Genomic DNA, 144,179 nt, shown 5'->3' with positions numbered 1-144,179 from the left:
TGGATCTCCCTGCTTGAGGAGTATCATGATTTTATTGCTATTGTTATTGTATGTTATTAGCCTGGTTACAGCGCTTCAGTTTTCTCACATAGGGGCCATTGTGGAGCATGGGGAGCAAGTAGATTGTAAGGTGAGATATCTGGAGGGGTGAGCTGTGGGCAAAATTGCAATATTTCTAGAATCTCTTGCCTGGCTTTAGTGCATCTCCATATCAATAGGTGTTTCCAAAGGGTGGAGAGAAGTAGTCCATCTCCATATTAGTAGGTGATTACATGGAAGAGTGAGGGTGTATCTGGGGCCTATTTTGCAGCCGGGTCACAAGAGACACAGGCGAGCAGAAGTGGATGACTGCTTGTAAGCAATAAATGGGTTTCTCCCACTTTATTTCTCCCTTTGACTGATTTCAGCTTCAGAAGTAATTTGCTCCAGGCTGGAAACTTATTTTCCCACTGGAGTTACAATATTCCCAAGGACTGATAGGTTCAAGGTTATGGGTAAAAATGTAATATTTCCAGACTATCTTGCCTGGCTTTAGGACATATGCATAACAACAGGTGCTCAAGGGTGGAAAGAAGTATGGCATCAGTGCATTTGCACCATTCCTCAGGGGTGGCAAGAAGTTCATGTCCATATCAGTGGGTAGTTACCTGGGTAAAGGAGGGCTTATCTGTACCCGGGAGGTGAGGAGGAGGGCCAGTTATGCTTCTGCTGGAGCAGGAAAGAGAAAAGGCCCTGGACTGCAGTTTTTAAGCAATAAACTTTATTTCTCCCTTTGACTGATTTTGGTTTTTATAGGTATTTGGCTCCAGGAGTTCCTTTCCCCAGACTTACAAAGGTCAACAACACAATTCTATTAATAACACCACCATAATGTAATGGCACAAGGTCAACACAACTCAAATCTATTGTGTCCACCATGTGACCCTTCTGAGTTTCTGTGGCCTGCCAGGCACTGGTAGGCACTGTCATCTACAGCACTAACTTTAAACCTGCTCAGCCATCCTATAGGGCAGTACTGTTACTGTCTACATTTTTAGATCAGGCAACCAAAGTTGAACAGTCTGAAAAACCTACTCAAGGCCTCTCAACTGAGCAATGGTGGAACTAGGCTTTGAACCTAGGGCTGTCTGGCCAAGGGCAATGTGCCAATCACAGCAGGAGCTAGCACCTTGTCCTTGTTCTTTTATAGCACCTCTAGCATTTGTGTCATTATTACTTTATCATGTCCCTCCTGGCCAGAACAAATGCTCCATGAGGACTGAGTCATGTCTATGTTGTTCACTGCTATGTCCTCAGATCCAGCATATAATAGGCCTGGTCATAATGGGAATCCACTTATGGTCATTGAAGAAATATTTCAATAAATGAATGAAATTCACAAACACAAATGACATAGATTCTGCTCTCCAGCACGTGGTGATGGTCATATACCACACTGTTACAGTAATTTCCTTATTGTCTCCACATTTTTGTGCATTTTCCCATACTGTATATGGAGATTGACTTGATCTTTTTTAAACCACACCCAAGCACATCATGGTTCTGCTGAAAGTCATTACCAGCATGCTGAAAGTCATTACCAGCATGTTATTCCCTTCAGGATAAAGTCTAAGGTCCTGGGATTGACCTAGCATTATGCTGCCCCTGTCTGCATGGAAGCCTTAGATGTTGCTCCAGTACCTAGGTTCTGCCCCCATTGGCCCTAAGCACTGTGTAACACCACCCACTCAAATTCACTCACTATTTCCTAAACATTCTTTCTTTACCTGAAACCTCTCCACCTCTAATCAAATTCCCACCCAATGCCTGCTTTGTGTGCCTGATAGATTAACAAGTCACTTTAACTTTTTCAATTGAGGTAAAATTCACATAACATAAATTTCACTTTTTTAACACAACTGGAAGTGTATAGTTCAGTCATTCCCATTACATTCACAGTCTTCTGCAACCATCATCACTAATTCTAGAACATTTCCATCATCTTAAAAAGAATTCCTGTGCCCACTAAGCAGTCACTCTCCAGTTTCTCCTTTCCCCAGCCCCTGGCAATCTGCTCCTTTTTTCTGTGAATTTGCCTATTTTGGACATTCATATAAATGGAAACATACATATGTGGCTTTTTGTGTAACTTATCTTTTAAGACTCAATTCAAAGCTCACCTCTTCTACAAAGTCTTCCTGACCTTTTCAGATGGCTGTGACCTGCTTTGTACATGATTTCCCAATTCTCATGAACATCTCAGTGTTGCCCCCATTCTTCTTCTACATTTCTATTGTGGCATCTGGGATACTTATTCCTCCTATTTGTGCTATGTCAGTCTCTTTCCATCAGCTTGTGAGGTCTTTGAGAACAGAGAGCTCCCTGCTAATTCCTTTCTACATTTGCAACATCTCCTACAGTGCCTGGCACACAGCCAGTTCTTACAAATGTGTGCTGAACATATTTTATATATATATACATACACACACATATATATATATGTATGTATGTATATATAAAGCAGTGATTATGTACCTGGGCTCTTGAGCCTGACTGCCTGGATTCCAGTCATTACTCTACTGCTTCTTGGCTGTGTGAATCTGGGCAAACGACTTTACCTTTCTGTGTCTCATATTCCTCAATGCACAATGGTCATAATAATAGAATCTACTATCAACAAAGCTGTTATAAGTGTAAGACACTCAGAAAAATCCCTGGCACATAGCCATGTTCCATAAATATTAACTTGGTTGATTGATTATAAAAATATTTATTGTTGTTATAAATTTCATTCACAATAGGGGCTCAAAAATAATGTGCTAGTGGTATATGGAGTAGGAACACATTAATCATGGAGGAAATTTAACAAGGCTTCTTGGAGGAGATGGGAATTGATCTGGTCATTGAAAGTTGTGTGGGTTCAAAAAGTAGATGTGAGGAGGCACAGAGAGGACCAAGAAAGGACATCAGGGACACAGAGAATAAGGCTTGAGCAAACACAAGTGGGAGAGGGAGTGCTGGGCTCCATTCCAGAAGGGTGTGGCTGAAGTCGTGTGTGGAGGTTTGTGCAACAGGAAACGGGCCTGAAAAAGTAGCTTGAGACCAAGCTTGTGGTGGGTCTATAGGCAGTGTGGCACTTTTAAATGTTTTTGCATATGAAAGTGGGATAATCAGATCATGGTTAGTGGTTACAGGGGGATGGGTTAAAATGGGCAGATACCAGGTACTAGGCTTGCAATCTCATATACTTACAGTGGGCAGGAAAGGCACTCAAGTATATGAGGAGGTCTGAAGAAAGAAGCCTAGGGACCTGGGCAACTGAACCACGATGCCTTGTTCTCATCAGTAGACAGCTGCTGTTCATTTCAGCCATTGTTGCAATGTAGATTGTGGGTCCAGTGTTACCAAGTTTTTCTATTTCTCGAAGAGTGCCATATATTATATATAGATTTTTATGTGCTTCTAATTTCTCAATATGAATTTGTAAGTTAAAATGGTTCTCAGGTTTTACATGTGTGTTATCTGAGGAAAGTATAGTTATTGTAATTATTCAGGAAGGAGTGATCAAGTTCTTACCTAGGGCAGTGGCAATGGGAATAGATAGCTCAGGTCTGGTGGAGGTAGGATCACCATATTTGGTGACTGCTTGGATGCAGACTCTGAGTAGATGTAGAAAAAGTCTCTGCTGTTTCCAGCCTAAATGACTTAGGGGAAGCTGATGCCATAGGCAGCCTCATGAAATGGAACAAGAATGGCTCTTGAACCAAACAGAACCAGTTCAAATGCAGCCCCATCATGTACTAGCTGTGTAAACTCGAGCATTTAATCTCTGCAAGCCTGTTTCTTCATCTATCATATGAAGGTTTTATTAATAAATATTTCACAGAATTGTTTATAATGATTAAATGAGATGGTACATGTAGAGTGCTTGACAGTCTGGCACATAATAAGAGCACAAACGTTTGTCAAGTTACTGGCAACATTCCTTCAGTCTACTTTCAGTAAGAGCCTCCAGTTTTTTATTTGGTGGTCAGTACTCTCCCCTGTACACCATCCAAGAGCATCACGTGACCCAGGCCTGGCCAATTAGAATATTGCATACCTCTAATTCTAGTGATTGGTTCTGGGACCAGGTCAGTCTGAGAACGGAGTCAACAAAAAGTAAGCAGAGTTGAGAGATGAAAGAGAGAACTGAGGCCCTCCTGGAACATTTGATTTTCTGCATCATGCCACACCTGAAATGAGCTCTACATCTGGACTTGCCAATTAATTCTCTTTTAGATTTGTCATTTTGGATTAGATTTTCTGATGTGTGACACTAAAGGAATCCTAACTAATTTTATTACTACACTGTTATTATGACTTTTTAACTTTGATTCTTCATGAGTTTTAAGTTGACAGCCCTTGGGAAAGCTATCTCCAGCCACAGTCCCCAGGGATGACATCCTCTTCTGCAACACATCTTAGGTAAGAGTATGAATATGACATATACCCAATGTACCCTGAGAAGGCATCCAAGGTGAGAATCTATCCTGTCACAGCTCAGCAGCACCCACTCAGCTTAAAGTCAGAATCTCAGTTTAAGTAAAACACAGGGCAGTGGGGTTACTACCTCTGCAACTTCTGGGGTTCTTGTCTGGTTCCCAGAGGAGAGTCTCAGGTTGGACAAGAGCTGGGGAAGCAGATGGCAGGTGATATCTACAGACAAGAGAGAACTGTGAATATGTGGATGGAAGACCCTTCAACTTGACCCCCCAGGGATATGGTGCCTATGCCTTACCAGTTCTGCTGTCATATCCCAGTGGGCAGATAAAGGGGGTGTTACATGTGGAGGGCCCTGGTTGATACTTGGAGGTATGAGTTTTAGCCCTGTCTCCAAAGTACTCTAGCTGTCTAATCTAGGATCTGCTACTCACCTCTCTGATCCTTATTTTCCTCATTAGTAAACCTGGGAGGATTTAATTAAATAATACATATAAAGCACTTAGCAGTGTCTAAAGCATAGTATGTTCTTGAGTTTTTTTCCCTCTCTGAGTCTCAAGCTACTCATCTGTAGAATGAAGGAGGTGAGGCTAACTTCTAGTTGCTGGATAATCCATGAGGTTCCTTCCAGGTTAAAAATATTTTTAACATTCTCTTTCTGTAGCTTATTTAAAGTGGTAAACACCATACTGCAAGCTTATCATGATACTGCAGAAACATAACCATTTATCCAAAATTCTTGGTTTCCAATGTAATTCACAATTACTTAGTAATCTTTGTTAAATTCTTTAGCAGGGTAATACTGATCCCTATTTTGTATATAAGACAACACCGCCAGTGAGGTATGGTTGGCACTTCTGTGGTGGTTTTAAAATATGTCCACAGATCCTTTGATAGTCCTTTCTTCAAGAGGTGAAACCTAAATCTCCTTTTCTGTGTGTGAGCTGAACTTGGTGACTCTCCTCTAAGAAACAGGACAAAGCAAAAGTGTCAACATGATGCATCAGAGATGAGGCAGAGAAGACACTGTGCCTCCTCCTGCCAATAGTCATATGAGTCAGCCATCTTGCAAGGGAGCCCCCAACCCTGGTCAGGCCTTCAGATGACTGCAGCCCAGCAACACCCAGACTGTAACCACATGGGAAGCCCTGAATCAAAACCACCCAGTTAAGCTGCTTCTGAATTCCTGACCTGCAGAAACTGGGACATAATAAATGTTTGTTGTTTTAAGCCAGTAAGTTTTGGGGTAATTGGTTATGCAGCAATAGATAATTAATACAACCGCATAATTAAGCATATTGATAATTTTGCATTGCAATGTATTCATCACAAGTGTTTTAAATACCATCTGCAAAACACCTTACTTAAGTTCAGTCAGGTTTGACTGAAATGAGTTGCCTCAAGCTTAAAACTTGTGGTTTCAGAGCATTGTTACTTTATTCTGGAACTATGGAAGAGAAATTGTGAGCTGGGATTACACAAACTCTTTGGGGGGCATTTTTTTTCATCCCTGGTGTGTCTGTTAGACAAGGACTATAGCAGGGAATCAGTGTCATGAATTGAGTTAATTATCTTACTGGAAAACATTAACAGCAGCAAACTGGCTTCCTCACTAAACTGTATACTTGGCAAGTATAGACTCTCTCAACTTCACAGACTTTGCAGCCAGAGGGAATCCTAGAGATCATCTAGGCCATAGTTTTCCAAAGGTCACACTCATCAGAATTAGGAAGGCTGAGGAAGGTACTTGTAATGAGAGTCCCCAGGACTTGCCCAGGCTACTAGATCAGAATCTCATCAGTGGACCCAGGAATGACATTAGCTTCATGATGTTAGACAAGTCAGTTAGCTCCTTTAAATCTGAGTCTTGATATCTATAAAATGGGAATAGTAACACCTGCTTCTTAAAAGGTTATTAGGAGAATCAAAAGAATGATGTAGTAAAGTGTCCAACACAGTGCCTAGTATAAAAATAATTTCCGAATTGAATTATATAATCAAGGCTATACCTCAATTCCAGGGACACTAGCACCTGGGGAATGCATTAGATAGCCTCACTGCCATCGAGGCATCAGTTGGTATAACAGCTCAAGTGTGAAAATAGTAATGACAACAACATGGTGATTGAATGTTCATGTGCCAGGTACTGATCTGAGTACTTAGTTAACATTAACTAACTAAATTCTCATAACAATCGTATGAGGTAAATGCTTTTTTTTAAAGACTTATTTTACAGATGAGGATACTGAGGCACAGAGCAGTTAAATAACGTGTTTGTTATGTTTAAAGCTTCCAAGTGGCAGAGCTAGGATTTGAACCCAAAGAACCTAATTGGTAAGAGTAAGCTTTATGCTTGCCCTAAAATAAAAGAGAAGGGACCCCAAATCCCTAATGCTCTGCCGCAGAGCTATAGCTGAAGACTGAGAGCGTGGATGAATTGCAGATCCTGGCAAAGCTCGTTCTCAAGCTCTTCCCAGGAGCATGTTTGGGCAAAACAAAGGGAAGCGCCGAAGGCATTGGGCCTGGGGCAGGTGGATACTTCCTGGAGAAAACAGTCCAGCAGGAAGCCTGGAAGGCCTCCCAAGAGCAGCTTAGTTTGCCAGAGCTGTCCGTAGTTTCAGAGTCTTCACAATATCTATTGTCTGCCTGGAATTCCCTCTTGGCTTTTTGAGCCTTCGTGCCTGTTCTCCTTCAAGTCCAATCCTCTACATCCTCACAGAGGCCTTCTCTCATTATTCTATTCAAGTTAAATGTCCTGACCCACCCCCACTCTGGGTTATTCTCTGTAATAACCCACTCTTTTCTACCAGCACTTACCATAATTTGTAAACATTTTATTTATCTGTTATCTTTTTTCTGATCTTCCCCATTGCTCCAGGAGGGCAGGAACTGTGTCTGTCTTATTTGCCGTTGTAAATTCCAGGACTTGATTGTAAATAAAGTCTGACACATAACTGATTCCATCAGGACTTGTTGGATGAGGATGAACATGCCAAAAACCATGAGTGGATATACTCGCCTTTCCCTTGCCTGCTCACATTAACACCCACCCATCATCACTTGACTCTGAAACTTTCCCTTTGAAGGGAATTGCTGAGCTAAGACTCTTAAGCAAGGGACACACCTGCTTTCAGCACCTGTTACTGTCCTAAGCAGGAGATTTCTCCTATTCCTCCACCCAAGTCTTTACCACAAAGCACAAATAAGTAACCTATGCAGAGTGGGCAAGTGGATCCAAAGAGCCTAGCTTTGGAGCTCCATATTCTTCATTTCTTGAAAGGAAAATAGAATGCAAATAAGTGATTCATATTACAGGGGGCAATGATTTCCTTTAAGTCAGAACCACATCATTAGCCAGTGTACACAAAATCTCTTTAAACCAATCCATTGAATGATACCCAAAGTTTGAACCAATTAATCCACAGCTGAGATCACAGCTGGAGACAAGTGATGGCAGAGAGAAGGCATGAGGGCCCCAGATCATATGACACCTGTAGACAATCTGTAGTCTTATTGACTGCAGCAAGAAAAAAAATCGAAACACAGTTGGGGGGCAGGAAAAAACCTGGGGGCAGGAAGTAACTTCGCTGTTGAAGGTGTCCTTCCCTGTAAAGCCCTAGGAAAGTAAAACTGGTAATTTGAGATAACTTCAAAATGGCAAGTGGTGCAATACAATGAGGAAACCAGCTCTGCATAGTCATTAAGACAGCAGAATCTCCCTGAAGGTGATTCCTAGAAATAAAATGCCAAGCATAGTACAAGTCATCAGAAAGCCTCTGGAGCAGGAATTTCCAGCTTGACAGAAACCATTCACTTAGTGTTCAAAGAGCATTATCCCAATTCCTTGCACTTGTGTTGTTTCTGTGATTTGGAATGAATTATTCAACTAAATAATTGCTCTGAAGTTCATTTGACATTTTTTTAGGTCTATGACCCTGGGTAGGTTAATTAACCTCTCTGCATTTCTGTATCTTGTAGAATGGAAATAATTGCAGTACTTGCCTCATTTTGTGTAAAGATTAAATAAATTATAATACATGCAAGTGCTTAGTACAGTGTCTGACACATATGTTATTAAAGTGTTGAAAAACAATTTTTTTTTCTGGCAGATGTTTATATGGCTACAGCAAATATGCTCACAATGAAGCTTACCACCTCCCTCACATCACATCCTAATGCTAGCTTGCTTTTCCACCTCCATCCTAGGGCAACATGAGGGCAAGGATTCAATCTTCTCAGTGTCAGCAAATTATTAGGCAAATAATAAGCATTCAGTAAGTATTTATGATGAATAAATAAATATAGATATACTGCTCTGAGGTCACAAAATAACATACAGTCCTTGCCCTTGAAGGGCTCATAGTCCAGTGGGGAACACTAAACAAATCCCTATTATATGACTGGTTGGAATTCTAAGAGGTATGGAATCAATGGTGTTGGAATATGCTTAGCTTAGGAGAATGAGGGAAGGAGATGGTGTATAAGCCAACCTCAAAGGAAGAGAGGGATTTTACCAACTAAAGGTTGGATTGAAGGAGGTGGCATCTGAACTGAGTTTTGAAGGATGAGTAAGAATTAGCCAGATGAAGCAAGTAGACAGGACTCTCCAAGCAGGTCAAGTAGCATATGAGCACTTCGAGGTCTTGTGTGGGGAGGTGTGTGTGAGAGAGACATTTTGCCACCATCACACTCTCAATGCCTATAGGACAGGGGTTGGCAAGATTTTTCTAAAAAGGGTTAAACAGAAAACATTTCCAGTTTTATGAACCATTCAGTTTGTCACAAATTTTCAACTGCACTGTAGCAAGTAGACAATCCGTAAACAAGTGACATGGGCAGATTTGGCCTATGGAGGGCTAGATTTGGCGCATGGGCCCTAGTCTGCCAATCCCTGCTACAGAACAAGGAAACTGCTCTCTGGCTTCTCAAGGATATAGTGCCCAGCCAATAGGGTTTATGCTAGGGGGCCCTTTGCATGATCAGACTTGCTCTTTGCATGGGTTATCAATTGCTGTGTTACAAATTACCTCAAAACTTAGTGCCTTAAATTAAATCACCAATATCTATCACAGTTGTAGAAGGTAAGGAAGGGTTTGAGCAGTTCTGGCTTAGAATCTCTTATGAGGTTGTAGTCAAGATATCAATGAGGGCTCAGTTATCTGAGGCTCGACTGGGGCTGGTGAATCTCCTCTCAAGGTGGTTCACTCCCTTGGCTGACAAGTAGGTGCTAGCTTTGACAGAGGGCCTCAGGTCCTCGCCCTGGGGCCCTTCCACACGGTTGCCTGAGTGTCCTTCACAACATGGAGGCTGGCTTCCCCCAGAGCAAATGATCCAAGAGACTAAAGTAGAAGCCATGACCTAGCTTAGGAACCCACACAGTCATTTTTGCCATATTTTATTGGTTATTCAGACAAAAATGGATTCAATGTGAAGACAGACACTATGTAAGCCATGAACACCAGGAGCAAGGGATTACTGGAGGCCATTTTGAGGCCAGCAACCACACCCTTTCTTCATGACCACATCAGATACGCCTCACTCTTGTCCCTATCCTCTCTGTCCAGTTTAGTCTAATATTATCATAGAACCTTCAGTGAATCTGAATGTCTCAAATCCCTCCCATTAACCGTAAGAGACAATAAGAAGAGCTTTTAGATAATATATTTTTTTAAAAAGTTAAATGAATCCTTACTACTGTGCTCTTCTGAAGAGCATGAGAGAAACTGGGGTACAAATACAGGCAGCTCATCTCTGAAATTCTCCCTCAAGGAAACGGCTTACTGGATAGAGCCATTAGTCATTCCCATCAGTAAACTGAACCCAGCCATCCACATCCCAGCTTCTTTACTTGCCTAAAGTTGAAATATGCTACATAGTCAGTTACTTCACTCTTAACCTCCTATAAATGAAGTAGAATCCAGAAACAGGTAAAGGCTTTACCTAGAAACATACCTTACTATTCCCTAAGCAAACCCAATGGGAGCTATTTGAGAAAATAGTCTGATCCAACACCATTGCTATCGAACTATCTGGGACTTCGGATTCTAGTATTTTAGAACTGACCAGACCTTACCATCCTTTCCAGCCTCCAACTTGACCCACACTCCTTTACCCAGCCGCCCTGACCAATACTGTAAGCAGTCTTCCCGCTTCTGCTTACAGGTGTCACAGGTCCTTTTTGGCTAAGCAGTGGCTGGGGAGAAACAGGCAACATCTCTTCAGAGTGTCTCATCACCTGGTGCATGGCGGCTTTATGTTTTGTGGCTAGGGAAAAGAGACTTATTTATTTTGGTTGTCAAGTGACATGAGACAGTCGAAAAAGAAGAAAAAGTGACATAGACAGATATTGTGTTGTATGACCCAACTCCTGCTGTCGGATTGTCTCTGAAACTCTGTAACCAAGGAGTTGGAAGCCAGTAGCTGAGAGAGACATCTTCTTGTTGAGATACAGAGGGCTCTGACCAAAAGTACTATGTCCTGGGGACTCAAACGACAAACTGGCACAGAACTAGGACAATTTCTCTCCAGCTCTCAGAACCCAATAATACATTGGCATCAGAGCCCTACACACAGGCACCCAGGGACAGCAAGTGGGGAAGCCCCCTTGGCACACACACTGGTATTTTCACAAATAGTATAGTCAGCAAGGCTACTGACATTATTGAGAGCATGGTGCATGGCAGGTCCTGTACCTTATCCACTTGGTTGTAAATGTAGGTAGGCCCTCTATGGGCAACTCCTGGAAATGACTTGGGTATCTTGAGTGAGGAAGACATAATCCTATGTTGTGACATTCAGGGACGTACAGTCATATCTTAGGGTATTAATATATATGTGACCCCCAATACAGTAGTTAAGCATTTGATTTTGGAGCCAGGTTTGAATCACAGTGTAGCTCTGGGCAAGTTACTGAACTCTTCTGAGACTTATTTTCCTCATCTGTAAACTAGAGATAATAATATACTTATTTCAGAAGGTTGTTATGAATATTCCAGGAATTGTATATGTAAAGTACTTAGAACAGTGCCTGGTACATAATAAGAACCACATAATTGTTGAAAAAAATTGTTTGCACTCTCAAGTTGATGATGCCCGGGACAAACTTGTTACATAAACTTCCTGGGATGAAACTTACCTCCTCACTGTTGCATGTCAAAAAATTCTACTTATTAAAAGTTCTTTCTGATGCTAAGGCAATGTGCCTCCTTGCAACTTCTCTACATCGGTTCTTTCTCTGAGTTATTCCAAAATAAACCTTTCCTGTACTAACAGCTCATTGAGACAACATTCAGGATCTCCCTGAGCATTCTCTTCTCCAAGCTAAGAAGTTCAGATCCTTCAACTGTTCTCCACAAAACTGGCCCCCGGGCCCCTCTGCATCCTGGATGTGAGCTTCTGCATTGCAGTTCATCAGAGTTGGGAAGGGATGTGGACTCCAAGCGGAGAGCCTGGGGACAGTTGCCAGGAGCTTCCCCACCATATGTATCATACTCCTCAGAGGAAAAATGTCAGAGTAACCCAACTGTTTCAAATTAATTGTGTTTTCGAGTGCAAGGGAAAGGGTATTTCTGGTATTTCCAAACAGGGCCAAGGACTTTGTCATCAGTAGAAATAAGCATTTAGGGTGCGCTCAGGGAAAAAATAAACCTTCTCCTTGTACCTGGCACAGGCCGTAACTCATGTTCCCAGGTGGGACTTATGCCTCTTTTCATCCCACTTTCACTGTCAGAAGCTCAAGACAGCAGTTCTCTGCTCCTCACCTCCAGGGGATGAGGCTGCCAGATGTAAGCACCGCACATTTCCGGGTTTCACTTGCCCAGGACTTTCTGAATCATTTTCTTTTATGAGCTTGAGGGGTGGAAGAACAGGAGGTAGGTGGGAGTGTGGAAAATGTCATTTTTGGTCTCAATAAGATTTTATTTTCCGTAGAATGACAGTCGAAACTCTCTTCAGTTGCTTTCTATTCAGCAGAGAATAAGGATTAATAAGGATTACACCCAAGGACTGTTTTTGGAAATAAGGCCTCCTCATTTCTCTCATTTAAAAACGTTTCCCCTACTATAAAAGTAAGTCCTGCTCATTAAAAGGAAAAAATACACATCAACCATAGGTCACCATTCAAAGGCAACCTTCACTAACACTTCAGTGGATCTCTTGCCAGAATTTGTCAGAGCTTTTTATCTCTTTTTCAAATAATCATGATAGCTTAGAATACAAGATTTCAAATCATTCACACATATTACAAACATTTCTTTTGTTAGAACATACTTTACACAAATGTATTTTTAACAGTTTTATTAAGATGTAATTCAAATACCATACAATTTTCCCATTTAAAGTACACAATTCAATGGTTTTTAGTATATACAAAGTTGTACAACCATCAGTTTGAGAATATTTTCATTACCCCAAGAAGAAACCTGGGCCCATTAGCAGTCACTCCCCATTCCACCCCACCAATCCTAGCCCTAGGTATCTACTAATTTACTGTATCTATAGATTTGCCATTTCTGGACATTTCATACAAATGGAATTATACAATATATGGTCTTTTGTGACTGGCTTCTTCCACTTAGCATAGTTTTTTAAGTCTCATCCATATTAAAGCAGGTACCAATACTCCATTCCTTTTTATTGCCAAATATCCATGTCCTATTATACGGACATACTACATTTTATTAACAATTTGAATTGTTTCTACTTTTTTACTATAATGAAGAATGCTGCTGTGAACAATTTGTGTGCAGTTATATATTTCTATTTCTCTTGGGTACATACCTAGGAGTGCAATTTCAGGTCACATGATAACTCCATATTTAACCTTTTGTGGAACTGCAGTACTGTTTTCCAAAACGGCTGCACCATCTTAGATTCCTACCAGCATCGCATGAGGGTTCAAATTTCTCCACATTATTTGTGTTTGTTATTATTATTATTATTTTTTTAATGTAACTATGTAGCAGGGATAAATTGATATCTCATTATGGTTTTGATTTGTATTTCCCTAATGGCCAATGATGTTAAGCATGTTTTCATATGATTATTGGCCATCCTTATACATGCTTTGGTGAAATGTCTATTCAAAATCTTTGCTCATGTTTTAATTTGGTTACTTGTCTTTTTACTTTTGAGTTGCAATTTAAAAAAAATATATACTCTAGATGTAAGTCCCTTATCAGATAAGCGGTTTGCAAATATTTTCTCTTATTCTGTGGGTTGTCTTTTCACTGTTTTGATGATGCCCTCTGAAGCACAGCAGTGTTTTTATTATTATTATTATTATTAAGGTATCATTGATATACAACCTTATGAAGGTTTCACGTGAGCAACATTGTGGTTACAGTATTCACCCATATTTTCAAGTTCCACCCCACATTGTCCAAGAGCATAGTAAGATGTTATAGAATGACTGCTTGTCTTTTCTGTGCTATTTTGCCTTCCCCATGACATTACATTACGTACACTAATCATAATGCCCTCCCCACACTCCCTCCCCAACCCCTGCCCTTTGGTAACCACTAGTCCCTTCTTGGAGTCTGTGAGTCTGCTGCTGTTTTGTTCCTTCAGTTTTGCTTTGTTCTTATATTCCACAAATGAGTGAAATCATTTAGTACTTGTCTTTCTCTGCCTGGCTTATTTCACTAAGCATAATACCTTTTAGCTCCATCCATGTTGTTGCAAATGATAGGATTTGTTTTCTTCTTATGGCTGAATAATATTCCATTGTCTATATGAACCACCTCTTCTTTTTTTAAAATTTATTTTGGTATCATTAATATACAATTACATGAGCAACATTATGGTTACTAGATTCCTCCCATTATCAAGTCTCCACAACATACGCCATTACAGTCACTGTCCATCAGCGTAGTAAGATGCTATAGAGTCACTACTTGTCTTCTCTGTGCTATACTACCTTCCCTGTGACCTCCCCATGACATTATGTGTGCTAATCATAATGCCCCTTTTTCCCCTTATACCTCCCTTCCCACCCATTCTCCCCAGTCCCTTTCCCTTTGGTAACTGTTAGTCCATCCTTGGGTTCTGTGAGTCTGCTGCTGTTTTATTCCTTCAGTTTTTTCTTTGTTCCTATACTCCACAGATGAGTGAAATCATTTGATAGTTGTCTTTCTCTGCTTGGCTTATTTCACTGAGCATAATACCCTCTAGCTCCATCCATGTTGCAAATGGTAGGATTTGTTTTCTTCTTATGGCTAAATAATATTCTATTGTGTATATGTATCACGTCTTCTTTATCCATTCATCTACTGATGGACACTTAGGTTGCTTCCATTTCTTGGCTATTGTAAATAGTGCTGCAATAAATATAGGGGTGCATATGTCATTTTGAATCTGGGATCTTGTTTTCTTTGGGTCTTTGTTTTCTTTGGGTCTTTGGGTCTTATGAATTTTAGAGCTATATGTTCTAGTTCGTTGAAGAATGTTGTTGGTTTTTGATATGGATTGCATTGAATCTGTAGATTACTTTAAGCAGGATGGCCATTTTGGCAATATTAATTCTTCCTATCCTGAGGCCAGGATGTATTTCTATTTACTGGTGTCTTCTTTCATTTCTCTCATGAGTGTCTTGTAGTTTTCAGGGTATAGCTCTTTCACCTCCTCGGTTTTGTTTATTCCCAGGTATTTTATTCTTTTTGATGCAATTGTAAATGGAATTGTTTTCCTGATTTCTCTTTCTACTAGTTCATAATTATTATATAGAAATGCAACAGATTTCTGTGTATTGATTTTGTATCCTGCAATTTTGCTGAATTCAGTTATTAGTTCTAGTAGTTTTGGGGTGGATTCTTTAGGTTTTTTTAATATACAAACCATGTCATCTGAAAACAGTGACAGTTTAACTTCTTCTTTACCAATCTGGATGCCTTTTATTTCTTTGTTTTCTGATTTCTGTGGCTCCAGATCTATGTTGAATAAAAGTGGGGAGAGTGGGCATCCTTGCCTCGTTCCTGATCTTAAAGGAAAAGCTTTTAGCTTCTAGCTGTTAAGTATGATGTTGGCTGTGGGTTTGTCATATATGGTCTTTATTATGTTGAGGTACTTGCCCTTTATACCCATTTTGTTGAGAGTTTTTACCATGAATGGATGTTGAATTTTGTTGAATGCTTTTTCAGCATCTATGGAGATGATCATATGATTTTTGTCCTTCTTTTGTTGATGTGGTGTATGATGTTGATAGATTTTCAAATATTGTACCATCCTTGCATTCCTGGAATAAAACCCACTTGACCATGATGGATGATCTTTTTGATGTATTTTTGAAATTGGTTTGCTAATACGTTGTTGAGTATTTTTGCATCTATGTTCATCAGGGATGTTGGTCTGTAATTTTCTTTTTTTTTTTTTTAGGTGTCTTTGCCTGGTTTTGAGTGATGCTGGCTTCATAGAATGAGTTTGGATGTACTCCTCTTCTACTGTTTGAAAAACTTTAAGGAAGATAGATATTAGGTCTCTAGATATTTGATAAAATTCAGCAATGAAGCCATCTGTTCCAGGACTTTTGTTCTTAGGTAGTTTTTGATTACCAATTCAATTTCATTGCTGGTAATTGGTCTGTTCAGATTTTCTTTTTCTTTCTGAGTCAGTCTTGGAAGGTTGTATTCTTCTAGAAAGTTTTCCATTTTTCTAGGTTATCCAATTTGGTAACATATAATTTTTCATAGTATTCTCTAATAATTCTTTGTATTTCTGTGGTGTCTGTAGTGATTTTTCCTTTCTCATTTCTGATTATGTTTATGTGTGTAGACTCTCTTTTTTTCTTGGTAAGTCTGGCTAGGGGTTTCTCTATTTTTTTTCCTCAAAGAACCAGCTACTGGTTCCTTGCATTCTATTTCCCCCTTTAATTCTGTTAGTATTTGTTTCACATATTTAGGTTCTCATATAGTGGATGCATAGATATTTATAATATGAAGCGCAACAGTTTTAATGTTGATAATGTCCAACTTATCTATTTTTGTTGTTCTTTTGCTTTCAGTGTCATATCTAAGAAGGCTTTGTCAAATCAAGGTCACAAACATTTTTTACTCCTATATTTTCTTCAAAGAGGTTTATAGTTTTAGTCCTTACATTTCATCTCTAATCCATTTTTAGTCAATTTTGTGTATGATGTGAGGAAGGAGTCCAAGTTCGTTCTTTCACATGTAGATAAAAATGTCTTTTTTAATGGTTACAAAACATGGTATTTTTTAAAGATAGTTTTATCTAATTTGGGGCTGCTATAATAAATTCTATGAAGACTCTTTCTACATCTAGAGCTAGTTTTTTCAAATAAATCAATAAAACCTAGAAAAATCTATAAATGGGTATATCAATCTAGAAATGGAATTATCAAAGGGAATAAGCATTTTAAAGGTGCTTAATCTACATCACCACATTGCTTTCTCAAATGGCTTTAATGATTTATATTCCTTTAAGCAGTATATAAGAAAGGTACCCCTTTTTGCCATAATTGCCAGGCAATGCCTACCATTTTTTTTAAACCTTGCTAACTTGATTGGCAAACGTTTTCTGTGCTAATTTGTTTTCTCGTTGCATTTCTTCCTCTATGAATTTTATGAATCCTTTCCTTTCCCACAGTTATCTATTTTTCTTGTTGCTTTATTTGAACTCTTCACATGGCTCATTCATTGGCTGACTTCTATTATATATCACCCTGCAGCATACTGATCAAAAATTCTTGCTGGATCACTTGAATATCTGTGGTGAGATATTGCAAAAAATCTAACGTAAGTTAGATTTTTTTTTTTAATGTTGTAACATCTTTTCATCAGCTATTCCAACTCCTGGAATTGTTCATCCTGCAGACCTTCTTATGTGTGCACCATTACATTTTTGGCCCTTTGCTTTCTCCTGATAACTTAATCAGTCCTGTGTGCCACCCTTTCAAAGCTTTTCTGATTGGCTGATTAACTAACTTAACAGTGTAAATAATATAGTTATGTAAGATAAAGCATTTTGCATGCATTACCATGCTTTAGCTCACATAAATGCTGAAAGATAATTATCACTATCATCCAGGAGATAGGAAACCTGAGGGGAACAGAGAGGTTAAGCACCTTGCCCAAAACCACACAACTAATAAGTGGTTGAGTAAAACTTAGACTCCAGGCCATCAGACTCCAGAGCCATTGAGGTGTCTAGCTAGTTCTTCTGATCCGTGAAATCACATCACAGTGAAAGTGCATACATGGGGCCTGATATTACCATCCCAGGCTAAAATGTACACTTCAATAGGAACCTCAACTCAAAGTTGTGACTAGTTCTGACCACCATGACAAGACTGATACTGGTGGAGAAGCTATTTTGGGGTCATGTGCCATTGTTTTCCCTTCCTCAAAGCATGCTGCTTTGTTGTTTATTTTATCTGAGCTAAATATGTACAGGCCTGGCACAGAGTAAGTGCTCAAAAAATGTTGGTTTTCTCTCCCTGTTTTCTTGGCTCCGAGACAGATGCCCTGTCATCATCAGTGTAGAACCTTTGTGGCAGTCTATCAATGTCATTAATAGCATAATAAAAAGAGCTACCCCTTAAGTGCAGTCTGCTGCCAGACGCTGGGTTAAGCAGTTTACACACACTTCCTCATAAGCTCATGTCAAACTCACCACATGTCTGCCAAGTCAATACTTTAACGCATAGTCAAATCATATGTTAAAACATCTGGAAAGTTGATCCTTTTCTACATATACCATATCGTGTTACCACTCTTCTGTTCAATCCCTCACCCTGACTAGTGTTGAGAACCAGTGCCTTCCCAACTCATTTAGAGTAAAATCTAAAGGCTTATAGGTGGTAATGTTCCAGCCATCTTGAACTCCTTACTCTTCTTTAAACATTAATTCTAAGCAGACCTCCCATCTTAGGGTCACTGCATTTGCTAGTCCGCCAACCTGACATGTTCTTCTCTACACTTCATTAATAGTTCAGCTCAATTGTCACTTCCTCAGAGAGACCTTTCTTGAGCACCCCTTCTAAATAGCTTCCCTCCATCCCTGTATCCCTTACTTTGTTTTGCTCACTGCACTTGTCACCCGGCATCCATATTTATTTATTGGCTCATTAACTCAATTGGCTCATTAATTCACTCAACTAGATTCTTAGGTATGTGAGTAAAGGAACTTGTTCACTGCTGTATTTATTCATAGAAACTTGAATCGACCATTGCAGGTACTCAAAACTATTTGTTGAAGGAAAGATGGAAGGAGGGAGGGAGGGAAGAAGGAAGGAAGGAAAGAAAGAAAGAAGGAAGAACTATTAATGTCCTCATGTCATTCATAAGAACTCGGAATGGTTAAGTAACTTGTTCGAAGTCACACACTAATTAAGTGGCAAAACAGGTATCTAAGATTTCTGCTCTCAACCACTACATGGTTGTGTCACTAAATATCACCTCACACATACCTGAGCACTAGAAAGTTTATCTGTGATACTGAGGGACTTAAAAAAGAAAAAGAGGCCTAAGTAAATATTATTTATAGATAACTTGCCTTTAAAAAAGGGAAAAAGAAAATACAAAAAGAACCAGAACCAACACACACATTCTGGATGAAAACACAAAGTTAGAAGTGGTTTTGATTGTGTTGGTTGGTTTTGATTTAGCACCTGATTTTAATTCCTTCTCATACATACACTCAAAGGCATGGAATAACCCTTCTCTCTGTGATACAGGGCAGTCATTGCAAACGCTTGGGCATGGGCCTTATCTAGAAGACTGTAATCCAGGCATCTTCTCAGAATTCTGACCTATTCTTTTCATTTAGTCCAAGGTAACATAATCCTTTAGACACCCAATTTGTAGGTCGGCTGTAACATGGTTGGAAACTGGAGGCTGGATATTATCCTTCTTCACTCTTTTCAGTTTATAGTAAGCAAGAAGTGAAATACAATGTTCAAAATACATAAACCAGAGATCACAAGTGCTTATAAAGCCCTTTAGGGAGCACCTAGTCTACCCTCTCATTTTCCAGACGTTAGACTGTAAGTCCCTGGAAGGTGAATTTATATGTATATAATAATTATACTTGACATTTAGCATGGCAATATGCCAAATGAATCAAAAAGCTGAGAATATATGGCCAAAAAATTCTGTGTTTCCTGAGGAACTCATTAGATCATGATATCAGTTTTCTTCTCAAATCTCTAAAATCTGAGCCTCACTAAAAATGATCTCACACATCCAGAGGGAATAAATCTGTAGGACTGCCAAACTCAAACTGGCCAAATTTGGGCACTCTTTGTGGACCTTGGACCACATCCGATTCAACCACCAAGCTTTGTTGAGCTACAACTCTGTTCAAGGATGTTAATCATGCACTACTGATACGGTATCTTGGTCTTTCTCCAGGCAAGAATTTACACCTAAGGATGGTCTATCTGACTACAGTGGGATCCTCTACAAGGGGAACTTAGCTTATTAGATGGTCAGAGACAAGTCTGAATAATTTTTATTTCTTATTTTTTGTTTTACTTTTGTTGTTTTATTTTTCACTGTTCCTTCTTTTTCCCTTCCTGATAGTAAAATAAGTGTATGTTTGGTGAAAAAAAAAAAAACTGGAAAGAACAATTAAGTATTGATAACACTACCACCATAATTCCAAACATTGGTAATGCTTCCAAGTGTTATGATCGAAAGTTAATGGAGAAAAAACAAGACTGTGAGAAATTTGGGACCTCAGATTTGATATCATCCATTAAAACCTCCTCATCTTCCCTGGGCCCATACAGAGAAAGAATCTTATTCTTTGCAGCTGAGTCCACAGGGGGAGTTTTTTATAATTTAAATCCTGAAAGTAAAGTGCATCAGAAGGTGACCTTGAGATTGAAATCATGGTGAGGGAGAAACGAAAGTTAAGGCCATGGTTAAGTCCCTTGAGGCTTTGGAGCTTGACTCCTGGCTTAGAATCCCATCTCTTTACTTCAGGCAGCTGGGTTACTCAATCCCTCAGAGCCTCCTCTATAAAACTGGAGATGAAGATCCCTTCTGCGTAGGAAGAGTGTAAGGGTCTCGTGACAGAGGCCTATAGAGATCTCACCACAGAGCAGCACATAGTGTGTCCTCACTCAGCCTGAGCCACCTTTATATGATGGGTTTCAGTGCAGTTGCCATGACAACCAAGACAAAGGAAGAGTCAGAGAAGCTTGGCACCCTGCTCTGAATCATCCACATTTTCACAAGGGTTCTGCTGGCAACCTCATGGTAGGTGACTTATGGAACCCAAGCTAGGCCCAGGCACAGCAAGCCCCCTGCTCTGGGCTTGGGAAGACAGGGCAGCTGCTGCCAGGGGTGCAAAGATGTCTCTTTGGGCTACCCTTATCAAGGTCACTCCCTCCTTTACTCCAGCATGTTGTCCAAGTGAAATCTGGTGAAAATGAGGAGTCAGGACCACCAAAGGAGTAGGAGGAATGGAGGCTACAGAGACACAATCTGAAGCCTGAAGAGGCGGCAATGTAGGGCCAGGGAAGTGACTCCCAGGGCCATCGCCCTAATGACTGGGGCAGGAACGGAAAATGAAGTCAGTCAGCTGGCTCTCTATGGGCAAGAGAACACCCCAAGCCAAAGTCCTTGAGAAATCAGCTTGGGAGATAGGCAGGGCTTAATTTATTAAACCATTGGAAGGACAAAGACTCTGAGAAAGGACTTTCAGGTACCTTGGGAGAGGGGCCTGTGGGTGGCACATCCTCTGGAGAGAGAGGTTCAAATAAATATGTTGCTTCTGTTGTCTATTTTTCAGCAGAAAGGAAAAACACACACATCCTGCCCTCCATAATAAGAGGTTTGGTTTGTCCCTCTCTTTGACTTCCTCACAAACAACCACAGGCAGCAGACGGACTTCTCAGATTACTCTTGACCTTGGGAGTTGACCCTTAGAGGTATGAGACCCTCTTCAAGGTATGAGAAGCAAAACCAAACCAAACCAAAGAACCTCTTGTGAAAGATGGTTTATTTCTTCTAGGGAGTCTATTTCCCCTTTCTTATCTATTGCTGTTTCACAGTTAACATAATGTTAATAAACACACACACACACACACAAACATACACACAAACACACCCATCAGATCATCCCTTTCCTAATTAAAATCCTTCACAGCTGCCCTATCACTACATTAAAATCCAAACAACAAAGTGAACAATTAGGTCTTCCATGATCCAGCCCTTGCCCTCCTCTTAGACCTTAGTCCATACCACTCTGGCTATTCATTATGCTATGTTAAGTACCCTGGACTTCTTCTTCTAGGCTTATTCTGAGGGCCTTTGCACCAACTGTTCTCTGTGTTTGAAATGCTCTTCCCCAATTCTTGCAAGGCTGATGTGACACTTTTCATGTCCCACTCAAATGTCTCCTTTTCAAGAACTTCCTTAACTATCCAATCTGAATCTGAATCTCTACCCACACTGTCACTTGTCAGCACTTAACCACTTTCTGGCATTTTTCTTCTGTACTTGCTCCTTGATTATTGTTGTTTGTCACTCCTACAGTGACATAAGATCCATGAACACAAGGCCTTAGCTGTCCTGTTCACCACTGCATCCATGGTCTGAAGTCTTGCCTAACACCTAGCAGAGTGTTTAATCCCTATTTGTAAATGGGAAGAATGAAACTCAAATCTCCCCATTTTTTTCCCCCATTGCCATCTTTGATGACTTTATCATTGACTTTGATAATACCTGATTTGTTCTCACCTCCCCTGTATACCATCCAGATGGTATACAGCAAAACCATATTCTGGCCTTCATCACCATACTCCGGGGTTCCCACTCAACCACCTCTAGCTTGGAACTACTCTGTTCTCTTCAAAAGTTCCACATCTTCCAAGCCTCCTTCGCCCCACCTCCACTAAAGCCCATAAGCTTCCTCTCAGCTTGACTCCCTGCACATATTTTTAGCATCATGACTAAGAACACAGGGTTGCAATCACACCAGTGACCAGGGTTTGAGGGATTTTGTGAGAACTGAATGAGCTCAGCACAATGCCTGGCCCACTATAAGTGCTCAAACAATGTTAGCCAGTTTCATTAACATCACTATTATAATTTGTTTCTTTTTGCCTCTGCCTTCTGCCCTTTCTTCTCCCCTTCCCCTTTCACTCCTACTTGGTTAGTTTTACTCTTCTTGGTTCATTTATATGGGGAGAAGACAGGACCTTGCAGGTCTTCTTGGTGGTAGTACAGAGTTCTGACTGGATAGGACCAATTCTGTGCAGGGTGGAGAATGGCTGGGAGCTTTCCAAGCTCCCTGGGAATCTTGCACACCACCCTATGGGCTTCAGGTTCTGGCTGTCTGGTGTCTGCATGTGGGCCTCTACAGATGCTGTAGGCAGGGAACAGAGGCCCCCTGAGCAGGGTGGGTTGGAATGGTGTTCACCCATGTTTTCCCTTGCTAGATACTTAAGAAGCCAGTTTTTACCCTTGGGGGTGATCAGCTTGGGGTTTACTATAATCCCTTCAATTTTTAGCCTTTCTTATTCAAGGTCTTAGGAATCCAGAAAGGCAATCCTTGGAAAGGATCATGAGTAATTCCTGGCCTGGGTCCATGTATAAAAGAGGAATGGAGTAAGCACACACAGAGGAAGCTGCCTAGTTCTTCCGGTATAGTTCTATTATCCAGGCAAACTGGAACTGTGAGACCCTTTCCTTGCCTCTCCTAAATTGTAGGCAATTTTTCCTGTCAGGAAGTCCAATTTATTTCAGGAAGAATACAGATCATATAACAGATTGGCAAACATTTGCTAGAAGAATTTATGAATGATTGAATAAAGGAACTCAGAGACCCTGCTGCTGTGAGTGATCAGCAAGCCTGGAGTAAGCAGGATGACTTTATAAAGTTAACTAATTATGTATTCCCACAAATGTGGAACATAGCATGTGCCAGACATCAGGCTAGGTGCTGGTGACGCAGGCGTGAGTTTGGCTGGCCCAGGCCTTGCTCACCAAGAGCTCAGAGTGTACAAGCAAGGATGAAACAGTGGGATAGTGCTACTGCCACAGGGAAATTACAGGGTGATATATCTGGAAGCACAGGGGAGAGGACACTTAACCCAAGCTTGAAGCACCAGGCATGAGGAAGGCTTCTTGGAGGACAACATGATGTCTCAGGTAAGATCTGAAAGATGAATGAATCAGTCAGGTGGGAGGAGGGGAGGCAAGGCTAAAGGAAAGTGTTTCAGGCAAAGCCAAGAGCATGTGCAAAGGACGAAAGATGAAAGAAGGAATGGTGCTCTGCAGGCAATGAGGAGCAGTAGGGCGGGTATGGCTCCATTGCCAGAGGTTCTGATTTAATTGGTCTTGGATATAGTCCAGGCTTGGATGTGTTTTAAAAGCTTCCCAGGTTACTTTAATGTAAGGCCAGGGTTCAGAGCCACTGGATTAGAACATGGGATGAAAGGGAGGGAATAGTGGGAGGTGAGGCTGGAGATGTGAGCTTGGTCAGATCACCCAGGTACTGCAAGACTCTGTCAAGGAACTTTAGTTTTCTTCTCTGAGCACTGGGAAGCTATCTAAACTTTTAAGCAAGGGAATGAGTGGCATGCTCAGACTTGCAGACTTCAGAACATCTCTGTTGTGGAATATGGATTAGAAGGCAGGAATAGAAGTAAGAAAACCAGTTGGGAGGCTCTTGTGATAACAGAGGCAAAAGATAATCACAGCCAAATGAGGCAAGTGGGAGTGGCAGCAGGGATGGAGAATAGATGAATTCCAGAAATATTTAGGAAGTAGAACAGCTAGGGTCTGGTCAAAGATTGGCTGTGGGAAGGAGAAGTCAAGACAGTTGGATAGATGGAGTGTCATTCCCTAAGATAGGGCTCACTGGAGGGGAAGCACCAGAGGAGAAGCTGTGGATGTGTGGGTGAGGATGTCAGTCTGGGACCTCTTGAGTTTGAGGTGCTACTGGACATCCAAGTGAGATGAACTTGGACAGTAGCTCTGAGAGTTCATGTAAAACATCTAGGTTGAGGATAGAGATTTTGAAATCATCAGGAAAGGATGAGAATGGATGAGATCACCCACGGTTGAGAGTCTAAAGTGCAAAGAGGAAATTACATCCACAGAATCTTGCAAGTTGTACCCTTTCTCCAGGTAGACAGTCCTAAATCCATTCAGGGTAATTAGACTAAGGAGTGAAGTGACTTGTCCTAGCTACTCCTCTTTAAGTATATGAGCTGCCTACCCTAGCCAATGGGAACCCCTGCTGCTGGCCTCTATTGGGCAAATTGATTTGCAATGAGAAGTGGTTGACAGTTGGGCCTTGCACCTACGGAGCTCAGCTGTGGGAAGCAGTTCCAAATTCCATGGCTCTGCTTAGAGATTTCTAAATACAGCAATAGTTATATGTTAGACATTTTAAAGACAGTAAGCCTGAATCATCTGAGAATGGGAGCATTCCACAACACAACACAAAGGTCCTGGAAATAATTTGCTGTGGGGAAGGGAAGAACGGGCAGGAAGCTAGTAATGCTTTCATTCTAGGCTCTGTACAATTGTGACTCTATTTTGGTTTTCATCCTCCCTGGATCTAAGTACCTTATTATACCCTCAGATTCCAAAATCAACCTCTGTTGCATAACAACAAAGCACTAGGCATTATACAGTTTCTTTTACTCCTAACATGCAGCCTACAAAGTAAATATGGCAGTGTTAGTCCTATTTTAAAAACCATAAAATTGAGATTGGAGATAATATACTTGCCCAAAGTTGCAGAAATATAAATGGGACTGAGGAGCTAATACAGTTTCTCACTCCAAATCCACTCAAACCTCCCACATCTTTAAAAAGGACCTTTTGAACCCATTCCATAGAAGAGCTACAACAGGGCATGGGAAGAGAATTTGCAAAAAGCTTAGCTGGTATTTCCTATGACGGCTGTGCTTGTGACTTGTTCCTTTGCTCTCAATCTCAACTGGGCATAAATTGGGCATGCTCAATACCTAAAAGTTTGAAGAAAGTTGTCTGGAGTGGGCAGAGGAGTCAGGGAACCCAAATCCAGATGAATTATAAACCCTCAGGACTTGAAGGGACCAATGGGTCATCTACTTAACCCCTTAATTTACAGATGAGAGAAAGTGAGGGGAATGTAACTTGGCATGCTCACTTAGCCAACTGTGACAGAAAGGAGATCAGAACCTTTGCCTGCTGATGTATGCCCGTGTGAAAAATAATCTGTCTCAGAGCACTGAAACAAAGAAAATCAAAAATATCCGGGGGAATAAAGAGATGACCTAAAGGAAACAGTACACACTCTGCTATGTATTTCCCCTTTTCTTTTGGATAAGTTTTTATAGGACTCTGATTGAGAAAGTTAATTAGGAAAATTATTATGGTACTCTCTCTCGTCTTTTGCTAAAGTCATGGGAGGAGGTAGGCGAAAGTGCCTAGAAGGTAAAGTGGGTGGAATTGGGAAATTGCTTTGTAAGATTCAGGTTGGTGACAATGAGATTGTTGGTTCCAACAGTTTATTATTCACTAGTCACTAGAATTAAGTGTAATAATAGTTTGCATTTGTATAATATATTCTAAATTACAAAGGGATTCTATGAGATCATCTCATTTGATCCCACTAACAATCCTCTAAGGTAGACAAGGCAGGTATAATTATTCCACTTATGGATGAGAAAACTGAGATGTAGAGAAGTTAAAGGATTTGACCATACACTATCAGTTATTAAATTTCAGTCTGGACTAGAAACTAGGTGTTTTTACTTAGAAAGATTCAACTTTGCAAAGGTCACAAAGTCAGGTAGGATTTAAATGCCTCCAGAGCCCATGCTTTTGACTACCATGTTTTACTAGTCATTCAACAGAGATTTGTTGAGTGTGTCTTGTTTTGTTAGTGCCGTGCTCATTGTAAATATAATTTGTGTGCTGAGATAGGTACTCATTAGTGAAGGCATGCTTGATAAAGGTTTCCAGAACGCTTTTCATACTTGAGCAAGCACAAGCCTGTGGCCTAATTCCAGAGTCTCTGTAAGCACTAATTGCAGGGCAGATGAACCAAGAGGAGACTGATACAGAGCCCAGTGACTACCTCAGTGTTTGGCTTTGGGCTTGCCCAAAATGTAGCTTGGTATGCTACATTTCCAGCATGGGTCCAACCAGAAGTGAGGAATCCAGATGAAGACTCTTTTTCCTCAGGAATCTTCTATGTCATCATTTCCTTTGCCCTGTTAGCATTTCTTCTTAAAAATTAGGAGCAGTTGTTGGTTAGTCTTGAAAATTGCCCACCCTTAGGATAGCATGTCACAAAGTACACAGGGCCTCCTCGGGGCTGGACTCCTGAGACAGGTGGCTCACCCAGGCAGCTCCATAAATAGCACCCGTGACATGTGAAAAGGCAGGTGGGTCAGGAAAACATGCTGGGTCTCCTCTGTGATTGTAAACCAGGGAGTTTAAATGATGAGTCTTGGACAAGATAGTTTCTATTATGTAGGTCTATACTAAGAAGTCTCTCTAAGAACTATTTGTATTATGAATTGTTTAGGACTTTCATTGTCTCATTCCTTTATTCCCTTCTCTTTCTCTAAGCCCCTGACTAATAACTCTTTCCATCTCATCAGTCAGATGATATTGTATAAGAATCCAGACTGCATTTTTCTATTTATAGAAGACAGTTGTGCTGCTTTAGCCATGACAGAAACTGAAGTTTGGTTCTGGGTTATGTTACATGTGAAAAACTTGCAAAACTGTGTTTGTTCTCATGTTCCTATCCCATTCCTGTCCCATCACATCTTTGAGTAACATATCTTTCTTCCATGTCTTTTAACTAAAATTTTGTTCTCATTACAAAAACAGTTCATGCTAGTTAACAGTTTCAAAAATGATAAATTTATAGCTAAAAGTATAAAAGCACCTCTTAATCTTTAGCCCAGCAATAATACCTAATAACTGTTGGTGTCTCTTTTAGTTTGGTGACTCTTGCAATGATTCATGGGAAAGATAAAGAGTACTGATAGTAGGTACAGAGAGGAGAGGACAGATACAAAAAATGTTACAAAGCAAAATCAACAGGAGATGGGAAAAGAGGAAGGTGAAGAAAATTAGCCCCAGTTTCTCAGCCTGGGTGATGGGAAAGAGATATCTCATGGAATGACACCAGGGATTCAAGCTGAGGAGAAGACGTTTAGGCTACTAGGCCTTGGTGCTCATCCTGTGTCAATTACCATCATCATTCTAGGATCCATGGTTACAAATGCTTAAAAGTCTACAGTTATCCTTCCAGATGTGCTGTTTAGAACTCCAAACTCAGACCACTTCAAAATCTCAAAGGAATTAAAGGCTGAGAGGGAGGGAAAAAATTCAAATGTCAGAAAGACTGACTCACCTATTTGAGGAACCTAAGGTTTTCAATCACCACCTCCAAGCAGTTGCTCCTTCTGAAATCCACATTTTTTATAAATTTACCCATAACTCTCTCAAAGTTTAAACATTCTCTAGTTAATGTAAAACCAGCTTCCAAAATGTAACTTAAGCCAAACATACATCCGAAGGCTAAGACAAGATGGTGACTGTTTCTAAATTAGAAATGTGAATTCTGCCCGCCTACTTTGGGAACACATCATCTAATAATTACAGCCAACCAAGAGTCAAGCTTCTGGTCCTATCACTCTTGCCACTATTAATGATGCTGATACTCATTGTTGTGTGTATAACCAGGAAAATTCCCGTTTTAGTACCTTGACAAGCAGGTTCCACTGGTCTTTCCCTTCTTGATCTAGTATCCAGAAAGATGGTATGTGCTATTAAGTAGGCTGCTCTCTGCCAGTGCTTATGCACCTTGAATGAGGTTGGTGAGGATAAAGTCAGCGTTGGGCCCTGCTGACTTCATAGTGGGAGGGTAACTGCAGCTGACTTGCAGGTCTAGATCTTCACAGGCTCCTACACCCTGGGGTTGCCCCTCTGGTGAGGTTTTCAATGGGGTGACGATTGCTGTATCTGTACTTTTTCTTTTTAATTATCACAAAAGAAAAATAAGAATGCAGACATAATATTGTTGCTGTTATTTGGTTATTTAATTTTACTTTGCCATTTTAGGTTTTTGACATTGGATTAACACTTTTCAAAGCTTAAATTTTCTCAGATAGCTTCAAGGCTAGAATAAGAATCAAGGAATAGAAAAGAAAAAAGAGGCAAATTTTTAGCATTTCTAAAGGCACCAACCAAAGACAGAATAAGCAATCTTGAGAATACTGAGATCCCCTTCTCTGACCAAGGGTAGGCAGTGTGATCTTTTGTTAGGATGTTGCCATCTGAATGGAAAGGCCTGGGATAAAGTCAGACGTGAATTGGGCAAGCAACCTAGTTGACCATCTAAATAGTTTACCAGATGGTGGCATTAATTAGGTACAGTCACCAGGTTTCCAGGAAGGGTTATTCTCTTTAAAGGTTCATAAACTGAATTACAAGTACACCAACCTACAATCATACGCTACGAGAATAATTTACCAAACTCACAAGAGATATTACTATAAACTAGAATGCTATTTACTCTTTCCCACTGAGAAGTATAATTACACAGCATATTGATTATGTCAAGCAATTGAATGCATTATCAATTATGAGGGAAAAAAAGATTTAAACACGTTTGCAGAATCCTGGAAATATACTGTCAAGGCTGTGTGCAGTTAGGGATTTTATCATACTTTTAGTTCTCCAGGAATAGGACCAGCCTCATAACATGTAAGACTACTGAGTGATTTTAGCACCCTCACCTGTCAGAACATGTTTCCAACTTTTTACTTTAACTAGTTTTCAAGAATAAGTCTGCCTTTATGTGTTTTAATAGAAACACTCATTTTGAAAGGGGATGGTTCACAGACTCTCTCTTGGGTAATTTTCTCAGTTGCTGAGCTCATGCCTTCATTATGGTTCTCACTAATGTCCTTCTCAAAGAGTTCTGAGCTGAGTCAAGTGTGAGAAAAACAGGCAGCGCACACCTATACTGACTATAGGGTATACTGACTATAGTTATTGAATGGGAAGTTGTACTAGATGACCTTTATGGTTCTTCTAAACTCTATGGTATTATTTTTCTATGAACCTATTCACAGGAGAATAGAGGAAGGGGTGGGACAGGTGGATAACTGAGGAACAGGAATAAGTCTGGATTAGATTTAATTAACTGAAAAAATTATTTTTGTTAGGAGCAGAGATAATGAATTATGTAGGTTGAATTTTCTCTACTTTCATTGTTCATAGGCAAATGCAGTTTTTGGCAGCTATAAATCCAAGAAGACTCTCCTGTGAGACAAACTAGGCAGCTGATCAGAATTGTTCCTATGCAGCAGCCCTCACAGTAAGGGACCACATACCACATAAACACTTTCTGATCCCATGCAGTAACTGATTTGGCCTCGATTCCATGAAGCCTGCTCTGTCCACTAATTCATTTGTTCAAACAGATTTTACTCAGCCCTAAGCCAGAGGCTGGCATAGAAAAATAAGTAAGATATTTTCCATTCACAATCTAAGGAAGAAGAAAGATATAGAAGAAATGGCTTTAAAACAGAAAGCTTTAGGTTTTGTTAAAGGAACATGCAAAGTACTGGGGAATTAAGAGGACAGGAACACCACCTCCAAGAACTGCTTTAGTTGTGTCCCATAAATTTTGATATGTTGCATTTTCATTTATTTCAGTGTACTTTTTTATTTCTCTTGAGACTTTCATTTTACCCCGGGGATTATTTAGATGGGTTTTGTTTTGTTTCCAAGGGCATGTTGATTCTGTGATTGTTTTCATATTCTAATTTGATTTCATTGTGGTTGGAGAACACACTTTGTATTATTTCATTCTTTTAATTTTGTTGAGGTTTGTTTTATGGTGAACCTCATAGGATATGGTCTTGGTATATGATCACAGTCCTTTGAAAAATCATGTGTTTTCTGTTGTTATGGGGTGGGATATTCTACAAACATTGATTACATCCTGTTGGTTGATGGTGTTGCTGAGTTCTTTTATATCCTTGCTAGTTTTTTGTCTAGGTTTCTATCAATTGTTGAGAGAGGTGTATAAAAGTCTCCAACTATACTTGTGAATTTGTCCATTTCTCCTTGTAGTTTTATCAGCTTTTGTTTCTGATGCCACAGAGTCACTATTTGCCTTCTCTGTGCTACACTGTCTTCCCCATGATCCCCCCACACCATTTGTGCCAATCATAATACCCCGCAATCCCCTTCTCTCTCCCTTCCCACCTGTCCTCCCTCACCCCTCCCCTTTGGTAACTGTTAGTCCTTTAAAAAAGCCCCTTCTTAAAGTGAGTTTTTAAAGAAACATTTACTGATCACTGACTATGTGATGAGCAGGGGGTGGGGACTTTGACGTCTGACATCTTGGCTTCCTTTCAGTGTATCCACCTTGTCATCTCTGAGATCAAGAAAGATGAAAAATCAGGCAACAAGGGACCTGACCTAAAAATTAAGTCTGGGATACAGATCAGAGTTGTCTAGGTCATTGTTTGACCTTGAAGAAGTTACTTATACTTAGCTTTACTTACACCTCAGTTTCCTCATCTCTTAAATGGAACCAGAGCTGTCTCTGGGGAAGCTGTGAGAATGAATTAGGTCATATCTATAAAACACTTGAGGTCTTTGAAAGAAAAGCTTTTATAAGCCTATACATGGCATAATTAATGTTATCATTGCCATTATTATTGTTGATGAAGGGGAATAGTTCAGTACACATACAAACTTCAGAGTTGGGAATATTTATGACAGAGAATGTGAATCTGAACTCTTCCATAGAGTATTTCTTACCCTACTCTCTTTTATGCTGACTTAAAATATCCCACTCCCATAGATGTACTTTTGTTTGTAGAATTGGCATTTTATTGCCATTGATAAAATGTGTACATATGAAGTTCCTGAACCATTGCAATGGTTAAGGGTCCCTCAGGAGTGTCTTAAGCAGAACTAGAAAGATTTTCACCTACCTGTAGCCTCCACTGTAATGCTATTTCTTCTTTAATAATATAAACAGCTAATGTTGATACAGGGCCCAGTGTATTACAGATACTGTGCTAAGAGTTTACCAGCATTACATCATTTAAATCTCACAACAGCCTAGAACATATTTCACTCTTCACTTTTTTAGTCTCTACTCAAAGGTCACCCACTTATGAAGACTTTTCAAACTATGCTATATAAAAGAGTAATCTGCTCCCTCACCCTCAGTCCTTTTACCTGGCTTGATTTTTCTCCAGTCACCATCTGACATATTTACAATTCTTGATATATTCTTTGTGTCTCCCATTCGAATGCAAGGTCTGTAAGGATGGAATTTTGTTTTGTTAACTGCCTATTCCCAGTATTCCCATATGCCCGGCACATGATGGGTGTTAAAAAATATACATACATACATACATGTATATATATATATGTACATGTATATATATGAGCAAATTAATGATCCTATGAGTTAAATAAGATTACACCATTTTACTGGTGATAAAAAGCTCTGAGATTTTTCCATGGCCACACAACAAATGGCAGAGCTGGGACTGGAAAGAAGTCAGTAGAAATTAGATAAATGCAAGGGATGTGTCTGAAGTGTCTAAAGAGTCAAGTAAAGTGGGGGAAATAATTAGGTCCTAGAGAATTGTCCCTTTTTTCCCTTTCAATACCTTTCATATCTAAAAAGACATAATCAGTCAACTTTCTTTTTAGGTCTAGCTAAGACCTAAGTACCAATAATTCCAGGAGTCCCCCATCTCTCCCCTCCCTTGTCTACCTTCTCTTACCTCTTCATCAGTTTTCTGGGGTCACAAGTTCCTATAAGGAGAAAAAAAGAACATTTATTAAGCATTTAATATGCACTACCACCACATTAGCCATGCTACATTCTTTGTCTCTACCATACACTGATTTATAGGCAGTAGGTATTTTAAATCCACATTTATTAGATGAGAAAACCTACTAGGCTCACATTTGGTCTACTAGGAGGTTGCCTACAAATGCCAGTCCTTGAGTATGATGGATACTCAGGGGTGCAGGGATTGCAACAGCACAGCAAAATGGCAAGATTGGTATCGGTTGAGACATGGCTTCATTGTCCACTATGCTCGGTCCTCAGATGCTCTTCCATGTGGGAAAGAGCAGTATCCAGGACTAGGCACTCTCTGCCCTTGGACCTTTACTCTCTAGGTGGAAAACCCATGCCTTGAGAAGATCCTGGTTAAAATAAGTTATCCTAGGAATGTGGTAGAGTCAGGCTGTGAGAGAATGGGGCTGATTCTGGAAGAAAAAGTGAAGGAGTGTTGAGAGAAAGAAGTCATAAGGAAATAATGGTAGTTAGGCTCCAGGGGAGGGAAGTGTATTGGACCTGACACCTTGCTCCACTCTTTACTTTCTTCCTTGTCTTACCTCCTAATCTCCTCCTCCCCCATCCCTTTGACCACCACCCATACATTTTTTTGTACAACCCGCTTCACCAACCCTCAGCCTCCCTATTCTGCAACCTGTATTCTACAAGGACCCCCTCAGAGGGAAACAGGCTCTGGGGGAAATATAAATGCTTAATAAACATAAGAAAAGCTGCCAACCTCCCTGGAAATCTGGGAAATGGAAAATTTAAAGGAAAAATAACAAACCTTAGAAAAAATTTTAAATGGGAGCGTTGTGGTCAGAATATTTTTTAAACATGCACCTTTGTTTGACTTGAGATTTTAATGTATTGTATAAATCTTTGGGTATATCCTAAAAAACATATTCAATTTCAGGTTTAAAAAAAATAAGCCAACAATTATATTGGTGTCTTGGTATTTAAATATAATGTGGTAGCCTTGTATGCAGGAAACTAGTTTTTGCAATTACCAGCTACCTTTCTTTTCTGCATCTGAAGGACTTCTTTTATCTTTGGACTTTATAAGAAAAAAAAAACAAAGAATGATCAGTGATGAAAAAGCAAAGGGCAATGCAATTCTAACATGAACAATTTATAGTTTGTAAATATTATTGAAACATATTTAGACATGCATACATTTCATTTATACCTTTAGAGTGCTACTGGGGTTAACTGCATAACTCAGAAATCTTTTGAAAACTTCTAAAAGCTGAAAACTGGTGGTGTTTTGTAACTCATTCCTGACAAGACCCAACCTGACTTAAATTCATTTAGGGGCAAAACCTGAACTGAGCTCACATGTTACATGGCTATTTATAATCTTTATTTCTCACTTAATATAAATATTCATACATTTCACTGAAGAAATAATATTTGATTATGATTTATGGGTCTGCTGTATATCCCACTAAAGTGTTATATAATATGCTTCATATGCACATATTATCTTTCATAAGTCTGAAAAATTCACAATTCTGAAAACCTCTGGTTCCAAAGGTGTTGAAGTTCAATATCTTTTTATAGAGTCAACAACCATGTATTGCCCACACGTGTGCAGTGAGCTAGTCAATCAGGGCCAGGTGAGAATCCTGGCCACAGGAACTCTCATTTTATCCACACTCTACCCCTCCAGGATTCTCTCCTCTCAATCCATGTGCCCTTAGTCCTCTGCAATGGTCCCTGTGCAAGGAAGCTCGAACGTTGTTCTCCACCCTCTCCAGCAAAAAGTCTTACAGACACACAGGCTGGACTCGTGGCTGTGTCTCTGGCCTCTGCCTCTTTGGTCTTAATGGCTGGAACTGCTGCTCTGATTTCAATTGTTGCCATAGCTCCAGTAAGATCCTATTTGGCTTCCCGTCTAATTTCCTTCCATCTACTCCCGCCCGTATCAAATCAACCCACATCTGCATCCTATGTAACCCTCACGGGGCCTCTCAAATTCCTCCTGTGAGTAACAGGTCTTATTTCTTTCCGGGTTCTTGTTGCTTCAGCTACTGTGTGTGTCACCTCGCACTTTGTAATCGCTGCCTCAAGGCGGGCTGCACTGTCAGGGAAGACAGCTTTCCCAACTCTGATCCTGAAAGAACAATTCCATCCACCCCTAAGTCCCACAGCCACTGACTCAGCCTGAGTATAGGGGCAGAGCACAGTGCTCCACGCCCTGGGGAGGGGGCTGCTCCTCTCCTTGTGGAACTTTCAGCTGCTGGGTCTTTATTTTCTTTACAACCGCTGGGTGTGCTTTCAATACAGGAGTGGACAGTGCCTCCAGCATCACCCCTTCATCCTTCCCCAGCTCCTCCATATCTGGAGCTGATGCACCTTTCTCTCCACTCCCCCAAGTGCCTCCTCTGCCACTGTGCCTCGCAGCAATGCTACCTCTGTCTTCAGAAGCTCTCTTACCTTCAGCTCAGTGCTTCACAGCTGATGTTTTCGTGCTGCCTCCTCCTGTGCTTCCCTCAGGAGTTTGTCTTTTTCCTTGATGGCCTCTTCCTCCTTCAGAACTCCTGGCAATGCTGCTGTCTCATCTCCAATGGCACCTTGCTGCCAGCGCTCTCGTGCTGCCTCCTCTTGTATCAAGGCCATGTCCTTCCTCAGGGAATCCACAGAGGTTTGTAGCTCGCGTTCTCATGCCACCATTTCTTGGGTTTCCTCTGTAGACCTTTTTAATACTGTGAGAAGCAGCCAACCCACAGTCCCCATTGCCTCACATTGCTTCTCAAAGGGTCTGCTTACTATGGCAAGGACCACCCCTACTGCCTCAGGTGTCAACTCCACTTGCGTCCAGTCCTGGGATGGGGCCCAGTCATCTAGGAGACAATCCACCTCAGACCACATACCCATTGGGGGATGATCCACTGTCTCCCCATTTACAGGGGCAGCCCGCTGAAGCACCCCTCTCATAAGGGCAGCCTGTCTTTTTCCTTGGTTAACAATGAACTCTGCCGACTACGCCATTTGTCTTGCCAATGGGTTTCAGCCCCAGGAAAGTTTTTTATGGATTCAGTGCGACCAAAGAAATTGACAGCAAAATGTTCTTGGGGTGAAAGGGTTATACCCAACTTTATTTCCAGGTGGCAGGTCAGTCAGTAGAATCCTATTCACTAAGAGTGAGTCTGCATGCATCAAGCTGGTCTCTGCCTCTGGGCCCCTCTGTCTGCACAGTCATCCTCTGGGCCCCTCTGTCCACACAGCCATCCTCTGGCTCTCTCTGCACAGTCATCTCACACAGCCATCCTCTGAGTCTCTGTGCTTGGCGCTGCCACCACTCCAGCCTCTGCTCTGCTCTCCTGCAGCCTTGCAGCCCTGCCACCGTGTCATGCCCAGAGCATGGGCAGAGCTCTTTTTATAGAGTCAATAGCCATGTATTGCCCACAGGTGCACATTGAGCTAGTCAATCAGGGCCAGGTGAGAATCCTGGCCACAGGAACTCTCATTTTATCCACAATATATTTCTGTTGCTGGATTTATACTATTTTTATGTTTGTTTCTATATCTAGCTACATGTATCAGGAACTATGCCTCTCCTCCAGTTTGAAATCCCTCCAAAGCCTCTAAAATGTCAGTGACTCTTCTCAGACCTATGGTGGAAACACAGGCTGTTAGGGACCTCTGTGTCTAAAGGCTGGTGAATAAAAGGCTGTCTTCTGAGTCAAGAACTGCCTGAAAGACTCTCCTCTTCTTTAGATACCTTTTCCTCTTTGGTTGTTCCTGCCTCTCATGGTAATTGTCTCCCTAGTTTTCAGGGGACTGAACCTACACAGCTGAACGACCTGGGATTTTCTGTTTTAACTACTTCATTCCTGTCTCATATGGGTTATTATTCACTCTTTGCAGGCAAGGAGATTGAAATTGAGAGAGGTTATGTAATTTGTCCAAAGTCTTATGTCTTGCCAATGGGTTTCAGCCCCAGGCAAGTTCACTATGGATTCAGCGTGATCAAAGAAAATGACATCAAAACGCTCTCGGGGTGAAAGGGTTATACCCAATTTTATTTCCAGGTGGCAGGTCAGTCACTAAAATCCTGTTCACTCAGAGTGAGTCTGCATGCAGCAAGCTGGTCTCTGCTTCTGGGCCTCTCTGCCCACACAGCTGTCCTCTGGGCTCCTCTGTCCTCACAGCCATCCCACACAGCCATCCTCCAGGCCTCTCTGCACAGTCATCCTGCACAGCCATCCTCTGGGCCTCTGTCCTAGGGGCTGCCACCACTCCAGCCTCTACTCTGCTCTCCTGCAGCCTTGCAGCCCTGCCACCATGTTGTGCCCAGAGCACTGGGCGGAGCTCTTTATATAGAGTCAAATTGCCCACAGGTGTGCAATGAGCTAGTCAACTAGGGCCTGGTGAGAATCTGGGCCACAGGAACTCTCATTTTATCCACACTTACCTCTAGCAACTGGCAGAGCAATAACATCAAAATTCACGCTTTATTCCACTATGCTAGGTAGGTTAGGTGGTCTATACCTTCTGACTTCTACCAGGTGTTTGTAATTGATTGTTGAATCCATTACAAATCACCTGATTCTGTTATCCTGTGGTCCACATCTCCCTCTCTTTCCCTCAAGGACTTCATGACAGCTTTGCTAAATGCCTTGAATTCCTTAAGAAATATGGTAACAACATCAAAAATAAAATTAGTTCATAGAGCAAGTATTTCTTGATTACCTACTGTGTGCCAAGCCTAGTGTCTACCATGATTATTCCTAATGAATCAGTATGGGATCCCAGTATTAACTACCTTTTTCAGTAATTCACAGACTATTCCTTTAACAAGCATTCCAAAATCTAGCCCAGGATGAAGAAACTAAGCTGTAGTTTGCAGAATTTGAGTTTTTCATTTTTTTAAGAAAAATCAAAGTATTTATGCATCCCCAGGAAACTTTCTCATTCTCCCTGATACCTCAGAGAGACAAAGTGCTTCAGCTCCCTCATTTTTAACTTTTTTCCATCACTCCAGAAAATCTGTTTGCAGAGTACAACTTTATTCATTTTTTTTTACTTTTATTTTTAATGGTAATGCCTCTTCTTTAAGCTGTTTCTGAGGCAGCTACCCTGCCTGCCTTTTTCTCCCAGCATCTGCCCAAGTGAGAAAAATCTCTCTGACCCTAAGGAAACCTTGCTCCTGGTCTGGAATTTATTTTATTGTGTAAAATCAACTTGCTTTGTGTATTTGAGCAGAGGGTCCTTACATAGTCTTGCTGCCTTTAGCATTTTTCGGTTTGGGATACCTGCAGCTGTCAGGTAGGAATGTTCTGGTTTTCTATTGCTGAATAAACCACCCCAAGACTTAGTGAAATAAAATAACAATTTATCATTGTGGCTCATATTTCTATGGGTTGACTGGGCTCACTGGGATATTCTCACCTGGGGTCTCTCAACTGATTGCAGTTAGTCTACTATGGCCAGGGCAGGCTTCATGGCATGTCCTGTGCGTTCATGCAGGGTCCCATGATTAGAAGAACCTCACAGTTAGTTTAAGCCCTGCTGTTGCTGTCTTGAATCTCTTAATACTCTTTGAACAGGAAGCTCAGAATTTTTGAAGCCAGTCCTGGCTGAGGCTGTAGTCATCTGAAGACTTGACAAGGCTGGACATCCAAGGCTGCCTCACTCACAGGGCTGGCAGCTGATGTCAGCTGTTGACTGGAAGCTCCACTTGGGCTGTCACCCACACATGACTTCTATGTGTGGCTTGGGCTCCTCAGAGAGTTTTTTCAAGAATAAGTGGTCCAACAGAAGCTGTGATGCTTCTTATGACCCCACCTCAGGAGACACAGAATATCTTCACTTGCAACATATTCGACTGGTCAAACAAGTCACCATGATCAACCCAGACTAAAGGGTAAGTGCATTGGACTCCACCTTTTTTTGGGGAGTCGCCAGATCACATTACAGAAGAGCATATGGGATGAAACACTGCTGTGTTCACCTTTGGAAAATCCATTCTGCCACAGAGCTATTTGGGGCACATTATTATTTTGCTTGGGTGCTTTGCCCCTCTCAAGTTTCTCTGCAATCTCTGTCCTATTGGTAGGATTCATTATCAAGGGTGGATAGACAAGACAGCTTCAGGGTATAAGCATGTCTTCTAGTATATTTCTAATCTGATTTAAATAGGTCTTGCTCAGAATCTCTTCAAACTAGCATGTGCATAAGAGAAGTGTGCTTAAGGAGGATTCTGATCTGGAGGTGGGATAAGGCGGTTGCTGGAACTACTTCTTGAGTTTTGGCCATAGGACACGTTGAGTAAAAATATTGAGCTTTTCTAGATTACATTGCTAAATATTAAAGCTTTCAGCCCCAAGACCTTACAACAGAGATGAAAAAGGTTTGGAATTTGATAATCCTGGCATAAATCCCAATTCCACACTTACTAGGTAGACAAACCTCTAAGAGCTTCATTGTGTTTATTTATAAAGTAGGGCTAAGGATACTCCTATAGGGACTATTGTGATGATTACATAGGATAATGTATTAGGTGTTCAAATAGGTACTGCTATTAATAAGTATATCCCTTGTCCTTGATTCAAATTACTCCCTTTTAGGTTTCCTTTGCCCTGGAAACTCATGGTTATTAGACCCACCCAGATCCTGTGGGGTGATTTACTGGTGTACACATAATGAAAACAAACTAAGAGAGGCATGCATGGTCCTGTAGCTTCTGTACTAGAAACTATAGTATGAGGTGTTGGTTTCCACCTGTCAATGTTGAAGGCTGGTAAAACTAGTAGTAGTGGTAACATTTACTAAGGAGGGTACATAAATGTGTTAGGCACTTATAATTTAATCCTCATTAAAACCCTCTGAAATTAACACTGTTTATTCCTAATACTAAAGATGAAGAAATAGCTTGGAGAGAATAAGCAATTTGTGCAAAATCACCAAGGTGTTAAATAGTGGGCCAGGCTCCAAACTGAGATCTCTTTGGCCCCAGGGCCTGTGATTCACCATCATACTATATGTTTTACCAGATAGAGCATCCATGTATCTGAATCCTTTGTAGGTGACCTGAGATCCCAGGCTCTTGTTTAGTGCTGATTTGAAAACTTAAGACTAATATCTTACTATCAAGTTCAGCTGTAGGACCTTGCTGGAGAGAAGTTCCCAAAGCTATCCAAGTTTTAGGCTGTTGGTGTAAGTTCCCCTGGAGGATCATCTTGTAGTTGGCCAATCCCTGACTCTTGTGGCCAGGGAGCTTTCAACAAGGCCTCTGACATTTGGCATTTTTCCTGGCAGGTAGCCAAGGGGACTGAGTATTTCTCTGTGTTCTTTTACTTTCATTCTTCAAACCATTTCCTCTCAAAATAAATAAAAAAGAATTCAGCGATTTTACTAGTGGAACACATCTTTAAAAAGCTGTTTTTGAGAGAAAGCTGGAGGGGAAAGGAGGAAAAATGGTCCTTAAAATTATTAGAATGCATAATCCCCTTGAGCTAGAAAATTTCTAATTTTGAAAGCTCCTTAAGTTCCTCAAAATAGAGGTATTCTCTAAGTATAAACGTATGGTTACACACCTCTTACCTATGTAGAATCCCTAAGATGACTGTATGTGTTGTCTCCATCTCCCTTTAGCAAACGTTTACAAAGCCTTCTGTTTCCTAACATTTAATTCCCAAATTTGATGGAAAGTAGCTTAAGTTTGGATCCAGTTCTCTTTCCTTTTCTACTCACTTAGAAAAGATGCTGGCAGCTATTTGCAAACTGCTGATATGATTATTTGGCTTTAGTGACCCTCCCCAAGGGGAAATACTTTTTCCTGCTTAATTTTCTTTTTTTGAGTACTTAATTACATGCCCTATGTTTTAAGTGTTCTACTCCTCTTAACTCATTGAATCCTCACAATCCTAAGAGATCCTTAACAAGGAGATCCCCATGTAACAGATAAGAAAACTGAGGCTTGAAATGAGGCTCAGATAGGTTAAGAAATGGGACCCAGGTTGCATGGCTATGATGTGGGGCAACAGTTTCATGGGAGGTCCTTTATTCCATAGCAGCCCAAGAGCCAAGTTCATGTAGCCCCAGGATCAAGGCCAGGCTCTGCTACTGCCTGGCATGACTGTTGGCTAACTCACAGTTGCTTATATTGCCTATAATGTACCTGAAGTTCTCACAGTATTTCAACTATACCCATAGCAATCTATGACATTATTCTGAAGAGAAATTAAATGCTTCCTTATAAGAGTGCAGATACTGAACCCAGACTCCTTTGAATTGTGGCTTTGCCATTTACTTGCTCATGGTCACAGAGCTTGTTATTCAACCTTTCTGTGCCTCAGTCCTTTATGTAAATTGGACTGAAAAACACTGACCTCACACAGTTATTATGAGTTTTAAATGAGTTAAAACATATTAAATGCTTAAAAGCATGCCTAGCACACAGTAAATGCTCAATAAGTATGAAGTATCATTGAACAGATATTTAGGTAACATAAGTATGCTAGGCACTGGAAATAAAGGAACTTGTAATCTAGTAGGAAACAGGGCACATTCCTGCAGTAGATATATTTATGTGCTAAGTACTAGGCACTTCAGACATAACAGCTAAACAAAACACCCCAACTGCAATTATTTACAAACTAAAAGAGGTAAATAGACAATGACAATGCAGTACAGCATGTACTGCAAATGGGGTACAAGTGGGTAGTATTAGAGCACATAGTAGGGGAGGGGACATGATGTTTGAGGGTCAGAAGAGGCTTCTTACAGGAAGTGAACTCAAGATTAGACTTAGTGGATGAGAAGGAATTTGCCACATGCGTTACTAGAATGGAATGTACATAAAGGACATGGAGCATGTGCATGTGCATGGGGTAGAGTGAGCAGTCTATGTGGCTGGAGGGTTAGGATACATGGGGCGGAATGCTGGAAAGATGGCACCAGATTATTAAAAGACTTCAGTGCTTTGCTGAGGTATTTTGGACTTCATCCTGTATGTAAGGAGGTATGAAAAGTGTCAATTTTAGGAGTGATCAGATAACACGGATCAGATGAGATTTGACCAGGGCCATCAGCCACAGTGATACTCCTAGAGAGAAAGAATGGCTACACTGGAGTGCTGGCCACTGGGTGGAGAAGAGATATTTGGGAGATAATAGGAAGAATTGTTAGACTGCAATGAATGATTAGAGCAGAGTGGAAGGGCAGTAATAGCCTACAGTGACCTCAAAAGTGGGATCCTTCTACCTATTATGGGTATTTAGTAGTACCCACCATTGCAAAAGTTTGAGAAGTACTGGTAAGAATGGGAAGAACATGAGTTTTTAGAGTTGGATGGAACTGAATTCAAATCCAGTCTCTTCCATTTGTTGGTTTCAATGTTTAGTGTAGATAACAGTTTTATCTCATAGTTTGCTATATAATAATATATGTAAAACACTAGTCCAATGCCTGGCACATAGTAAGCACTCAGTATATGATAGCTGTGAGCATCTTGGGATTAGAAAATAAGAAATGATCAGACATCAGAAATTAAGACAGACAGCAGTGGCTCTTAGTCCTCTCAGTGTCTTAGACAATATTTATTTTAAAACACTTTGAGATATAATTCACATATCATTAAGTCACCCATTTAAGTTTACAATTCAATGTTTTTTAATATGCACTAACCTACCGTCTGTTTCTGTAGATTTGTTCTTCAATGGTAGTGAGGCAGCAAGACCTTGTATCCCACACTGCTATATTTCTGCCTGACCTGAGATTTCTGCATACACACAATTTGCTCCCAAATTTCTACACATAATCTCTATCTATGAATGTCAACCATGGAGGGTCCATCTCTTTCACCCTTATTGTTGCCTCTGGGAGCAACAGAAACCTAAGAGATTCCAGCCAGCAATCAAGAATAGTATCTCTGTAGATTGGTCCAAGCTATTGATATAAAAGCTACCACTTATCAAGTGTTTATTATGGCTCAGCATTGTGCTTATAATTATCTTTTCTAATTTCTAAGTTTTAGGAATACCACCTAGACATGTTCTGTCTCAGCTCTATGCTAACTCCTGGTAAAAAATAATTCCTGGGATAAAATATTTGCAAATTATATAACAGATAAGGCACTTGAATCTAGAATATATGAAGAATTTTTACAACTCAGTAATATAAAGATAAATATACCAGTTGGAAAACATCAAAGGATCTCAATAGACGTTCTCCAAAGAAGATTAAAAAAACTTGAGCAGTCAGCATGAGAAAATATGTTCAACATCATTAGCCATTAGGGAAACATAAATCAAAACCACAGTGAGATACCACTTTCACACTGACTAGAATGGTTATAATAAAAGACAATAACAAGCACTCATGAGGATGTGGAGAAATTGGAGCCCTCATAATTATGAATGGGACTGATAATGGAGAAGCCTCTTTAGAAAAGTTTTGCTTCACATAATGTTAAATACAGTTACCATATGATTCAGCAATTCCATTCATAGGTATATGCTTAGGAGAAATGAAAACATATGTCCACATAAGTCCTGTAAACAAAAAATTTATGACACCATTATTCATTAGAGCCAAGAAGCAGAAATAACCCAAATGTCCATCAATCAGTGAGCAGATAAACTGTAGTCTATCAATACAATGGAATATTATTCATTCATAAAAAAGAATGAAGTAATGATACATGCTACAATTAAACAAACCTAGAAACATTACACTAAGTGAAAGAAGCCAGTTACAAAAGACCATGTATTATATGATTCCATTTATATGAAATGTCCAAAATAGGCAAATTATGAGACAGAAAGCAGATCAGTGGTTGCCTCGGGCTGGGGATGGAGGAAATGGGGAGTGACTGTTAATGAGTATTGGCTTCTTTTTGGGGTGCTAACAATGTTCTAAAATGAGATAGTGAGGATGGTTGTACAACTCTGTGAATAGACGAAAATCTTTTCAGGTAAGGTGAATTATATAACGTGAATTAATTCTCAAAAATGCTGTTATTAAGATCATGAGACTTAAAATCATAAACTGAAGATCATAAATTTAAAATCATGAAGCTCAACCTTCAAAGCAAGTTTAAGGTAGCAAAATAGAGTGTAATATTTCTATTTTTAGCTTGGATATTCTAACTTTAGCAAGAGCCTAGACTTGCAATGTTATACTTACCATTCCATCCTCAGACATAGGGGATTTGCCCTTTTCTTCACAAGAACACCTTCTGTGCTTGTTTTAAAAATGCATGATGTATTTAGAGTACACTAAAACTTGGAGTCTTTTATTTACATTTGTGTGGTGCCTGTATCCAGTGTCCCCAAGGTGTTATAATAGAATAGTTTTATTTTGCTACAGGTGGTAGCAATGCAAGGATGAAGGAATTTGTTCCCTCTACCATGTCCCTCACAAGTGTAACAGTAAGTTGCCCAGACTGTGAGATCAGACTGCCAATACTCTTTTAGGCAATGTGACTTGGGAGAGGCACTTAACCTCAGTTTTCCTATCTGCAAAAGTTGGGGAAGGGTTAGAAGTAGTAATACTATTTGCTTCACTATGTTAATTAAATAATCCATGTCAGGTACTTAGCACAGTTCCAAGTGCACCGCAAATGCTAAAATTGCAGTAGTTGTTAGTAATTACTATTATAATACAGCAAGAGTAACAGGGGATTGAGATAGATTATTAAGAAATGGGTAAAAACAAGTAATGTGGCTGAGAGTTGACGACTAGCACCCTAAAAGTAAGTGAGGGGTGGAAAGAGGTATAATATTCTGGTTCTCAGTTTCATCAACATAAGGCAACTGTATTGGAAATTTAATCAAAATATTTGGATAGTTTTCAGCATTTACTGCTAGAAAACTAGAGAGCTTGCTATATAGACAAGGCTGTGAAGTTGCATGAGTATTTTTCAGAGAACAATATATGATTAAAGCATTGCTACAGAAAGCTGAAATTTTAGACTACATTTCTAATCAGTGGTATCTTATAACATCACTTTACAACTCATGTCTTTAATTTGAAAAACAAGTCTGCTGAGAAGTCTCTTTTCCTCCTCCCTTGAGCTTTATTCAGCCAGTATTTTTTCTGTTGAGAGTAGCAGGAACTTTAAAATATTTTTAAAGACTATTTTAACTTCTTAGGGGAAAGGAAACATTAGTGAAATAATAACTTATAAAATAATAGTTGGTTTGGGGATGTAAAAGAATTATCATTTTGAACATACTTTAAAAATGGACTTTAAAACCTTCTTTGCTTAACCAAAATTTCAGAGAGAAGAAAGGGAGAGATGGAAGTTGAAAGTAACTCACAAGTTTCTCTGCTTTTCCCCAAATGTTTGTTCATATTTTTATATTAATAGGTAAATTCTGGGGACCTAAGTGAACCTCATAAGCTCAAGCTTTTTGTTCTCCTATGTGTAGCTTATCTTGAAATATTTTTATTATAATAATGCTTGGTGGTCATAAAGATCTGTTTGAGGAAACCGGGGATCCATACATAGGATAAGCAGTGACTACAGACAGACCTGTCCCACTCTTCAGACTGTGGTAGGAGTGGGTAAGTTTCTCAGTCTCTCTGTGCTTCATTTCTCTCACCTTAAGAAGGGAATAATATTACTTTTCTCATAGAGTTGATGTGAGGATTAAATGAAATTGTACATGTAAAGTGCACCAAGCACATAGTAAAATAGCAAATTTTAGCCCTTGTTCTTGTGGCCAAGGCCAGAAGAAGAGCTGCAGCAAATGTCTCAAGGTGCAGCTATTAACAGCCCTCAGTGAACAGAAAGGGTTGGGAAAGCAAAGACATCTTCCAAACTGCACTCCAGCAAGTTTCAAAAGGGCATAAAGGTAAAAAACTCATTCTTTTGTTTGGTAGAAATCACAGAGTAGAACTTGTGTAAGGGGCTGGGGTGTGTGTACCAGGAGGAGTGTTGGTGGCAGGGGCTGAGGCAACAGAGAAGTAAGTGACTTTGAGGAGTGGGGCTGGATTTAGAAACAAGAAAACCACCGGGCTTGCTGCCACATGCTTGTAATATGACTCTTTTATTTTCCCTGTTAAGGAATTGATTTAAACTCTGCTCAGAATTTGACAAGATGACATTGAGCCATGATACATACCCTGCCTGACATGCAACAAATATTTAAATGTTATTAAGTATTGGAAATTAATAAATAATTGTACTTCCATCAGAAGGCATAGTTTGAATTAGTGTCAACAGTCTCAGTGGAATTAGAAGACTGGGCCAACTCCTGGCACACTTACAGAGGTGTGAATTTGTTACCTTATTTTACTTCTGAAATGGTTTCATCATTTGTGAAAAGGGGAAAGTACCTAATTAGTTGTTGTTGAGAATAAGGTTATTCATAGCAACCGATACACAGAGGTGCATTTTCTATTTTGTGTGAGAGGAAAAAGGCTTAAAAATAATCATACGTATTAATACATAAGGTGTTACCAAATATGCTTGAATATGCACTGACACTCTATTACCTTAATGGACTTAACTATTTTCAACTACTATCAATGCCTTTAGTAATGACAGTTAATTCGCTGACTTATCTTCCTCCCCTCACTGCATCTCTCAGCTCACCACAAACACTACGCTATAAAATGTTATTTCTTACGCGTATTTTACTAATACTTAATCCTTGGCTTGGTGGACACTAACGGAAATTGGATTGACTCTGGAAAGCGTTTCTGCGAACTGCCTTTTCGAGTCTTGCCCAGTGTCTACCAAGTGCTGAAATGGCAGGAGTTAACCGCAATTAAAGCATCCGTCGTAACACGGCATTTTTTGACCCGAAAAGGCGCGCAACACTCGCATGTGATAGTTCAATTGGTTAATTCTGCTACCCGAATTCATTTCCCCACGAGAGAAAGCGTATTCCACTTCAGGTTAAACAGAAGAGCCTCGATTACTGCGGGTGCAGAAGGGTGACGCCAGCAACAGAGCATTTAGGAACTTGACACAGATCGGATCCTGCCTTCCCGGGGTCAGCGTGGCACCTCAGCAACACCCCGCCCCAGCCCCGGGAGTTTGTGTCTCCAGCTGTGAGCTCTAGAGTCACCTTGACCCCATCAGACAGGTGGGGAAAGTTAATCCTGGGCCGGAGGCGGGGTAAGTAAAACCAAAAATCAAACAACTTTCGCGAGAAAACTACGCCGTCACGTTTTCCTGTTGTCTGCGTACCTCGAGACCCAGAGAATTTCAGGGTGGCGAAAGCAGGTGGCAGGACTCCGCCCACCAGGGAGCGTCCCCTCTTTCAGCTTGCACGCTCCACTCCCTCCGTGAGGTCCAGCCTCTTAGGCGCGCGCGAAGAGTTGTCACGCCGTGCATTCTGGAAATTGTAGTCCTAGCACCTGGAGTCGCCTCTGTAGAAGCGACTCTGGCCTACATACCCCGTGGTGCTGAGCGGCGCGGCCCGCTCCCGGATGTGTGCCTGGCGCCGGAAGAGAAGACGGCCCCCGTCTCTCAGTCCGGCCATCTTGTGGGAAGAGCTGAGGCAGGCGCTCTTGGCTCGGCGCGGCCCGCTGCAATCCGTGGAGGAACGCACCGCGGAGCCACCATCATGCCTGGGCACTTACAGGAAGGCTTCGGCTGTGTGGTCACCAATCGATTCGACCAGTTATTTGATGACGAATCGGACCCTTTCGAGGTGTTGAAGGCAGCAGAGAACAAGAAAAAAGAAGCCGGCGGGGGCGGCGTTGGGGGCCCTGGGGCCAAGAGCGCAGCTCAGGCCGCAGCCCAGACCAACTCCAACGCGGCAGGCAAACAGCTGCGTAAAGAATCCCAGAAAGACCGCAAGAATCCGCTGCCTTCCAACCCTGGCGTGGTTGACAAGAAAGAGGAGACGCAGCCGCCCGTGGCGCTTAAGAAAGAAGGTAAAGCTGTCGTATTAGGTGGGGGAGACCCGGGATGGAGGGAAGGAGCGAGGGGACTGTGGCTACCACATGCTCTTGGAGTTCTGAGGGTCCGTGGGAGTCTTTGCGGCCGGTTCCTCACACGGCCAAAACCAGCCCTTGCGAAGGCGCTGGGAACGTGGTAGCCCCAAGTTCAAACCACCGCTTGCAAGGGTCCTAGAACCACCCCCCTTCCCACCTCAGGTTCCAAGCGGAGGAGCGTGGTGCGGAGATAAGCCGCTCTGCTAGTGTGCAGGATCCTGAGAGGCGGTTGCCTTCCCGCCGGATTCCTTGGCGGGTGAGCGCATGGACTCGGGTGCGGGGGAACTAGCCACTTAACTGGAGCTTTTGTAGTTATGGGGTCCACGCTTCTTTCTGCTCAGAGCTCTCTCTCAACGTGTTGCTTTGAGGTGCGGTTGGCTTCTATCCTGCCATCTTGTCCCACGATGGTGCGGAGTACACCGGTGGAAAGCCGGGGGTCGGAGTTTACACCTAAGCTACCTCTGTGCTCCGGCTATCAGATACTGTGCAGTAAGCTGCTGTTTCAGGTGCCACATGTGCTTTGTTGTCCCCCCTCTCCAACTATTGTAAACTTACTAACTTGCTGGAGTGAGGTAAGATGTTGGGAAGGAGAAAATTTGGCTACACTGGATGAAACAAGCGGGAATTCTGAATGAAGACTGGTTATTGCGGGAAATTCTGAGGATCGTTCTCCTGTCACGATCTCCTTTCTACGACCGGACTTCCCGCTCCCACCCCGCACTCTATATATTTCTTACGTGCGGTCTGGTTAGGCCTTGTGGTGAAATGGTTGCAGAACCTGTCACAACGTTAGCCGCAGCAGAGCTTTTGAGTCGGCAGCTTTTTCTCCACATGTGCGTGAAGCATGGTCAGGATTTCATTGGTGGATAATAGTTGCTTCCATGTCACTAAACTTCACAGGATTGTCTTGAGCTCCATTTTTGCATTTTCTCACTTACTGTGTTGTCTTTTGTGGTGGATGAAAAAACGGAACGGGTTAGTGGGGGGATAAGAAAAAACATACATGATCAGTAGCAAGGAGGTAGAGGACCTAAACTCTTAATCTTAAATTTGCCTTTACTTGTTGAAAGTTGAAATTCTACTGCCACGTGCTCCTGAAAGGAGTTAGCTTCTCATCAGTTTTAGTTAGATTTGATAGCATTCAACTAATTTAAAAAATTAAAACAATGTGTTAGGTTTTGGTTGAGTTTTTTTTCAGTGCAGAACTTTTGTGAGGCTTGGGATGAAGAATACAAGCGAATACAAAAGAATTGTGTTAAAGTTACAGGTTGGGGATAAGCACAAGTTGGGAGTATTAGAAAGCATGTGTACATCTCTTAGACTAAATATACAGTTAACTAAGCTTTATAGCAACCTGTAGCACAATTGAATAAGCATTTAATTTCTCTGTTAAGGAACCATAGGCTTGTGTCATTAATTTAAATTATGCTCAGGTGTACCTCTTTGATCACACTAATCCAAAGAACGCACATGAAAAAATTGAGCCTGACGTATAAATCTGTAAAATGTACCCAGGTGGGTGTGTGTTCACCTGTTCTGAAAGCATGAGGCATGGTTTAAATTCCTCAGTTGTTTAGATCATAAAGCTCATCTTTGAAACAAGCTCTTACCTGGAAACTAGTATTTTAAGTTACAAAGGTAGGGAATTATTTCATACATTTATAACAACGACTGAGTGTCACCAATCAGTACCTTTCCTTGGGAAAACATCGTATTTAACTATCAACATTTTTCTTAGGTCAGCATCTCAGAGAACTCTTCAACTTAAGTTGCATAAAACTCAACCTTACATAGGAAAAATGTTAATGAAAAATATGTTTTGAGACCCTACTACCTGACAGTTAATACTTTAGGCATTGGGGAAGGATAGTCCTGTAAATAAAGTCCCCTCCTCTTGTAGTGGGAAGAATTGTTACCCCTACCAGTTGTTCTGAGCCTCTGAATATAGGTCCTGGCATAATGCTAGACATATGTTAGATGCGTATTTAATGTTTATATTGTATGAAATAGTTCTGTGCCTGTCTTTTGTCCATTCGAAGAACTTGAGAATCGACATAACAGAATATCACTGAGAGTGTAGACCAAGGTGTTTCTGTTTCTGTTTTGATGTAGAATGCTGAAATCTAGCGAAAATCAAGTGAGCTTTGGGGTGCAGATAATGTCAAGAGGAGTGTGCCTGTTTAAATCAGTCATTGGGTGAATTTACTTAATACTTTTTTAGATTCTGTAAGCCTGATAATTGAATATTGGGTGGGGAACCAAGCCATTGTTCATTTGGGTGTGTTTGGCTTGGATATCATTTTAAAGACTCGTTCCATAACTCCACCCCAATACATTACACTTCTGATGAAATTTGTTTAAAATGCCTAAGTTTAAAATCTAACATATGTGGCCTGTCCTGAGAGTTTATGTGGAAAGGACTTTAACATTTCATTTTAGAGTTTGGTATATGCCATTTGACCATCAATTACATCAGTGACCATCAAGTTAACAAGCAACTGAACAATTCAGGTGTGTCCTAATGGTGTTCCATTTTCTTAGAACTAGAGTGAATCAACTAAAGATGTTGATATAAAATCAGTTCCTCAGCTGCTATTTAACTCTCAGAAATCGTGGTACGGAAATCACAGCATACTTAAAATTTTAGTCATGAATTTAACTGTCAATCTACTTACCCTTAAGACCACCAATAATACATATTGGTTGCCATTGTGGGCCTCAGACACTAACAGGAAAAAAGTGACAAAGTAGGAAATCAGTAAATGCTTCAGCCATCACTTAGTGTCCTGTTTGTTTCTTAAAATGTTGCTTAAAAGGTGTTGTGTGTGTAAGTGGTTTTTAAACATTCTTTGGAAACAGATTTGTAAGAGCAAATCAAAAAAAAGGTCTCTCCGTAATAATAGAATAATGACTATATCCTAGTGGTTGTAAACAGTATTTTTTTTTTAAGTTAGCTTTGGTGTGTGTGTATATGTACATACGTATGTATACATATAAAAACTGTTAGAGAAAGATGCTACATTATTTTTTGTGAGATAGCTATTTAAAACTATGGAGATGTAATCCTAAATGCCATTTGTTTTCCTTCCAGTTTTATAATTTCATGGAATTATCAGTCTTTACTGTTGTATTTTTCCCTTCAGATTATATAAAAAGTATAGCCTTTGGTGTTTTTTTTTTTTTTTTTTTGAGGGTCCCCTCTGATGAATGTGTTGATTAGCTTGGTTATTATTCATGAATCGCTACTGGTGTCATCTTTGGTATCTTTAAAGCCAAAATGTATCTTGGCAAACTAAATAGAAGTTTAAAGCAAGTTTAATGTCTTGAAATAGGAATTTCTCTATAAAGTACTTGGATCGGTGTTTGCCTTTCCAACAGGAAGTTGCTAGTTAGTGGAGTGAGAATAGCAAAATTTTTTTCTTAAAACGGTCTAGGCCTAAATATTTGTGTTGCAAAAATAATTTACTTATGCAGGTTATTTATCATTTTAGGAATAAGACGTGTTGGAAGAAGACCTGATCAACAGCTTCAGGGTGATGGGAAAATGATTGATCGGAGACCAGAAAGGCGACCACCTCGTGAACGACGATTTGAAAAGCCACTTGAAGAAAAGGGTGAAGGAGGAGAATTTTCAGTTGATAGGCAAGATTTTTAAAAATCTCTTCATGTTTTGTCAGTTTACAGTCACGTTTTAAAGCTATAAATTGGGCATAATTGTGGGGTAGTAATGTGGCTGGTTTAAGTTTATCAGTTTTTCAGAGAAATGTGAGCAGTTTTTGGATGTGTGCAGGTCATACATTTAAGTACCAGTTTCTGGTGTTCAGATTTCTTGTAATGCACCACTTGAATTGATGGGCAGTTTCTTTTCTTTGCTATCCCCAGATGTTAGTTAACAGGAAAGTTCTGTTGGGTTTATAGCAAAACAGGTTACTAATATTAGGCAAGTTAGATGTGTTTGTTTTAATTTTTAAGTGTATTGATGAATAGCAGTTTGAGTGGATTTTAATATGAAATGAATAACAACGAAAAAGTATGTGCATTAGTAAAGTTCTAGAGAATGTCAAAAAACCTTTTTGTTTTGTGGGAGCCTCCTAGTTCTGATTTCCTTAATGTTTAGAAATAGCCTATTGAATTTTTCCGTGTTTATTAAACTGTGGAGTCATGAGAGCCAATTAAATACGTTCCTGTGTTTTGAGCTTTTGAGTGAATTTTCCTTGCTCCCTTTTCTGGAAACATTGGAAGTAAATAATATATTTTATTTGTTGTAGACCGATTATTGACCGGCCTATCCGAGGCCGTGGTGGTCTTGGAAGAGGTCGAGGAGGACGTGGGCGTGGAATGGGCCGAGGAGATGGATTTGATTCCCGTGGCAAACGTGAATTTGATAGGCATAGTGGAAGTGATAGATCGTAAGTCTTAATTGGTTCTTACTGTATTTTTGTATTTGAATCCACTTCTTTAAAAAAATAAAATTTGAATTTCTAGAACTAAAGAGTATTATGTTAACTCAGTTTTGTTAGTTCTTTTTCACATTACAGTGGCCTGAAGCATGAGGACAAACGTGGAGGTAGCGGATCTCACAACTGGGGAACTGTCAAAGATGAATTAACGTTGGTATTTTGATTTTTTAAATAAATAATTGTAATAAAATTGATCCTATATCTAATTAGAGGTTTAACCATTACTATTAGCTTTTGCTTGTCTTTAGGACAAGAAGGAATGTTCTCATCTCAGAGCTACTTCTTTACGAGATAATGTCTTATTGGATATGTTTGTGTTATAATGCACCAAGTGACTGGTTTTTCTATGTCAGTATATGTGATGCTAATTTTTCTTGTTATGTGGATATTTAGCTTTTTTCCTGAAACCCTTCATTGAAGTATGTGGATATTCTGATTTCTGTGTGTCTTCAATAGTTCCTATTCTAGCTGTTGACCTATCTGGTCATTACAAAAATTTGATAAGTTGGTGAAGCTTTGTTTTAGAACTAACTGCTCTGTCCTACTATTTGAGTAAAGTGCTTGAACTATAACTTGGTTCAGTATATATTTTTTTATTATTTTCCCTAAGATGTTTACTGGGGAGTAAATACAGTAGGAAGATGCCTACAGAATGTGGGGATTTTAAAATGTGTTTGTATAAAGAATTCTTCAGTTACATGTCAGTGGACCTAGATGCCTTTCTTTTTCTTTCTTTCCTTAGAGAGTCCCCAAAATACATTCAGAAACAAATATCTTATAATTGCAGTGACTTGGATCAATCAAATGTGACTGAGGAAACACCTGAAGGTGAAGAACATCCAGTTGCAGACACTGAAAATAAGTAAGTGGTTTGTGTATGTTGGTAATAATGCTCAGGCATTAAAATCAGTTTGGGTTTTTACTAAGAAAATAACTTAAGGGTTAATGTTGTTATTTGATAGCTCTTTAATAGAGACATTATGATGCTGTACCCTTAAATAGTATCTAGAGGAATGATATTGGAAGAGTGTTTTGAACCTGTTTTTATTGGGCTCTAGTAGTTTACAAAATAGAAATAGTTATTTCTATTTTACCATTCGTAAAAAGATGAGGAAAATACATATTTTAGTAAAGCCCGTTAGCCCTAAGCACAAAAATAACTATTTTAACCTGAGAATGGAGGGAGACTAGGAATAAGACGGTCATAACATTTTATCCAGCTGCTTTACTTGGTAGAATTAAAATGGATATTCCTGTGACAGCTATCTGGAGACATCAAATAGGTGGAAACAAGAAGCTGAAGTTGAGGGTTTCAAAAAATTACACTAAATGGTTGAAATAGGACTTGGACTACTTAAACTCATATTTCAAAGAGCTTTGGACTCTAACTACAGATTTTATTCTGAGACAGTTTAAAACCAGAAAACATGACCATATTTAAATTCCTTATTCCATCTCTTTGAAGTATCTTTTTTCCATCAATGTAGAATTTGGACCATTGTGTTACTGACTTGTTTTAAAATGTATGAAAGCAAAGGTCAGAATGTGTTGTTCATTAGCTTTCTTAATCCTTTTCATTTTCTGAATTTTAAAGCAGAAGACTTGGATTTGAAGTTTTTGTTTATTTAAGGGTGGGAGAGTTTTGAAGATTAAAGTTATGTTGGTAGAAATGATTTAATTTCCTTTCTTTAGTTTCCATCAACTGAAGCAGAGGTTATGTGCCAGTCATTTCTTAACAGTATTGTGGTTTAAAATCTTGTATTATGGATTATTTAGGTCAGTAATTTTTTAGGGGCATATTTAAGTCAATCAGGGAGGGGATGTTTTTCTAAGCTTTTCTTTTTCTCTAGGGAGAATTGCTGTTAAAATGAACCACTATTAATGATTGGAGTACCATTTTCCATGGGTTTGTTGGAATAAAAAATAATTGATTTACTGTTGGAGAGAATAGATAATTACATGGTGTTTAGTGATGTGTTACATTAAATAATATAAATTCATTTATATGAGACTGAACCACATTTTTGTGTGGTAAAAAAATGAAATTGTGCTGTGTGACTTAAATGAACATTACTTTTCAACGCTGAGTACAACTGTTGCTCTTTTTGTAAAAAGCGCATGTTTAAGTCACCTTTAGAGCAATATACAAAGATTGTAACTGTTTTCCTGATGGAAGCAATGTATTGATAGGGTATTGAAAGCTTATCCTTAGCTTGGGGACCCAGGAATATTGAATTGGGGTATTTGGTCTAAAGTTGATGATGATGATGACATTAGAGAAGTCAGGTCATAATACAGAGTAGGTGAATCTGAGCATAATTATGTAATTGTATAAATTATATCTTGCAGATATAAAATTATATCTTAAAGCAAATTTAAGAAGCGCAGCTTTGGCTGACTTTGATTAATTCCTTTATATGTAGTTTCCAGAACTTCTGTTTTGTCTCATTTGAAGTTAATCTTTTAAGATAGGTGTCGTGGTTCCATGATGTAATAAAGGGGTGCTGAGTTCTAGTCTTGGCTATGTCACATTTTAGGAATAACTAGGACCTTTTTCCAGTTCTTAGTTTTTTCATATTTAAACTGATAGAGTTGGATTAGATAGTGAAGATTTCATTAATTCAGTGTAAACTTGGTCTGGGAACTTTTAAGATAGGATTTACCGAACGCTAAAGAGGAGCAAGGAAAGGGAGATAACTTGAGCTCTAAGGCTCACTGAATCACCTGCTATCTTTGGAAAGAAGCAGGGCTCCCAAAATAGCAAATAGCTCGTTTGGTAACAATTGGAAATTGGGATTTGACTAAAATAAAGGATTTCTAAGCTCATGATTTATGTCTTTAAAAAGGGAAAATGATAATATGCAAATTATAGCCTGAATTATATTGGTAGATAACTAATTTAGTATTAATTATTGAAATCTGTGTACAGAGTTCCATTACTAGTGAAAACCTTATTAGTCTTCTGTCCATATATAGGTTGGTTTGAAAATCGGAGTATATAGAATTTAGGACTTGTAAAAACTTGGTTTTTTAACTTTGTTTTGTGTTGCTAAAATAAAGGATAGAAAAACAGTTCTTTTATATTGTAGAATAGAGACTTAGTTGGTTACAGGCATCCTAGATGATTGCTTCTATATTAATGAGTTATGTATTATGGCCAATAATGGAAATTAAAAATGTGTTTTGGAGAAGGTAGGCCAAGGATTTTAATCACATAAGGGTACAGTTGTAAAACAGTAATGTCCTAAGAAATGTGTACTTTAGGTTTGGTAAAGACACTTAAAAAGTGTATTATTGATAGATAATTATTGAAGAGTTCATGAATGTATTCATCTGTTATCCATACTTTTCACTATTTCAGCAAACCCTGAATTCTTGTCTCTACCAAGTTACATATTAGTCATTGGGTTACAAAGAAAACTGTGGTCCTCCTGTCCTTGTATAATCGCTGAAGAATTATGGTCAGCCAAGATTGGATTAGCTTTCTTAAAACGATAAATTATCTAGATTTTTATCAATTCTCTACCAGGTATAAAACTTAAACACCTTTTCACAGGGAAAACGAAGTTGAAGAAGTAAAGGAAGAGGGTCCAAAAGAAATGACTTTGGATGAATGGAAAGCTATTCAAAATAAGGACCGGGCAAAAGTAGAATTTAATATCCGAAAACCAAATGAAGGTGCTGATGGGCAGTGGAAGAAGGGATTTGTTCTTCATAAGTCAAAGAGTGAAGAGGTAAAATTATGTTATTTGGTGTTTAAAAATGTTCAGTTGTGTCTTGCATTGCTTTTATAATTTTGTTTTCAAATTTCACATAGATCATCTTATACAAAAGGAAAGTTTTACGTAAGATTATTTGAGGCAGATGAATTGCTCAGAAAGGAAACTGCATCTACCATGTATTCCCAGAAATTTAGTCCTTTAATGCATGATTTAATGTCATTTATTTTTTCCTAAAAAGCTCTTAGTCATTTGTATATAAGTGATTTATAAATAAGTCAGTTAATAGTGTTTTAGAAATCTGGTAGATCTTTTCAAAGTTGTAATATTTTTAAAAATCGTGTGTAATTGGGAATCATAAAAGGATTTACATTAGATTGAAAAGTAGGCATTTTCATGTTGAACAGCGTGAGTAGTTTCATTCAGTATTCAGCTTTTCAAACTGCCTACGCCATATATAATGATCAAAACTTCTCAGTAAGTGGTAGTATCCTTCTGTATTGAAGAATGGAATCTTGTAATAATTACGGGTTTCCTTTCCTTAAGAAATGTAGAAATGAATGAAAACATTTGAGAAAGATATAGTGGTTTTTGATTTGGTGGCTTCCATTTTAAGCCTTGGGGCACATTCTAAGAGGAATGTCCTGGTGCATCCTTTTAGGGCTTGTGTAATTACAATAATTTAGTCATAAAGTCAAAGTATTAGGAAGGCAACCTGTAATAAATGATTCAGTTAGATCTTGTAACATTTTAATTTTTTCAGTGAAAAAATAGCTGTGAAACAAATGGGAACATTTTGAAATAAAATTGAATATATTTAAGTATTTTTTCTAGGTTTAGAGGTAATTTTTTTAAACTGACTCCATAAAAATAATTAATGAGGACATTATCTTAAGTGTCAGATCCTGTAGAAAAAAATCATTTGATTCATTAGAGTACTTGGGTTATTTTTTCTTAGTTTTGCAGATAAAGTTGTTTCGTGTTCCTGGTAAAGAGAATAGGATTCCTTATTAAAGAACCACGAGGGTTCATTTTAGGGAGATAATTCATTTTAGCTAATTATTAAACTGCATTGTTTAATATGAATAAGATGTACTTAGATACCTTTGAGACAATATATTCATAATTTTTGGGGGGTCCTGACAGAGCTTTTCTCCAGAACAAGACATGTATATAGATAATTAAGGTAGACTTCTTTTAAGATTCCTTAATACCCTGAAGCCACTTCATACATTTTATAGACATCAGGTTAGGTACCCCTGTTTTTAAATATTTACATTGAGCTTTTGAGAAATAATTATTCCACAAGATGTATATGATTAGAGAGTTTTTTAAGTTATAAAATGTGAAATTGGTTATGAATAACTTTGAAATGAGGACGTTTTCATTATCAAGCCACTTTTATATATTTGGACCCTTAGTGTTGAAGATTTTGTGATGTGTGGGTACTTGTACTTGTTTAGGTCTCACCTTAATGGCATATATGACCTTATCAATTGAATATATGTCTACAGATTTGTTGTATACAGCACTTAAAGTGCTCTTTTTTATGTCTTCATCCTTATAATAAAGATATGGAGTAGTTAACAGAAAAGAAGAAACTTTAATAGAAATGGAAAACTGAGTTACAGTGCTATTGACAAAGCTGAGATGAGAGCTATTTCCTAAAATAGTTTGTAAATTTATAGTTACCTTAAAAATTAGGGTTATGCCCTGAACATACAAACTTCCTCTTTATTATTATAGTAAAACCTTCAAGGTATTTCAATTTTATCAGCTTAAGCTTCTTGGCTTCTGTGGTCTAGAAATTAGTACAAAGGCTCCTAAATGATGTTATTGTTGGTTTGTGATAGCAAACATTTAAAATTACACAATTACTATATAAAGAAATGCCTGTAATTTGCTAATAGTTGCTAATAGTGGTTGTTCGTGTATGTTTTAGACTCCTTTAAAATTAGTGTTTTTCTAAGAACTGTGTCTATTGCCTTTTAAACTAGGTTGGCCTGGCGCTAAGGGATAACATTTCATTTTCTGACATTAGATGATAAAAGGGGTGAAAACGTGCATACCAATAGAAAATTTTGTTTTTAAAGGATAGTTGTAATGTTACAATATACTTAGATGAAAAATCCATTATGTTTTAGAAAACACAAGGATTATACATGTATTTAGAAAAATTAAAATGTTCTTTAAAGTAGTATGAGAAGAGTTTTCAACTAGAAGGTAAAAGCCCATTCATCCCAAACATACAAGAAGAAATCAGCCATTAAGCAATGTAAAATTCTCTGGCTTTTTTTTTTTTTTTTTTTCAGACTGGGTCATGTAGCTTGTATATGAATACAAAAGATGGTTTGAATTTCACAAACTTGATGACTTCACTTCTGAGAAGGTTCCTTTGTTATATTTAAGGCATGGTGTTATTTGTGTGCAGATTTTCAAGGTTCCCATCTTATGTAAAGTTGTGTTTCACTTGAATTTGTAGCTCTTCAGTTTATATGGAAGACAGTAATTGTATATGAACAGAAAAGCATTCTGAGAACTCTATACACAATTTGTCTTCCCAAGTCATAGTTGGAAGAGTTCAGAGCAAAGGTTTTCATAAAGAGATTCAGTTGTTGTATAACTGGTAGAAACCTTATATGCTATCTGTCCAAATGTTTTCATCAGGGGTTCACTTGGAATCTTAATCTGAAGGGCATTTTTAAAATGTACTTATCCAGACTGGATGCTGAAGACTGTGACTTAATAGGCTTGAGGTGGGGCCTAGCCACTTCAGTGGTTGTGATGGTTTACCTCTAATTGAGACTTGGCCAGTTTAATATTAGGGGGAATATGAAAGAGTGAAAGGAATTCTTCCTCCATGATCACTGTAGCTTATTCCAAAGCTCACTTAGTACCCCTAGTGGTGGTGGTGGTATTTGTTCACATAAAGTATAGACTGGACTTCCTTCTTTAGGAGAAAGCTCATTATTTAGAAATTTGCCACATTACTATTAACCAAAGGTGTTTGTTTAAATTTTTAGGCTCATGCTGAAGATTCAGTTATGGACCATCATTTCCGAAAGCCGGCAAATGATATAACATCTCAGCTAGAGATAAATTTTGGAGACCTTGGCCGCCCAGGACGTGGTGGCAGGGGAGGACGAGGTGGCCGTGGGCGTGGTGGACGTCCAAACCGTGGCAGCAGGACTGACAAGGTAATTTTAAGACTTCTACTTTTTCAAGTAATTGAGGACTTTTCTCTTGGTAAATCATGCTCTAAGTCCTTTTGGGGACATAGTAGAAGAAAAAGCAGTACATGTTTTCAAGAAGCAACATTCTAAGTTACATTTTTGTTTAAAGCACTTAAATGACTAATGCTACTAGTAGACTTAAATTCTTTATCACCCTTTATTGAGTACTTCATCAGGTATTGGTCATAGTGGTGTGTTAGTGTCCTACTGAATTCTTGTTACTATGTTGATACCCCATTTTACAGAAGAGGAAATTGAGGTGCAGGGGACCATGTTAATTCACAGCCTTTACTAAGGTCTACCTGAAATGTCAACTACTTCCTTTTGCCTTTGCTCTATGGATTTTTACTTAGGTCTCAGCTTAATGTAACCTTTGTATCCATTGTACAATTGTGTGATGCCAGGTGGTTGTCAGTACCGTTTTTGTTCTTGATATTTTACTAGACTGTTCTGTGAGAGCTGGGATTCATTTTGTCCTACTTTCTGTAATCCCCAATGCCTTAACAGTGTATGACACAAAAGAAGTTCTTCACAATATTTTGATAGATGTCCTAAGAAACTTGATAGATTGGCAGTCTGATCTGATACCCACGTACACATTTCTAATGAGTAGATACTATATAGTAGAGATATCCTTTGGGTTAGTTCATTGTCTCTGTGGTATAGTTAGGAAACACCATTATGTCCTTCTGAAATCTGATATACAAATTGGGGGATCCACCTACTTGATTGACTCTGTCATATTTGATTATGGTGATAACAGTATTACAGATTTTATGGTCACCAGTACAATGGAGTGGTGTTTATTTTGTTTTTCTTCCTCTCACAGTTTTTTTTTTAAAGGCTAATATGTATATTGACTTCTTCAGTACATTCTTGTTCTGTTATTTGTACTTTGTAAATAACAGTTGGGTTTTTTAACATTGACAAATGTGCTACTTAAAAAATTGTCATCAGTTTTTTAGCCTGCTTTCAAATTGATACCATTCTTATTTATAGCAAGTGTGGAAAATAAAAGAATACTCAGCGACATAGTAAAGTTCCACTTACATATTCATGTGGATCTACTTGTGTGATTTTAATAGAAAAATAAAATGACCCATCCTGTTACTAGGGAATTCTTTTAGGTCTTGATAGAAATTCAGGACAAGACTCACTGCAAATATTTGTAGTACTATACTGATCCATAGTTTTGCCTTCTAAGTAAAAGCTTTGACACATTTTACTGAGCATTTTAACTTGAAGATTTTTTAGAGTTCTGTGTCTAAATGTAGGTACTGGTAATCTATTTTCAGAATTTGACAGTTGTTAATTTTGGTTTGTTTCTGTTTCAGTCAAGTGCTTCTGCTCCTGATGTAGATGACCCAGAGGCATTTCCAGCTCTGGCTTAACTGGATGCCATAAGACAACCCTGGTTCCTTTGTGGACCCTCCTGTCTGAGGTTTTGCATGCTTAAGGATCCCAAACGACTAAGGAAATTAAAAAAAAAAAAAAAAAAAAAAGACTGTCATTCATACCATTCACACCTAAAGACTGAATTTTATCTGTTTTGAAAATGAACTTCTCTTGCTACACAGAAGTAACAATATGGTAGTCAGTTTTGTATTTAGAAATGTATTGGTAGCAGGGATGTTTTCATAATTTTCAGAGATTATGCATTCTTCATGAATACTTTTGTATTGCTGCTTGCAAATATGCATTTCCAAACTTGAAATATAGGTGTGAACAGTGTGTACCAGTTTAAAGCTTTCACTTCATTTGTGTTTTTTTGAAAATTAAGGATTTAGGTGTTCTCCCCTATTACAAACTGGTTTTAAATATTGGACATAATATCAGTTTTAATACCTGCTTTGCATTTTCACACATGGTCAGCTGAGACATGTAAACTTTGATTTGTTAAATTTTATGCTGTGTGGAATACTAACTACTTTATGTATTTTAACTTAGTTTTAATATTTTCATTTTTGGGGAAATCTTTTTTCACTTCTCATGATAGCTGTTATATATGCTAAATCTTTATATACAGAAATACCAGTACTTGAACAAATTCAAAGCACATTGGTTTATTAACCCTTGTTCCTGCATGGTTCGTTAGATTCAAATAATTGATTTATAGTGTCAACTATATTTATACTTTTAAAATGTGTGACTTGCCCATTTTAAAAGCCAGACGAGACATCTTACTGATGAAAGTTGTTTAAGCTACTTATTGTTGATAGACACATCCTGTCCAGTGTTTATGGGTGTTGGGTTTTTCCCTCTCCAACAGGGTGGGTGAAAAAAGTTGATTTGGCTAATGCATAGTATTCAAACTGTTCTGTAAAATAAGTGTCCAGCCACTCGGTATGATTTGTGTGTATGAAAGGTCCCAACTCAAAATTGTACTTCCATGATCAACCCTTTTAATCCTTCCTTGTTCTGAAAAAACCAAAGGGCACTGGTTAGTATGGTGAGATGGGAGTATGTTAATTTTTGAAATTTGGAAAGCAGACAGCTTTACTTTTATAAGGTTGGAACAGCAGCACCATCCACGAAATAGAAACCAAAAATCCTGGTGTTTCTGAATTTCCTACATTACTATTTTGGTATTGTTAGGTGACTGTTCCACAGAAGGTGATAAGTATCTTTTACCTCTTCCTCCATTAGAAAATTAGGTTAATAAAGGATTCCTTGAACAGTAGGGTCACCACTTACTAAAACATACATGGAGAGAATGATCAATAAAAAGGTTTTCTAGGATTTTTTTTTTAGACTTCTGCCACATTTATTGATAAACAGGAAAGGAATTTTATTTATAGTTCTAAAGATCTTTTGTTACTCAGTTTTCAGTAATTTTCTATGTATGGTAATGTCTAGTTTTTCAAATACTGAAGACCTAAAACCATAAAATGTCTGCTATCTAGCTGATTAGTTCTCCCATATACTTATAAAAGAAATTTGTGCAGTACAAGTTATTCATTTAGGTTAGAGTTATTAATCTAGATACTTACTAGTTTGACATCTTAGGAAGGAGGTAATTTGGTTTTTCATGATGGATAAACTTCGCTGGTGTTTTGTATCTTATGATGCTGAGCATGTTCTGCACTGGTGCTAATGTCTATTATAATTTTATATTTACAAGCATACCTGCTACCCAGAGGCAAGTATTAATTTAGTCCATATGGACTATTGACCCCTCTTGAGATTGCAACATATGTGCTCCTAAATCAGTATGTTTAGACTTTGAAGTATCTTAACTCATTTCCAGACGTGTAACATGTTTATAAACCTCTTGATTCCTAGCAACATATAGAAAACACTTGCTATTAAAAACACTTCACAAGTTATACTCACTGTCAGCCATTGCTGGCATTCTGTCACTAGAGAATACACAGCAATATCTGTTATGTTGCAAGCTTTCAAGATAGTCTGAACTTTAAAAAGTTGGTCCATTAGTTGTATCTGATGGATATAAATTTGCCTCCTAGTTCACTTTGTGTCAAGAGCTAAAACTGTGAACCTTACTTTCTCTTATTGGTGGGTAATAACTGAAAATAAAGATTTTATTTTCATGCTCACTTCTTAGAAGTTGTAAAAACAATCAAATAGGAGCCCATTGATTGTCATGTGTTTTCTGACATGTGTGTGCACCCCCAAAAATGCTCAAATTTCATTTTTCACCTTATACTTAGGTTTTGTCTAGGTGGGGTTTTTTAGTAAACCAGGCTGTTGAATCACTTTGGGAGGAATACCTATTTTAATGAGTATTATAACTGGAAAGCTAAATTCTTATAAAGTGAATTTCAAGGACAGACACAGCAATTGACATTTATCTTAGATAAGATTTTAAGTGTGAGTGTAAATCATACCAAGTGTAACTTTTTTTTAACAAACAGGGTATGATACTCTGAAGAAAATTCCTTAATGGTTGCAGATCCCTAAATAATAATAGTGGCTCATTGAATGTTCTAGTGAACTTTTATCTTGATGCTTTTAAAATGGGCATAATGCCAGAGTTGATATTTGATATTAAGATACTTTCAGCTTGCTTTGAAACGACTGGGATATGGTTCCTCTTTTAGTTAAGACCTGTGTGGGGCTATGAAAGATTTTTTAATATGCCATTAGGTACTATACATTTAGTTTTTACTTTAAAAGTGGAAGAAGCAGGACATACCTTAAGGGTTGTAAATATATTTGGGACTAATTTTTTGGTATGGGTTTGGAAAGTATTAAGTACTCATTCTGGTTATATTTCTAATTGCTTGAGATGGTTGTACTGAAACAATTTTTATGCTGTTAGGGAGTTGCATACAAAGTCTAAATACTGTGAGTTTTAAAAACATCTTTAAGAGCACTAGCATTATGTGGATGGAACCAACAAGTATTAAAAGATGTAAAAAATTACAGAGAAATGTGAAGGTCCTAGAACCTGAGTGATTTTAGCTTAAATATTTTATTAGGTGAATTAATGCACATCAATCCCAACGTTGAAGTAACTGGTAGAGCAAATTCTAGGACTCTTCGGTACAAGGATACTTTCTAACGAAAGTAAATGAATGCTCTAGAAAACAGATTATAACCTGGACATTAGTATTCTACTGATAACTAATATGTAGTTAAATGCTTAGTGAGTCTGAACACTTAAAAGTCAGATCTCCAAGTTGACTGGAGATGGCCCAGAAATTGATTACTAGTGCTTTCTAGTAACATAGAGCATAGAGTGTATCTAGTAACAGAGTAAAATGGTTTCTAATGAAACTTCCAGACCTAGTAATAAGTGACATAATTTGACAACATTGTTCGCAAAATTGCCAGGTTTTATCACTGAGATGTATATTAAATGGCAGCTTTCAGCAATTTGGATTCAGTTACTTTATGCCTTATCTGAGTTTACTTTGGACATGTTACCTCAGTTTGAGAATCCTATTTGATTTTAAGTTAAGACAAATAGCAGAGGTTATATGTGAAACAGTTGATAGTCTTTTTCAGACAGAGGAATTCACTAAATCAAAGAATATAGGGAAAGGTTGTAACCCAAAGGATGAGCAGAAAGAGACTGAGAACATAAATTATTAAAGCCATTAAGATTTTGGCCACAGAGAAAAGAACAAATATTGGAAATGTATCATTTTAAAAAGTGCTATATCAAGCCAAGGGGCAGCAAATCTTAGCCTATGATTTGTTTTTGTACAGTCCCTGAACCAAGTCTGGCTTTTACATTTTTAAAGAGATAACAATATTCTGCAAAGATGTGTATAGCCCACAAAGCTTAAAACATTGATTTGTCAGTTTACAGGAAATGTTTGCTAACCTCTGATACTCCCAGGTCAACATGGGAGTTCTCTTAAAAGTTCAGTGCTAGATGAAAATTACATCATCCTACCTGTGGAAGTTATGATATTAGAAGTATTTTTAAAGCAAATTTTTACTGCTTAATCTCTAATCAGAATAAGCAAGGTACATCTGGTGGCTTCTTAGTAAAGGTGGTCTTGTTATTTTAAAACTTAGGTAGCTTGCAACTTAAATATATTCCGAAAGCTGTTAAGGAAGGTGTAACTTTGCTATAAAAGTAAGCTAAATACCACAATTACAGTTTAATGTTTAACATTTAGTGGCACTTCTCATCACTTAGTGCTGAGTGTTTTCTGTTGTGCTAATTGACTTTTCCATGAGATAAGAATTACGAACAATATGTATGTATAGGTAAGAAAACAGATGTCTGAACACTGGTTCAACTGGGGCATGAATGGCTTCTGAGTAGTGCATTTCTCAGAGCCTACTCAGAATATCCATTTAGGCAGAATTTAGCTTTTGTGCCCTTGATTGCTTCTGTATTAAATAACTGGAAGTCAATTGTTAACTTCTAAATGGAGGGAAAGGAAAGGTGTGGAATAGCCTGTATAAGTTGGAAAATAACTTACCAAATTATATTTTGAGGTTTTAATTGCATAGGTTCTTAGTTTTAAATGAGTAACATTGTCCCTTTTGCTGCTTATTTGGGAGGGTGTGCCAGTTCCTAGTGTGTGCTTGCCTTGTGCATGGAAAACATGAAAAATACCTGTAACAACTAGTATCTGACAATTATAAGGATTTTTAAAACTAGATAACTGATTAGACAGTTGGCTTTGAACTGATCTTCCTATGGCTTTACTCCTTGAATATCTGCATTAAAATGTGTTACTGGTTTGGAGATAGAAATGTGGAAAGTGGAAGGCTGGTTAATACTCAGGATTTTGATATTGTTTAGTGAGCTGAGTAGGGAAAATGGGGGGAAGTAGCTTATCTTTGGACTACTTATATCACGTTAAGTACACTTATGGCTGATTGATTATTATTAAAGATTTTAAGACATAAAAAGAACTTCTAATGAAGATGTGGCACTAGTTTCTATCTGCTTAGAATGAAGATCCATTATAAAGTGGTTCAGCTGAACTTGGTTTTGGACATTTAACCGCCTAGAGTTTTGTCATATTGGGACTAAAATTTTTATTAGCAAATGAATGATGTTGAAAATTTTTTTGGGAACTTTGCATACTGAATTCTGTCACACCTTGGGTGTAATAACCCATAGTGAAATGTTGCTTTGTTCGGCAACCACACACTGACAATGCTTAGATAAGCACGGGTTTAGACATTTTATTAAGTGCTCAGAATTACCAAAAGTTCTTCTGGAATTTGATGACTAAACACATCAAAGAATATGGTAGATCCCCCTCCCCTCCAGTTTCATACCTGAACATGTTTTGGCTTTCATGATAGGTGAATTGAACTAAAGATGCGCTTCTGTTAAGAGACAGATGGTTTGTCTGCCCTGGAAATAGTGAGTTTCCAATGAAGCTTCCCCTCCCACCCCCAAGTAAAAGGGAACTTCTGAAAAATGAGATGATTAGGTTTCAGCTTGATTTCATATACATGTTTACCAAGGCTTTTCTTAATTGCCTAATGTCTAAGGAGATTCTGAAGGATGCACAGGAAGTCTGAACTGGATAAAACTACTTTTCAGCCAGATAGATGTTAATTGGTCAGTAGTCATAGGGAAAAATCAGCAAAATCTAACCCCAGTATATTGTGTATTTTGAAGATTGTCACTTAGTCTGTATCAACAAAATTAAGATCAATGTGTTCTTAACAATTAGACTGACCCCTTACCCCCCCACTACTTTAATCAAATGGTAGAGCTGTAAGTCATGTTGACTGAAGTAGAGAAATGCTCGGGGTGCTGTGTAATGCCTAGTGAAAATACAGATCATCTGAAAAAGTTCAGGAGAAAATGGATAGTTTATTAAGAAAAAACTGTCAATATACTGTTATTTGAAGAACTTATACCAGCACTTGCCAGTTACAGGAGAGCATGGATGTTCTCTATTTTTTTCTTTTCAGTCATCAAATCTCTTGCTGCTTTGAGTTTATTAAGCTTTAATAGAGATTTTTAGAGGAAAAATTTTGAATCTATGGGAAGATTGCATCTAGCTGCAGAAAATGACTTAATTATCCTTGCACGTTAATTTATTCCAAGCCGGTCAAAAGTGGATGTTTAAAAAAAAAAAAAAGTCTGCCCAGCTTGCCTTTGAAAGCTACTTGCCATAGACCAGAGAGAGTAAACTACAGGATTTATGGTTTATGGCGTTTATGGGAATGCAAAGGAATCTAGTCACATGGAATTGTAGCACAAATATGAGAGGAGGAGAAAAGGCTTAGGAAACAAGTATTTTTCTATAGTGTGAAAAGAAGGCAAATGGTCTTTTGCTCTTTTTGTGATGGAATAAGTAAGATTTCTGTTTCTAGATGAAATGTCCTATTTCCCTTTAAAGATCTTTTTGGCTGGGAAGAAAATGCCATCAGGTTAACACAGGCCACATTCTTAGCTACTGTGCCAGTTTGTTAACGTGAAATGAGATTTTTCTTATAAAGGAACAAGAGGTTTTTGTTCTGTTACTAATTTTAATTCAATTTTGAAAATATTTTGAACTAGTGAAAATGCCTCCTTGCTTGTGGGTGTTTGTGGCTTTCTGGTGAAAATTCAGGGCCTTTGAGAACAGTTTATTCTCTGAAAAATCTCACAATAGCTCTTTTAGTTAATTTTCTTGGGTCCTATTACCCTTAGATAGTAAAATGCCTGAAATTGGCAAGGGACGGTATTTTGAACTTCACCTGACATTCTCTTGCCTAGGCAAGGCCAGGGTCTCTTACAGAATAATTCCTTAAAGTTATGGAAATTTTGAAGTGGCCTGAGTTGACTTAAGGGGGCCCCATGGCACAGTACAGAATAGGTTTCTGTGTTTGTAAAGAGATGTGATTGAAATCAGCAGAACCATCTTTAAGAATGGTTTTGCCACTTGTAAATAAAAGATACGAAGACTAGCAAAATGTGGAGCCAGTTACCATACAGTGAAGGAGAAGCATTTATATTTGGACAATTCACAGAAGCAACAAGAAAGTCAAATGCAGCACTACTTCCTTTAGCTAAAGACAGCCTTCATGCTGAAAAAAATCAGTAGGCAAATTGAATGGGGTTATAGCTACTAAAGAGAGAACATGTTGCTCTGGTTGCTTTTATGCATAAGTGGCATGTTTTTATAGCTTTACTCCATTTATCAATTTAACATAAAGGACTCTTCTGTGAGTGTTATTTCCTTTCTGTGGCCTGTGTCTTGTGTTAACAGAATTTAGATGATCTGGGTAGATAAATGCAACAAATTCAGGAGTGCCAGATTTGTCCTGGTGTCATTTTAAATTTATCTGGGTTTTAAGTGGATTTCTCAAAACCCAAGAGTGATTTAGAACTTAAGTATGGAAATGCCAGGTTTTGGTTACCTAATAAAAATAGCTTGAAAGATTTTAGTGGAATCACAGTTAAAGTTAACTACAGCCAGAAATCTAATTCGTGTAAATTTTTATCACTCACTTACATAGAAAGGAATTGTAGTTAAAAGTTAGGCTCTGAAACTAGACTGTCCAGTGTCAGGTACTAGTTGTGTGGCTGCAGTTACTTGTATTTCAGTTCCCTCATCTCTAGTGGAGATAACACCTACCTAAAGTCCTAGTGAGAACTAAATTACATCCCTTCAAAAAAACATGTATTAAGTCTGTTAGATGTTATTAGTCATTATTAGCAGTTCCTGTTAGGGAAATTAGGCAAAACAAGGCTTGTTCTATAAATTTTTTTTTTTTCAAAAACTCCATTGCTTCAGTTATTATCCTAACACCCCCAACCCTCACCTACACTGCCTTGCCTTTTCTACCATCTGACAGGAATGTCAGTGATAAGTGCTAGACAGAGAAGGCGGAGGGCAAAAGAGACATAGGCCATGAAGTGGTTGGTAGTATCTGTGTCTAGATCCCATTAACAAGTCTTCAGAAAGAAATTGGTAATACTTTTATTGACTATCCAATTAAAAGTAATGAGTACTTGTGATTAAAAGAATGCAAAAATGTAATTTAAAAATACACAGCTAGTTACAATCACTGTTAACATTTTGGTGAATAGTCTTTCAGATTTTTGCATTGACTTATAAAAGTGATTGGCCTTTTATAACCTTTTCAGCATCAGTCTATGTTAATACTTTTAAAGACATTAGTACACTTTTCATACTTTTCATCAATTCTCAGATCTATCCCAATTTCAGTAATGCTAAACAGGGTGGGTGAGCGGCCACCATATTGATGGTGTATTACAGTTTAGCTTTTTTCTTATTCAGAAGGTAAGTAATGGGGTGTCCTAAAGCTGATGGAGTTCTAGATGCCGTGAAATTCAGTGTTTCATTGTATAGATAATGATTTAACCAGGTCCGTACCAAAAGGCATTTAATCCTGTCTTCCCACTTTATGCTGTGGTGAATCCTTTATTCAGTGAATGGTAATCATACTGCTCGCTAGTCTGTGTTTGCTGGCAGAGCTACTTGTTTTTGAGTTTTACTGAATGTTGCTTAGTGGCCTCCAGGAAGGAGTCAACTAACATTCCTGGTTCACATGCCAGTTTCTGTGATTAATACTCACCAGGGTTTTGTTCTTCCCTTAATTTTGTTAATTTGATAAGTGAATAGTTTAAATTTTCATTTATTACAGGTGATTGTATTTTCATGCTTATTGGTAGTTCATATTTTGAGTGGCTCAGTCCATTTTTCTAGAAGTGTTGGCTTTTTTCATAATGATCTGTAACAGTGCCCCTGATGAAGGTATTTCTGACATATACTGCAAATATTTTTTTATCAAACTTAGTGTGTATATGTGTAAAAGTTGAATTTTATTGGAAATTTATTCTAGCATAGGCTGTGATGTAGTTTCTTTCCATCAGCCAATTGAACTGCTTACCTTTTTTAGGAGGAGAAAGAGACCCTTCTACTGTCTTAGTCTGGAGTGATTTACTTGAGGGCTCACCTATCAACCTTTCATAAAGGTGGATAAGATGAACATCCATGAGTCCTACAGGCTAGAAGAGGAAACAGGACTCCTTTGAAGAGCTTTAGTAGCAATATTGGGACAGATGACAACTGTACCAGGTGAAAGGAAAAGACCTACATAGAATAAAAACAAGAATCTAACATGGGAGGTTTAACTAGAATAGAATGTGCCGAGCTTGGCATCTCTCACTGGCCTCAGGGCATTGGTGAGTTGCTGCTGTGGGCTATTGGAAGCTGAGAAATCAGGAAAGGTTGGAGGGAAAAGGCATTAAAGGACTAGATAACACTGGTTTGACCTTCCTGTGGCATAGAAGGAAGGCAGAGGCCCAGAAATAGAATCTTTGCCTTCTGGGAAAGATGACCCTTTCGAAGAACAATTTAAGGTAAGGATTTTTACACAATAATTAATGGTGGAGATTCCCATGAGTCCACTAACAATGAATTGGAACTTCGTAGTAGTTATGAATTAAGAGATTTGATAGGTTTCAACAGAGCAGAGGTTTCTGGTTGCCTTTGGTATATGTATCAGAAGTGAGGATTTAAGTCGCTAATTTTCCTCAGGAATTAAAGCCTGGCTGTGTGAAAATTCATATACATCATCCTGGTAAATGAGGCAGCCTGACTTGGGTTTTGACTATGGGCAGAAAGAGAATTGGGTTGTGGGGGTTGTGAAAACTGAGGTAGAGGCAGGAAAGGTTACCCATTTCATTCTTAGAAAGAGGACATTATCTGACAGCAGCATGATGAAAGTATGTCTTTAAAATATTGCTACTTGTATTACACCAGCATGGTCAGTGAACAGTGGGGTGGAATGGGGACTGGGAATGAGGACGAACAAATGGAAACAATTGTTCCAATAAAGAGGAAGCAGGCACAGCTGAACTGGCTTCAGGAACTGGGGACAGGGTGAAAGCAGCGGCAGGTTGCATCTTTTGCTGATAGCATATTATAAACCAGGCATAATGCTGGGGAAATACTGCCATGGTTCCTGCCTTTGAATTTTCTTGTTGGGAGGAAGTTAATTGGTAATGGGCATCTTGCTGGAGAGTGATGAGGAGGCAAAGCCTCTAAATCCCCAGAAGGAGCCTTTAGGAGTCAAGTCTCTTAAATTAAAAGAAAAAAATTTAAAATTTTTAGGAAAACAAAGGATTAGAGTATCACCTGGGGCTTTAAGAGGAGAAGGGAAAGGGAAGGGACTAAATGAAATAAAAGGTACTGCAAAGGGAGAAAAAGCACTCATTGTCAAGAGGTGATAGGTTGACCTGAGAAGGTGACCTTGTCATGGTCCATTGCAAACAGTCAAACCATGGGCACCATATTCTGGGTGCGGGTGAGTCAACATTGAAGCTGCCCAGATGCAAGGCACCATGGTGTAGGGGTGCAGCATTAACAGCTAAATAGTAGAGTAGGGAAAGATGTAGGAACGGCCTTGGGCGTTTCAGAGAAAGCTTGAGAGAAAATAGGTTTAAGTCTGAAATGGCAGGAAGCATGGACAAAGTTAAAGGAACAAGTGGAGTTAATACTCATCACTTCAATTTCTTAGGAACATCTGGTAAACCAACGCTGCCTCAGTTGCAGTGTTGGAGTGGGATGGTGTTAGAGGGTAGGTCCCAAGCCGAAGAGGAATTTAATAACAGTTCATCCTATTCTTTTAGGATGATTAGGTACTCATGGCATTTAGGGCAAGACTTTTTCCCAGCAGCTTAGCAGAAGTGCCTATGGTGGAAGAGAAAAATGCAACAGTGGTTGATGGAGAGTGACAAGGCAGGGGTCACAGCTTTAAAGGAGTAAAACATGTATCGTGTTCAGAGTTCGTGTTAGGGAAAAGAAGTATCTTGCAGGCTCAACTTGAGCTGTTTGAGGATCAGTTCAGTCCTTCCCAAGGAAGGAAAAGTATGATGCCTTTGGGAGAAGGGGATACCTCAAGTTTGAGGGCAGCTTTGGTGGTTTGGGTCTTAGATCCTGAGATAGCCCAAGTCCTAAAGGCAGCACCTGTTGGAACAGAAGAGGAAATCCAAGGGCCCGTTCCTTCACAAGGTACGGGATTTCAGAGGGGAGGCTGCTGGCCCAAGCACCTGTGGTGGTTATCCACCATCAGGTTGCCCTTGATTCTCTGGAAGAGGGTGGAAGCTAAACAAACTAGGAAAAAAGTAGATTCTTAGTCTTCTACAAGTAAGGACAGCCTTCATCATCTTGGGAGCCCTGTTACTAGTGGTCACAGGGTCTTCTCTGGCCTTATTTGTAAGTGTTATTCTGTTTTTAAGGTTCCCTGTAATTCTCGTGTAGCCATCTAGAACTGTACTGCAACCCAGTAGTCATTAGCCATGTGTGACTAGACAGTCAAAATTAAGATGCTGAGTCGTACCAGACATTCCGAAGTGGTTGATAGCCAACATAGTGCTTACTGAACAGTGCAGATACGTACAGAATATTTCTGTTTCAGAAAGGGCTATTGAAAAATACTGATACAGACACGAAACCTGGTATGTAGGAGCTGCTTTATAAATAGTTGTTGCATGAATGGCCCTCTGGACTTTGCCATTGCCATTAAGAGATTTGGTTTCCACTCTACCCATATCCCCTTTTTGGCCAGCATAGCCAAGATTAAGTTGCAGGAACCCAGACTGGAGCATCCACATGGTGGAGGACATAATCAAAAGGCTCTGGAGAAGGCAAGGTGGGGTATCTGGGTTACAGCTAACTCAGTTACCAAGATTCATTCTGAGCTGTTTGCCCTTTAGCTGTTAACCAGACCTGATGGTAGCACCCAGAGGTGATGATCACTGGCACGGGGACTGGATAGATGGGGCAGTTTGTGCTGGTTGAGGGCACACTGGCTTTTCAAGCATCAAGCATTGCCATTCACGGCATTAGGGAGCTGCTCCCCATCTTTAACCGATCCAGAGTCAGTTTCTTGCCACAGGAGAAGGGGTGAAGGGAACTTGAGGGAAAAACTGAGAGAGAGATGTGCTGAGGCTCCAGTTCTTCCAGATGGTCGGCTATAGAAGCTTCACGTGAAGGAAGATAATCTGTGTTGGTGGGTAAATAGCCTCCGTGGGTGGGAACATAGTCCACTGGGAGGACAACCAAGGGGCTGGCTGGGTGCCCTGACTTTGAGTCAGGAGTTCTGTTCCCTAGAACCTTGTATAGATCCACTAGTTGTCCTGTCTCTGCTGTGAGAGGTCTTGGAGGTGGGGGGCTTGAGGCATTGTAACGAATGTCTTCCTCAGAGGTATAATGACCTTGGACTCCTCGTCCCTTTTCTGGCCAGTTGGGGTGATGGGGATGTCTGAAGATAGGGGTTACTTGGTGAAGGACTTCGTTGATGACCAGGGTCTCGGGTTCTTCAGGAGTGGCCCAGTCTGTCAGGAGCCTGTCCAAGGGCAGCTGTGTCTTCTCCTTAGAAGGGAGGAAGAGGCTCTCAGGACTATGATAAGTCAGTAGCCTTGACAACCGACTTCTCCAGGGTTTCTAAAGGCCTCACATCCTGCACTGCCTAGGCAGCATTAGTGGGTCACTGTGGGCCCTTGGCTTTGCAAGGTCAGAGAAGCAAACATTATTGGGGAGGCAGGCAGACAGGAGCCATCGGCTCCTCAACTCCCAGCCAGTGAGTGTGATTCATTGCTCAGCCCAACCTTCAAGCAAGCTTTTCTGGTGAGTCAAATTGCACTAGCTGTTTTTCCCTAGGATAGAGGGCATAGTGGGTGCAAAGGAAAGGCTGAACTTGGCCCTGTTGGGGGGAGGAGTCAGGGAAGACTAAAAGGGTCACACTAGAGGTGAATCCTGAGCGATGTACAGTAATTTCCAGGTAGGGAGGTGGTGGGCATGGAGGGTTGGGCTATTCTAGAATCTGCTAGTTCAATCTTAAGACAAACTGAAGTTTTGGAAATAGGTTACGTGATGGGAATTTTAAGAGATGCTGAGCAGTTTGGGCATTGATACAACTACTGAAAAGTTTTAGGCAGTTAATAACCTTGTTCTGCTGTTAATAAAGACCCCTCTGAAAACAAATTTTCATCCGTTTCCTCCCCTATAGCTAAGTTTGTCTGTTACTTTTGTATCTCTCTCAACATCGTGTAAGTTACTAGTTCTTAAATATCATATCTTTTTCCTTTCCCAAATGAATGCTGATTCGTGAATCCAGTTCCAAGCACTTACTAACATTTCTCCTAATAGACTTTATTGGATTCTCGTTACATCCTCTGAACTATCTTTCACACTGAGCACTTGATCTTTCTAAGCAGAATTCAGAGCCTTCAAGGACTCGGGCTTACTTACATACACATAAAGTTCTTAGCCCTTAGCTTGGCAATCAGGCTCCTGCATCTTCCTTTACCTCCCCATGGTTTTCAGAAACTATTTCAACCACCTCATACTGGTTATACTAAAACTTTTCCTCAAGGCTATCCCTACACTTGCTTCCACTGCCAGCCTCCACCCACTTCTGTTTGGTGCACCATCTCCTGCTTGCTGCCACCGCCTTTCATGAAACCCCTAGTGACTGTTGCCTCCATCGGACTCCTACAACCGGGAAGAAACCACTCATTGTGTTCTTGGCATGTGATGCTTTATACTGTTACTTTCCTTTTTTTTTTTTTTTCACATGTCTGAAAGCCATCTGTGAGCAGGGAACATTTCTTACTAGGGAGGTATAGGGTCACAAAAAAAAAATAGCCTTGGGACAGAGCAAACCCTGAGAACTAGGCCCAAGACTGACACAGGTTTGGAAAACTCAACTTCTCTGGCTTTTGGCTGCCTTATCTGTCAAATGCCAAGTTGTGCAAGAGTGGTTTGGTCTGGATTAGCCTCTGATGTCCCCTCCTTTGTCTTTGAGCATGGCAAGTGCCCAAAAAGTGAATGATGGTGCTCTAGCAGGACAGACGTCCATTGGCCCTGGCATAGTCTGGCTTAAAACATGGCTGGTGGCCTTGGAAAGCAGAGCTGCCCAAGTGCCACTACAACAGCTATGGGAGAAGATTACACAGGGTGCAGAAGCAGCTTGCTGTTTTCACAAGGTAAGGCGTTGGCTCTGCCTCCTTAGAAAGCTCTGGCAGTATTGATAGAGGTACTTCTCAGGCATTTTGCAAAGCAGGTCCTCTGGCTGACAAGCCCTTGGGTAGGGCCTCGTAGACCGACCACTATTAGCTCAGGTACCATATGGACACTATTTAGCTTTTACGAGCTCAAAAGTGAATAACATCCCAGTGGTGCCCTTTATGATTTGACCTTTTCCTTCAGAGCTATAAGACATGGGCTTTTTAGCCACATCTTAAGAAATGGTATCAGAATATAAGTCCTGAGAACTCAAAGCACATTTTGTTGGAGGTAAAAAGAGTCTTGTGTTTCTGATCTCTACCTCAGCCTATCACCAAGAGAACAGTTTGGGTCTTTAAAAACAGTCTTTTAAGGGTCAAGAAACGTGGTTCTGTGGCTGCCTCAAGGCTTTTGTCACAGATGCCATGTTTAAGCTAAACATTTTTTTCTAATTTACCAGTTATTTTTGTCAAAGAAATATAAGCACACAGTTTAAGTAAACAAATAAATATTAAAAGTTCAAAGGGAATTTTTAACAAAAATTAAGTGGCCCTCACACTCTCAGCCCCCTCCCCAAAGGCAACTCACCACTATCAGCTTCTTATGGGACTTAGAGAAATACCCTGTGCACATGCTGGAGCTGTGTGTGTGCATTAAATCTCCCTTTTTTATACAAAGGAGAACCCACTTCAGATAACTGTTTGCGAACTTTGCTCTTTTCACTTTTAATTATCTCATAGTTTTAGACATCTAAAGATCTCATTTCTTTTAGTGGTTGCATAATATCTGGTTATGTGGATATATGCAGATGTGTAACCTGCCCCTCTGGTGGCAGGTTACATTATGTCCAATTTTTGGCTTCTATTTATAATGCTGCGATGAGCATACTAAATACTATACAACTTCGAGCATGTGTATGGCAATTTCTCTTATCTTCTACCTGTGTTACTTTCTCTAACCCCTTGTGTGTCTTTCTCAGCATTTCTTCCAGGATTCTTATGGACCCTCCAGTGGCTCTGCATACTTCAGTTTATGTTCTCATGCTCAGGCAGAAGCAAAGAGAGCTCACGACACCAAAGCTCCTAGCTTGGGAGCCAGGTGTCTGCGACTGACCCAGAGCTGCCTCCCACTGGGCTATTTCAGGCTTTGAGGACACGGGACTGTGGAATCTCAGCATTGGAAGAGAGATCTCAAAGCTCAGCTAATTCAGCTCCTGGTACTTGGACCCCCTCAAAATACTAGCAAAGGCATCCTTATCAAGTGCATTCCCATAGGTCATTACAATACTGCTACCAAGTGAGGGTCCAGCGTGTGAACAACTCTTTGTTCAGCTCATAGGTGTTAACTGCTATATATACTCTCCTCACCCTATGCGTTAAGACCTTTTAGAATGTATAGTACAAGGGTGGATAGCACATCCTACTTGTATGTAAATCCAGGATCCACCACTTACTAGCTGACTAACACTGGACAAGTTACTTAGTTCTCTCTGCCTGTTTCCTTATCTGAAAATAAAATATACAGCCTTAAAAAGCTGTTATATATGGCTTAGATGCTAATGCATGAAAAATATTTTTTAAAGTGGATATATACAGAATAATATATGTATTATATATAAATGTAAGTATATGGCATGTTACATATAATTATATGCCATGTATTTGATATATAAACATTTAAAGTGACAAAACCCCTCAGTAGAGGAAACTTCAAGTGTAAGTCTTCCTGGAAAGAAAGTGAATGATTTTGCCTTGTATGACCTGTGTACTTTACATGGCACCCTACTTAATCTTTACAACAGTATGCATGGGAGGTATTGTCAGTTTCTATTTTACAGAGGATGAAACCAGGACTCAGATAATCAAGCAAGTTGCCCAAGGGTCCTCCCCCACAGTAAGTGGCAGAGGTGAGGTGTTACATCCAAGGCTTATTTCAAAGGCACTAAGCTGCAGTGACTGCAATTCCTACCTAGGCAGACAAGGCTGAGATCAGCTCTTTTCCTGAGCAGGGGCTGGTACCACTGGCTTCTGGCCTGAGGAAGGGTGTGAATGAGAAGATAACACTTGTAACTGAAAAGAAGCATCTTGGAGGAGAAGGGCTACAAGGTGTGAGAAAGAGTGTGGAGCTGCCAAGCCCTGGACAATGGGAAGAACACTGGCATGCCACTTTCCTCCCCTTGAACACACAGCTTGCTCAATGTTCAGATGCCTCCAACATCTCGACCCTCCACCAGAGACGGGGCATCCTGCATGCTTTGGGCTGTCAGCCCCTCCTCAGACTGTTCGGCATTCATCTGCCAGCTAAGCAACCTCTCCTTTAAAACTTCTTCCTGGCGCAATGGAATGACTTACTGGCTTCCTGTCAAGACCAAAATGGCCTGGGCTTTATCTATTCTGTGCTCAGACAGGACTGGGAAGGTCACAGTAATGCTTCAGTTCTTCTGGATTTCAATGAGTCAGTGCGTCAGTGCTCAGGCTAGTGTTCAACAAATGGCAAAACTAGCTGCTTTTTTGAAGTAGCTGAGGTGAGGAGGGGAACATAGGGCATAGAGAGGAGTGAAAAGCTGTGTGTCTCTCAGTTCTTTGGTCATAAGCTTCCGAAAATTCCTGTGCATGGGAAGTGATGACTCAGATGGTAACCTAGCATGAGTGACTTCAGCTTATCCCCAGGATCTAAGCACCCAAGCTCTCCTGTAACTACAATGGGAAACTTAGATGTGCTGTTCACTAGAACCCCATCAACTGACCACTAGGGCTTTACTTACCTCCACAGTGGGATATTTCTTGGCCCAAGTGCTGTTTGCCGGGTCTGGAATTTCTTTGCTACACCACTGAGGTCTGAGGGCTGAAAAGAGAACAAATACCCTATACAGAGAGAGAACAATTGACACCTGGTTAAGTGTGTACCTGGGCATGGAAACACAGGCTCTCAACAGTGATTTCAGTAGGGGAATGCAAGTGAGTGAAGTATAAACACTGAAGGAGAAAGATGATGCATCATCAAGGTTAGACTATTTTCTGTGGACCTTCGGGAGATGATAAGAGCCATAATGCAACTACTTGGGGTCTGCTAAATAATATGGAACTTTTGCCCAATGTAATGTTTAGCTGACATTATCTGGCCATGCCCTCATTCAGTAAACACTGTTAACTCCCTAATGTGTGGCTCACACAGTGCCAGACTGTGGACAGAAGGGCAAGAAGAGGACATGGTCCCTACCCTTGGGGAGCTTACTAATTAGTTAATTAGAATGTTTATAAAGAGTCTTTAATAGCGGTAAATTATTATGCTGAAAATAGAACTAAACAAAACAGGATGCAAGTGTTAATAAATGGTGTGAACATAACCACATTTTTAAAAATGCCAAGGAAAAAAAATACCGGAGGGAAGTATCCAAACTGTTAACAGCAGTTGTATTTGGTGATCAGAGAAAATAAGGGTCTTCTTTTTTATTTCTACATTTCTGGGGTTTTTTTTTTAGTATTTTAAAATGAGTTTATATTACTTTTATCATTTGGAAGAAAAAAGTGATTAAAATGTTTCTTATAAATGTGACAAATACTTTGACTGTTTTTTAAAAATTCAAGACCAATATGAAATATTTTTAAAGACTTGGCTTTAGTAACCTTTGATGTTTAATAAAAATGGTAAACTTCTGGGCTGTGTTTATCTCTTTAAAGCAAGAGATGTGGCCATGTGACTAGTTTTTCTCCAAAGAAATGTGAGCAGAGGTTATGTGACCTAATATAGATCATGCAGATGAGGACAGTGCCCAAGGAATGGTGGGCCACTACAGTGGGAGAAAACTGGGTCCCTACATGACTGTGGAGCAGAGCTGCCAACCAACCTGGATGACTTACCGCAGGACTATTATATGAAAGAGAAATACACTATTTTTTAAAGCCACTTTATTTTGGGGCCTCTTACTTTTTTACAGCAGAAACCTTCATCCTATCTGATACTGTTTCCCCGAAGAGGATGCATGTGATTCTAGTCTGACCCTTTTGAATTAAAGTTTTTCAAAGTCTACCTAAACAGTGCTCTGTTCTGATTCATCTATCACGTATGGGAACTTCAGTAAATTTAAAGCCTTTCAGACAAGTTCAATGGCTAGTACAATGACTTTGAGCTAGTTTTATTTTATCTTTTACTTTACATGACATCTGAAGAAAACTGCATTGAATAATATTTAAAAAATTCTCTCTATAAAATAATACATGTTTAAAGAAATTTTAGAAAATACAGTTAAATATAAAGAACTAAAATCAACTATGATTCTATCCTCTGATGTAATTCCATTAGTATTTTAGTGTATATCCTTGGGGCAGAGAGTGTTAATTGCCACCCAATACCCATTTTTCCCTCTTCCTTAGGAGGAGAATGCTGATTTATTGAGATGACAATAAGCCTAGCTAAAAGACCACAGTTTTAAGTCTCCCTTACCTCACCAAGTTCTGGCCAATGAGATGTAACCAAAAGTGTCATGTGTGGCTCCTTCATGTGAAGGCTTCTGAAAAGGGCACCTTCCTTCTCCCTGTACCTGAAAGATTGCAGGCATGATAGCTATAGTTCCTGCAGCCATTGGACCGTGAGCTGAACTTGAGGATGGAAGCCAGTGTCAGGCTAGTTACATAGAAAGATAAACGGAGCCTAGTTTCCTGATGACTGTGGTGCTGCTACACCAGCCGTTTACCTGAGTTTACTTCCTTTACTTGGGTGAGAAACTGTTAAATAGTAAAAGTCATATTATTTTGGCTTTTTATGTTAACCAAATTTAATGCTAACTCATATCTTGTGTGTATGTATTATTTTTAAAACATGAGAGTACACTGTTTTCTGTACCTGCTTTTTAAAATGTATTATAGAAAGTATTATGTCATTTAATTCTGCACCTTTAATGGATACATAATGTTATATAGCATGAGATACATCATGACTTAGCTAACCAATCCCCATATCATGTGGGATTTAAGTCGTTTTAAATTATTTTCCTTTTATGAACAATAGTTCAGTGAACATATTTGCCACTAAATATCTGCACACCTGTGAAATGCTTAGGATAAATTTCTAGTTAGGAATTGGGTAGGTCAAAGGTATAATATTTTAAAAAACTAAATCCATACTGTCACCCAAAAAAGTTGAATAAATTTAGTCTGCCACCAGCAATGTATGAGAGTGTCCATTTCTTTGACTCATAGCAGCAACTATAATCACTAAAAGAAACACACAAAATTGGAAGGTGTAACCAACTTACTTTTGCCGGACATAACACCTTGAGAAAAGAACACCCACCACGATGACAGCAGTGCAAATGCTTGGTGCCGCAAATGCGCCCCAACTGCCTTTACCTGCAAAGGCAGCAAACTCTGAGTTATTGTCAGTGAACATTTCAAAATACTGCTGTGTGAACCTTCTGGGCCTTACCCACAGCTCCTGGCACAAAACCAACTTGTTTTTTGTCCATTCAGTTAGGGAGAAGGGGCCCTATGGGGGCCAATTCTATGGTTCTATAGCACTGGCAAAAAGGAAAGGGGATGTGGTATACAAAGCGCTGGTTGTGAACTTGGAGCCCTGAATTCTAGTCCTGGCTCTGTCACTGACTGATAAGTGATCTGTGGACCTTAGATTCTTGATCCATAAAAGGTGAATGATGATACCTATCTTGCAGGTTGTTGTGAAGATTAGAGCTGGTATATTTAAATCAAATGACAATGTATCTGAACATGGGAGGCCTGCAAGAAATGGTAGCTATTAATTTTATGAAACCATTGGCTAAGCCCTCTGTTTGGGGTCTTTGAAAATGTTCTCCTTTCTATGAACATGTATTTTGCTAGATGTTGGAATTATTCATTAATTCATTCAACATTTGTTGAGTATTAACCATGTACCAGGCCTTACTAGGTTTTGTGATACAAAGATGAATAGAACATGGGCTCTGCTGTCTTTTAAGAAGTCATGAGTGTAGTCCAGGAGACAGAGGTGTAAACATGTAAACAATAAACCACTATGCCATGGAATACATATAAAAATGGGCAAGTACAAAGCGGTGCAGCAGAGAACAGCTTGGGAAATGGCCTCATGAGCAGCTCAGGAAGGTTTCCTGAAAAGCATGATGTTAAAAGTTTAGAGTTGAAGGATGGATAGGAGTCAAGCAAGCAAACAATTTAGGAAAGTGCAGACTAAACCCAACTGCAGAGGCATGGAAGTAGTAAACAGCATATTTTCAGGCAACTATGGGTAGTCAGGTTTTGTTTTTGAGAATGAATGACGAGTGTGTGTAGAGGACAAAGCTAGATGGATGAACAGGATCAGATCATACAGGGCTTGGTAAGAAAACAGTTTGAATTCTAGCTTGAAGTCCCTCGGGGGAATGACTAATGGGTTGCAACAGGAAATGAAGTGTCAGCATCTAGGGGTCTTGCAGAAGAGTTTTCTGACAGGGTGAAGGACAGGCTGGGATGGAGGGTGAGCAAGGGGAACTAGAGGTCAGAGACCTACCAGCCCCTATAAGAGGTCTGTTAACAATCCTGTACAATCAACACCACCTGACATTTCTTTAGCATCTATCTGTCTGCCTCCATGGGCAGATGGGACAAGTCTGCAGTACCACAAATAGAAAGATTCTGAGTTCTTAATCCAATTAATTGCTCACAAATTAGCTTTCCTGGGAGTGCTAGGAGATGAGCAAGAGGGCTGGTCAGTTTTCCCAGTGGAGGGAAACAACAAAGTCCTGAACAATCAACTTGATACCCATGTGACAAAGCGAGAACGACTTGTTTTATGCTGGAAGCTGATGCAATAGGGTGTTCCAGAGAGAACAGCATAACTTGGTGGAGGGAAACTCATGTTAGCTGGACCACTTCTTCATATACTCAAGTTTAACTTAAGTAACTCAAATCTGAGTTTGATTTGTAGTTCTGCCACTTACCACCTCTGTGACCTTGAATAACCTTTCTGTACCTTACACTTGTAAAAAGGCATCCTAATCCCTCATTCCTTTTTCATTTCATGTTGAGTGCCTGGTAGTGTGGCCAGGTATACAGTAAGGTAAAGCAGGCACTTTAGATGGTTGTGGTCAGGATCAAATGAGTGTAAGTATGTGTTATGTGGATTCACTTGTGTCCCCCCACCCCCAAAATTCATGTGTTGAAGCCCTAACCTCCAGCACCTCAGAAAACAACCTTATTTGAAAATAGGGTCATTGCAGATGTAATTAGTTAAGGTGAGATCTGACTGGAGTAGCATGACCTCTAATCCAATATGGCTGGTGTCCTTATAAAAAGAGGAAATTTAGGGGAAGAGACACAAGAAAAACTATGTGAAGATAAAGGCAGAGATCTATAAGCTAAGGAACAACAAAGATTGCCACCAGGCTCAAGGTGAGAGGCATGGGACAGATTCTCTTGCAGCCCTCAAAAGGAACCAACTCTGCTGACACCTTGATCTTGGACTTCCAGCCTCCAGAACTGTGAAAATATAAATTTCTGTTTAAGTCACACAGTTCATTACAAGAGCTCCAGCAAACTAATAGTCTGCAAAGCATTTAGTACAATGATGCATAATAACTATCTGAGATACAATAGTTGCTGTTATTGTTGAGATTATTCTTATCATCCATTGAACAGATATTTGCTGAACAAGTACTATGTGCTAGGCACTGTTCTAGACCTTGAAGATAAAGATGAGCAGATATCAATCCCTACCTATTGAGTAGAGTTTTGAATAGTGGTCAAATATAGTGCATTATGGAGAATATATGCAAGTGCGTTTGGGAAGGCTTCCTGGAGGAGGAAACACTTCCACTGAGTTTTGAAAACTGAGCAGATGCTGTCCCTAAACAGACAATGAAGGGGTAGAGCAGTCCAGTTAGAGAAAAGAGCAAGTGCGTGAGTACAGCAGTAAGGAAGTAATTAGTGAATTAAAGAAAACCTGATCATCTCCATGCCAAATACAGCGAGAGAGTATGCATATATAGGAATCAGGGTGGACTTACCATCTGTAAAGTTGTTTCTTACCTTGTAGACAAAATTCTCTCTCATTTCCATGGGGACTTTCACCAGCAGCTGTCAGAGCTGTCATCCACAGGATGTATGTCACTTTGGGCTGTAGGCTGTTTATTGGATGTGAATTTGGGGAGACCCTATAGGGAATTTCTGGAAGGAGGATAAAGATAAACGAAAAAAGGTACATATTAAAGGAAATATTTGAATGTGGTCTTTTACTCACTTTCATTTGTTAGTATTTCCTTTACACTGAAAGAGAAAAGCACATTGTTTTAAAATTAGTCCTAATTCATTAGTACCTAATACTTTAGTAGGCCCTTGACACTGTCATTTATGGAGGCTCCACTTCACAGCATATCAAAAGAATTTTTTCTGTGGTAAAATATTTTGAAGGAAATTTAATCATTTTGCTTTTGAAATTATCTGTAGTAACTGCTTTTATGTCCCTATAATTATAGTGTTTCCAGTATTTATTAGGTATATTTGAGAACTCTTCGGGAAGAAACTAAATGTACAAATTATTTTCAATGGAATTTTTGGGAAAGCCAAGTTTAGCAATTAATGAAATGGACATTTTACATTTAGTAATTGTGACTTCCTGCTTTTTTTGGGTAGGTTCTGGATATTGGATCTTAGTGGGTTTAATATGACAGTCTGGTTCAATTTGAGATAAAAATCTGAAAACAAGAGTAATGGCTCTTAGATTTATTTTGGCAATTTAAACTCAATTATCAGTTCCTTATGCTCTCAACACTCCTGCAAATTCTTAGCAGGAGAGATTTTGTTTTTTGAGCAATGTGCTTAATGCTGTTTTTCTCCTCCAAGAAACAGGAGTGTTGGCAGCATTTGGTAAAATGGGCAGTCTTCTCCAGTGGCCTGCTAGGTGTGTTTTGGATTAACCTCTCAAAAGCTGGGAGTGAAGATTGTAAAAAATCAAGGTCTGAACTTTGGCAGGAGGAGCCTGCTGGCTTGCTCAGCTGATCTGTGCCTGTGCTGGTGATCAAAATGGAAACTAGAAGTCAGTATTTTGTGTCTCAACATCATTTACTGGCTCACAAACCCCAGGGCAAGTCAGACAATGCCCATGTTTGCTGAATTTATTTCAGTAGTCGCAAATATTTATAGGGAGTTTGCTCTGGACAAGGCACTGAATATCCAAAGGCACAGAATCTGCCTCAGAGTCCACCATCTTAAAGGGGAAAACAGATCCCTTCTACTCCCCCACCTCTCTTTATTGTGGGTGACCAGTTAGATGGATTCCTCTATTATTACATCCCCTCCACCCGAAGGGGCTGAGCCCTGAGCAGATCATTTAACAGCTGTGACTATCAGAGCAATTTCTGTATTTTACACCCTGTTGCAAAAAGTACCATGTGGAAAATTGCCAAGCTTACCCTAACCTGATGAAAGACTTAAGCTACATGATTAAACTCAAAAATCTCTTTCCTTATTCCTAAGGCAGGGGATTAAAAAATTAAATTTGGAGAGACCTTCTGCTTATCTCACTGCAGCAAAGCATTAGAGAACATCCGGAAATCAACAGCACAGCTACGTGAGGGCATCCTTAGCTCTGCAGTGGGATGAGGTGCTGGAGCACAGGGAAGGGATCTGAATGGTTTGCTGGGCCAAAAGTGTTTATACACACACATACATACATGTATATTTGAAGAATAAAATAGAAACTCTGGGGAGCAGTGAGGAGGGTGATGGTGTCAGCAGTTTGGGTGGCTAAATAGGTCGAGTTGAGTAATGGGAGAAAGAAGTCTTGCAGGAAATACTAGTTCTGTAGCCTTTATCTGGGCTGTGCTCACTGGCACAGATAAAGGGAGCCTTTCAATCTTTGGCAGTCAGAAACTTTAGGCTCAGGGTGGTTAAATGAGAAAGGTACCAGTTTAGGAAGATGTGATAGTGGCCAGTCATCTGAAAGGCTGCAGGTAAGAAGGTCAAAGAGCAAAACAGCTGCATTGTTCCCAGAAACTCACTTTTTTATCTAACAATCTTCAGTGGTTTAACAAAGTGTAGGGCATTATTCACCCATTTGTTATTCAACAAATATTATTTTTATTAAGCAGCTACTGTGTGCCTGGCAGCCCTGTAAGGTACAGGGAGATAATGGTGAGCAAATTGCCATGGTTTCTGCCCTCATGATGCTTACAGTCTGTTGGCAAAAGCAGCCAAGTAGCAATGTGTTCCCAGTAGGAAGTGTGCTATTGGCACACATGGCTGTATCAACAAACTTCCAGAGGAGTGGTGCTCAGGCATCCCTTGCAGAATGCACTGAAAGGCAGCGGCTCCAGCCCACTTCTATCTGTCGCTTCTCCTGCCCAGGCAGGGCTCAGTGCTCCTACCGCTCTCTGCGTGTGCCACCCCGTGGACAGTGCCAAGACACACAGGACAGGGCCCCTTCCTCCTTGGAGCCCCATTCTCCTTTTTGCTGTTGTGGTGCATCTCGGGGGTCTTTTTCCCTCTTCTTCAACCAATCGACCTCTACTACTCTCCCAAAACAGCACTTGTGAATTCACCAATGATTTCTGGTTGCCAAACGCCGCAGGCAGTTGTCAGTCCTTGATTATAGCAGTTACATCACTTCTGTGTACTTTTCCATCTCCCTTGGTAGACTGTGAGCTGTCTAAAGATAGGGAATAGATCTTATTCATCAGTAGGTGCATACTGAATTAAAGGGAACATTCTAAACTGGTATAAAATACGACTTTGAATCTATGACTCCTTCCCTTTTAACTTATTTTAAAATACCCTTATGTAGACTTTAGAGTCATCAAATTTGTGGCAAAACCATGGTAGCTATTTTCTTCACTATCTACAACAGCTTTAAGAATGAACTGACTGTGCTGACTGGTTTAAATCTGCCATAATGAAAATTTGGTGGGTAGCAAATTTCATATGACTTTCAAGTGGCCCATGAAGAGATCAACTGATTCATCACTTTTTGAGGTACATTTCAGAACTGATTTATCCCAGCAGGCCCAGTGGGAAGCAGTTCTGTTCAATGATATGTTCTGTGTATCAGTGGTGGATTATTTAAGTAAATGGCTCTAAGGACTTATAACCAGAGAGCTGTTAAGGAAGAAGGATGCACATCCATATGAACTGATGTGGGAAGATCGGCAGTGTGCCTTCCTGAGTTTTGTAAAAGCAAGGTGCAGACCATGATACAAATGATTGTGCCAAGTATCTGCTTATACATGTGTTAAGGTTTTTCTGGAAGAAAAACACAAAGAACTGCTAACAGCCTAAGTTCGGAGGAAAGGGTGGTTTCCATTTTCTATCTTTTTTAACTATTTGGATGCTTTTATCACGTGTAAGTATTATTCATATAATAAAAAAATAGCTAGTTTTCAAAGTCATAACTTTAGAAAAGCAATACTGCAGATCTTCTAAGGCCAAGAGAATGGACCTTAAAGTCTCCTACAATTTCCCGGGTAAAAATCTTTCTTGCAGACAGCTATCTGGGTCTGCACCTCAGGGCAGCTTTGTGACATTCTTCTTGAACCTAACAGCTCTCACAAAGGAATAAGAATGTTTCTTCTTTATGATAAATGCTCCTGAAAGAAAGTCAGATGCCCATGAAAGAGAAGTTCAAGCCAGGAAAAAAAAAACCCAAAACTCTAAAATCATTGAAGGTAAGGACATGAAATCTGGCAAGTGATCTGGAGCTGCTACAGAAATGAAATGAAATCACTTGAGATAATGCTTCAGCCAGAATTTAACTGCCTTCGTCTTATAGTTATGGGATAATTATGGGTCCTAAGGAGTTAAGTTGTACTGTATTTATCCATTTTAAGGAGATTATTCTATGATGGTATTTGCAAGTGCGGGGATTTAAAAGTTCTCCAAATGCATTCCTTGAAAACCTCAAGGGTCCATGTAATAGTACTGAAGTGCCTTAATTGCTTTTTGAAATGCCATCTCCCCATGTGAATAAGCTCCTTGAGAGCTTAGTCCATTATCTTAATTTCAATTTGCTTGGCATATAACATTACATTCAGTAACTTTGTGTGTGTGTGTATATGTACATGTCTTTTATTTTTCTTCAGTTAGTTTCACAAATATTTATTGAGCACTTAGCACTTGTGTGGGTGTATATATGTACATACACATGCTTGTGTTTTCCTGACATTTAACAAGAAAGGTCCCACTGCATTTCTCACACATACCACAAAGTTGAGGCTGGGAACTGGAGTTCCGTTCCTTCCAATATATCCTGTAATGGAGGATGCAGCCCCTTTGCTCCTGGGCTGGAATTTCATCCCATGAAATTAAAATGTTCCCCTTTTCCTCTAAGATGGCATTAATATTGGGGCCACTCAGTGGTGCTGTAAAGTAGGACACAGGAGGCTTCTGTCATCATCCAAATCCAAACCATTAAAACTAAAGAAATTTTGGCAAAAGGTCCCAAGACTCACCTTTGTGCTCAGAGTTACCCTGGATAGAGCTGCATCCTCCCTGGTGCCCTGACAGTGCATACACGGAGATTTCATAACAGATGTAGGGGTTTATGTTCTCTGCAAGGAAAAGGGAGTTCTTATAACAGGGATGACATCACATGTGAGTCATTAAAGGGAGCCATTTAAATATAGGATATGATGCATTCAAAGCATTTCTTGCCTCTTCTTAGTTTGAAGATGGTTCAAATACAATTGGACTGAGGGCAAAGGAATGACCTAAGTTACAAAATCTAAGCAAACTGGTTTCAGAAAACCATTGCTCCCAACTCCCACATTCACATCATGATGAATAAATAAGCAGACCTTAGTTGCTCTCCAGAGTTACCACGAATAAGGAGACAGAAGTATTCCAGTTCCAAGGAGGATTTAAATATAACTACACAGACTGCTTTTGAAACAAAATTCACCTTCAAGGAAAACAGCTTTGACTTCTAAAAATAAATCATTTTCTGTTTACAGAAAGTGAGGCAGGTGTCTTGAACAGAACCTAAGCAGCTCTTCTAATTCCATAGATGCTTATCAACATCTGAGAGGGCAGCCAGGATGACCCATTTGGTTGCGACTAAGCAGGGCATGCTCAGTGCTGTCCAACCCCCCCCATTCCTTCCCCTCCACCCTTGCTTCCCCCACCACATTCCAGTTAGATCTCAGATGACAGCCTGGAAGATTTGGAAGACTTGGAAGATACATGGGAATGTTAATACTTCCTTATAGTTAAATTCCCAATGAAAATTTACCCTACTAGGTAGCCACAGTATCATGTGGTCAGAGTAAGGACTCTCCCATATTGTTGAATGCTCTATCATAGGTATATATGATTCCCTATACTGACAACTGATTAAAATGTAACATTTCCTTTTTTAGAAAGAGGAAGTTTACATCACAGAATAGTTTACTACATTGTCCCTTTACTATGCCAGCAAGTAGATCTATACAATGCTCAGATATGGGTGTCGTGGTTGAGTTCCAATTTGTATTCATGAACCAAGTGAAAATGAGAAAAGGATGCAGTCAGTTTAGTCTAGTAATCCAAAGATTCTTCACGGGTGGGATTCAGACCCAGAAGCTCAAAAGGCCACATGGAATATGGCATCATATTTCTTGGGAGGGGCCAGCATCTGACTGCTACTTCTATTCCTGGAAGGGTCCAACCAACTACTGTGCCATATGGAAGAATGGCAGTTCCAGAACAGCTCATTAAGCAAACAGTCGCATTGTGTTTTGCCATACAAAATGTGAGTTTAGGGCAGAGGCCGCTGCATCAGAAGCTGTGAGCTGCTTCTTGTGAACAGCCTACCCTAGTGGAGGAGGGAAGAAAACGTGGCTCCATAACTTGATAGACATTTCCCTTCTCATGAATAGTAGAGCTCTAGCAAGCCTGTTCCCCACAGTTATGACCTAAGATTCCTGTTTAACTGGCTAATTTTAATGAGTGCCCACTAATCATGTCTGCTCCCCACCTCAAAAATTCTTTAGCCTTGCTGCCCACTGCATGAAGCCCACACTTCTAAGATTTTTATTTCTTTATACAGTCTGGCCCCAGCTTCAGTCTCATTCCCTACTATTCCCGTGCATACACAGGTATACCTGCCACCCTTGGACAAAGGCTCAGTCTCCATGTTTAAAACCATCACTTAGGTGGGTTTCCTGCAGAAAGCTAATTTCACCTAGAAGTGTGGGAAAAGGCAAACACTGAATGGTCAGTAATGAGGACCAAACATAGAGGAAATACCATGGGAGCATGCACAAGAGGGACCTCGATAGCCTAGGCATCAGGGAAGGTTTTCTAGACACCGTGATGTCTTCAGATGTTTAAAAGGATAGGATCTATGTGGTCAGAACAGTTTTCACCCAGACAAGACACAATTGATGGTCTCCAGGCCCTAGCAACCTATAATTCAAGAGTTGGACTGTATTCTGGGCCCCCAAAACACCCAAATCTGCCCGAGCCAGATGCTAGGATCCTATAGCAGAGTCGTCTTACTGCCTGGAAAGGGTCACTTTGAATTCATGGTAAGTAGGAATTGCTTAGCTTCTTAAGTGTTTATTTCAAGAATGTGCCATCAACAAAAATAGCTAACCAAGTGGTTTTAAATAGGAGAGAAATTTAATAAATAAAGTTATTTTACCTAGTATTATATTGATTTATTTTTAAAGGGCTTAAAAAACATTTTAGTTTCTTAGGTATGGAGAACATTATCTTTTGTCATCTATTTTTATGGTACTTGTGTGGAATTACAGGATTTCTAAAAGGAAGGAACTATGCGGACTACATGGTTCAAAGTATCCCATGGGGTAAATCCCAGTACAGTTCATAATAAGCATTTACAATTTTGTAGCAGTTTAGAGTTCAGTAAATGCCTTTACTATCCACTGTTTCATCTGATTTAATGGGGATAACAGCTCTAAAGGAAAACTGGTTCTACTGCAACATCTCTAGGGACAGAGAACACAATTCATTGAGGGGCTATCAACTGTCCTATTAGAGACCATCAGATGTAAGGAAAGTTCTTTCTCAGAACCGAGCTGACATCTGCATTCTGATGATTTTTATGCAGGGTCCTTGGTTTGCTCTCCAGGCAACAAAGGACACATACTCTTTCTCACAGCCAGCAACACCCACCAAACCATCCTACGCCCATCTAGAATTCTCTTCTACAGGCTAAATGGTTTCTACCTTAAAAGTTCCTGACCTCTGATGACTTGCTCACCTTCGTCTGATGCTCACTGGGATTATCTAGGTAGCATTCTCTTTAAGTGTAGTGACTAAAACTGAATACAACCGATCAGGAATCTGAGCAGCTTGACTATAAAAGAGGTACACTATTAAGGACAGGCTTGTTATTATGCAGTGTGCTCAGCTTATTTCATTTGCCTTGTTTCCTTAGGCAGGGCCTGCGTAGCCTCTGGGACAGGTGTAATGATTGTCATGGTGAAATGAAATATTATGGAATTCAGAGTTTGAAAACCTAATGAAATCTCAGCTCTGTCACATATAATAATAATACTAATAGTGATAGCTAAATTATCAAGCACTTAAAATGTGTCAGGCACTGTTGTTCAAAACGTTTTCTCTACATTATATTAATTCAGTTAGTCTTCACCATAACCCAATGAAGTAGGTAATACTATTAGCCCATTTAACAGATAAGGAAACTGAAGCACAGAGACGTTAAATTATTTGCCATTGATCACACAACCTACTAAGTGACTAGGACTCAAGAGGCAGGACTCAAACCCAGAACCAGCACTTTTAACTACTACATTGAACTTACACTTGAAAATGACATTGACTAAGTTCTGTCCAATCATTTTAATATGTTTTCAGATGCTTTCTATCACTTGATTGTAACCACTGACAGATTTGGAGTTAAGACTAGAGACACCAGTTATCATGTAGATAATTCTGGATTTATTATCACAAATAATAACAGAATCATAAATGAAAGCCCTCCTGATTTCCTCTTTGTATAATGGGTATATAATTACTCTTGCTGCACACACTTGTTCTGAGAATTACATGAACTCCTTAATGTAAGGTGGCCATCAGACTGATTGGTCACCACTTAGCTCTCAGCCATGCTTGTTTGGTTCAATTATTCATCGCATACTGTCATCACTGTCCCTATTCTCATGCAGGTGCCTATAATTAAAGGCAAGGTTCTGGGTTCCTGCCTGAAATTTCCTCAAAAGTTGTGAACTTAGTAACTCTCCACAAGGAAGGTGAACGATTACCTGAAATCAGAGCAGACACATTGTAGGGGGGACTCCGCAGCCAGTTTAGAGGGGGCTGCATGCTGCCCCCAGAGTGAAGTTCTCTCCATTCTACCACATACTCCTGGACAGCCGGGGCAGCTTTCCCAGGAGGTTCCCATGTCACCAGAATGTTGTCCATCCCCTCAGAGTTTGCAGAGACCTGGCGAGGAGCCAACAACCCTTTATGGGAGAAAAGGAGATAAAAACAAAATCACAGTGGATAAAAATATAAAAAACAACTCATCCCAGCAAAGTTTTAGGGAAAACTAATTGTTTTTTAAAGACCTCAGGTGCACAGATTTGTTCAGCCTACTTCTCAGTTCTTGGAGAACTGGCATCCGTGCAAGGACCGTGTGTAGTGTTATTTATAGAATTATTTTCCCCTTCCTCTTCCTCTTCACTTTCCATTTCTGAGTTCCCAAAGGTACCTGTTTTAATGAGTATGATATGCATCCTTCTAATCCACCTTCCATATGTTTCTGTAGGTATACATGTATCTTTGAAAATTAGTGTTGCCTTTGTCTTATGTGTTGTATTTTCATGACACATGTTGGGAGGAAATATTCTGCTTTTTCTAACTTATTTTTCACTCAATATTTTGTTTCTGGGATAGGCCTCCTGCTGCTATATGTAAATCTAGTTCATTCTTTGAGACTACTGCCTCAACCTTTTATCCAGTCTCCAAGTGACAAGTAGGAGGTTCCTTCCAAAGATTTGTTTAATCTTTTCTAACAGAAACAAGGATGCAGTGAACATTCTCATGCATGTCCTCATGTGCCTGTGCAAGAGTGTCTCTAGAATTGCTCAATTACAGAGTAAATTCACATATTATTTTACTAAATACAGTCAAATTGACCTCTAAAATAGCCAATCAGTTGACACTCCACCAAGACAAGCATGAGGGTTCTCATTTCCCCATCAACATTTGTTATTTTCTGATTTTCTAGTTTTTGCTAATTTTGTACAGAAAAAGCGGTATTTGTTGTGGTTTTATTTTCGTTTCTGATTCTTCATGAGGCTGACCTTCTCATCATATATTCTTAGCTTTCTGACTTACCCCTTCTGGTAACTACCTATTCATATACTTAGTGCATTTTTTTCTGTTGAGTTTCCTGTCTCCTCTCTGATTTATAGAAATAGCTTTTATATTCTAGATATCAATCACTTGTCAGTTTTCAATACTAAAAATATCTTAGTCCTGTCTTTCAACTGATACCTTTATGATGCTTTTGAACATAAATACTAACTTTGATGTAGAAAAATTTATCCAGGGTTTGTTTATTTTGAGTCTTGTTTATAAAATCCCTCCATACTGAGGCCACAAAGATACTCAATCACATTTTCTTCTATTGGTTTTTGATTTTACTTTTCACATTTAGGTTTTTTCAATCCAAATCTAGCTGAAAAGCTTTTTTTTTTTAAGGGAACACATTTTTGTTTCCTTACACTGAGTCAACTTCTCCAAATGTGATACCATCCCCTTAACATACACTAAGTTCAATATGTTCTTGGGCCTGTGTCTGTGTCAGCTTCTTTACTAGAACACACTGTTCATATCACTAGGCTTTGTGATGTCTGACTATTTTGTTGGTCAAGTCCCCTCCTCATTTTGCTCTTCTTTTTTCAAAGTGGTCTTGGATATAAATGAAACTTTATTCTCCATATAGCTTTTCAAATTAGTTTGTCAGATTCCCCCAAAATTCCAGCTGATATTTCATTGGAATTAAGTTAAATTTATAGTTTAATTCAGGGAGAACTGATGCTGCTACACTGTTAGAGTGTTCCATTCATAAATATGCTGTTTCACTGAAATTACTCAGCTTTCCTTTTATATCTTTTAATGAGTTTTTAAAATTCCTCCTTAAAGTTTTCATGCATTCTTTATTAGATTAATTCCTAGACGACTTACAGTTTTAGTTTGTTATTTAAATGGCATCTTATTTTCTACTATCAGTTTGTGTGTGTTATCCTTATTTCTGGCAAACCTGATAAACTCTCTAATTAGTTCTAATAATTTGTCTACTGCCCTTGTTGAATTTTCCATGTAGTAATCTTTTTAGCTGCACATTTAAAATATCTCCTTCCAATCTTTAAATTAAAGCTGTTACCTTATTTTTGTTTTTATCTGTTGCTAATTTAAAAAGAATGTGCCTAAAACTAAAAAGTTTTTTTCAGTTTTCAAATAGGTTTATTTCATAAAATACTGTTTATTTTCTAAAAACTATTTTTACTGAATAATCTCCTACATCTGTTAATAACATATCCTTTTCTTCTCCTTCAACATTAATGTGATGAATTACATTGATGTATTTTTCTGATATTGATCCATCTTTGCATTCTTGGTATCAATGCTACTTGATCATTCTGCACTAACTTTTTTTTTTTTTTTGGCAGAAATTCTTTTGCAGAAGTTTTAGAAAGAGCAGTGTTAAGTTACAACAAAATAAGAGGAAGGCACAGAGATTTTCCATATACTCCCTGCCCCCACACAGGCAGAGCATCCCCCCACTACCAACATCCTACATGTCCCAGAGTGGTACGGTCTGTAAGGTTCTTGATCAATATTTCCAGGTATTTTTTTCCTTTCACTTACTTTTTTTCTCTTACTAGGACTCCTTTTAGGTGGTTGTCATTACTTCTTCTATTCTTTTAGTGTTTTAAACTTTCCCACTTTCAACTTCTTTTCCCATTTTTGATGCCTTTCAACCAGTCTTCTACTTACTCATCAGTCTTCAGATGAGTCCTTTCTGTTGTCCAACCCACTGGCCAAGTTCTTTATTTCAACAATTAAACTTCCCATACTGAATCTCTTTATCTGGGGCTTCTTCACAACCACTTATTACTGATTCATGTTTCTAGCACCCTCTCTTGTCTTTCTAAGGATACTTATTACACTTATTTTAAGCTCTTGTCCTTTCTGTTATATTTCTTATGGTTAGGTTGTTCCGTTTGTTGCCGTTCTTTCCCAGAACTTGCATCCCTCAGATTTCTCCTTTGGGATCATGTCTTATTTTTGTGGACTGATCAACAGTCTTAGCCTTTATTTTTCTGTGGGGAAGCAGTGAAAGCTTAGCTGTAACTCATGCTCCTCCAGTTAAGTTTACATGGGGAGGAGGTGCTTTTCATGGTGGAAAGCTCCAAGCCACAGAGCCTATAGTGATGCAGCCTAAGTGCTCTACCTGTCCCCAGGTTCCCCATGGGTGCGCCTGGCACCTCTGGAACCTACTCGTGCCTCTATGGTTGGCACTGATCTTCATCGGGGAGCAGAGCTGTTACTCTCTTTTTAACTGCCAGGACCATGGGGTGAGTGGTAGGAGAAATCTCAAGGGACATCTAGCTCACACGTACTCTTTCCTCTCAGATCCCCTCCCTAGTTAGGTTCCAGGATTTTTTTTGAAGTTACTGTGCCCTGCTATCTGGGCTTCCTTGCCCTATAGTAGAAATGCCAGGGCAATGATTGTATCAGGGCAACATGGGCAAGAAAAAGGAGTGCAGCCAGAAAGTCCCACTTCAATTCTCCCCCTTCATCACTGCTCCTCATTGCGCAGGCATTCAGCCACCCATGCTCCTCCTGCAGCGGCCTCAGAGCCTGACTTGGTGGTGTGAGCCAGTAACCTGTGTATGGCCATCTTGCCAGGGACTGGCATCCCCCAGCAGGGGTTCCTTGCCTTGGTATTTGATGTCCTGGCTATGCCACGGGATTTCCTTCCTTCCTTCCTTCCCTCCCTCCTTCCTTCCCTCCCTCCTTCCTTTCTTCCCTCCCACCTCTCTTTCCTTCTGTCCTTCCTTCCCTTTTTTTTTTTAGAATGAAATGTATTAATTCAGTAAATATTGAGCACCTACAGTTTGAAAGACCTTTTGCCAGATGATGGGCTAATAGCCAAAGAACCTTTCTAACTACTGCTTTCTCTGGAATTAGCTGAGCAAATCAAGTTGGCATTGCCCTGTCTCTGAGTCACCACACTTGCCAGGAACCCACCTGGACTTCCTCCAACCGTGATGTTTGCCAGGGCATGTTCTCTCCTTCAGAACTCTGCTGACTACTCACCTTTTCTCTATCACCTTCCACAATTACTCCTTTAGCCTCAATCACTTAGCTTCCCATCTCTATTTTTACCGAGGGCTTCTGAATCAAGTTATGAAGTTGCATATCAAGAAACAGAAGAATTATGCTTCCAAATAAGTTATTTGGAAAAATTGCCCAACTAAGATACAGGTGGGTTAGTGTTTTTGGTCTTGCTCTGCCACCAGTTATGATATCAGCTCATTACTTCACCTCCTAGGCCTCAGTATCCATTACCTTTGTGGGCCTCTATGACACAACTGGCTTCTGATTCTTTCAGTAATTTCAAGAATTCCAGAGCACGGGCTGGTCTGAAATATTAAATACATTTTTTACTTGCTGACTGATGGATTTAGCACACATTCAATTTTCATCATAAACCAACAACATAATTCTTCTGTTTCTTGATATGCAATGTTGTGGCAGGTGCCTTTTACAATAAAGTTGTCCCTACTTACTCAAAATCAACATAATTCTGCCTGCTGGGGCATTATTTTTCCCGGCCTAGAAGGAAAGTTATATATGTCAGTAGTGTGAACATATATTGAAAGAGAGGGAGACACAAAATTATGGTGCATTCTTCCTACAGGTCATTCAGAATATTTGTAAGAAGGGTGCTGAAGGATGGGACCATGTGACTTCCCAATCTGCCTTCCAGGGGTCACTGTGGGATTCACAACTACTTCAAGTATGGTCTAAGGAGAGGCAATAGCTCTTGAAATTCCATGATTTCTAGGACCAGGACCTCTCAGCTGCAGCTCAGTTCCAGAGAACTGTTTCATTTCCTACTTTCCCTCCCCTACATGCTCATCCTAACTGAGCCATGTCCTTATTTAATGCTGTCCATTCTGAGGAGTAGTAGTCCTCTTAACTATTTTTGTCACTGGATCCCATCATCTTCCAGTTCTCCAGGGATTTCATTCCATTAATTATCCCTTCTCTCCCCTCTATCTTCAAACTCATCCCCACCTGATACTTTTTTACAATATATATGCCCACTCACATCTCACTTTAAAACAAACCCTCACATTTGCACATCTGTACTTCTTTACCTAGCTAACACCAACTTTCTCCATGCTTTACTCACATGTCACCTCCTCTCCAGGTCCATGCTTTGGCTTTTCTCTTCCTGGAGTTTCCTGTGCATACCTCTAATCTCACACTCACTATACTATACTATGGTTTACTTGCTTATATGTCTGCTTCTCCTACTTGACTAAATACAACTGGGGGACCTCAACAGGATTTTTTACCTATTGCTGGATTCCAGTTGTCTTATTATATGCTCAATAAATGTTGAATGAATGAAGTGAGACCAACTCTAAAGTAATGAATGTGTCATTTTTTAGAAGTTGTTACTGAATCTAAATAAAGAACCTGGAATAGGTCCAGAAAATTCATGAGGTTTGTATCCTCAAGATTTATCTGCAGTGAGTTTGAAGAAGTAAAGTATTATCACATGTTACGTTTTAACAACAGCATGATACCAAGCAGCGGTATGAGTTCAATTTTTCCCATAGAATTCATTATAAAAACATATGTCGTTTTTATCCACTGAAGAAAAAACTTAAAAATATAAAAAGCAAAAGGGAAGGAAAATCATCTGAAATCTCATAATGCAGTGATGACTTTATTAACATTTTCATATATACTCAATTGGATTTTTTTACTATGCAAAAATGTGTACTCATGTAAATATGTGTTTTGAATGGCATCATCCCATATCTAGTACTGAAAGCCTGCCTTTTTACTTTATGTGCATCTTTCCATGTCGATAAAAACATAATTACAACATCATTTTAGTGCTAATGTGGGATTATGGCAGGTGACGGTCATGATATACTCAACCAGTCCATCCTCTGTTATTTTACATTTAGGTTGTTTTTGGTATTTCCATATTTCAAAATTTTTTAACAAACATCTTTGTACCTATATTTTAAGCACTTTGTACCTATATTTTATTATTTGCTGAGGATAAATTTCTAATGGTAAAAGTTCTCAGTCAAAAGTTATGCTCATAGTTAAGGTTTGTCACACATGGTCAAATTTTCTTCAGAAAGTAGCACCAATTTACACCCCTCCCCCCCCAGCAGCGTACAAGAGTATCTTGTCCCCACACTCTTGCCAACATGAGTTATACTAATTCCACTTACTCTGACTCAATCTGATTTGGTTTCTCATAGTCTTTCAAAATTTGCATGTCAGTGATTGCTACTTAGACTGATCATATTTTCATATCTTTATTGCCTTTTTATATTTATTTTTTCAGTTGCCTTTCATATCTCCCAATCTCTTACTTATTTGGAAAACTTAGATGATAGACAGATAATCAATCACCTTTTTGCCAAAAATGTAATATACACTTTTCTTAAGTTGTCATTTACACTTTGGCATTTAAATTTTTTTTATTTTTATTTTTTTATTTTACTTTTTTATTTTACTTAGCTTTTTTTTCCTGTAGTTAACCCTCTTTTCCTTCAGGTTTCTGCCTTAAAGTACTGACTCCTTTTGAGGCAGAGATTACCAGTTGCCTACCAGATATTGTCTCCTCATCTTCTATAGCAAGGGAACACTGCTGTCTTAATTTATTTCTGAACCTCTCTGCAGCTGGGTGTGGCCAGGTGACCAGTTATTCCTGCAAGTGTGCTGTGTGACTTGAGGCAAAGCTCCTCAAGAGTAAGGGGTGTGCCCTTCTCTCTTTCTTCTTCTCTTATGCTTGAAGGGAAATAGTAGAGCTCCAGCAGCCATTCTGGATTATTTCCATTTTAAGGCTGGAAAGCAGTATGGCAGAAAGAAGGAGGCTGGAGTCCTGATTATGCCACGAAGCTCTCACACCAGCCCTGGGCTGTCTACCTCTGAACTCCTCTTACGTGAGAAGATAAATACATCACTGTGGTCAGGCCCTGGTAAGAGCAACCCTTATTTCTAAGAGCAACTCTCAATTCATATACCAACTCAAGATTATATCAATATTTACTTGTATTTTCTTCTATTTATTTTCATCTACTTTATTATCTCTATGCTTATATATAGGTAAATGGCTGATAAGATATATAATCAAGATTTTACAATGTATATAAAATGATCATGCTTTGGTAGAAGCTTCTTCAAAATGATGATTGCTAGATTTACATGTAGATAAAGTTATTACAGTGCATTTTAAGGAAGGACCTAATTATATTTTTATTCCATTAGGTATTTTTGGAAAAAGTCAGGCCAATGATCTTGACATGGAATCCTGTAGTAACATAAATGTTGAGAAATAGCATTAATATCCTTTTTCTTGACTAATCATGGGCTTTTATCCTTGACTCATCATGGGTTTTCAGAGGATAGAATTGTAAAATGTGTATAGCTAGTTGGAGATTTTCAATGTAGACAACTGGATGCCCATCTAGATGTGTGTTTAAAGAGCTGTAGTGTAGTAAAATTTTACTACAGTTTCAATTTAACAGCCAGAATTTCATTTTAATACTATTGATTTTAAAATGTTTTGACTTTATATATAAAATGCTTTTTCAAGAATTTGGTGACATATATTATTCTTGTTCTGAAAAAATCATCTAGCTATTGGTGTTCAATTTAATGTAACTCTTAATATTTCCTTAACTAACACGTATCAAGCACCTGATAAGTATTAGTCTCTGTATTTAATATCACAATGACCCGCAAGACAGGTAATATAACCTCTATTGTAGAGAGAGAAATTGGAGTTGTTAATTCACTTGTCCAAGGCCACTCATAGGCTGAGTGGAAAAGACAGCCTCTAAAGGCTGCTGACTCCAAAGTCTAAACTCCTGTGCACTCATGCCAGACCCTGAGCTGAGGCTGCAGAAGATGGGTTGAGTAGGACAGTTTCCCACAGATAATATTAAAGAAAAGTTGGTACTCACCTGCCCCACACAGGTCTGTTATGTTAATACGAGTGGGCAGGGAATTGCCCTTTGAATTAGCTGCCTCCACAGCCACAGCCCAGTTTCCAGTTCTAGGAATGACCCATGTCCAGGAGGCATGTTCAGTGATGTTTTGTAGTGTGGCTTTCCCTGCTGCCTCCTCTTGCAAGGTCACCAGATAGTGGAGGATTTTTCCTCTTGCCTCTGATAAACTCAGATTCTGTAAAAAAACATATCCACCTTACTGTGTACTCTCAACAAAGTCACTGGAAGCTCTGTGCCTGGGCCCCTGCAGCAAATGGCTCCATCCTTTTAATTTGCATTTCTTATCTCTTCCACTGAACACTAAACTGCCTCTGCCCACCTCCACCATTTAGAAAAATATACCAGTTAATATTTTTTAAAACTAATTTTTAAAAACACCTGATTTTCCTTTCTTGCTTCAAAACATAGAAGAAAATTCAGTTACCTCCAATGGAACAAGAATGGGATCTGAACTCAGATCTGTGTTTGAGTTCCAGCTCTACCAATCACCAGCTGTGTGACCTAGGCCAAGGTACTCAGTCCCTCTGAATCTCCATTTCTAAATTTGTGAAATTCATACACGTATAGACACATACACACACATATGCACAGACTTTAATAGAGAAAGTGCAATGATGCTCACAAAACAAAAACCAGATTTTCAAGAGCTAAACTAGTAAAGTCTACACTTAGTGAACTGGATTAGCCATCTGTGCTAGGAAACCAAGACACTTGTTTATAAATGTGTGACTAACGAATTTTGGAACACTAAAAATTCCAATTGAGATCTTTTGGGAGCAATCCCAGAAAGTAAGCAGAAAACCAATTATTTATATTGTAATCCTGTTCGGATAAGGACTATGGGAAACAGAAGCAATGAAAATGGAAAGCTGCCAAGGCCAGCATTGGCAGTACCCGCCCATGCCTAGTGCAGGGAGAGGAAGGCTTAGATCTCCAGACTTAAGCATTACAGTTTTCTTGGCAAAGTTATTCCTTCTATGGGGTGGAGGGTTCCCTCAAGCTTCTGAAAGACACACCTTAGGACTGACAAATGCCTCTTTCTCTGATTCCCTACTCCCTAAGCAATCTTCTAATTTGGTTTCTGGTGTAGTTTATCTGTCAGGAGAAGCTGGGCTAGCATGAACATCTGGTTTCTTTAAAATTTGTATTTTTCACTTTAAGTGAATAAATTGGCCTTCTGATTAAAATCTGCCTTCTGAAATAATTAGCATACTGGGAGAGAATGTTCCTATCTGCTGACTCAAGCCTTCTGGTTGGTCCAACAGCTGCATTTCTCACTGTAAGTTAATCCACGAACATCCAGCTTTTTACATTTCAGTCTCTAGGAACTTGATTAATGCAGGTCCTTTTCTAGGTGCCCTTCTGGATCCACATGGCCTGAGACTGGATCTTAAACATGTTCAGTGTACCAGGTGAATGCCATATTGCTGGGGGCTCTTTTGGGTGCACATTCAGCCTTTTTCTAAAAGATGTATCTTTGTGTACTGGTAAGAACCAAGAAAGTTAGCACTTCAAATGTCCCTCACAGCTGATCACATAGGCTTATTGTGTGGGTTGAGATAACTGAGCATTTCCGAAATTGTGAAGTTCTGAAATGTTATGAATAAACATGCCCTTTGTCATTGGAGAAAATACAGGATAAATTAAATCAAAGACGGCCTAGGGAAGACCATTCCTCAAGTATCTCTTACTCTATGCTCCCCTCTCTGTCTCTTCTGTAGGTTCAGAGGTAGGGCTATTACCCCACCACAGGTCCTCCTCAAGAGTGAACCGGAGTTCACAAAGCTCCCCATTCTTGCCAGGGATCCAAAGGGCTTCAGGTCTACTCTAACAATAAAGGAAAGAGAGCCCGCCCTACTTGGAAGAAACACCAATTGCAAAAAACAGCCTTTGTTACCTCCCTCTTGTTGTCCTACATAGATTCCTCAGCAATCTCAATCCTTTGGTATAGTGCTGGAAGGGGGGAAAAGGTCAAGTCTTCTTGGATCCACTGAACTTGCCTAGTGACTGCTGTGGAAATCCAGCGGATCACAGTGACCTAGTAAACAGAGGTGTGGTTCTGAAAGATGTGTGATGGTTCCCAGAGTGCAGGGAAGGTCCTGGGCCCATTCTCTTGCATCTTCCCCTGCATATCCCATACTTTAGAGTTGAAAATATTAGTAAGAAGATGATGGTGGGGTTAAGGTAGTTAGACAAATAAATATGATATCCCATGAGTTATTCATGTATTAAATGTCAAGCAAGTTTTGGGATAAAGGTTAACATCTCCCAGACAATTGGTCTCCTCATCCAAATTTAAAAATGGCCTTAAATTGTCTAACAAGGTCCATGGAACAAAAGCTTCAGTGAGCCAATAGGAAAACAGGTATTTATCCAGCTGGGTACATAGTCTGAAGCAACTGAAAACAATATAATAATCAGTTTGGTTTTAAAAAAAAGCAACAGAAGTTTTGCATGTAACATGTGTAATCCATCATCCCTGGGTCATACTTGGCTCTAATGGAATGGAATATCATCACAGAACAACAGAACTGGAAGGGAATCTACAGATTAACACATATTCAACATTTTACCAATGGAGAAACTAAGTCCCAGGAACATGAAGTGACTTGCTTATTAACCCACTCAAGGGATAAGTGGAGGAGCTAAGAGTAGAATCCAGGGCTTCTGACTTCTAGACTAGTGATCTCTCTCCTTTCGGTGCTGCTCCTTATATTGACAGGCCTGAACAATAAACCAGTAAGTACAGGGCACCATGTTTCTTAGTTGGAATGACCAGTCACCCTTCTGGGTAAGGTTGCAAAGCAGCTTCTCTGTGAGGCTGGGCTATGTTCTGATGTGAAGAATCAACAGCAGACATGAGGTCAGCAGTTTGGGGAGGATGGACCCAGAATCCTTTTTTCTTCAGGACAGGCCCTGAATCACAGGAGACAAGCTGTGAACCCACAAGAACTGTCACCTGAGGAGACAACTGGGTCTCTCCAGGTGAACTTATTTTCACTCTGGTGTTAGTTAATTTGGACGTGTGAAAAGGGAGAACCTATCAGTTAATGGGCCATACCCTGAGTCAGGAGCTTTTACATCTATTGTCACATTTAGTCCTTACAACTCCTCATTCTGAGAGGTTTTGTGCGCCCCCTGGTGGATATGAGAGGAGAAGGCGCTGTCTGGACCATGTCAGTCCCTGGGAGTGTCTCAGAGACCTGGTACTTCTCCTACCTATGTGTGCAGTGCTGGGAGCAAGTTTCAAGCCAGTGATCCTACTGTCATTGTCACCCATCCTCTATTGATAAGAGTGTGCTAAGAAAGAAAAGTCCTATTGCCCCTCTCTCTTTCAGTTTTCTTTCTGCTCTGTTCTGTGGGAAATAGTCTAACTTAGTAAATAATGCCTTTCTGACTTAGATGGCATGAGAAGCAAAGAGAGAACAGCTCCCTCCTAAGCCTGTTGTAAGAACTCTGATGCCTGAAAAGGCTTTCAGCATCAGAAATAGCTTGGTGAATGTGATCCATGATAGGACAAAATCTGACCCGTCAGAATGCAGGGCCTTGTTTTTTGTTTTGTTTTTAAGTATATTGAAGGAAGGATGTTTCTGTAAATTGGTAAATCATTTCTTAGGACTTAAAAAAAATTGCATTTATCATAAAGGAATTATTTTACTTCTGAACTCCCCTTCATGCAAATTATACTAAAACTGTTAAAACAACCTATATATATTAAAAAAGTCTGTAATCAAGACCCCTTGAAAGCTGGGGAATTTGAATACTTACTAACTAACTAGTCACAGCTTTGCCTATGAAGCTTTTTTTCTTTCCCTGTTTTTTTTTGGTTTTGGAACACTGCTGGCTTGGTTCTTATTAGGGCAGATCCTTTGCTTTCCTGCTGTACCATATAGCAGCTGTGTTACCTTGTGCAAATTATTTTACCTCTCTGAAGCTCAATTGACTTATCTGTGAAATGAGGATAATTCTATGTACATCATAGGCTTCCTGGAGCATGCAATGGGCTAGGGGGAGTACACTGAAAGAGTGCTTGGTGCATGATATTAAGACACTTGGTGAGTTCCTTGCTGTCAGTCAGTCTAACATGAAAATCATGATTGGCACTTTTCCATCATACCCAGATGACTCTGCTACCAATCTATGGGGAGTCAAGCCATATTGACTTGGCTTATACCACTGCTCTGTATGGAAGTCTCACCAATGCCACATAATTGATTACAAAGTACACATAGGTTTAAGCATGAGCACTTTGATTTCAGAACTCATGGCTGCATTCAGCAACCCCGGTCCAAAGTGACAGAGGGACTCAAAAGACAACCCTCATCTGGAAATTTTAAAAATCACTGTATTGAAATGATCTACCCATGGATCTATCTTTCTACTGGCCTGTCCACTCATCCTGGCATCCTCAGAGTCATGTGAAACATTTGTTTCCTAACAATGAATTAAGAAACACTTTTCAAGATTCTCTCATTAATTTCATAACCACCTCATGTGGTATATACTATTATTATCTGCATGTAACTCCTTAGAAAGTGAGTTACAGAGAAGATAAGCACCTTGCTCAAAAACACACAGGCAGTAAGTGATAAAGCTGGAACTTAACTCAGGTAGGATAGTTCTATCTAGAGAATGAACTCTTAACTGCTTCATGCTAGCACTTAGTAGACACTTGCCAAGTGTTTTTCTACACTATGGTGATTGATTTATTTCATGGTCATACCTCAGAGTAGTTATCCTGGCATAATGATTTATATCTCATTTTTCATCTAGAAAAGCAGCAAAAGAATGGAAACTATTGACTACATTCTGCTATCAATTCAAAGTCCCTGCATTACAACTGGCATGCATGTAACGAGTAAGCAAAGGACAACAACCTGTTCTTTCTGAAAGTATCTTGGGAAATTCAGTGCCAGTCTGAAATGGGATGAGGGCTGGGAAAGGGAAGGAGGCAGAATTGAATATTGCAGCACAACTATTGAAATCTTCCCATCCACTACTTTTGTATTTAAATATTGACTCTGATACTGGATACCTCCTATAATTATGTAAGGATCTCAGGCCCCTGGCAGCCAATCTTCCCTGGGGATTTACAGCAGACCTTTGTCCTACATCAATATAAATCAAGTTACAAATAATACTTTCTACTTTTACTGAATCTCTTTCATATGTGGAGGCCAAAGAAGTCACACATTCTGTGCAATGTGATATAGGTTGGAATATTCTTCATACAATATAGACAAATAGAGGAAGAAAGAGACAAAGTAAAATCATTGTATAAGCTGCCTCCAGTCACAGCAGTCTTTCTGAGGCCATGCTATAAACTGTGTGTGGGGCTTGTTATTTTCTCTTTCTTCTCACTTTCTGTGGTTTGAGGGTAGCTGTTTATCAAATTGAATTACTTTATTTGATAAATAAAAACCACAAATCTTCTCCCGCTTTTGTAGCCAAGAGTTTCCCTAATTCTCTTGTGTATTGCTTGTCAAGGCCCTAGAGCTATGCGTGAATTACAAGAGAGAGTCACTAACAGCAGGAAGCCATGGAGCCCTTGAAGTGTGGCTAGTCTGACCTGAGATGGGCTGCTCTCTGGAGAGCAAACTCTAAGCCATTCTACCCAACTGGAGCTTGGTAGACATCCTGGTTTTTAAGTACTTAGTAGGAAGAAAAAAGACTATAAAAGAGCTCATTAATAATTTTTCAATATTAGTTACATGTTAAAATGATAACATTCCAGATACATTTGGGTTAAGCAAAATATATTATTAGAATTGTTTCTTTTTATTTTCTTAGGTGTGACTATGAGAAAAATTTAAATTATACACGTGGCTTGCATTTGTGGCTTGCTTTATATTTCTGTGAGAAGGCACTTCATGACAGTGACCTTTCACATGCTGAACCCACAGTCTCCAGAAGGTCTTCTGCCAAATGATCTCCCACCCTTGTCCTGGCTAACCTGTTCTGAGGTCAGCTCCAGGACTGCTTTCTGAGTGGTCCTCTCCGATGCCTCTCCCATTCCCCTCCCTGCCCTATTGGCTGACCCCAACCAGCATTCCCTGAGCTGAACCTTGAGCTCCTTAATACCTGAGTGTCCCCATCATCCCCACTCCTACTTCTATCGTCCCTGCTGGACTGTGAGCTCCAGAACGTGAGGACTGGATTTGTCCTGTCCACTTCCATATCCTTGGCATGCAGCCCAGTGATCTGTACTAAAAAGGGGCTTGAATACATCTGTTTAAATGAATGAATGGAGTGGATCAGCTTCATTTATACAGATATTTCTCTTCTAAATGCATGACCTCAGAAAGTCTGTGATTTGCTATGACCAAGACAGTGAAAGGAACTGGAGAAGTTAACATGGCTTTACCCCATCCCTGTATCTTTATGTTATCCTTATCTATATCTATACAAGGTGGTGTTCTTCTTAAAGGATACACAGTGAACTAACTGGAAGAGAAGTATATTCGAATCACTGACTAAAGTGCTTAATTAAAGCAAAGGAAATAACATGAGGCTTTACACAGAAGGAGATGATGAGGGGGAAGATTGCTAAAGTCCCTGTGAAGGGCTCTAACACAGCTCTGGCCTGTTTGTGGCAGAGCAATGTTTTCTGCTTGTTATTATGTTTGTTGTTCTGGCAATACCCAGGTGTCATTTTATTTCATAGATTAGGCTGTACTTTTTGGCTTCAACATAGAAAGCATTTTTTTCTCTTAAAAACAGCTATGGCAAAAAATAGTACAGGATATTTTTCAGGAAATGGAGTTTTCCAGAGAAACCATGGTGTGGGAAAATGAGTAATTATGTGGGAATCAAAACAACAAAGCAAAGGTCTTCTTCACCCTCGACACACTCATACACTCACATTCACACCCGCATATACCCCCCATACAAATCTCCCACACCTATGGTCTGACTGTTTGTGTGTCCCCAAGATCTACATGCTGGCATCCTAAAGCCTAATGTGATGGTTTTAGGATGTGGAGCCTCTGGGAGGTGATTAAGTCAGGAGGGTGAAACCCTCGTGAATGGGATTAGTACCCTTACACAAGACCCCACAGAGCTCCCCAGCTCCTTCTGCCATGTGAAGATGAAAGAAGTTTGTGCCATAGAAGAGGCCCTTCACCTGACCATGCTAGCATCCTGATCTTGGACAGCAGCAAAATTGTGGGAAAAGGATTTCTATTGTTTTTAAGCCTGCCTGTCTATGGTATTTTGTTACAGCATCAAGAATGGACTAAACCACTCACATTCTTCACACATATAAAAACTCACACACATTCACACACATATGCACACATACATACCCTTTGCATTCATGCACACATATACAACACACATACACATATCACATACGTGCACATTCACACATACTCATATACATTCACACCCACAACTCACACACATACTCACCCCCAACACAGGGGCTGTACCCATGCAGCACCTAGCTGTTCTCCAATATAAACATCCCACAAAAATGAAAGCTCAATTTCCCCAGCTGCAAGAGAAACATTCACTCCGTTCATAGGCTAATAGGGCTATACTTGGGGGTTCCTTTGGTGCCAAGACCTGAAATCCCCTCTCTGCAGTGGTAGGGGTCCTTCTCAGCAGATTTCTCAAAATTGATCAGAGTAAAAAAACAGAAAACAATCCACATATATTTGCTTTCTTTCCCCAGTGAGGTCTGACCCGGCTGACAAAGCACCTGATATGGCTGAGCATTTCTCTCTAGCCTGACATTTAGATGAGTCCCTTGTAGCAGGGTACCATCCTGCCAGATTCCCACACCAGCCTGACAGTGGCATGAGGAGTCCTCAGCTGCATGAGGACAGGAGTGGTCCAAACAGAAGGGGCAGTGATTTCTGTGTGAGAGGCTCTTAGCAGCAAGCATCAGAGCACCTAAAATCCTCTCGCTAGAAATCACTTCACCTCCCTAGGCTGTTTGTGAATTCATAAAACTAGTAGAGGGGCTGCATGCTGGTTAAACTCCCACTGGCTTTAGAGGTCTGTGGTTCTGTGGTTCTGCAGTCCAAAGTTGGCCTGCTCATCCCCGTAACTCTGGTCAGTGTTTTATGCACACTCCCAGGTGAGTAGCCATTTTGGGGCCATTGAAGAAGTCCGGGATTTAGCAGGAAAGGCCTTAATCCTGTAACAGCTCTGAAAAACTGAGGACTAGATGGAACTTTCCTCCCCTTGGGCTGGCCAATCATTGAAGATTTTGAAGGTGCCCTGTCATGCTCACCATCTGGTGCCAAGTTGTAGAAGCTTCTAGTATTTACACGTTTGGCTTCTTATTCAAGCCAGTTCTAGCCCAAAACACTCACAGTTCTGGCTCCAGCAGAGGAAAGATTTTCTTACAATAAGAGATGCCCATCACGGCACGGACTGCTTACAAAGTGGAATTCTCCCTGTCCCAGAAGGTCCCAGCAGAGACATCTGTGTGCCCTGGCTGGAGTGGGAGTGATGTTTATGAGAAGAAGGGTGGATCAGAAGACAGTTAAACTCCCTGTGGATTCTAGTACCTCATTTTAGAACCTAAGCTTTGTGAAGATTAGGACAAGATCAAAATGAGGAGCAGAGAAGAATTCTAGCTCCTGCTCTTTTGCTAAGCATTATCTGTGGCTAACAGATGTATATTTTGACCTTGTTCTGAAGCTGGTTTCAGTGTACCATAATCAACACCTGTTCTAAACTCTTTGTCACACCGAGAAGCAAACAGGCATGGCACTGGGTGTGTTATTTTCAGTGTCAGGATAAAAATTCACACCATAGCACTGTTTAGTTTTTCCTTGATGACCACAGTGGTTTTCCCACGTTGTGCCCTCTCACTGACAGATCCCTGCAATGGTCTTGTCTACTACTCAGATCCCAGTATGATTACCATTATTCTAAAGAAAGGAATACTGGACTAGAGCAGAGTGAAATGAGACTAAAACAACTTATCTTTTCAGATCACTGTTGAGGACATTTGGGGAGGAGGAATTTTGGTTACACAGTTCACAAGTGAGGTGGCATGGTCCCTGCTGGGCATGCTACATGTGGGAGAGGTAGGGGTGGCAAGGGGGACAAGAGTCAGAAGAGAGGGCACAGTGGGGTCAGATGCTTGGGGATGGGAAGGAACCTGGATCTAACTGGAAGAGGATGATGTAAAGATGAGATTGTGTAGAGGGAACTTGGCCACTTACATGCAAAGATGAAAACCAATAGCCAAGAACTGAGCTGGGTTCTTCTATAATATTCCCAAATTACAGTTGTTCTAAATGACTTGCTTTGAGAATTGTCTTGCTATTAAAAAATGGCTTCATTTTGAATCAAATTCTAAGCTACAGTTTTAGTTTCAAAGTGAAGAGCTTGATTATGACTCACCAAGCTATTTACAGTAGTCTCCTCTTACACCAGACATTTTGTGTGTGTGAAAGGAAAAACAGGGAGGAAGCCCATTTCTTGCCAGGCTCATTTCTTAAAAATGAAGATTGCAATTATCAAAATCTATCATGTTAGCCCCATCAGAGGACTTTATATTCATTATTCTGACTCTTCTGGTTTCATGTTCATCAGCTTCATAATTTCAAAACTGTTTATTTACCCTTAACTGGAAGAGGTACAGTCAGAGGGATGCAGGTTTTGGGAAATTAAGAGGAGCACAGCTCACCTGAAAACCTCTTATTATAAGCACACCAGTGAGTAGCTCAGTTCAGTTGGTATTTTGTTTCCACAAAGATGAGTCACGATGCAGCAGCGGGAGTTCTGGATGGGGTTTCAGTCCCAGCTCTGCACTTGGTAGCAGGGTGACTTTGGGGACAGTTGTGAAACTTTCACAACCTATGGTAATATTAAGCCTCATTGTTTTCTGGAAGGCTGTTTAGTTCACTGCTGCTCTACCACTACTCTGAGGAAGACCTGCTTTCTATTCCCACACATATTACGTTCTACTATTATTAGGGTTCCTGAGGGAGGATAGCTTTTTTTCCATCATCTCTCATTTCAATGACTATAGAAAATGTATTTCTAAATATTCACATCCACGGATTTCCCATCTTCAATTTGCTAAACAGTGGGCTAGTGAAGTGGCATCGTCCCTGCTGGGCATGCTACATGTGGGAGAGGTAGGGGTGGTAGAGGGGACAAGGGTCAGAAGAGAGGGCACAGTGGGGTCAGAGGGTAGCATGCTTGGGGATGGGAAGAAACCTGGATCTAACTGGAAGTGGGTAAAGAGAAGATGCCATTGTGTAGGGGGAACTCAGTCAGAACTCCCACCCTTAGTTGGCAAAAATAATGCCATTGGTCAAGTATCTTGAGAATGTGGCTGAGAAAATGAGCTCCAACAAAGTCTCTAAAGCCTCATGTCGAAGCCACTATGGACATAAAACGTCTTTTTCTGCCCTTGAAACTTTCCATTTAAATATATAATTCTCCTTATGTGTCAATTATATATGAATGAAAACAAAAGCCCAAGTATATAAATCTTCTGAATTTTAAATTGACACTGTAAACGTACCTTCCAGAAGAGAGAAATCTGTTGTCTCTTGTAGTCAATGTGCTTTCTCGTATACCAGACATCTAACATCCCAGTGGGTTCTGTTTTAAAAGATATTTCACACAACATAAAACCTTTAAAAGTCACTTGGTTGATTTAATAAGTTATTCTGGAAGAGTAGGAATACAGGACAATTTCAGTTTTCTTTGTACCCCAGCTTTTCCTTTTTCTTTTCTTAAACAATAAATGTGTTTATCTTTGGCCATAAAGAGCACAAGGTTACCCTAAAAACACGTTTTTTAAAATGGTAAGGAGGAAATTAGATTCTTAACTTACTTTTAAAATATGTATTAATAAAATAACTCAAAGAAAATATTTGTGGTTATTTTTTGTTAGAATGCAGAAAGAATTCTCAGCAGAAAAATGAAGATATAAATCACAAGGAAAACTTTTGATCATGTCAAAATATAGAATGCAAACATTAAATCTTGTGCTCATCTTCATTCCTGGACTTACCATGTTGTGGTATAATTATCTGGTTATATGACCATTAGACAATGATTGACTTGAAAGGAAGGCCTATCTCATTCATGTTATATTCCTCACACCTAACACAGGGTTCGGATGTTAACAGGCTCCAATAACTCTTTATTAAATGATGAATGAACAAATGAACAAATCAGGCAATATTATTGACTTGAGGCTGAAATGCAGGCTGAACTAACAGAAGACATAATTACCAGTCTGTAAGACAATGGTCAAATGACCTGATTTAATTTTTGAGAAAGTCCATCAAACATAGTTGAAAAGAATCAGAATAATCAGCTCCTGTGTGTAAGAGTGTGTGTGTGCATGTGTGTGTCTGAAATATCTGATTTGTTTTGATGTACAGCTAGGGTGGAATCAATAGAAGCAACCCCTGAAAACAGGCTTGTACCAAACCTGACTTGTTTAACTGTGACACGAATATATTTGAGGTGAGGCTACATTGGAGCTTGCTTCTGGAGCAGCAGGTTCCATTTAATCAGATGGAAATTTCCAGAAAGTTAATTCCCACCTGGATAACATAAGACAGCCAGGGAGAAGGGAAGAGAAACAGGGAAAGGTCAGGAGCATTTGTACCAGCACATAATATGGGCAGGTCCTGTGTGGGCCCATTCACAGTGACATCTCATGTCCTCCTCAGCCCTGTGACAAATGCAGCTCTAGTGCAATGGTTAAAGTGCGAGCTCCAGAGCCAGGCTATCTATGGGCAAGTCCCAGCTCTGTGATCTGGAGCGAATATTAACTATGACCTTCAGCCAGTTTCCTCGTCACAGTGCTGTACATTACACGGGGCTGTGGTGAGAACTTAAATGGACAGACGAGGGCTGGCACCTGGGAAGCACTCTAAATTTGGCTGTTGTTTCTTTCATTTGGAAACTGAAGTGCCAGAGGTGAAGAAACTTGTTCAAGGTCCCATAACTAATGACTGGGAAGCCAGGCTGTGAACACCATCTGTTTCATCGCATTGCCCGTGGTCTTTGCTCTGTGCCATGCAGTTGCCTGGCTCTGAGGCCTATGATTTTTCTACAATACTACCATCCCCTGCCTAGGGGGTTCTTTGATGTTCTACTCTTTTCCTTTATCACTTCCTCTTCCTGTCCCTTTTGCTCTCTTCCCTTTTTGTTTTTTCTAAACATTCGCTTCTTTTCTTCCTCCTTTTCCTACGACTGGTAGTATTTACCCTTGCAGTGAGGATTTAGAAGTAAAATATACTTACATAATACATTCTACAAATGCTCTCCATCCTTTAGGATTATAAAGAGTGACCCAAGAATTAAGCCCAGGACTTTTCTATGCTAGTTTAGATGCAAAAAGGAAAAAAAAGCACAGACAACAGAAGGAAAGTGGACCCCACATTTATTAACCAACCACTATGTGCCACATAATATTTGGACAATTTATGTACATTATCTCATTTAATCCTCACATGCGCTGGGGGTACATGTGATTACAACTGCTTTACAGCTGAGGACAAGGAGGCTGACAAAGGTTAAGTGACTTATGAAACAACTGGAGCTGGCATATGGCAAAGCTGAATGCTGAGCCTAGGTCTCACTGTCTCCAATGACCCTACTCTTCCAACCCAGCTCACTATATTGAGCAAAGATCTGAACATACCACAACAAGCTAGATAATCCAGACATGTATTACATAATCAGGATTTGGAAATTTGGGTGTGTTCAGAGTTAAAGCCAGTTGACTTGTTCCATAGTGCTAAATGTCTTCAGTTAATTAAATATTGGTAAGAAATTTAAAGGGAACACTCATTGCCTCATTAAAGATCTACAAGCTACCAGATTATTACAGAGCTAAGATTTACCTTCTAGAATCATACTCTCTTCAAAGGATGATTCTTCTCTGCAAGTGAAACTGAAATTTTAATGGTGCCCACTTGCAATGTAAGCCTCTATGGGAGAGAAATCATTAGTTGAATCTATACATGTTTTGAAGTGCAAAATTTCATGACCAGGGGTGTCAAACCACTGGTGCTTTGAGCAACATAAGGGCTAATATATTTTTTCTTCCTTTTTCTTTTTTTATTAAAGTACCATTGATAAACAATCTTATGAAGGTTTCACATGAACAACATTGTGGTTTCAACATTCACCCCTATTATCAAGTACTCACCGCCCCCACTGCAGTCACTGTCTGTGAGCATAGTAAGATGCTATAGAGACATTACTTGTCTTCTCCGTGTTGTATACTGCCTTCCCCACGACCCACCTATATTATGATTGTGAATTATAGTGCCCCTTAATCCCTTTCTCCCTCCTTCCCCCCGCCACCCCTTACTGTCCCCTTTGGTAACCACTGGACCCTTCTTGGAGTCTGTGAGTCTGCTGCTGCTTTATTCTTTCAGTTTTGCTTTGTTGTTACACTCCACAAATGAGTGAAATCATTTGGAACTTGTCTTTCTCTACCTGGCTTATTTCACTGAGCATAATACCTTCTAGTTCCATCCATGTTGTTGCAAATGATAGGATTTATTTTCTTCTATGGTTGAATATGGTTCCATTATGTATTATTATGTACCACATCTTCTTTATCCATTCATCTGTTGATGGACACTTAGGTTGCTTTCATATCTTGGCTATTGTAAATAGTGCTGCAATAAACATAAGGGTGCATATGTCTTTTTGAACTGGGAATTTTGTTTTCTTTGGGTAAATTCCTAGAAGTGGACTTACTGGGTCAAATGGTGTTTCTATTTTTAGTGTTTTGAGGAACCTCCATATTGCTTTCCACAGTGGTTGAACTAATTTACATTCCCACCAACAGTGTAGGAGCGTTCCCCTTTCTCTACATTCTCACAAGCACTTGTTGTTTCTTGTCTTTTGGATGTTGGCCATCCTAACTGGTATGAGGTGATATCTCATTGTGGTTTTGATTTGCATTTCCTTGATGATTAGCAATGTGGAGCAACTTTTCATGTGCCCATTGGTCATCTGAATTTCTTCTTGGAGAAGTGTCTGTTCAGATCCTCTGCCCATTTTTTAATTAGGTTATTTGTTTCTTGGGTGTTGAGGCATGTGATTTCTTTATACATTTTGGATGTTAACCCCTTATTGGATAAGATATTTGTGAATATATTCTCCTATATTGTAGGATGCCTTTTTGCTCTGCTGATGGTATCCTTTGCTGTAAAGAAGCTTTTTGGTTTGATGTAGTCCCACACGTTCATTTTTTATTTTGTTTTCTTGCCTGAGGAGATGTGTTCAGGAAAATGTTGCTCATGTTTTTGTTCAAGAGATTCTATGAGTTTTATGGTTTCATGACTTACATTCAGGTCTTTGATCCATTTTGAGTTTATTGTTGTTTATGGAGTTAGACAATAATCTAGTTTCATTCTCTTACATGTAGCTGTCCAGTTTTGCCAACACCAGTTGTTGAAGGGGCTGTCTTTTCCTCATTGTATATTCATGGCTCCTTTATCATATATTAATAGACCATATACATGTGGGTTTATATCTGGGCTCTCTATTCTGTTTCCTTGATTATGGGTCTGTTCTTGTGCCAGTACCAAATTGTTTTGATTACTGTGGCTTTGTAGTAGAGCTTGAAGTTAGGGAGTATATGCCCACCAGCTTTATTCTTCCTTCTCAGAATTGCTTTGGCTATTCAAGGTCTTTTGTGGTTCCATATGAATTCTAGAACTATTTGTTCTAGTTCATTGAAAAAGGCTGTTGGTATTCTGATAGGGTTTGCACTGAATCTGTAGTTTGCTTTAGGCAGGATGGCCATTTTGACAATATTAATTCTTCTTATCCATGAGCTTGGGATGTATTTCTATTTATTGGTGCCTTCTTTAATTTCTTTCATGACTGTCTTGTAGTTTTTCGAGTATAGGTCTTTCACCTCCTTGGTTAGGTTTATCCTAGACATTTTATTCTTTTTGATGCAATTGTAAATGAAGTTGTTTTCCTGATTTCTCTTTCTGCTTATTCATTCATTGTTAGTATACAGGAATGCAACAGATTTCTGTGTATTAATTATAAGGGCTAATATTAAAGAAAATCTTTGACATTCAACTGTCACAAAATCACTTAAAGTTGTAACCTCACCAACAAAAGACAGATAAAACTATTCTAGGCAGGCAAAAAAAAGAAAGTCAAAGACCAATATGTCCAAACAATTACAAAATACATAGAAAAGAAACTATAATATATCCAAATGATTACAAAACAAATAGAAAAGATTCTATGAAACAGTATGTGTGGCAAACAAATCAGAGCAAGCCTTGTGTTGCTTCTGGGATTAGCATCCATATCTGAAGCCAAGGCAAATTTGAGGGTTTGGACAAGAGCAACTGTATTGCAGGTGGAAAGCAATCCCTCCACAGATATTTTAGCAGACAGTGAAGAGGAGTATAAAGATCTCCAAGAACAGTGGAAATTCAGCATTTAATACCAAGTGAATATGGGAAAGGTATATATTTTGAGAGGTATATCAGGTAGTGGACTAAATGAATATATCATAATCTTTTGGTCCAAATCATGCTTCCAGCAGGGCAAGACAGAGATATGTCATTCACTGCTTTGGTTTCTTGATGTTCATTCTTTGGAGTGTGATTCATTTTTCTAAAGCCTACTTTCAAACAACTCAATTCAAATAGATCTTCCAAATACCTACTTGATTAAACAAGATTTTAGTGGTAGGTTCTTGGCTTCAGGCATTATTCCTTGCTATGCCTCCATGGGAAACTTTATATAGACTCCTCCATCCCTCCTTCTCTTGATTGATGATATTAACACTTGGTTCACTCTTTTCACTTCTTCCTGTAACCTTTTTCACTATTCTTGATGGCCTGTCATTCACATGGTTGTTCCTTCCCCATAGCTGGTACTGTCAGTCCCTCCACCTGCCTACTTCCAGTGATGTGTTTCTATCAAATGTAACTTTGCCTTATACTTCACTGAGCAAAAGGAAGTAATCAGGCAGGGATTCCCCCATCTTTCCACCACAAAAACTTTCCATTCTCTAACATAGCATCCCCACTTCCATCAAAGTTCAACCCCTTAACCTGAGTTCTGAATCCTATCCTCTCTTGCTTTATCAAGGACTCCTCTCACATTTTTCCTGTATTATTGACTTCTGCCTCTTTGCATCACTTTTATCATTACCTTGCAAATATACTGTATTATCTCTGATGCTAAAAACAAAGAATTTCCTAAAACTACTTCCTGCTCCATCCTGCCTTGCATCTCTGACCCCCTTCATAGAACTTCTTGAGGACTTGTGAATTGTTACTGTCTTTATTCCTTAACCTCACACTCACTTTCAACCCATACAAACTGAGATTTTGTCCTTCTTATTCTCCTGACACTGCTCCTGGTTGGCAATCAATTTCATGTTGCCAAATTAATGGTCATTCTTTTTTTAAGAAACACAATGGTAATCCTAACCCAGTTCACAAATAAAGAGCTTGTTTCTTGGTAGAATTGGGGATGTTTCATCCATACTAGTATCAGTGGAGGTACTGTATTAGAGTGCTAATAGAAAAATAGTGAGGTGCAAAAGATTACAGAGAGTATAAAATTTTGATTAAGTTCAAAAACAAGAAAACTAGTCATAGTTTAGAGATACATACATTATGAAAGCATGAGAAAATTATGAGGATGATAAACATACAACCCAGGACAGTGGTTTACCTCTGGGGATGCAGGACAGTTGTAAGAATATATTGGTAAACAGTTACCAAAGGGAAAGGTACTGGGAAAGGCAGGTGGGAAGGGAGGGAGAGGGGAATAAGGGGCATTATGATTAACACACATAATGTGGGGGGTGCACAGGAAAGGCAGTATAGCACAGAGAAGACAAGTAGTGACTCTAGCATCTTACTGTGCTGATGGACAGTGACTGTAATGGGGTATGTGGTGGGGACTTGATAATGGGGGGAATCTAGTAACCATAATGTTGATCATCTGATTGTATATTAATGATACTAAATAAAATAAATAAAAAATAAATAAATAAAAGAATTATACACCTTTAAAAAACAAACAGTGGAAGGAATGAACAGAGTTTACATATGCTTATGACAGAGTCAATTGTTGGTATGGGGGAAGGAGAGAAAAGGAAAATTTAATGATAATTTCTCCATTTTTGACTTGAGTAATGGGGAAGACCATGATGTCATTTACTGAGAAAAGATTGAAGTAGAAGTATTTTGCAAGCATTTTGCTTTGGAGAAAAAACTTTTTGTCTAGCCTATATGGAATTTAGAAATGTCTGTTGGTTTCTAAGTGAAGAGATGGAAGAGGAGATTGGAACACAAATCCAGAGTTCTGGAGAAAGTCTGAGACTGAAACTATATACTATATATCTATTAGTCTATCTACCTACCTACCTACCTACCTACCTACCAAGTTTTAGAGTCATGGCACTGGAAAAAGTCAGCTAGGTAAAGGAGGGGGCACAGAGAGATTGAGGTGGAGGAAAATGGCTTACAAAAGTGACCAAGAAGAATTGGCCAACCAGGGAGAATAAAAACCAGGAACATGAGATTTCACAGCATTCAAAAGAACCAAGTATTCATGGAGGAAATAGGTCCCTTCTCCTACTTCAGTCACCTTGGAGGCCTTTCATTCCAGATGGAGGAAGGCCACAAGATTCCCTCTGGACTTTGAATTTCTTCTTGGTGTCATCTCTAGGAATCTTTCCCTGATGTTCCAAAGTAGACTATAAGCCCTTGAGTCTGAGGATCTGACTGGTTGTGCCTCAGTACTTGGCATATTTCCTGATACACACACATATTCCTCATAGACCTTCTGGAGAAGCATATTTATTTCACTGGTTTCTGTTTGAAGGCTTCACGAAAAGCATTTCTCCCTATTCTCCCTCTTGGGGGTGATCACCATGTTGACAAATAATTGAGCCCAGGCATTTATTTCTTCCAGGGTATGTGTTGGACTTAGAGGAGAGCAAAAGAAGAAAGGAGAGTAGTGATTGTCATTGGATCTCAAACATAAATTTTCCTTCAAAACAAAGCGTTTGCATGTAAGTCCCTTTAGAAGGGCAAGAACCATCCATTCTCATTTCCTCAAGGCTCAGGCAAAAGGACACAAGTATGATATTCTAAAGTTTAGTTAGTTTAGGGGTCAGCAGACTATGGCCCTGCTCCCTGTTTTTGTACAGCTTGAGAACTAATAATGGTTTTTACATTTTTAAATAGTTGAAAACAAATCAAAAGAATCATCTTTAGTGTGACAATTACACAAAGTTCAAATTTTAGTGGCCATAATAAAGTTTAATTGGACAGCTTTGTCTATGTACTTGCATATTGTCAGTGGCTGCTTATATACCTCAATAGCAAATTTAAGTAGTTGTAACAAAAGATTATATGGTCTGCAAAGCTAAAAATATTTACTATCTGGACCTTGACAGAAAATGTTTGCTGATCCCTAAGCTAGACTGTTATGAAATGCTTGCTAACCAGGATGGTAAAATGATCTGTAGTATTTAATTGTTCACACTTAATCTATTTTAGCAATATTCAAAAACTACAAATGAACGAATAAATTGCCTAGCTTCTCACTGTGACAAGAGATGGCTGCTGTGGGTAACCCTGCATTTTCTCTCTTTGGGGGTACCATCACCCATGCCATTACAATGATGGGCGAGGACTACTTCTTTACTGCTCTGCTGCAAGTATGAGCATACAGTGCTTCCTTTATTAATTGTCCACAGTAGAGTTTAGCAAGACCAAAACATGTAAATAAGACTTTAAATAATGGCAAATGAACAGACAGAAACACCTAATTGATACTACAGCTCTGAGGAACTGCTTGCTGTTCATCTTTATTTTGGATTCTTCTCCTGGGAGTGTTCTAAGTGGTGAGGGAATCACCTTCCCCCAACACCTGGACATATTCTCAGGCATGTCTGGACACCATGCAGCCCGAACTCAAGAATGTTTTCCCACTAGAAGCAAAATACACTTGCTTGATTCCCAGTATCGGGCCTGCATCTCATGGACACCAATTGTGGGGCTGTCCTCCTAAGAACAAGAAAGTGGTTTCCTTTCTCTCTACCCCTTACTTGCTGGTCCTTTAAAAAGTGTTTTTCATGGAGGACCACAACAGGACTTGTATTTAATGACGTAGGAAAGGCCATATGGAGTACATAAAGCCCTCATTCTCTGCTGACATGATGTAAATAACTGTGCCCAATCCACCGGGAGTCAACACATTGCTCTCAGTTTTGAGTAACAAAGGCTGCAAAGAAAAGAGCTCTATCATAAGATCATTCACAGTTTTAGGGAGCAACCAAAAAAAAAGCTTACTAGTAATTTTTTTAAATGCCAAGTTACATATGAGTACACATTTAAAGGGTGAAAAGGAAGAAGTGTTAAAAAAAATTCACACCTTTTAGGTTTACATCAGTTGGTGTTTCATAAAGAAACTGATGACAGAAACAGCAGTAAGAGGTGAAAACCACAGAGCTCAGAGTAACAGAAAAGAGACCTTACGTCAACCCACAGAAAGATCAAACACAAAAAATGGAAATTCAGACACTGAAAGGAAGCCAGTAGATCTTGTAAATGTGGGATATCTCAGAGTATGGGTTCCTTTCTTTATGAATACCTGCAATTACTCTGAATAAGACAGCTTCCTTTGTTCAATTCATAACCAGTTCATAACCATAACAAGTTGCTGCACTCATTGTTATGATGGTGGGTTAATTTTACAGGATATGAGAAAGTTATCATCCTACCTTGAAGTGTTTTTAATTCAGCAGGTAAACACTTAAAAAAAAACCTTTTTCACACATCTCTAAACATGTCACTATGAAATGGGAGTGAATTCATAAGCCCAGAGTTTTCCTAGTTTATAGGTTAGCCTAATGGGATATAACATAACTTAAAAATTTCTCAGCCTATTTACTACCTTGGAGTTGGACATAAAATATGGCCCATTTTCATGAATTTTATCTGTATTACATATAAACAAAATCTAATTCATGAGGTATTTTTGAAAAATGTATTACCTTGGCTATGTGCAAAGAAAGATAATAAGAATAAGCTCTAGATTATAAAAATGACAAACATTTAAGCAGAGAACAAGTGGCTCAACATTTTAAGAGATTTTTATCATAAAATGAGAGGGAATAAATTATAATTTGCTGAATGGATATTCATATTTAAACATTACTGTTCAAAACTGAGCAATGCAATTAAAAAAAGATAGGCTAAACAATTATTCTATAATTTATACGTTAGGTATTATGCTTTATTAATAGGATCTTTAGGTCCTTGAAAGTCATTGGGTATCATTGTTAAGTGTCATCAGTTACCAAAAACCATGAGTAGCTCACAGAGAATGATGTAACTTAATTATGAGGCTAATTTACATACATACATATCCATAATTATCACAAATAAGCATTTAGATTTTTTTACATCAATACTTCAAAATTTCCAGATAATAAAGCAATGGATTATATGTCAGTAATTATTCCTCTGAGCCAAATTTACAAAGATTATGAAGAGCTGTATACTCTATCACTTATTGAGTGTTTTTGAAAACTAATATTCAGATGGCTATTTCTTGAGTCTCCAAAGATTTGTTAATATTGGCATAAAGCTACATAAGCATTTTTGCTTCAATATTTGATTACACTTCCATAAAATTGCACAGGAAAGTGGATAAGTCAGCTTCCTTTGTTCAATTCAGAACCATCCACAAGTACATAACCATAAGAAGCTGCTTACATACCCCTTAATAATTATCAAAAAGAAAAGTCCATCAGACTAAAAAGATATATTTGATACCCTTTTTATAGCTATGGGCAGTCTGGGGGCACTTGTCTGAGCAGTGAATATTAAAGGCTTGAAGAAGGGCAGTGCTATAATATTTGGAGGAGAGAAGATTGCTGGATACTAAATTTTATTTTAAAATATTATATCTCTAGAGTCTACCTTCTTTCCAAGTTTTACTATGGTGTATAGAGCCATATTAATTTCCATTGAATGTCAAAAGTAAAATGTATCCAGATTTAACTACAAAGGAATTACTGGTTATAGCTTTGTGGAATAAGAGTTACTGAGATAGTGATTTAAATAAAAATAAGAGTTATAAGCAGAGTTACAACCAAACTTTACTGAGGCATAAGCTTATAACCAACATGTAGGAAACAGGAGTAAACTTACCTAATGTTAAAAATTTCCTAGCAATATAAACATATTTCCCTCCACAGCTGCCATTCTTAAGTTAATGTCAAAATTGTTAGTGAATGTACTCATACTTGATTCAGTATCAGTACTTTAGAGATTCTATTCCAAGGAAATTATTTATCTTCCTCTTTCCCTCCTGTCTTTCTACTCACTCAACTCAGCCCCACCCCCTTTTTTTCACATGTACCTTCTTCTGGTGTTTGTGCTCTCAGTGGTTCACTCCAATCACTCCAACTACCTTTATGAAGATGCAGCTTAGAGGAAATCTGAAATTCATATTCTGTAAATGGCTTCAGATCCAGCAAATCATGTCTTCCTTTGGCATTTGTAGCATTAACCTTGAATCAGACAAAAATTTTAAAGGTGCCTATTAATACTAAATTAAATAATTTTCTCATAAAGATGAGAAATTAGACCATATAACCCTTTTTTATTTTTCCAGATATATCATTCAATGAGAAGAAATATCAATGATGGGTTCCTAGATACACATGATGTGAATCTGAAATAGCCTCTCACTAAAAACAGAAACAGAAAAATATCCCCTCCTGAGACTAAGAATCCATCCATATAGAATCCAAGGGGAAATCCTGAAACCAGATAAAAAATGAATAAAGGATGAAAACTATAACAGTTTTCAAAAAGGCCTTGGAGAAATCTCTGCTCTAGGGATTATTTTTTTATTTACTCATAATTAGAATGTGATGAATGTTTTACACAGACATAAAACTGGCTTCAAAAAGAAAGCTTTAATTACATAGAAAATTTCATTAGTATACCTCTCTCGAGTGTCAGTTAACACATGGAACTGATCCTTTGTTATTATTATAAGCCACTATGTTTTATAAAAATGCTGGAAGGAATTACAATCCTAAACTTCTAATTATAAAAAATTTGATGCCTACAACATGGATGGAGCTAGAGGGTATTATGCTCAGTGAAATAAGCCAGGGGGAGAAAGACAAGTACCAAATGATTTCCTTCATTGTGGAGTGTAACAATAAAGCAAAACTGAAGGAACAAAATAGCAGCAGAGTTACAGACTCCAAAGAGGGACTAGTAGTTACCAAAGGGGAGGGGTGAGGGAGGGAGAAGGGGATTGTGGGGTATCGTGATTGGTGCACATGGTGTGTGTGTGGTCGGTCATGGGGGAAGACAGTGTAGCTCAGAGAAGACAAATAGGGACTTTATGGCATCTTACTACACTGATGGACAGTGACTACAATGGGGTATGGGGGGACACGATAATATGGGCAAATGTAATAACCACATTGTTTTTTCATGTGAAACCTTCTTAAGAGTGTATATCAATAATACCTTAATAAAAAAATTTTGATGCCTAATATATCAAAGTGTGGGGCTTTATCTTTGGAATATTCAATGCCATATAAGCCTCTTCAGACATTCCCTAATATTTCTCTTTCCAATATGTTAAAAAATTACTAAAAAGTGGTAATGGGGAAGGAGGGAGCATAACAAGATGAAATAAGTCCTTTGATAGAAATAAACTGTAGAAAATTAACAGTGGTTTAAAAAGTCTGTGGCTCAAAAAAATTCAGAATCAGTGATAAAAATTCAAGATATTTTTTAGAAAGCAAAGGTGTATATGACTTCCTGATATATTTCAAGTGGGTACTTTTGGGCTAAATATTGTTAAACTCTGTATTTTGGTGGTATGAAAGGACAGAGGTCTGTGCAGTAATACTGAGAGCCCCTCCATTTTTTCCCCTTCACTCTAAAGACCATTACCGTATTCCAGGACCTGCTGTTGTTGGGCCGGTATCTCAGTCGATTAAGCCGCACCAGCCCCTCATCTCTCCACTGAAGAGTACATCTGCTCACAGAAGCATTTACAAATCTGATTCTGATGTCCCATGGAGGAAGAGGTCTCACTAGCAATGAGGACAAACAAAAAGTGTGATTCAGGCTGCACGACTGGAAATTGCCCTCTGTATTGATATGAGCTATAAAGAGTTGAACAAATTCAAAAATTTCTAAGATGTACAGATTTGATGAAATAAACAAGAGAGAACTCCCTGGCTTTTAGAAAGACGAAAAGGTTTAATTCACTTTGAAATCATTAAAATAATTCCCCTTAATCTATCCTCATTTTTACCAAATAAACTACCACCAACATTAGTGATAGTGCTGATTCTATTTAACCCAATGATTTAAAGAAAACCAATGTGCCAAACCTGAGAGTTTCAGTGGCTGAGAAGGCAGAGTTGGCGAGTGGTGGTCACCTCAGAAGAAGAAATGTTGGTAGGACAAGTCAGAGGAAAGGGACATAGGAACAGAGGAATAGAAGAAAAGGGTAAGAGGAAAAGAAGGGTGCAGATGAATAGTCAATGAAGAGATGGAAGCTAGGATGGGGAGAAGTGTGAGAGGAAAACCTAAGTAATACTTATGTTCAGACTAATAGCAGAATGTGTGCAAAGAGGTGCTGTGGGAAAGGAGAAGAAAGACACAGTGTGAGCTGGATTTTAAGGCAGGCCAGAAGCCCAGTCCTACCTGGGAAGCTTACAACTTGTGGATGCCTGAGATTGGCCTCTGATTCAACTGGGCCAATTATATTTGCTCAGAAATATGCAAGGATTCGCTCACTCCAGCTACCAAGCCAATGAGAGGTGTGGAAGGAAGTGTGCTCTCAGAGCAAGATGCATTTCTATCTTGATATACTTTATAGTTCTCACCTGACTTCTCTAGTCAGCAGACCCACATGTAGCCTATCTCAGAAGAGTGGTATAACCATGGGGGTAAAGGGACCCCCTACCTCTGCCAAGAAGTGCTTACACTGAGCTTCCTAAATAACCTCACAGGACCCTCAGTCGGATGGTGTCACTGGCAGCTGGTGCCTTCATGAGACTGAAGTCAGGGGCTCTTATTTCTCAAAAAGAATAATGTTGAATTTCCCATTTGCTCAACCGTCTGTATAAGAGCTCGAGGGTCATGCGCCCTTTTATTTGCATCGAAGTAACATGTATTCTTTGCTATGCCTATTGCCACTTTCCACCAACTGCTGTTCCTTTTACAACAATCACATACAGAACATATGAGTGATTTAAAAATAACATTCATGTGCCCATGAATGACACCTACAAAAGTGAAATAAAATGTACCTATGTCCAAAAATGTGAATGTAGATAGAAATGAAGAAGCACTTCCAAGACTATTGGTAGCAGTAACCTCGGCTGTGTAACTGGATTCCAGTGATTCAGGGGTTATGTTGATTCCAAGGTCCAAATGGTCACAGTAACGATCATTACATTGCTTCTGCCAAGTTAAATTGTTTGGTCCATTTAACCTGTAAATAAAAGACAGTTGTATTTAGCAAGATACTTTATATGCTACTTTATCCTTTTAGAACAAAAGCACAAATGTTCAAATATTTAAAATTCTACACTTTTTTAAAGATCAGTCTTATTACTAGGGGATACACTATAGGAGTAGCTCTATTCTATGGTCATAAATAGGACCATATTTCCCCTCTCTTACAACAACGAAGAGTCTGTTTATATCTTATGACTCAAAGAGTCTGCAACTACAAAACAGGGAAGGGATATAATGCAGTCAGTTTAACTATACTAGAGAAGGGGAAAATGTTCATAATGCACACCTTGGATGCCCTGAAGAGAACTCTTGAGTTAGATCTCAGACCCAGGACATCTGTTCTCACATTCTAGATCAATGAAGCCAGTTTGAACTGATGAACACTAGAATTTTTTGTTAAAGTATCTAATTATCTAGAATGTGTCTATTGCTCGTTCTCTCTGGTAAAAATAGAACTGTTAGATATTTCTAAATACTACCTAAGAGAATACCTACAAAACAGCCTCAAAAATAGCTCCTCACTTACTGTAAAGTATATGCAGTATATAGGTGGGTGTCTTGTCCTCTGTCCCAGGTGCAGGTCATGGTCCCACGTTCTCCCTTCTGTATACAAGATAAGTTTTGAGGCTGTTCTGGAACAACTTTAAAAAGAAAGAGCAAAACCTCACATTTTAAATAGCACAGGTTATATTTCAGTCACATTGTTATTATCTGCCAACAAGATAACAATACTGCTATGTCTCCCAAAGCCAGATGAGCCAGGAGCTATTTAATGTCCACCAAGGTCAAATTTGCCTCTGAAGCAAGAACTTCTTCCAGTGATGATAGTAACAACAGTGAAAATGGTTCCAACACTTACTATATGCCAACTTCTATGTCAGTGTTTTATATGTGGTTTTTCTCAATTAGACATCGTAACAGCTACACCAAGCACACACTATTATTATCCTCCTTTTATCAAAGAGGAAACTAAGACTTAAACGTTAAGTATTTTGCAATTTTGCACAATATTACGAAACTGTGAAATGGAAGAATCAGGGCTCCAGTCCAGGTGTGGCTGACTTGAGTCCAAGCCTTTTACCACCATGTTTTATCATTCTCCCTGGTGAAAATGAGTTTAATGTTTTTAGAGTGAAGCCCATTTAAATATTAGAATCTTTAAAAATTAGGGGCTCTTTTTCTTCATCAACCTGATACTGCTCCCACGACACTTATACTCATTGGCCCCGGTCATGTCCTTTTGGGAGGTATGCCTAAATATAATTTGCAGCATCACTTGTAGTGCCTTATGAACATCTGTACAGGAATTATTTATGTACATAGATACTGAGTACCTTCCATGGGTTAGGCACAATGCTAACTATGGAAATACAAAGTTATACAAGACAGGCATGGCTCCTTCTACTATAAGATGTGCATTTGTAAATTAAACCATCTTATAGTCAAAGAAAAACCCAAAGTTAGCCTCTCAGTTTAATGGAGGTAAGAGAAAATACTGCTACTCATTCATTTCATTCTACTCTGATACTGAGATCCACATGTAGGTGATGTTCCTTCTCTTCAAAAGATTGCAGAATCTTCTCTTTGTCCCCACTATTCTGAATTTTTACAAAGATATGCTTAATGATGGTCTATTTTCTTTCATTCGTTTGGATTCTCAAAGAGTTTGAACATTCTGGGAACTTTTGTCCTTTAGTTTAAGAAACATTCTTGAATTATTTCTCTGGTGATTCCCACCTGTTTTTTTTTTCTTTCTTTCTAAAAATTCCTATTTTTCATAGGTTGGAGCTTCTTCCAGTTTTGAATTTTATTACCTGTATTTTTAAACTCCTGGTTTTTCATTCTTCTATGATGGGAAAAGTTCCTCAGTTTACATATCTACCCTCCTACTGAGTTTTTCATTTCTGCTTATTTCAGGGGGACATGTTTTCTATTTCATGAATATTTCTTTTTTCTTAGCTTCCTAGTTTTGTTTGGTATGCAATATTTTCTCTTAATTCTCTAAGGGCATCAAGCATGGTTTTTGATTTTTAGCATTTCTTCTCCATGAACCTACTCTATTTCTCCCACTTCGCTAATTTGCTTTGTTACCTATGTTTGTTTTGATTCTGTCTCTCAGATTAGATGTTTTCCTCAGATCTTGTATTTTTACTCACATACAGGAGTGAGACACTAGATTATAGATTGGAGCACTGTGTGTGTATGTCAGTGGAGGGGTATTTGCTGACCCTGAGTTTCACTCCAGGGTGATCTGGCTAGGTTTTCTTGGGAATCTCCATTGTCAGTAATTTTAGGTATTTCCTTTTAGTCTTGTCAGATTTCCCAGAAAAAAAGATTTTCTAATCTGCCTAGAGAATGGTACAGGGCAGAAGGATGCTGTTTGCAAATGTTCCTTTAACCCACCTGTTTTTCAGTATGTTATGAACAATCTCAACTGAAGTGGTCGAAACTAGTTCAGTGACCCTCTGATACAAAGCCTCCAGTCCTATGCCAGAGTAGCGGACCAACTCTCTTGCTACATGTAATTGGGAAAGGGAATCTGAGTACCTGTTTTGAAACAGATTTTCAATCAAATTTCTCATCTTTAGCCTCACTTCTACCCTCCCTTCTGGAAGTATATGGTACTATCAATTTCAGAGTCTTTCTGGGATGGAAGCTACTGCATTCAGTCAGGCACATCTTCACTTTTCTCATTGCTGACTCTAGGCTACGCCAGTTGTGACTGGTCCATCTGCTTTCCAGCGTGCAAAAGTTTGTTGCTATGTCTCCCCTCCCATTCTCCCATTCTTTCTGTCCTTCAGGGTTTGTGCCTTTAAAAAACTTTCTTGACTACATCTTGGCTTTATATCAGGGGGAAGAAAAGTAAACACATTCAAACCACCATCTTTAGCTTAACGTTTGATGGGGTCTGCTGACAAGCAAAAGAAAAGTGGGGCATAAAAGTTAGTTCTCTCTCACCATTACTCCTAGAACTTTGCAGAGACTCTTATTTTAAAGACCACAGCTTTTACCAACAAATCAAGTCAACTGTCTCAATCTGAGTTCCTTGGACCATGAAATCAAGGTGTCTGCTAAGCCCAGGACTTGGTTTTGACAGAGACTGTCCCAGGGGAAACCAGACCTTATTCTCCTCAATACAAAAGTATAATAGGTGATGCCAAGGAAAAGACAGAAATCAATGTCTAAAAATCAAAATACATACAATATAAGAAGTTGTCACGAGCATTATGATTGTTATTGTTTTTAAAAGCCCTACTTATTATGAAGAATAAAAAATCTTAGAAAACCAGCTTTCAGAAATATCAACAGCTAAGCATACACTGAAAACAACCAAGCAAGAATTAATTGTCTTTCATTTATTGCCTTGATTTTCTAAGTGGTTTGTGAATCAATCCTATGAGGTTAAGCTAAAGCACCAACTGCCTAGTTACCATACAACCTGGATGAGCTCTTGGCAGCCAAGAGGCCCAAGCCCAGGAAGGGGATGGAAAGAAAAGGCTTTAAAGGCTATTTACTCATTCCAAGTTCTGAAAAACTAGCCAACTTTATGACAGGTCCTCTCAGGATATGCAATGTCACTATGCACTACCACTTACCACAAAAAAGAAAATGGGCTTCTTACTCCCTTACAAAGCAAGATTAGGCTTACTACACTGGGCAAATCCAAAATTCACTGTGTCTTTCCTTGGAATGACTAGCCATACTCAGAAAAAGGTATTGCTTCCAGTCAGTCCTTCACCTCAAAGGTGCTAAACTTGCTCAAAGAGCAGCCATTCGATGGTGTGGTTACCAGTTGAGCACAAACAACATTCCAGTAGCACCATCCAAGCTGCACCATGACTGATATGCTTCACCATCTCCCTAGATCTTCCGGTGCTGCAAACTGTCACAAATGCATTTGCATTCTCTGGATAGAAAAGTCACAAAATAAAAAGGGGATGAAGCACTCTGATGTTTTCAGGCAACGACAGGAAATGGAATGGAATGGCTTAGGACGTGTGCAGGAATATTCACTTCCAGGGCTATTGGTAGAAATGTAGGCAGCGCTGTGGACATCTGGAACTGACATCAAAGTACTGGTAATGCCTTATACAAATATGTAATATTGGGCTGGTAAGACGGAAAATCTGGGTGAAATATTTAGGTGTTCTGAGGACAAGGGAGGTGAGGACCGATGTTGTTCTTTGGAAAAATTTTCATCTTGTCTATAATCAGTGCTTGTACTTTCTTTTAAGGGAAACATGCTCAGCTACCCAACATGCCGCACACATGAAGAAAGAGTGAAACCGGAAGGAACTGCAACCCTGGCACTGTCTGCCTCCTCTGGGCCTGGGATCAGATTGAGCCTTTGAATACAAGGCATCATCTAATCGCTACAACCATCTTATGTTGGTAATATCTTCATAAGACAGATGAGGAAACTGAGGCTCAGAGAATTGAAATTGCCTAAGGGTACATGGATAGCGGCGGGGCTGGGCTTCAAAGCCCATCTTCCTTTGATGACACCAGCAGCTGTCAGAGCTGATAGTACATAGCCTTTAAATGGTATGAACAGGAGGGACTGAGCTGGAAAAGGAGCACTGGAACTAGTTTATGTCTCTTTACCCCACAGTGGTTTGCTTGCCCATTTGCTTGGTGTTCTGCTTAATGCTTCTAGTGGCCTGACAGGGAGACTCTCTGGGACCAACCATATTCTTACAGGTCAGAGGAAGAGGTTTCCATCTTTCTTGAAAAGAGTCTCATTGAGCTCTATATAACTGTCCTTGCATCCTGGCCAGCCAACTTGCTGTAGCAATTCCTCCTACTCTCCCCAATGTCTCTTGCCTGCCACTCCAGCGCTTCCCTGAAATCTTGGAAGCAAAGAGTGCCTTGGGGTCACTCAGGGCCCATGCATGCTCACTGGCTTGCCTGGCCGGGCCTTTAAGGCAACAGGTGGCAGGCTGCAAGCTGCAGTCAGGTGTGCTGCTGGCTCACCTGTGCACTGTGGCCCATGCTGCAGATTCCAACTCTGAGATCTTAATACCTACCCCTAGCCCCTGCCTGGAGGGACCAGCAGTGCCAGCCAGCAGTGTGGGGAAGTTGATGCTCTGTGAGTAGACTTTGACCAATGGCAGACAGTAAAATTCTTCTTTTTTCCCCGTCACTGTATTTCCATATGGTGTTTTTGGGGATGCCTCTTGTGACCAAGCAACCAGATGTATTTTCTGTTGATGCTGTGGCCAGCTCAGTACTTAACCACCTTGTGTCTCCTTTGCTGGCTCACTCCCTCACTCTTTCTTGCCTGGCACTATACAACTCCCCTCCACACATGAAGTATTAGCATGTCAGTTTTACCTCAAGTGCTTTCTAGAAAACCCAGGAAAAGATAATAAGTATGATTATAGTTCTCTTTTAACCTCTGCTAAGTAAAACCAGTGGTCAGAAGAGAATGTGGATGGGAGAATTATTTTTTGTGCACTATGTTAGGGAAGAAGCACTCATCCTTGGGTACTCAGCTGGGCTGCATAAGTTTGAAAGAGACATCTCTTTCTTCTTTTTAGTACCTTTGAACAATTCTTGTACTCAAGAAGGCACAAAGACTCAGCTGCAGAGATCCATTTTCTTGCCATTTGAATCCAGACAAGTAAGTGGTCTTAAGGGCCAAAAAGAGGACAGAGGGAGAGGGAGAAGGAGTAAGGGAGAAAAGAAATGAGAGGAAGAGTGAGGGACAGAGAGATCACCAAATAAGACCCCAATTCTATTGATTTCTGGATTTCTCACACTGAGGTGCGCATGTTGCTATCAAGATAAACATATCCATGTGTGGAAGAAGAAAGAACACTGTCCTATATTTGGATTTCTGCTTAACGCATGACATATACCAAAAGATCACCAGTTTTAACAATTCATAATGAAATGCTCACCACCAACTGAGATCTCAGCCCCACATACTCGAATCTCGTCACTATTGCTACAGGCCAATTTGCAGACAAACAGAGTTGTACCCAGGGGAAGTCCTGTGATTTGAGAACTGAGGAAGTGACCATGTAGAAAATTGATTCTTCTGTCAAACTTGTAGAGGATTAACCTGTTAAAACTAGAATACTGTGAACAGCCTTGTTTGGGCTTCAAAGAGCATGAAATATTCACAGTTGATCCAAGTGAAATTACATGGGAAGGCTTCACAGTTACATCTCCTCTCTTGCACACATCTGCAATGAGACAAAAATCACACATAAGAAATCCAGTTAAAAATGAAGGGTTTGTGTAATTCCCCAAAGCAGAGCAAAATTAATCCCATGAAATCATGGAAATATAAATAACCTACATTGTTCTGCACAGTGAGAACAGAAGGCAAACATATTAAAGTCTAACTGTTTTTGAATTAAAGTATGCATCCTTCTCAGAACAGTAATACTATGACCAGAACTATAAATAAGAAGTGGTGAGAAAATAGGGTTGGAGGAACACTAAGGAACATAGTTCCAGGAAAAATCAATCTCTCTTATATGCAAATTATTCACCAGACTACTAAAAGTACTTCTCAGAATAAATCACACTGGTTTCCACCCGCAATTATTATTTATAAGGTTTACTTAATAGACCAAAAAGAAAAAAAGAGGCTATTACAAACTTTAAAGGGAAGATTTAAGAATAATTCCTTCTCTTGCTATATTAGTGGTATAAAGTACGTGTAATCTAAAACATTACTTTGTAAAAAAAGGAGAATATGCAAGGGGGTCTGGTGTGTTTGTGGTTGGCTTCAAGGATGGAAATTAGGTCTTACTATGCTATATTTTGGTATTCCTTCAAGATTGAAGGCCCCAGGATAGGTACAAAAATAAACAAGTGGAGCTACATCAAACTAAAAAGCTTCTGCACAGCAAAGGAAACCATCAACAAAATGAAAAGGCAACATACTGAATGGGAGACTATATTTATAAATGACATGTCCAATAAGGAGTTAATAGCCCAAAATACATAAAGAACTTATACAACTCAAAACCAAAATAATAATAATAATAATGATAATCTGATTAAATAATGGGCAGAAGACCTGAATAGACATTTTTCCAAGAAGACATACAGATGACCAACAGACACATGAAAAGATGCTCAATATCACTAATCATCAGGGAAATGAAAATCAAAACCATTATGAGATATCACTTCAGAACAGTCAGAGTGGCTACCATCAATAAGACAAGACATAAGAAATATTGGTGAGGAACACTGTGGGAATATGAATTGGTCCAGCCACTATAGAAAGCAGTATGGAGGTTTTTCAAAAAACCAAAAATAGTTTAACATATCACCCAGTAATTTCACTCACTTCTGGTCTAACCTGAAGAAAACAAAATCACTAATTCTAAAAGATATATGCACTCTTATGTTTATTGTAACATCATTTACAATAGCCAAAATATGAAGCAACTTAAGTGTCCATTAATAGAAGAATAGATAAAGAAGATGTGGTGGTATATATATATATATATATATACATATATATATATATATATATATATATGTATATATATGTATATATATAATGGAGTATTACTCAGCCATAAAAAAGAATGAAATCTTGCCATTTGCAACAATATGGATGGATCTGGAGAGTATTATGCTAAGTGAAATAATTCAGATAGAGAAAGACAAATACCACATGACTCCACTTATATGTGGAATCTGAAAAATAAAACAAATAAACAAACAAAACAGAAAGAGAATCATGGACAGAGAAAAACTGGTGGTTGCCATAGGGTAGGGAATTGGAAGGGATGGGTGAAATAAGTAAAGGCAGAAAAAATTAAAGATAGTGAGAATGTTCAATATCTTAATCTGGGTGATGGTTACATGAGAGTATACACATGTCAGAATTCATTGCACTGTACACTAAAATTTGTATATTTTATTGTATATACCTCAATTAAAAAAAGATGTAAGACCTTGTGCTAGATGAACCTTTACTATTATAGCTAATATTAAATTATATGAATGTATCCTTTTCAAAAGAGTTCTTCATATTATTTACTATTTGCCAGATACCACATTAAACTTACATAAAAGAGAGGTCATTCTTACTCTATAGAAGCTTTTTGTATAGATAAATACAACTGTTCAGAAATGAACAGCTTTTCATGGTATTCAGTAACTGCTGATGAAAGAACCTCAACATAACAGATTCATCCTGAATTGTCAGGTATGATAGAAAACCTCCACCAAAAGTCTTTTTATTGATAATTTGAAGATTTTTTTGATCAACTACCATAACAGGAATTGGTAAAGAAGTTCTTTAAATCAGGTAAAGGAAATATTGAAATTTCATTTGAAATAAAAAGTTCTCATTTTTATTTTCAGAACTAAACTAAGTATCTCTCTCCTATTTTTGTGTTTACTTTCTACTTTTTTGGTATTCATTGATCCTAACGAGCTGTAAAGTAAAAAATAAACTCACAGTATAAAAAGCTAAAAAAATGCCAACCATTATTTTTTTAGTATAGCTGAATTTACCAAAGAATACCCTCTGTTATAATGAACTATAATTTCAGTAAAACATTCATTCATAATGCCTAGCTTGGTTACTAGCCATTTTCGTAAGAGGAAATGATATGTCTCTTACACTAATCAGTGGTATAAATTAAACAAAATACATGTTAGCTACAGACACAGAACTAGACTTACCCACTTACATGACGGAAGATTGAATACAACACACCAACTACCAGAAGATTTACCACAAATGCGTATTTCATCTGTAACTGAGAATTCAAATCACAAATCCTTCCACAGATTAGATTACAGAAATGTCTTACCTATTTTTGCTTCAACCAACAGCAACATGATAAGAAGAATAAGTGGAAATGAGCACTCTCTAACTGCGTGTGCCATGAACAGTCAGCTTGGGAATACACCTCTGTATTTTTCCTTGTAAAAGAAGACAAATTCATTCATGTTAAAAAATTTAGAAAATACCAGAACTAACATCATTCAGAAGGACTTACAGAGGCTCTTTAATTTCTCCATATTGTTAAGATTTTATTTGTTATATTTTTAAAAATGAAATATACCTTTAAAACTAGTAAATTGAAATTCTTAGCTACCTATCATGCCCACGTCACTTAAGTTTCTTGAGATCAGCAAAGGGTGAAGATATGGCCTCTGCAGTCTTTCAGAACTGGGTTTAGGTATCTTGAGATTTGGGGCAAGTTACTCAAACTTCTAAGCGTCAGTCCCATATAATTTTTTTTTTCTTGAAAACAAGGTTGCACCTTCACAATCAAACGCAGTAGTGTTAAATCCCAGACTAAGGAGAATTTCTGATCTAGGTATGTGCTTCTGGAAGTAACAGGAGTGTAAAAAGTGGCTTATTACCCCCACCTCCCTCCCAGGAACTTAGTAAAACATGGATTTCTTTGGCAGTGAGAAAGGAATTCCAAGAGTTCTAAAGGGGTTGTTTGGGTTTCTATAGAAGTTCAATTTTACTTGTTTTTTTTTGCTTATTTATTTATTACTTATTGATTTTACTACACATTTTTATCTTGAATGGTTTAGAAAAAGCAAGCTACTGATTTCTGGTTATTGCCAAATTTAACCTAAGTAATGGCAGTACTCGTCATTAGCAAATTCTCTAAATTCTACTAAAGGTGTGTCAAAAATTCATAAAGTAAGCTGGGACGTTCTGTGATGTCGGGTCACTGGGAACCAGTGAAAGCAAATGTTCACCTCTTATTCCCATATCCAGAAATGTGCCAGAAAGGATTGGATGGCCTCAGAAAGCATCACGTATTCATTCAATAGCAGTGGCTACTTTTCAGGTGCCAAGCATGATGTTAAGTGCTTGAAAGACAAGTCCTGCTCTAATGGTCTCCTAAGAAAGTGCCCACATGCTCCTTTGATTCCTCTAGCCTTCATCATTAAGGCAAGCTCCAAATAATATTCACATCTTTTCAGTAGTCTTTGCTCTTCCTCCTTCTGACTTTTACCTCTTGGAGACTTCAGCACCCTCAAGACATTATTTTTTTCTCTATTTCTACTTTCTCCTGGGGATCTCTTCTGGTCATCCGGCTCTAGATATGATCTGTATGAATGACTCTCAGATGCACATATTCACTCCAACATCTCTCTGAGCACCAGTCTCTTATGTCTGTATCCTTGCCATCACCTCTCGCATGTTTAATAGACTGCTCAATATTAACACGTTTAGTTGGAATCCTTGGTCTCCTTTCTCTAAACTGGTCCTTTCCCCAGTCTTTAAGATCTTGGTGAAAAACATTTTTGTCCCCCAGGTTGCTCAAAAAACCTAGAAGTCATCCTTGATTTCACCCTTTTTCTCATCTTCTACAAGCCATCACTAAGTCAATCTTACCTCCAAAATATGTTACAGATCAATCCAGTTCTCTTCATTTCTACTGTCCTCACCCTAGTCCAAACCACTGTCCTTCTTTCCATAGAAAAGTACAGTAGCCCCTTAATGTGTGTCTCCAATCCATCCTCACCCTTTTCTAAGTCATTTTCATGTACCTGACTACCTTGTAAAAATATGTCAGCTCATGTTACCTGCTTCATACCACCATTTAAAACCCTTCAACAAGTCCATTATTAGAAAAAAAACAAAATCCTCACCATACTTGAATTCTCAGCCATTGCCATGGCCTCACATCTCCCGTCTTGTCACCACCATTTGCTGTACTTTTTGCCTTGCTCACTCTGCTCCAGTTACATTGGCTTTCAGACTGCTCCTTGTGCAAGACATGCCTTTTGCTGCCCCCATGCTGACTCTGAACTCTCCATTTCCTCTGCTAGAATCTAACTCTTCCCCTGGTTCTTAGTGACTGACTTACTAAGTAAGATCTTCAGAGCTCAGATCATGTGTCACTTCCTCAGATAGCTCCTCCCTGACCATCTGGCCAAAGCAGTCTTGCCCAGCTACTTTCTACTCATCACCTTATTTATTGCCTTCAAAGTAATATCTGTAACTACTTTGTTTACTTATTTGTCATCTGCTTTTGTTCTCTAGAATTTAAGCCATCATGAGAGCAGTAACACTGACTGTCTTGTTCACTCCTTATGCCAGCACTTAGCATTGGGAAAAAATACTCAATAAATGTTTATTGAGAAAAGGAATGATGGAGGGAGAGAAGAGGGGGGAAAAGAACACAAACTACAGAAAACTCCCTATAAATACCTGAGTGGTAGGCTGAATAATGGCCACCCAAAGATGTCCATGCCCTAATCCCCAGAATTTGTGAATATATTATATTACATGACAAAGGGACTTCGGAAATGTGATTACAGTTAAGGACCTTGAGATGGGGAGATTATCCTGGATTATCCAAGTGGGCCCAATCTACTCACAGCCCTTAAAAGCGGATGAAGTTGGCAGAAGGGCTGTTCAGAGAGCTGGGATGTGAGAAACACTGAACACACTGCGGCTGACTTTGAAGATGGAGGAAGGAGGCCATGAGCTAACAAATGTGATGGTCTCTAAAATCTGGGGATGGGTCTCAGTTTACAGATACTGTAAAATGTGTTTCTTATGGGTCTTGATTAAAAATGTTTGAGAAAAACTGATCTAAATCAAAATCTGACAGTTTCCCTCTCTATAAACCATAAAGTCCAAGGTCATGACACACAATGGCCTCTGTGAGCTAATTCCAGACTTAATCACCAGCCACATCTACCACCACTCTCTACTGTCACTTTATCGTCTAGCAACAGTGAGCTGCATATAGTTTCCCTGCACATCTCATATTAATTTGTACTTCTGTATTTTTGTTCATGCTATTCTCTTACCTTTCCACTGTTCCTTAGACTGGCTAAGTCTTTCTCATCCATCCCAACTAAGCTCAGACACTTTTTATTTAGTCATTCATTCAACAAATATGTATTAAGCAGTTGCGATGTGCCAGGGGCTTGGGATGAAGTAGAGAACAAGGCAGACAGCATTTTGACTGTCATGGAACCAACATTCTGGAGTAGGGAAACAGAAGATAAACAAACAAAAAATAGCAAATAAATTCAGATAATAATAAAAGAAGGTAAGAGGCTAAGGGAAGAGACTGGGGAGGAGAGAAACTGACCAGTGAATACATTTCTAGAAGGTGAAGCTTGAGCTGAGATTGACATAGGCCAAGTGAACACTCAGGAAGAATTTCCCTGACAGACAAAATGGTGAGTGAAAAGCCTGGAGGCAGAAGAACAAGCCTGCTGTGAGCGAGGCACACAGGTAACGTCAGGATGACTGGGGACAGGGACTGTGGGGAGAATGGTATAAAAAGAACGCAGAAGCCAGATCTATCATGACCATATTTGCCACAGAAGGGAGTCTGGATTTTACTCTTAAATTTATGGGAAACCACTCGTGTTTAATTAGTGTTTTTATTTATTTATTTAACTGGGCTTTAATTGGGGTGTTACAAGATAATGAGTTATATTAAACACACACAAAGACAAACACAAAGTGCAAACAAACTAGTGTTGGCCTGTGTATGGGGGCCAGAGTGGAAGCAAGCAGAGAAGTCAGGAAACAATTGCAGAGACCTACGTAAGCAGTGATGGTAATGTGGATCACAGTTACAGGAGCAGACATGGAAAGAAGCAGTCAGATCCTTGGAAGCCTACCTATGTTTCCTGATCAGACTGAAGCCTCCTACTAGTATCTTCATAACATTTTGGCATCCTCATCGTGGAACCTGCCATATTAAGTAGAACTCATTTACTTAGGTATCTGCCTGCTCTTTCATTACCTTGCAAGCTCCTCACAGGTACAGAACACCATTTGTGACACATAGTAGGAATGTGCTGAACTGAATGAAACTTAAATGGTTTTTCTGTGTTCATCTATTTCACTTTTGGTTTAGTTAAATGTAGCTACATTAAAACTACATTAAATCTTAGTCTGCTACATCATGGTCAACATCATTAATAAGTTTTTGTAGCTACCTTAGTTGCTTCATTGAAATTTGGAATATTCTGCCATAAAGGAAATTATGAATTGAAATAGAAGGTAACTGAGTGAACAGATACATTGGGATTAAATGAATTTCAGCTTGCCAACTACAAATGCTATCTAGAGGGTAACTTTTAATGTGCATTGCAATTTATTAAGCTATAACATTCTTCAAATGGTAAAATATTCAATAGTAAAATATTCAATTGGTTATTATAACAATTTTTAAATGTATATGAAATAATAGAGGATAAATTTGAGTTTATATAGTACATTGTTGCAGACATAAACTTGCTCATTTTCTCTGATACTAGGTAAAACAGCTTCTCTACTTATAGGAAATTCAGAACACCAAAGATCTTCAAGTAAATGAGATATCTTCCAATAAAATGAAACCTCCTGTGAACTGTAAACATCCTTCATACAGCCTGCCCAGAGAATTTATATTAAAACTACAACTCAGTCTTGAATCAGAAAATCAAAGAGTGTACTATGTCATTGACTCATCACTCAAGTTGTGACAGTTTCCAGACAGTGAAAAGAATGTCTCAATGTGGGTGGGGACAGAGACCAATCAGAAATACAACAATTGGCAGGAAGGCAGAGGCAATAATTACCTTCTCTATTTTCACCCTGTGTATCCTTCCAGAGTTATAAACAACAGAAGCCATTTTCTGTTGGGAAGGATGATGTACTGGAACAAGCATGGTGTTTGGGGCCAGAGAGCCTGTGTGCCCTCCTAGTTCCTCCACTTCTACCTGGACCACCACTGGAAGGAATTCACATTTTAAAGCCTTTTTTCCTTATTTGGAAAATGGCAATCAACATTTATTGAGAAAAATCTCTTCACTAACTTTGCTTTCTTAGTTTATTGAGAAGGTCTCTCCGTGGACATCCTCAACCTTAAAGTCTCTATTTGTAGACATGGCATCGGGGGTTGGCAGGTGTACCTTTGGATCTTGCGTATTGCAAAATCCTGGCAAGTTTTGTTTCACTTTGTAACATCAACCCCTGAGTCTTTTCAAGTGCTATAAGGCATTAACAATAATAAAAATATTAAAGTACATTATAATTTCTAGGAATTTCACAATTATCTTAAGATAACAGGGGGCGCCCTGCGGGGTGGGAGGCCAAGACTAATGGTCTCCACTCTATAATGTTCCTCAAGATTTCTTATATAAATTAAGAATCAACTGAAGTATCTACACCAACAGCCCCATGTCTTAGCATCTCGGCCTGAGGTTTTACTTAGTTTTCCTTTTCCTTTGCATACCGCTGCAAAAGAAACAAATTACGATTCTAATTGGAATAATCTTATATAGGCATTTACTTAATTTATTACAATGCAGAGTCTATAATTCAGTTGTTAATATTTGGTCTTCTTCTACATAAAAGTAACTATTGATATCTTTTTCCTACAGGTGGAGGAATCTGTTAAGTTGATCAAGAGAATACAGAAAAAACAGAAGTAAATTCAGAATTAGATAAATCAGAACTACCTTCCATGCTTGATTTTCCTCATCTGTATAATGAGAATAAAAATGGCATCTACCTCATGGGATTACTGTGGGATTAGCACAGTGCCTTGTATATAGCAGTAATTCAACAAATGTTATCATCTGCTATCATTTTTTTTATTGTAACACTTTCCAACGATATTCTAAGAATTAAGTTGGCCTTCTTTTTGACATCCCTTTTAACCCCACTCATCTGGCTTACCACTGAAAGATTAACTTGATTACAACTAGATCCCAAACCTCCTTTATGCCACTTATTATTTATGACATACTAAGTGTTCTCATAATTACTGTCTTCCTAAACAGTTTCAAGTTCTTAAGGAACTAGGTCTTACATTTTATTTTATATTCACTACAGTGAATGGGACTTACATTTCTTATATTCACTACATTGACCAGCACAATGTGTTGAACATAACAGGTGTTCAGTATATTTGTACTTTAAAAAATCATTGTTATTATTTTATAGCAAAGAGCACCACAAGGTTGCAAGAGCAAAGGAACCTGGACAAGTCTTCTTTGGGATTTGGCTTTCTTCTCAGGTTAGTCTGTACAAATTTACATGTAGAAGTTGAGAGCAGAGCTCTGAGTGTAATTACAAAGATGACAAATTATTGGCAAGAGAACAAAGCAGGTGCAGTAATACAAAAATAAGTCCATAATTGAGAAATGATGTCAAACATCTACTGTACTTAGAGGATTCTTCTCCCATAAAAATCTTACATGTGCTTTAGGATTATTTTCACATTAGAACTCATTCTAAAACAGGAAATTTTCAGAGCTTGCCAAACTTTTGGAATTTACCATTCTATGTAAATATCATGACATTCAAGAAACATAACACATGACACAAGAATGTTGCAAGCGCTTCTAGAACTTTTCTTGCCTAAGGAAGTGATAGCAATGAATTGTGGATTTCATTAAAATTGGGGAGGTGCGTGTCAACTCGTAGCCATTAAAGTCCTTTCAGTTGTATGCTGGACAGAGAAATAGAGCACTGTACCATTCTGTATTAATGGGAAATGAGAATCTAAGGTTTGTTTGCCCAAGTGGAGGTGAATATAGTGTTAGGAACCAGAGGTGAAAAGGAAAGAAGCACAGAGTTTGGAACCAGAAACCTGTAACTGGCTATCTCTGTGAAAATGTGAAAATTGCCTCCACATCTGTAAAATGGGAATACTAATAACCACTTCACTGGATTTTTAAAGAATTATATAGCATAACAATGTACACCCAAGGGCCAGGTACACTGTCCCTGCTTAACAAAATTTTTTTATCTACACAGGATATATACTAGGGGATTGTAATAATTATCCAGAGTTAAAATAAAGGATAGACTAATTTTGTCCTCTTCCTTAGAAAAACCAGAGAAGTCTTTTTGTATGCTTTCGGGTATTATTTCTAAGCTCTATATCTGATCATATGGATACTTAATCATTTACAATGCATTATATTTAGTGCCTCTTAACCAGGTTGAGAATGGCCTTTCCAAAGAACATTTCAGATGAGAAAACGGAGGCTGAGCATTCCGGTGGTACCCGGCCGGGAAGGACTCCGGCTCTGTCTACAGAGGCCATACGGGAAGTGCTGTCGAGAAATGGGCAGCTCAGCCCCATTAAAGACTAAGTAAGGCTCCTCCATACCTTACTGACAGAAGGTTCGTTTTCAGGCCCGAGTCACGCCCGTGGGCCTGAACCTAGGCTGGATGCTGAGGGATGGATGCCCTCTGCGCTTTTCCAGACACCAACCCTTGGCTTCCTCGCACACCCACCGTTCCGCTCCCGCCCAGGGAGCGCCTGGGAGGCTCGCCTGAACGCCCGCTCCCCTCCCTCCGGCCAATCCTCAACCCAGCCCCGTCGGGTGAACATCAGCGCGCTGGAACCGAGGCCCTAGATGAGGAGAGGCCGCCACCCAAGGCCCCGAAGAGAAGCGAGGCGTGGAGGTGTACGTCCCTCCACTCGGCCCTGGTCCCGCCGCCCGCACCTCACCTGAGCCACGGGGCGCTCACCGCGCGTCGCCGGCCCGCGGGCCGCGGCCGGGCCGGCGCCGACCGGCTGCTCCCGGGCGCGTGTCGCGCCAGCCGTGGGCGCTCCGGGCGTCGCCGCAGGCTCCCGCCCTGGGCGCTGGGCCCTGGGCCCGCCGCACGCGCCTGGCGGACCCCGGGGGTGGGCGCGGCGGCGAGCGGGGCCCGGCGGCGGCCGGGACGCCGGGCGGAGGCGCAGCGCTGCCTGCGGCCTCGACGGGAGGCCGGGCGGGCCGCAGGGGGCTCCGCCGCCGCGGGGCTGCGCCCGGGTCGCCGTGCGCCAGTGACTATCGCTGCGCTCCCCGCTTCCCCTCCGGTCAAGTGCGGGGAATGAAGCCCGTCTCGTAAGAAGGAACGAGGACCGACTGAGCTGGTGTGGTAAGTTATGAGCCACAGTATGATACGCACGACAAAACCGTGTTCGCGGTTTTCACAGCCACAGAGAAGTGGCACTTTTTTGACACTAATTAGAGAACTTTCCTCAGAGATATTCTTCCTCCGCCCTCTCCGGACTGCCCACCTCTTACCACACCCTCGTACTGTGGTCTCCAGAACGGGCTGTGAGCAAGACTGGGGGTGTGGGAAGAAAATAGAACTTTCATTCGTGTTTGCCATCTAAAAAATAAGAAAGAATGTAACATTTAATAGATGCGTGACATCTACCCTCAGTGGTCCTGAAAGAAGAGAAGGGAGGTGAACTCAACAGTCCAAGCAGGTTTATTGCTGAACCTGAGAGGGACCCCTCCGTCCTGGCCAATAGAACAAAGGAAAGGGGTTCTCTAACAGGTCAAGGGGCTTTTTATGGCCAGGGTTTTTGACGGGCCCTTTGAGGGGAGGGGCCAGGGGAAAGGTGGGCTTGTGGCTTGCTGATGTAACCTCTGGAGGATGCTCGTAGCCTAGGGAAGATGACACCCAGGTCTGTGTTGGTGGGTGGGCTTATCAGAAAGATGGTACTCAGGTCCGGATTCTATCAGGTTCCACGTTCTATATGAATGGGGATTTGAGGGAACAGGAAAAACTACATAAAAGGCAGAGGAGATGACAGAAAAATTGTGCCAGTATTTCATTGAATCTAGGAATTCATCAATTCTAAGACATACCATTTTTATATACCAGTAAAAAATGAACTGTTACATAAACTATGACATACTTTATTACTTAGAACATACTAAATTAAAATTTCATTTATTCAAATATTCCTGTTAGATTTATTTAGACAAGTATGTTTATTACCTATCACTCTTGTTCATTTAAAAAAAAGGAAAATATAAGCACAACAAATAAATTGGTTAAATTATTTCACATTGAGACCAATACTTCTGATCACTTGTTTCACCCAATGTCACCCTTAGTGATACAAAAGTGTTAATTAGACAGCATTTCTCAGAAGAATGTTCCACTCTTGTCTCTGGGATATTCTTCCAGTCCACTAAAACCAACCCAGGTTTGCTTAGCATGTGCACAGCCAACATACTCTACCTTATTGTCTGAGCAGTAGGCACACAACATCTCCCAATTTTGGAGATGTTGAATATGCTTTTATGAGACTGTGACATATTGTAGTTTACATACAGAAGCAATTTATGTGAATAATCTGATGAAAACAGATCTTTGAAATTGTGGAATCTTAACATTACTGTGTAGTGTGATGGTGAATGATTGTGAAAGATCATTTGCAACAGAGTTAAAGAGTTATCTATTAAAAAAGATAAAAGTGAGTATTTTTTAATCTTTCTTTTTTTAGCAAAAAAATCCCAAGTGTTCTAAATTTGCTGATCTTTTCTGTAATGATATATGGCTCTTAGTGCTATTTTACCTAATGTATTTTTCTGAAAAAAATCACAGGGTTCTTTTTCCAAGGTAAAGATAACATATAACACTGAGAAAGTGCTGTGAAGAGAATATTTGAAAATAAAAATGTCAAGATGCTGCCTTTACTGTGTGTGTGTTTTGTTTTTGCTTTTGTTTTCTTGCTTAAAGTTACATACGTTTGTCACCTATAAAAAACTGCCTAAAAAAACTTGGAAACAATTTGCTGTTTTTTGAGTAGTTAAAAAAACTACTTTGAATAGTTCAATTGAGAATTCAGTGAATTTTGAATCCATTTGTTAAAAATATGAAAACGTAGCAGTTTCTGATTACTTTGAAAGGACAACTGAGCAATATCAAGGGTAATAAAATTATGGTAACCAAATGTTAATAATATGCCTATATATCATAGATTAGCTTATTTTTCAATAATTTTTAGTGAGGAGAAAAGCTTTTATTTTGTTAATAAATTTTTCCAAAAGTGTATTTTACTCAATGTCATTTTAAAATTTAATTTTTGTGGATATTTTACTATATAGTAAATATATATTTGCCAATATATTTATGATACATAAAATTTATAAGTAAATGAAAAAACAATTGAACATACATTAGGGGAATTATTCTGAAGTCCCTTTTTTTTTTAAGGATTATACAATCTAAAATGTTTAAAGACTTACCAGTCTGTTTCTAACTGCAATATATTACAAAATTGCTAAGTCAAGACACAACATGGTGTTCCAAATGCATCTGAGCCATTTTCTTTAGAGGAAGAGATGAGAAGTATTAGAGAAAGGACTTGAATCTGATTGTTAAGCAAGCAAAACGAATTATGAGAATACATGAAAATGCAGGCAACAACGATAGCTTTTATTATTCTCTTCTTTTTCCTACATGCAAATATGTCAGATGACCAATCTTACATAAATATTATATAAAACTATATATTACATAGAGAAATTATCATTTTCTAAGTCCATCAGTATATCATTCAGTTTAGGGTTAAATATTGAGGAAAAACTTGTTGCTAATAGTTACTGATAGAAGAGATTCTCTTATTGTCCCTGCATCCTCCTGTATTGCAAACTCCATTGAGTGCAAGGATCATATCGATCTTGTTTGCTCTCTTATCTCCAGCTAGCACAGTGCATGACAGAGGACAGGTACTAACCATATATTTATTGAGTTGCATTAACTCACTTGGAGAGATCTCATTCTTTTTGGTCAACCAAGGTTATAGGTGATGGGTGGTCTTGATTCTTCAAAACTTTCATGAGTTATAAAAAAAATAAAAAATCGTATGTAGTTTTTGTTAGCAAATCCGTGACTCTTCCATATGGATTCTCACCACCTGTAGAGACCTTTGTATTTTCTTTTCTCCTTTCTCTTCCTTCTTCTCCTCCATCTTCTTTTAATATCTGGGGAGTTTCCTTAGTAGATGCATGGCCGTTTTTAGCGATTGACTGTCTACTCAGAGAAAAAAAAAATCTTGCTTCTGTGTTTTGTAAGAATAAGCCCTAGACAGTGGAGAATGCCTGGTGAAGAAGAGCCTGACATACAACACCAAATATCAACCTATGATTGTTAGAATGATTATTTTTAAGTCTATATATCCATATCTTCTTCTGCATATCCATAGTTAGATGAATGCACTTATGAATCAAAAGCTCAATTAAATGAATAACCACAGTGACAGTGACAAAGGCTTTTCTAGGAAATACTAGTTCAGTTTCCATTTCTGGTACTTTTCCATTCCTTTAAGTGTCTATTTTGGTATTGTTCTTACCATAAGTCCTGAAAATAGTTACTCACAATGTGCTATGAACAACTGAGTGTCATTTGTTAGAATACATATTAAGAAATGGTTGCCAATATAGTAATTTAGTGCATCAGACAAATGCTGGCACCACTTAGCTAGGAAGAAGGTTTTGACATACATTTTAATCTTTAATAAGGAGATCAAAATCTAAGATTAATTATTCATCTTTGCTGCTTCATTTTGTAAAAATTTCATTTCTGAAAGTTCTCGCTTCATTATTAATTTTGTTCATCTGTCCAAAATGTTACAATTATAAGACACAAGTACAACTCTCAAGTATATTCATAGTGTCAATGTTAAAAGACTTACAAAAAATACAATAGTATAGGATTCTTGGATTATCAGTAATCCCCAGAGATTCCTAAAATGCAGAGTTATAACTTTTCTACAACTGAGATTAAGCAAGCACAAATGCTGTTTATAGATAAACAAGCCACATAGAAGGAAAATGTCATGTCTTGGATAGGAGCAGTGGATTTTTCAAGAGGTTTTTATGTTGCCAAAGTCCTTATTAAATGAAAATAATGGTAAAAGAGTAAAATGAGACATAAGGCAAACTTAAAACACTGACAGCCACAGGGTCCCACATAATATAAACTTGATTCCCAGTGTGGCTTTGCTATTCTCAACAACAAAATCTAAGAGACGTATGAGCTACAGCATTTACAGATACCATGATATAATGGCTTGTAACCTGGTCATCAGAGGCAGAACTTTTGGTGGAGGCACAAGGGAAAGTGTTTTATAGGCTCTTATAAAGAGGGGAGCTATTCACATAAATGATGAACTTCTCACTAACATTCCTACGGAAAACCACATACGTTCCATAACTATCTATTTATTTATTTTGTTAATGGAGTTCTTCAATGAAAGCCTAATGAAGAACATTTGGAAGCTGGATGCTTAGTAAGCATCATTAATGTTCTTTTCTATATTTCAATCGGTTAGGCTCCAAATATCCCTTTGCTCCATGCTTCCCATATATAGAAAATACACTGTGTTTTCTCAAGTAAAACATCAAGTCCTATCCCATCGCTGCAACCAGCTCAGAGCCAAGTTCTCTAGTTAGTGAGCAGTGGTGCCTGCTGTGGGATGTGACTCCTCTGGTCCACTGCCTGTAATCCCAAAACACAAGTTACCTGCACTCCATTTCCCCACCTGTAATGTGAAGTGGTGGTACAGGAATGACAAATGATCCCCTTTGGAAAGGAGAAATCTCAAATGAGTCAAGTTTTTTGCAGGTCAGACACAACAGAATAGTATCAAATTTTAATAGCTTGTCCTCTCTCCCCCAATTTCTCTCTCCAAAGGAATAATTTTGTGAGAATTTTCACAC

The 144,179-nt window shown here is 39.2% G+C and overlaps 3 protein-coding genes across 10 annotated transcripts; 2 read left to right on the top strand and 1 right to left on the bottom strand.

Annotated features, from left to right (window-relative positions):
* Positions 1–46,682: 46,682 nt before the first annotated feature.
* Positions 46,683–62,138, top strand: SERBP1 (SERPINE1 mRNA binding protein 1). 5 transcript variants are annotated; one of them, XM_017672710.3, is made up of 8 exons: positions 46,683–47,109; positions 50,661–50,811; positions 51,438–51,578; positions 51,708–51,779; positions 52,372–52,491; positions 55,186–55,363; positions 58,372–58,545; positions 59,916–62,138. In XM_017672710.3, the coding sequence occupies exons 1-8, from the start codon at positions 46,797–46,799 to the stop codon at positions 59,970–59,972; spliced, it is 1,206 nt and encodes a 401-aa protein (XP_017528199.1). In that variant the 5' UTR covers positions 46,683–46,796; the 3' UTR covers positions 59,973–62,138. The 5 variants fall into 5 exon arrangements, with proteins under 5 accessions (XP_017528199.1, XP_017528198.1, XP_036880261.1 ...); XM_017672709.3 differs by having other exon boundaries at positions 51,690–51,779; XM_017672713.3 differs by having other exon boundaries at positions 46,685–47,109; positions 52,417–52,491.
* A 9,489-nt stretch (positions 62,139–71,627) lies between these two features.
* IL12RB2 (interleukin 12 receptor subunit beta 2) lies at positions 71,628–139,304 on the bottom strand. Of its 2 annotated transcripts, none has more exons than XM_037024365.2 (16): positions 139,181–139,304; positions 131,540–131,651; positions 128,648–128,935; positions 123,271–123,385; positions 122,534–122,718; positions 121,164–121,306; positions 119,602–119,752; positions 108,719–108,798; positions 98,179–98,398; positions 90,202–90,402; positions 86,425–86,523; positions 86,176–86,334; positions 82,013–82,150; positions 79,252–79,345; positions 76,762–76,861; positions 71,628–72,362 (listed from the first exon to the last, which is right to left on the bottom strand). In XM_037024365.2, exons 2-16 carry the CDS (start codon positions 131,613–131,615, stop codon positions 71,826–71,828), a joined length of 2,586 nt encoding a protein of 861 aa, XP_036880260.2. In that variant the 5' UTR covers positions 131,616–131,651; positions 139,181–139,304; the 3' UTR covers positions 71,628–71,825. The 2 variants fall into 2 exon arrangements, with proteins under 2 accessions (XP_036880260.2, XP_017528196.3); XM_017672707.3 differs by lacking the exon at positions 139,181–139,304 and adding an exon at positions 133,350–133,553.
* LOC118973541 (uncharacterized) lies at positions 96,970–139,549 on the top strand. 3 transcript variants are annotated; one of them, XM_037024332.2, is made up of 5 exons: positions 96,970–97,191; positions 126,980–127,136; positions 137,097–137,143; positions 137,662–137,734; positions 138,862–139,549. In XM_037024332.2, the coding sequence occupies exon 5, from the start codon at positions 138,908–138,910 to the stop codon at positions 139,547–139,549; it is 642 nt and encodes a 213-aa protein (XP_036880227.2). In that variant the 5' UTR covers positions 96,970–97,191; positions 126,980–127,136; positions 137,097–137,143; positions 137,662–137,734; positions 138,862–138,907. The 3 variants fall into 3 exon arrangements, with proteins under 3 accessions (XP_036880227.2, XP_073090212.1, XP_073090213.1); XM_073234111.1 differs by having other exon boundaries at positions 138,651–139,549; XM_073234112.1 differs by lacking the exon at positions 126,980–127,136 and having other exon boundaries at positions 137,097–137,734; positions 138,651–139,549.
* Positions 139,550–144,179: the final 4,630 nt, after the last annotated feature.

Source organism: Manis javanica, chromosome 4 (assembly GCF_040802235.1).
Source record: "Manis javanica isolate MJ-LG chromosome 4, MJ_LKY, whole genome shotgun sequence".
Classification (NCBI taxonomy): domain Eukaryota; kingdom Metazoa; phylum Chordata; class Mammalia; order Pholidota; family Manidae; genus Manis; species Manis javanica.
Note: the sequence above shows the minus strand (reverse complement) of the source record. Positions and strands in the feature narration are given on the sequence as shown.

Coding starts and splice junctions, on each gene's coding strand:
- SERBP1 (XM_017672709.3), top strand. CDS start 46,797: ATGCCTGGGCACTTACAGGAAGGCTTCGGCTGTGTGGTCACCAATCGA. Junction 51,780..52,371: donor ACTGTCAAAGATGAATTAAC/GTTGGTATTTTG, acceptor TTCTTTCCTTAG/AGAGTCCCCAAAATACATTC. Junction 52,492..55,185: donor GTTGCAGACACTGAAAATAA/GTAAGTGGTTTG, acceptor ACCTTTTCACAG/GGAAAACGAAGTTGAAGAAG.
- IL12RB2 (XM_037024365.2), bottom strand. CDS start 131,615: ATGGCACACGCAGTTAGAGAGTGCTCATTTCCACTTATTCTTCTTATC. Junction 128,936..131,539: donor GTTGGTTGAAGCAAAAATAG/GTAAGACATTTC, acceptor GTCTCATTGCAG/ATGTGTGCAAGAGAGGAGAT. Junction 121,307..122,533: donor ATTCACATTTTTGGACATAG/GTACATTTTATT, acceptor CCTCATTGCTAG/TGAGACCTCTTCCTCCATGG.
- LOC118973541 (XM_073234112.1), top strand. CDS start 138,908: ATGGATGCCCTCTGCGCTTTTCCAGACACCAACCCTTGGCTTCCTCGC.